Source organism: Polyodon spathula, chromosome 10 (assembly GCF_017654505.1).
Source record: "Polyodon spathula isolate WHYD16114869_AA chromosome 10, ASM1765450v1, whole genome shotgun sequence".
Taxonomy (NCBI): Eukaryota; Metazoa; Chordata; class Actinopteri; order Acipenseriformes; family Polyodontidae; genus Polyodon; species Polyodon spathula.
In genome coordinates, this window is record NC_054543.1 from 5,886,342 (window position 1) to 5,987,386 (window position 101,045).

At 38.4% G+C, this 101,045-nt stretch overlaps 1 protein-coding gene across 3 annotated transcripts; it reads left to right on the forward strand.

Moving 5' to 3' along the window:
• The first annotated feature begins 21,319 nt into the window (after positions 1–21,319).
• On the forward strand, positions 21,320–94,679 carry LOC121321769 (C-terminal-binding protein 2-like). Of its 3 annotated transcripts, XM_041260929.1 has the most exons (10): positions 21,320–21,442; positions 54,042–54,205; positions 82,293–82,447; positions 85,612–85,756; positions 87,563–87,769; positions 89,182–89,396; positions 89,560–89,690; positions 91,143–91,270; positions 91,706–91,823; positions 94,119–94,679. In XM_041260929.1, the coding sequence occupies exons 2-10, from the start codon at positions 54,148–54,150 to the stop codon at positions 94,297–94,299; spliced, it is 1,338 nt and encodes a 445-aa protein (XP_041116863.1). In that variant the 5' UTR covers positions 21,320–21,442; positions 54,042–54,147; the 3' UTR covers positions 94,300–94,679. The 3 variants fall into 3 exon arrangements, with proteins under 3 accessions (XP_041116863.1, XP_041116862.1, XP_041116864.1); XM_041260928.1 differs by lacking the exons at positions 21,320–21,442; positions 54,042–54,205 and adding an exon at positions 60,459–62,299; XM_041260930.1 differs by lacking the exons at positions 21,320–21,442; positions 54,042–54,205 and adding an exon at positions 76,447–76,901.
• The last annotated feature ends 6,366 nt before the right edge of the window (positions 94,680–101,045 follow it).

Below are 101,045 nucleotides of genomic sequence, written 5' to 3' on the forward strand. Positions count from 1 at the left end.
TGTGCTTTTATTTCAAATCCGAGTCTCTAGAAAGAATATTAAAAACTGCTGTTACTAAAATATGTTTTTGTTCTTTGGAGGAGACATCAGGTCAAAGTTGCCAGGAAGGAGAGAGCATTTCAAGGTCATCTGATGCTCTAGTATATTCAGATGCCATCATTGTGGGTTGTGAAGAGTCATCTCCTTTTTTTAATCAAAAGATATTTATAATGGGGGGAGGGGTCATAATTATTTCCCACACTATATACACAAGCAATGCATTATATTCCTAATGGCAATTAAACTGTGTATGCCCTGTCACATTTGGTAAAGACATTTTAGAGTAATCCAGGAGGGTAGAACAGAGCAGCCACTATCACTGCTACTTTTGTACATATTTCTGCCCAAGGCACTACTACACATTTATGTGAGAAGCACAGCAGTAACCTTTGCAAAAGCTTTCTTTCTTTCTAGTTTTTAACTGACTCATAGACCCAGTGTCAGACTAGAATTGATAGGTAGCATTACTTCAAATTGGGAGTGAAATTTTAAACAAGGGTTTAAACTAACAAAAGTAATTGGAAGAAACATATACACGTCTATGTACTGCCCACCAAACATAATGATCCAGATAATTCTATTCTGTCACCATTACACAAGAGAAAAGTATTGAAATACCTATATAGAAATAAACTACTGTGTCCCTGAACTGTGTTAATATATATATATATATATATATATATATATATATATATATATATATATATATATATATATATATATATATATATATATTTTTTTCCCCTGAAACAAAGGACAGCATCAATCTCTGGAAAAATGTTTGTTTAATGTTCTGCTTGGTTTGTGCGTTGTAGTGTTAACACACATCTAGATGAGGCTTTGTTCCACTGCAGTGCAAGCTAAATTAAGGACGTAGATCCGAAAGGCATTACTTGTGCAGAGTCTGTTATGTGAAATGTAAAATGAAGCCCCTGTGCTAAAAGGCAACACCAGCCAGTCTCAGTAGTCCTTTTAGGATTGGATTGGATGTAATCAAATTATTGGGTCCCCTCAAAATCCAATTTAAACAGTTCATCTTAGCATCTTTACTTTGCAATATATTGGACTCATGACTTTAATCAAGCTGTAATTATCTGGCATATTTAGAAAGCAGCAGTAATTAAATCATGCACATGCCAATTTCAGAATTAGGTATCTCTAAATTATCATTGATCATAAGGGAAAGGTTCACTATTCCTTGGTGTTGACTAAACCAACTACTATATATATATTATATATATGATTATATATATATTATATTATATATATAATATATATAGATATATAGGTTGTTTAACAAATTCCTTGAACAGCATATATATTGTTATTTATTTCACATAACTGTATTTCTTTTTTAGAGATAATTAACGGATGCAAGTTAATAGGTCATGCTATTAAATGTCTTAAATTTAGTTTTAAAGTGTTGAGGCTTAACACACTTTCCTGCAAAGCAATTAGTGTAAGCCGTAAAGCCATTCATATTTGTAATAAAATATAAATATCAATTTAAAAAATAGATTGAACTTGATTTATTATTTTATGTATATATGAGCAAATGTTTATCAATTACGTATTAATATCTATATATATATATATATATATATATATATATATATATATATATATATATATATATATATATATATATATATATATATATATATATATATTATATATATTTTAACATCGGCATTGATAATTAAAGACTAATCCAGACTATATAAACTTGGAAATGAGTAAACTAATATAGTTGACTATCTTGATGATAAAACATTGTATAAATTATACAGGAAAATGAATATTTGGACTCACAGAAGCAGCCAAGCAAAAGCTTAATATTTTCATACAATATTCTCTGATTCCACTAGCTATAAGTGATTTTAATAGTTATGGATTTCCCTTATTTGCATAGAATTCAAGTTTACTCTAATGCTGTGCCCTTGATCTGTTTAATTTCATTTAAAATGGAGATACACCCTGTCACAAGAGGAAATAGGCTCTGCTCAAGAGAGCAAACTTGATTTTATATTGCCTACCTCACAGGAGTTAAACTGATAAAAAAAAAATCCCATTAAACACAATTCCATTCAGCATGGGCAAGCGTGTTACTGCAGAAAGCATTGCCATGACATAAAAAAATAACTTCAAACACAGCCCAGAGATAAAAAATAAATAAATTCTCAAAAGGTAGTGAACATTACAGCTGTAAGACTCGATGAAACAAGATCTCATTCTTTTTTTCTTTTACTATATGCTTCTATGTTTATATCTTCTACAATATCTTTCAAATGCAATGCCATACGACTGAGATACAGTCAATCGAAGCATATTAAGAAACCTACAATATTATAGGTTCTGTTTCTGTAATATGTAGTCACCGGATACATAGTTGCTTTTGTAAAGATGCCATTTATTTGTCGTCATGCACTCGTTTTGATCTTAGTTTGAATTGGGGTGTTTGGTTTCCCTGACTAGCAAAGTTTTTTTTTTTTTTCAGGCAGCAAGATTGTCTTCTACAACCAATACTGCTTGCCACTGTTCTAATGTAATGCCCTCACAAATTCTCGCCCCAGGCAATTTTCTCTCCACTTCCCATCAGTTACACCATCTTTAGTTTATGTACGACAAACACACAGGCAAAGTGCAGATTCTAAAAAGAGAGCAGGTATAATATTAGAAGAAAAGAATACAGTTTCATGGTGGTAGTGGAGATTGAGTGATTCTTGTTTTCACAAGGGCCAAAGGTTGCCTGTCACTGAACATTCAATCTCCTCGGACCGTGTCTCATCCCGGGGTGTGTGTTTTGAGAAGGTTACATTGAGCACTGCTGGCATTCTTCCAGACAGCTCTTCCAGAAAATATTTGCAAATAACTTGACATGCTGTCAGCTAGCAGGCTGCAGAGCAAATCACATAATGCGCTGCACTAATGGATTTTTCATGGTTTGGAGCTGTAAGTAAAGTTCGTATTTGTTTGGTTTTGGATGCTAAAGATTTCTTTAATTGGGTGTTGAAGCCATACTCTTTTTCCCTTCTGGCATTGATACTTGCCACAACTAATCCAGAGGACCATGTGTAAAGACACCATTTAGATATGAGGCTGCAGAAGTAATTGAAGGTTCTTACAGATTCAAAACAAGACTCTGTACAGCCTGGAAATGTGCTGAAGCATCATGAGAAAAAGCAGAGGAGCATATAGAATATGTTCATATAAGTAAATTCATATGTTATTATTATGAAGATGGTAGTTAATATCTATTCAGGGCTATATGTGATCATACACATTATGTTTGGTGGTGTCTGAGTACAGTACGTATCTTGAATCAGTGTTTCAGCAGGGTGTCTTTGTTGGAGAGCTTAGGTGTTGGAGAGTCTTTTTAGCAGGAAAAATCATGCAAGCGAAGCCAACATTTTTTTTTTAGGAAAAATAACAGGTACAATTTCTCTACATTTCTAGTTCTGGTTAGTAGCTTGAGCAATGTTTTGTGTGTGTTACATATATATATATATATATATATATATATATATATATATATAGATATTAATATATATATATATATATATTATATATATTATATATGTGCGGTACCAATAGTTTCTGAGGATTTTGTACACTAAAACATGTGTACTAGAAATCTGTTGCCCATAAAGTCTGGGGTAAACCAGAAAAATCAGGGAACAAGTAAAGCTGACAAGATGGATAGAACCTATTTTATTAACATTAAGAATGGATATTCTTTTAAACCACTTAATGCATTATCTCGTTGCCTGAGCACCATGCATTCTGTTGTCTGCTTGCCATGAATAAATAAAAATAAAAATAATGGCGCAATCACATGAGGCCGTGTCAAGCAGCAAAGATTTTGTGCAGATTCAGATTCTTTAATGATGTTCAGTTTGTGAAGACTTTGGGCTTCCTTTTTATTCAAGTAAAAAAACTTGCCCTTTAAGTTAATCGACTTGTATCCGTCACAGCTGACATTTAATGGAGCAGGAGTTGCACACGGTAGAAAATGTTACAGAGACAACAGGTGCTGTTTGCTACATTATTCAATCAAAAGAGACCAGGAAATCATATTTGCTGAGTGTTCTCTTATGACACAGTTGATTTCATTGTATGCTTGGTCATGATAAATTCCTCCTGCCTTTGGAACACTGTGTTATGGATGCATCTAATATCATGGCAGTGTGTAACAGTTTCCATCCCTTTTATATCCAGAATACCAGCTATTACCCTTCATAATCTGTCCACTGGGAATGTCCCCAGTGAGTAACTCAGCAAAAGCTCTGCTTGCAGGGCAGGCTTGGCCCTGACCTCCAGGGTTCAGTAGCTTGATATTAAACATGGCTTCAGTTCCACCCTTGGTCCTCAGTCCTTATTGGTTTATGGTTTGCAAAGTGATATTTCAATTGGGCATTTTAAAATTTGATCAAATTGATTATAATATGTCCCATGGCTGTTCCAAATGTTTAGAATATTTATTTTCCTGACATAATATTTAATAAAAGGTTTGAGGAATATCTTAGAACAATGAATGTGAGTACTTAAGAGTCAAAGGATATCACTTTCCCACCTTAAGGGTGTATTTACAAAAATTACAGCAGGATCAATTATGGTAAAAATATAGTAAAGTGTAGAAAATAACCATGTACATTTACAATGGCACATGTTTATAAGCTTAACATCCTATCGCAACCTTACCCTCTGATACATCCCTTCAAATTTGATATCAAATTAATCAGCAGGCTTTTCTCTTTTAGAATCCATGCATAGTTTTGCATTTTGAAAAGGTCAGTTTTTGAGATTCCTGCCAGAAAAAAAAATCAAGCAAAGGCCCCCCTTGTAACTAACTGTTTGATCCCACTCAGCCAAGAGTTATTATTCTCCTGCCAATTCACAATACCTACAGTTCATGTCATTAAATACCCCGGCCAGCTGTGGATTGTATGTTTTTTGTTACGTAGCCAGATAGTTTTAAAACAATGATCTTTGAAACATTTGCAAAGTACTCGTGCCCTGTTCTGTAGAACTAGCAGAGAAGCTGAATTATGATATTTTTCTACAGAAATGTGTTTTTTAGACATTAGAGAGCAGGATAATGAATGCTGAAGAGTCATTTGGATCAGGGCAGGTCGAATGGCATCCTCTCGTTGGCAGCTGTTCTGTTGTTTACGGTCTAATAATCACTGAGATGATCATGTGATTTATCATGTTATGTTATTAGCATTGGTAAAAGCAATACTATAATTGTGAAGATTTACTTGAATAAATATAGTGCATATAGTACAAAATACAATCAGCCCAGATGTGCTATGATGTCAGAAGCAGATCAGGAGTAGAAATTGGTGTTAACTTGTTAAGGGCTGGAAACCAAGCAGCTGTTTTAGCACACACATAGACATTAGAAGCAGCCAGTGTTATCAAGTCTCCTATACAGCAACCAACTTTGATAAAGTGGAAAGCAGCGGGTGGATAAACATAGACAAAAAGCTGCTTCAGCAACCTGGGCATTGATTTTGTTTGTAATGTAAATCTTGGGAATCTTACAAAAGTGGCATTTCTTTAAATCTGACAATAGAATTTAATGGCTGCATTATTGATTTCCCACTAGGGCTGTATATTTATCTGCTGCAACAATAAGAATAAACATGCTAATATAGAATGGCAAACTTTAGATTTGTTTGGCATTGTTTTAATTTGGTGGCCGGTTAAGTAACGCGCCGGGTTGTGTCTTTAAGGACAGACTCTGCTGTGTTTGTTGTATTTCTGTTTTTTAATCGTGTTTGAAGGAGGCAGAGCTCAGACTGTTCCTAAGGATATATAAATATCACAGAAATTCCCTTCTTCCGGGGATCTGTTGACACTGCGCTGACAGCACAACAATATTTTTGCTTCTTGTTCAGCACAAATTACTGACAACTTGACACAGGAGACCGAACTCTGCACTGCCATCCCCAAACAATAAACCACACTCAGAAATATGTACAGAAAAATACAATAGAAAAACAAAGGCTATGCATTCTCATCAGGTTAAGCAATACTGATATCTGTACATGTTATGCAACCTTGTTCCTTAGTTAAGGGTTGCAAAATCTTCAAGGCTTACAACTGTCAGTACTATCCATGAAGGGCTTGAAGAGTCCTAAAGAAGAGCAGACCTCCCAGGGAGTTACTGTGTTGGAAGTGTTTCTGTAGCAAAGCCTATGAGATTCTCCAAAATCAAGGGTCCGTTTTGGGTTTTGTATTTATTTTTCCAGAGGGGAACGACAGTCCTTATGCACGTTCCAAATTCTGCGTGACCACATTTATGTTGCTGCACGTTACTCTAGAGAGTTAAGTGAAAGTCAACAGCTAGGATATTGGTCTGGAACAAGCTGATGGTTTTTGTTTTTGTGTTTCTTAGAAAAAAAAAGAGGTTATGCAGGTTCTGTTAATAAAACAAGGCTTGTTAACTTGTTCGTGGAAAATGGTCTCCTGGTTTATCTGCTTGAATTTGTAAAAACACGACACAGAGTGAAGGTAACCTTGGTGACACTTCGACTGTGAGGAGGTTATGATAAAAGCTTGAAAAAATTTAAGCCAGCTATCATCCACGTTTTGAATGAGGACCCTAAACATGTAGTTGCCTTGTAACTACACAGCTGTGTGCATTGTTGTTATGCTATTGTATTGTTATTACAGTGTAATTATGTGTTAATAAGAGACTTTTAATTTGAAGAGAGGCTGTGAAGTGTTATAGCCCTCAAGACACTGTAACCATAAAACAATATGGAATGAAAAACACTGGCACACGAAAACAAAGTAATATCCCTCCACCAAAGCTAAAAAACACACCCAGGTTATCAAGAATGCATTTTAAGGTATTTTTTTGTGATTTGCAAATTAATGTGTTTTGCATTATTGGGCCTGTTTCACAGAACTTTAAGGACTGTTTTAAGGAAAGTTTGTTTAAGGAATGTTTATTTTAAACAATATTTTATAAATAGTCCTTCGGAAGATGAAGCAGTACTTTAAAATATGAAACTAAACTTTTAGCCTGTTCTTAAATAGTTGAAAAATGTTTCATGAACTGCAAGATTTCATTTCATTATTTAAAATGGGCTTTAAAATAGTTCTGTGAATAGGTGACATTAATTCTGAAAGCATAGCCCAAAATGGTGCTTTCAGCAAAAACATGTTTTCCAATATTTACATTAAAATGAGTTGTCCAGGGTATCATTGTTTTTTTCATTTACAGTATTCAATTTACTCAGGGAAGCACAGTCTGGTTCAAAATTCCTACTTCTTCAGAATAAAGCTTCAATTTACATCTCATAGGAAACATATATATCATACATCATCTGGAGAGAAATAAATTATGGCATATAAAACTTTAATAAAAGAAAGAAAGACGTGAACATGGCTACGTCTTGTACAATGTGCAAACTCTGTTATATAATGACTCCTTGCTTTCATAGGTTTTGCAATTTTTACTGAGAGGAGTAAACCTATTATTTATTTGATTTGATTTATTTTACAAAATATTTTAAAAATCCTTTTTAACTATAATTGGTGTTTTTCTTTTCAGATTAAAGAGCTAAAAACATTCAAATCATTTCTAAAGAAAACTAAAAGCATGCAAAGTCTCATCCTACAAAAGTGTACTGTTGGTTACTATGGTAAAAACGTTGTGTAACTCAAATCCCATTACATTGTAGTTGAGGAATAGGTGTTTTTTTTCCACAGCAGGTTTTCTAAGTATCTCTGTAAAGACATAGACTGCAGCCCCACACACAGAGATAAGTATCTCATTAATTAGAGATATTCTAGAGGCCACAGGCTCAATTGTAACTCATTAAGCTCAGAGTTTAAGCCTGAAGTGGCTTGAACTGTGTTGCAATCACAGGTCTCACTTTATCTGTTATACATGTATCGAAAAACATGGAAAATAATGGTAGACTGAAGAATGAATTCACAAACTAACCATGTTCATGTTTTATAAGTGTATTCAGGAGCGTAACCAGGGGGAGTCTTGATACCAATATGAATTAAGAGATGTCTGACCTGACATAGAAGCTGTATTTACTGTAAGTTAAGTTAATAATATGTAAATGTGTTTCCACTGCTTTGCTGTGCCATTCGGTGTCTTCTAATACCATGAATATTATGAAGTGGTCTGCTTTGGGGAATAAATAGAGCAATTTGATTGATAATGTGCACTGCCCTTTTTGGGAGGAAGAAAACATGCTATTTTTCATAATTAGCGGCTGAATGTTTGAGTGCTGTGGTGCAGCCTTTAGCAAACCATTCTTCTGTTTCCATATTGATGCAAACTAAAATATTACACACCCTCATTACTCTGACACTGCACATCTTTAAACAGTCAGCCTCCAATTATATATTCATAGCAAACAAAATTACCTCAATTTCCTTTTTTCGCTGACAGTTGACAGTATAAAATGTACAACAACAGGGCTAATCATCCTGATTCTGGAGAGCTCTTTGGAGAAATGCTTATTAGATACTGCTAAGTAAACAGCTGGTTTTGAAGTTGAGAATGTGGAGTGGAAATTGAAACCATAAATAAAAATAAGAAGAAAAAAAGTCAAACACAACAGTGGTGCGTTTCGTTAATACAAATAGCACTGTGCACGAGTCAATCAACCACACCAGACTGGGAGTCTGAGACACACAGCTGAATGGGAAATTAGAAAGCCATAAATAATATCAAGCCAGAAAACTAGACTGCTAGGGAGACTGCCCTGGCTTTGTGCAGTATTAGTCTTCTCGTTGAGTGCTTTATCGTTTCAGGTTACATTTGGTGCTGTTTCTCATTGTTTATGTTTTTACCACATGTGCTCTCTTCCCAGTATATGTGTCTGTCTGTGCACTGGAAACAATGGGCTTAGTATTTAATTTGTTTTTGCAATAATGGAAATAATGCTCTACATTCCTGATGGGTAACAAATCCTTAATGAATTGGGCCCCAAATCATCAGGCTTTTCAATGATTTAACATTTAACCCTCTCCCTAGCAAGATTAAGGGGCTCTGATTTGGGGGATTAAAATCAGGTTACATTTTATATAAATACACATAAGTTCTTTCTTTCTTTCTTTCTTTCTTTCTTTCTTTCTTTCTTTCTTTCTTTCTTTCTTTCTTTCTTTCTTTCTTTCTAAATTTGCCAAGCTGATTTTGAGTAATTGTAATGTTGTAAATGTGTCAGTCTGGCCCTGTTTAAAATATTTAAAACATTTAAATGCCCTATGTGGATATCAATATAATCATAAACGCACAGCAAAAGAAAACTATGTTAGGAGAATGTTGCTGTTGCAGCCCAGGACTGTAAATGACTACAGAAAAATTGACAATTACATGCTGTCTTATTTTAGCAGGCAATGGACTTGGAAATTGTGGAGAAAAAAAAATTAAAAACAAAAATACCATTATTTTTTCATTATGGTTGGTAACATGGTTTCAGTTTCTGCGGCATGTATATGATCTTTGAAATCTTGTGTGGTCAACTGACTAGAAAACAGTTAGAAAATTAGTAACCTAAGTCTTCTTTTGGTTCTTTCAATTTTCAGTGCTTTATTATTCCTAATTGGATAAATTCTTTCCAATTTGGAACATTTATGATAAGGTTACCCTTTAATCTCTTCCCTACGTTCTGCAATCACATTCACAGGCTATATTACTGCATTTGAAAAAAGACAATGACATTTAACGACTTCCCTTTTTGCATTGACAAAAGATTCATTTATATGCAGGTGTCATCTTTTTATATTGAACAAGAAAAAAGAAAGTCAGCCATCTATCCTTCAAAAGCTTTAACGTGATTAATAACTAAATGTCCTTGCTTTCGTTTGCGATGGAAGCGACTTAACCTTTTGGTTTAATTTCTTACCTCACCTCCCCTCCACCCTTGCTTTTATAGCAGTGTTTTGGTGCTCAAGCAACATGATAGCACAGGCTGTATTATTACACAGCGCATTATTTTAAACTTGCATGCATGCATGACCTTGACCTAGCCACTAGGTCTAGATTTACTTGCAACTGATTTTCAAAGTGCCCAATTAAAGACTTCATTTAGAGCAGTTGTAGAACAGCCCTGCAAGACTCAAAAGGGTTATTGTCATTTCAACTTTGTGTCAATATTATCTTTGATTAAATTGTAGGATTCGATGTGCTGCTTTAAATCATGGACTGTTTGATTTCTAATGGTGCGTATGTCTTTTCAGCTTGCAAGCTACTGGTTTCTTAGTTTTGGATCATGGTAAATAAGTGGCGAATAAAAAAAAAAAACTGTTGTACATGTTTTTAAAGTATGAAGACTGTATTTAAAAAAATAAACCAATATAATGGGTTCATTTTGACAGCAGCAGCATTGTTTTTACCATAGCCACCCCCTAGGCCCATTGTCTACCTTTTAAGAGCTTCTCCCCATGTAATCACCCAGTTTTCATGATTTAATTGGTTTACTGACATTCAACTTTGATTCAACTGAGATGTATTAACAACTATAATAGACTGGCACACACCTGTTGCTTTGGAAACAAGTTGTTGCATATGTAGCCTGATGTTTAAATCATAGCTGAAAACAATTATCAAGAGGACATGGCTGTATTCTATTTGTCACTGTGAAGGTTTGCTACCTATCTCAACACAAGGTGCTATTTATTTGTGATTGAGGGTGGTGAACTTACAATACAGTAATTTATACAAATGACTGCTGTAAGCCAATTAGGGTTCCTCATACAAAGACATGCCAGCACTACAACAGTCACATTGTAAAGCACTTCTCCCTTCACCAATTGACATATTGCTTTCCAGATACTGTTGTGTATGTGTATGTATATATATTAACACATCTTTGTCAAGGGAAAGCGTGTTGGCAAACAAGATACTTAAAGGCTATATTTGCATCATGAGCCATTCGAGAAAAGGCATAATACCACAGCAGTGATGTCAAAAAGTGATAATTCCTCTACTTGAACTTTGACCCATTCGACTCCTCGAGACTATCACTTTCAATTCAAACACAAAATGTCTCATTTTCAAGACTAGACAGCATCCACAGTACAGAAATGTTCATTAATGATCAGCAAAATTAGAATACCTTAAAAAAAAAGATGTAAATCTGATAAATTTGTATCTCAGACAAACTGGAGAGGAACAGGAAATTAAAACAAGGCAAAGGCAAATAAAGCTTAAGCACTAACAGATAATGACATAGAACATCTGTACAGCACTGAAACACTAAGTTTAAAAAAAAAAACAACTGTACTGCTGAACCCATAGAACATCTGTACAGCACTGAAACACTAAGTTTAAAAAAAAAAAACAACTGTACTGATGAACCTCATCTTCTTTAATATTACCATCACAAGGATACCCATGCATTATACAAAATAATAGATGTGTCTCTTCAGTGAGTTACAGGAAAACAATCCTCTCCACTCGGGTTTCTGTGACTCGACCTTCGGACTCGGAATTTATGACGTCACAGAAACCATAGATGGAATTATTTTCCTAACTAACTGAAGCCCATCTATTATATATCTCTCTATATATATAAGCCCATCTATTATATATATATATATATATATATATATATATTTTAACGGTGCAGGCTTCTCTTATGAAAATACAGTTATTTCAACTCAAAGTTCAGTTGATTCAGCTCTTGTACAATAATGTATTTAATCAGTTGACCAGTATCCATGTCAATCCCTGTACCAGTTTCTGGGTTTCTGTTTTACTACTCTGGTAGTGTTATCCTGTAAGAAGAAGAATAAATCTGGGTAATTGTGAAAAAAAGAGCCGAGGAATGGTATTTACTGGTTTCTTACAAGTTACTAGTTAGTATGTATTTTTTATTTTGTCCTTCTGACTGTCTATGTATTTTATTCACGTTATAAAGTTCTTACTATACTTACTGCAAAATAACATGAGCATTTATTTGTACACAGTCTTTAAAACAATAATTTTTCTCATCTTTTGGCACCTATATAGCTAGTCTTTCTGTCTCATTATTATAAGCAGCAATATAAAGATGTATATCTGCTCTAATCAAGGCCGACGTACACCTTTGCCATGAAGCCTCTTTAGTTTCTCCAAGCCTGCAAGATTACTTAAAATTTTCTTTCAACATCCAAATGAACTTTAGCATTTTCAGCCTGTATTCAGACAACCCCGAGATGCTTGTTTGTCTACACTAGTTAATTTTTTTCATAAAGACTTTTCAACGGTAAATACATTGTAAACACATTTCGATTTTTGTTTACGTTTTAAACACACATCATACGACTCTTGTCCAGATGAGGCATGAACATTAGCTCTAATCACGTTCATTAATTTTCTTCCTGTAAATCAGGGTCAGCACACGTTGCTTAATGAATTGGTTCACCCCATCAAACAGTCACTATGCTGATTTGTATGTTAGCATTGCTGAATTTCACTAAGATGGAGAATCAATACATTGGATGCTAGTCTGAATGCAGGGAAGATGCAAGACTTCTAAGAGGAACAGTATAAAGGAAGAATCAGGTACTTTATTGTTCCTAGTAGTTTCTTGCTAGATTTATACAGTTAAAATGATTTTACTCCTCTTTGCAACTGCTTAAAATAGTGTTGTTTATTACATTTGAAGACCAGGAACCTTCATTTAATGTTGTTTTACTGACAATGTAAGAAAGTGATGTCATGTAATGTAATTACAAACCTTGGCAAAATAGAAATAGTCTCAAAAAAAGTGGGAATTTCTATTTGTTTTTTACGGAGTCTATGGCCTTTAAAGAGTATTGTTTTGTTTAATTCCCAGAAGCTTTCATCCTTTCTCTTTCTTTCTTGAGTGTTCATACAATTTTTTATACAATTTAAATGATTCACTGAACTGCTTCACACTTTCCTGTGTTCTACTACTGCTCGCAATCATAATGATATCTTCTGTATCTTGTACTTGAGGTTACCATATTTAGGTTTTTTGTAATTGCTCTTATTTGAAATCGTTCTTATCCATTTATTGTACTATTACTACTTGCTCTTAATGGAATTTACTCTTATAAACAAATATGTTTAACTGCTCTTAGTCAAAATCGCTCTCAAACGTAATTATTTACTGTATTTTTTTTTTTATTTACTCTCATTTGAATTACTTTAGTACTGATTTTATTGTATTTTGTAACTGCTCTTATCTGTAATGTGATATTTTGTAATGTGATACTTTCTAAAAACTGTAAGTCGCCCTGGATAAGGGTGTCTGCTGAGAACTGAATAATAATAAATAATATAATAGCCATAAATCCCTGTTTCAAGTCGGTTTCAGTCATGGCAGGCAAGGCAGATCTAACTGTAGGTGTTTAGCTGGCAGACCATTCCCTATCCAAGATTGTGTTCCATGAGGAACAGTCTCAAAAGCAAATCTAGAGAACAGAATTGAGTGGATGTTTCCACCCGCTGCTTCCCTGGAGATATTAGATGCGGTAATCTTGTCAAACAATTTAAACACCTTGCAGATTTTTCACATTGAATCAGTGCCCTAAACTCCATCCACAATGTTAAGGCAGAGGTTTCTCATTTTTTCACCACCCCTGTAGTAAGTAATAGTATAGTTTTTTTCAATAAGTGTTACCATGGCTTTAGTTACATGCAGTGCACTGCAATGCTTATTGTTCATACTGTATGTGGTGATTCTGTAACAATCAGTTCATTAGCAGGGCTGTGAGTCGCTGGCCTGATTGCTGTTACAACAGACTCCCTCTTACAGATCATTATCACACACAGCATTGAGGCCATGACGGGTACACTTACAGTACGGTAGCAAAAGAACAAGAAAAAGCATAAATGCTGCTTTCTCCCTCAGGGGGATTAGTCATGTAAAAAATCGTGGCTCTAAGCCCCCCTGACAGATGCTAATGAAGTGATGTTTACTATTTTTATTTACTGCCTAAACAAAGATAAGACATGCTTCTCCAAAACAATGTAAACGCACAATCCAAACACATCCATTAAACCAGTCGCCAAATACATGACAGCTGTCTTCCAAGCAATCAAGTGGAGTGTCTCATTTGCATATTAATAAGAAAAGGGGGCTGTAGTCTTGGCACAAATTGCTGGTATCTTGAAAGAGGCTGCTGCTGACCAGCAGTTTAACTGTAGAGGCCCTTTTCCCATGAATACCTTGGTATGCTCTCTCTCTCTCTCTCTCTCTCTCTCTCTCTCTCTCTCTCTCTCTCTCTCTCTCTCTCTCTCTCTTTCTCTCTCTCTCATCCTCTCAAATCTCGTCTAGATATTCTGTGATCCTGCTAACAGAATTCCAGTGGTACATATCTATTTTGTACTGGAATTAAGCTTAACAACACCTAGAGGGTAAATACAATTAGAAGCTTCAGAGAAATACAGGGGACTGACAGCATATGTTTACAATGGAAATTAATAATCCCTCCTTTTCTCCCACTCTCCTTTTCATCAGTTCCCGATGCAAAAAACAGTGAGCCATAAAAAGAAATCCCCCATATATGTGTGTGGGGGGGGGGGGGGGGGGGGGTTACAGTCCATATGGTTCATGTATAAAATCAGTAAATCTATAGATTAACTGGTAAGTGTGTAGATTTAGCAGCTCGGTGGTCAATGTATAAAATAATTAAGGAGATGGAAGTTAACAATCTTTTTTACTTACATCCATGCCTGGTAATTCACAATACAAAATAATGTTTTGCTGGCAGAATGACGAAGCACACTGTATGATTCTCACTGCAATACAAACCCTGCGTGCACTTATGCTTTTTTATAAATTAGTTCAACTGATTCATATTAAATCACACCTAGTAGAGGCATGAGTTTTGCTGAAGAGATGTGTTATTACCAGAACTAATGTTTGCCCAGTGGTCAATTTTGATTTAAAATAAAATCGTCAAAGTGCTTTTTTTTTTTTACATAAAGCAAAAGACAAGGGGGATAAAATCATCAGAAATAAAACCAGGACAAAATATGAATACATGGTCTCTGCTAAATACTTATATAATAATAATAATAATAATAATAATAATAATAATAATAATAATGTCAGAATGGATGCAGTGAATTTTAGAAAGATTAATCAAATAATACTATAAAAAAAAAAGGCTAGAGTTTAAGAAAAATAACAAATTAATTAATTTACCCAAGTACGTAACAGATCTTAAAAAATCTTTATTTATTTGTTTTGCCAATAAGCTCCCTGATGTTACTTTATTTCCGAAATCACCTCAAATGCTGTAGCATTAACTACCATCTCCTTAGTTATTTTATACTGAGCTGGTAAATTTACACATATACCGGTTAATCAATAGATTTACCAATTTTACACATGTAATGTAACTGCTGTGTTCATAAATATAATTATTCCAACAGTCAGCACCCTGTTGTATATTCTTTATATACATGAGGTGAATACATGATCACGTTTGCATAGTAAGTAAGAATACATTTAGGCATATACAGCAGGAAGGCAATGCTATTAAAATACATTGGCATGAGAAGCATAAAATCCCTTTACCAAAGCTGTACCAAATTGAGCTGAAATATTCCATGCTGTGCATGAATTTAGAAAACACATAGAAATGAATCAATGTGAATCTGAAAAAAAAAAAAAAAAAATCAAAGCACCGCACAGAAGAAGTGTAACTTTTTATATATAGCCTTGTATTTTAAACAATGGATACAATTTACAGGTATATGAACTATACTGCACTTCTGTGACATTATTTAACATAGATACTTATATGATCAGGTAAATTACTTTGTTAGATACATGCTGTTAATGTATGGTGTCCAATCCAATCACACAATTATTTGGTAAGTGCATACAGTGCATGTCTTTTTCAGATTCTAATATATATATATATATATATATATATATATATATATATATATATATATATATATATATATATATATATATGCACTCAGTTTATAAGAGAGGTTGCTTTATAGTCTGCTTACACATCCATTCCTGCTTCATTTGTAACCTTTCTCTTTTGCAAGACTGTTTATATCCATACCACCAATTCATATCCATATCAAATATTTAAAGTATTCCAAAATAATTAAATAAAACGTTTCTACTCAGCATGGTTAATGCCAGGGCTAATGCATGTTATCATTATCCAGTCGGAATGTCTGCAATGTGTCAAATATGATGGGCTGGAAGTCGCTCGATGGTAAATAAAATTCTCAGAAAAAATAGGCAACCCAGTACAAATGTGTCTCCCTTGATTTCTCAGGTGCATTAGTACAATCCTTCAGAGCCAGCCAGGATCCACAGTATACAAGCGTATCCTTTTAGAGGAGGCACAGCTTCAAATATCCTACATTTGCAGTCACCCTGGAAGACGCTTTTCAGTTTTGTTTCCTTTTGTTACACAGGCAAGTGATTTACCATCAAGGTTGTGCACCTCCAAGTAGTCTAGATAATGTATTCAGTTGTCAACAAGGTAATCTAAAGATCTTTCTGCAGTAACAAATCCAAAGCTGTTGCTTATTTAGATTATTTATACAGGTCTGACAACATGAATGGGGCTATACTATAAAGCATTTTAGTTTTTACTGAGAAAATAACAAAATATATAGGCTGGTTTTACTGTTTTTCACCAGCAATGTAGCCCCCAAAATACTGCATATAGCCATGATTTTACATTCTGCACATTTATGTAAATTAACATTACAAGGTTGCCTCCTGATACGTACTAAGTATTATTTGCTCCAAATGTCACCTTTTTTTTTTTTTAAATATGAACACTGATACATAAGAAACAAAACAGAGCAAGTTGAAACACCTTTCATGTCCTTCTAAATTGATGCCGCAGGGATTCAAATAAAATATTCATGTATTGGGTCTCATTCAAAAAGCAAAGGACTGCAATGCATTTCCTGTTGTGCAAGTGTAACAGGCAGTGCCTGTTACGAGACGCACTGCTGCTACAGACATAGCAGACCCCAACAGCGAGGTAAGTATTCATAAAGAAGTGTAAACCAGATATATCAAGACACATAGTATATAGTAAGTAGCATAGCGAAAGCAAAGTTCTTATTCCAAATGCTACACAGAGAATTGGGGAAGAGGGTGGTACTGAAAACTCAAGAAAAGCAACATTTATTTGCTCAAATATGTTATCTGTTGGACAGAGGAGTTTAAGATTGAGTACTGAACTTATGGATGATCAATAAAGTCAAGTGTTGCAATTGTTCAAAATATTGTGTGCTTAAAGATCATTTCAAACTGCGTGCTTAAAGAACAGTTCAAATCCAAAAGCCATACAGTATGCTTATACTGTACACTGTATTGCCCCCAGACAAATGGTGACAACTTGTCCGTGCCAGCAATATACTGTGTAAAAATATAACTGAAAAACCCAAATCATACATCTGGATTAATCTAATTCCATATTCATTTCCTGAGAACAACCTTTTACATACCAGTAAATAAGACACGTTGTGTAGGAAAACCAATGCAATAAATCTACACACTTTTAAAATGTTTGTATATTTTCTGCTGAAAAAGGCAAAGAGTTATACTGCCCACATGGAATGGAAGATAAACGAGGAAGCATCACTTCTTAACTGTAGAAAATCATAGATAATATCTGGAGAAAAAAAATCTAAAACTTCTGAATTACAGTATACTGAAGTGAAAGTCCCTTATAAAGCATTTGTTGAATATTAATGAGGCGATGTGATCAGATTTCCAATTACTTCAAATTGCAGATATTTCCTTGCTGGCAAAAAAATCTCTGCTATAACACACCCAATCGAGTTATCCAACCCTAAAAAATGTTTAACACTAACATTTGAATTAGATGCATGCAAGTATATATTTGTTGTTAAAATATTTTTTGAGCTTCAAACACAATGAACTGGGCCCTTTATCTTTATTACTACTCATTATACGCATAGTTTCTGACCTGGAAATACTGCAGGAGCTGATAACCGTGTACAGACCTTGCGAGCTTAACTTGACACACTAGCTTGATTAACCAGGAGGACCCCAGACAGGTCATGTGGATGTTCAGCCTTTGTAGCAAAATGCTGCCCTCTATGGATGTCTCCCGCATGCGCCAACGAACCCTTAGCCCGCTGTTTTATCAAAATAACAGCCCCCTCTTTTTTGCAAGTAGTAACACTGTCAAAGCAAACTAATTTTAAAACATTCTTCTGTCTTTGTAATATATTGTATTGCATAAATCTCCAGTAAATGCTAATTTGGTTTACATTACTAGTTTTTGTATTTTCTTCATGCATTCTAGTCACATGCAGAATGAATCAACAAAAATTGGAACCCAGATCCCAGAGATGTCAGTGTCAACTGTAAGTACACTGCCATTGAGCAACTCAAGTGTGGCTGTTTACAAAACATTCCCCCTGACAACAGTCTTTGCATAATTTGTAGGATTTCTTTAAATCAGGGGCTCCCAGCATTTTTTGAATCACATCCCACCTGAGCAGTGTTTTTTTTACTGTCTTCAATGCTGTAGTTTGGAAAACCCAGCTTCGCACAGGTATGTTGAAGCGAAAGGTAGGAGCACTTTTACTGCAACTAAGAGCCAGAAATTTGGGAAAGAACGGGTGCCAAAACATTGTTTTCACTATGTTGTTGCATTTCAGCTGAATTAGTTGTTTTTCCACCTCCACTGAAAGACTGGTTGAACCAACAGAAGTGGACGAACGGATCACAAACCCAGGCAAGTGAGCTGCAATCTTTCTGGAAGTAGTCGCAGAACTGTTCTTTCAGTCTCGTCAAGTGTTCAGCAATGGGAGCTTTCAGATCATTGTATTCCACAGTGCCGCCACAATCTTGAATTAAATCTGAAAATGTGGGAAACAAGTCGCCATTTCCATCTGATTGCCCAACTGTACAGTTTTTGAACAAAAGCTGTTACCTTGTCTGTAAGGAGGAGGATATTTGCGTCCTTGCCTTGCATAGATGCATTTAAAGAATTCAGACAGTCAAAAATATCAACCAAGTAAGCAAGCAGTGAAATAGTAGGTGCTGCTGATCAGATCCCATTTCCAGGCACAGAACCAAAAATAAATGTGCATTAAGTGGCCGTTATTTTATAAAATTAATTGGATGCACTGTTTGCTACATAACTGTCTTCGGTGTCTGGGGCATTTTCTTTGCAGTCAAGGCTTCTTTATGCACAGGGGGCTACTTGCTGAACTCGGGTGACCAAACCTTTGTTGCTCTCCAGTCATGGATTAAGCTTTTACAAAATGATGTGTTGGAAGGGTTTGGCAAAAATGAAACTCCTCCAGAAGTGACTCTTTGTGCCAAAATCTGATGTAAGCAAGCAGTTGTGTGATATTGGTTGTTTTGTCAAGTTGTATGCATAGAATTGGCTTCTCTCGATGTAGTCCAACGCTTTCACATCACTGGCAAATCCTGAAATTCGGCAACTCACTGTGTTATTTGACAATGGAATTGCACCAACCTATATAGCAGAGCTTTCCCCAAACATAACAGAACAAAAATATTTTGCAGCAGGCAAAATCAGGGTCTTGGCTATGTTTTGAGGCTTACAGAATAAGAAGCCTGAAGACATGTATGCAATTGGGTCTTGTACATTTTTTTACTTGTGCAACTTTGCGTTGGACTTCTCATTTTGTCTTGTTTGTTGTGAATAATGTTTTGTTTTTTTTTCTTTTTAGAGAAATTGATTGTTTCTAGTTGTTATACACATTGGACATTGTTATACACTTCATGAACCCGGCTGGCTACTCTGAAGAGAACACATAAACTTTACAGGCCTACAGACCGGTGGCAGCAGTGGGATTTTCTTTTGTTGTCCGAAGCCTGTTGCAGCAGCAACCATGAATGTGAGTGACTGAAAGTAAACAGCACTGGTGGTGAGTAAACTGCTTCTGTTATAGTTCCCCACATTTATTAAAGTTAATAAACAATACATTCCAACGTTACAATTGCAAAAAAATGAATCAGATCACAATTGATTGCACATGTACCAAAATCTGACAGCGTATCACTTTCAATTTGTCAGTGTACCACTTTTTGACATTACACAGGTCACGTTTTGGTACGTGCACCACATTGTGACAATGTACCACTTTCTAATGCTACATCTGTATAAGTAAACTAAAAACATTTATATATGTAACATAGGTGGTCACACATTAGTTAAGAGATGTAGTGTGTTCAATGGAGACACAGTGAGGATAAACAGTAATTGGTGAGGGAGGGAAGGATGCTGTCTGATTTGTAGATAAACAACGCTGTCAAACACACTCAGTTCATCGCTACAGACAACAATAAAGCCTGGTTTTACGTTGGGCAGACATAGTATAACATAATCAGCTTTTTGCTGATTATACTTAAATTACTGCAATGAAAAGGGAGTAAGTGGTCGTGCACAGGAATGAACACATTCTAGCAAGAACTCAACCAACCAATAATATAACTTGCAGATTGTCAAAATTGTCATAGATCGAGCATCAGATAAATAACCCAAAAGTATCAGCTAAAGGAACAATAATGACTGAGATTCAATTTAGTTTAATGAGAAGGTTCCAATAATTATTGAAGTGTACATGTTTGTAATCCCAGATTGAATGTATGATGAGATTGTCTGTTATAGTGATGTTGTTATTTTCAGGGATGTAAATTTACTGCTGTCTGTTTCTGGTCATCTTGCGATTTAACTGGCACCTAAATACCTTTCACTGGTGTCATTACTTCCCCAACCTGTTAACACGAAGCAAAACGTATCGGTCTGACATCAAGCGGTAACTTTTTCTCTGACAAAGAAAAAGTAAAGCACCCATGTGTTTTTTTTTTTTTTTTTTAATCAATTTTTGTTCTTTGCATTTGAGCAGCGAGGTCATCTCGTATCTACAGCAAATTAGCAATCCCAGGAGACTGCTATCTGTTCCAAAATTCAGAGACTATCTACTGGGGGCGAGGCTGGCTCATGTGTGTTTGTGTCATTGGTTTGTAGGAAGAGACCCCGCCTTGTAAAACACACACACACACATACACACACGCATTCAGACCCTACCTCTCTCCATATCAGAAAAGAAAACAAGAGGCTTTTCTTAAACCAAATACCATTACTGTTGCTAATTGAGGGCATATATCACTCAGAAATTAACATCGTCTCTTTTTCTAGACATACTCCAAGAGAGAAGAAAGGTCTCTCGATTTGTTCCTGCATCGGAAATTGCTTTCTAGTCTGCACAGTTAGAGCTTGGAGGATTAAGTTGTTGGTTTTTTTTTTGTTTTTTTTTTTTTTTTTTTTTTTTTGTTTTTTTTTTGTCATTTTTAAGGTGGATCAGTTGTCCTGAAGAGAAGATCGATAGGAAACGAAAAAGATGATGGTTATGTTCCTGTGTACATAACGTCATTGATTGTGCTTGTAATATACATCTAATATTGAGGTAAGAGTAGTGTTATAGTATTTTTCTTCGTAAGATGTAGATTTTAGTTGTAGTAGTGTGTCTGTCCAGCATAATGTCCATGTGTTTTCGCTTCACTGCGCCTCCCAAGAAAAGGGACGAGCTTGTTCTGTGTGTATTCTGAGGACATCTTTGCTTTGGTCACATAACAAACTCCCTCAGTCCAACCTCAAAAAATACATTTTTTTTTCTTTTGGCGCTGATGAGTTCATCCTCGTTTTAAGTCTAGGGATCAACAAACTAATTTAATTCAATGAAGGGTGTCAATTAATCAGCAAAATATTGTCGTCAGATTATGTAATACGCGTAGAACAGAAACCACTGGACATAGTTCACAGAACCAAGGTCGGTACGGGACAGCGGGAGGTTTTTTTTTTTTTGTTTGTTTTTCCAGTGCTGGTGTATCCCGCTAGTATAATGGGATAATACCTCCCTGTCATTATTTGATTTGAATTTTAGACGAATACCTTTGTTAAGCGGGTTAGCTGTGAAGCGTTGCCTTTTCTTAGTTGCAGTAACTGAAAAGGGAGAGGGAGCGAGGAGGGAAGAGAGTGGAAGTCTTTTGTTTTTGCTGGGTTTTGTATTGTTTGCTTAGTGCTGAATGTGCTGGGACACATCTGCAAACACAGATCAGCAAGGTTACTGTCGGTTTAGACCTTCGAAAACTCGTGTGGGATCAAAGAAAGAAAACAAGACTTCTTTTGCTAATGACTGCACGGTCTCAGCTATGCTGTTAGTGTACAGATGGCGAAAACGTGCCAACATTTCTTTGCGCAGCTGGGACCAAATACTGGCAAAAACGTCCCAACATTTCGTTGCGCATCAGGGACTACATACTAATTTGCGTTAAAACTGTGTGCTGTTTTATTTTGAAACATTATTTACCGCCTTTGTAGTAATACTTTTATTTTAAGGTTTTGCAATAGCAACCATGTACATGTATTTAGTTGCATATTTATTTACTGTTAGTTTTGACGAATATTACACTTCTTATTTATTTGTTTTTGTTATTACTATTTTTAATTGAGATGTCTGTAATACACAATTGCCTGTTGTTTTTGAGTCGAGACTACACCTAGGGCGAATTACACTCGCGCTTCACTGGTAAGACAGTGTTGTTAGGTTCATAGTGGTACACTGTGTCTTAGGTCGTTACGCATTTGTGCATCTTTTGTCATGCAGTTTTATTACTTAACGCGTTGTATGAAAAGACAAATGATAGTTTATGTTTTTTTGGGGGGGGTGGGGTTTGTGGCTATTTTTTTTTATATAAGCTTCTCAACGCCGGTGAGTTTTGGCGGCATTCACACTATTTTTTTTTTTGTGAAAATGCATTAATTATAGTAGTTTCCGAAAGTGTTTCACACTAACTTTTTTAACAGTGTAAATTCAACAAACTTGATAGTGAAGTCACAGGGCTTTTTAGTTTTAATGATTTTTCAAGAAGCGGGTGTTAAACTCGTAATACAGTGAGGCATTTAAAGTACCAATTGTTGCCAAGGTGTTTTCAGCAGTAATTTTTCATTTTTGAAAATGTGTATGAAGTTATAATTGGATAGCTGTCGGACCCCCAAGCATCTTACAAGAAATAGCATGGGGTGCGTGTGATCTGCTAACTCTGACTGTTTGGACACCAGTAGTGACTTCACTGATGTGAAGCTCAGTGTGTTCCCTGGTATGTATATGAGATAGAGCACACATAAAAATGCTTAGCTGAGGTTTACTTGTGCCATTTTGTAGCCGAACAAGCAAACGAAAACTGAAATTTCACTTTAAACACTTCAAACAAAACAAAAACGTGGAAATGGCGTTGTAAAGTGAGCTTGTAAAGTGAAGGGGGGGTGGGGGGGGGGGGACAATGTTTTGGTTCTCGTTTATTACATTCCACATAATCATAATCACAACTATATATATATATATATATATATATATATATATATATATATATATATATATATATACATATATACACACACACACACACACACACACACACACACACACACACACACACACACACACACACACACACTACACAACAGGAAGTTGGGTACTGTTTAAAAGAAGCATTTTAGTCCCATGAGATTCACTAAGCAGTGCAACGCATTTTGGTCCCAGATAGCTTTCCATAGAGATCACTAAGGGTGCGCACGCATTATCTGGTTTGTTTACTTTTTGCTGTCTAAAAATTTTAAATAGCTTGGTTTTGTCTGCTTGAGTTGAGTTCTCTAGAACAATTTTAACAAAAAGAGGTGCTCAAGACACATTCACATTACATATCAATAATGTATTATATATATATATATATATATATATATATATATATATATATATATATATATAAAGTAACGATCTCGGTTCCCGTAGGCAGGCGCATCACACGGCGAGGCAATCCACACACAGGCGGAGAGAGGGCGCGAACCCGGGATCTCGACAATTAGACATTTTTACTTGTTTTCAGCTCTTAAAGTTGCAGTTCAAGACACTTATCAAATGTTAAAGCTATCTATAGCTGAAAACAAGTAAAAAGATCTAATTAAGCAAATTAACAGTTCAGTTAAGTGTCTAGTTAAGTAATTGAGAGCTAAGTTGGAATGAAAACCAGCAGCTGCAGGGGGGTCCCCAGGACCGAGTTTGAGAAGCTCTGCACTAAAGCATAGTGCTTGTACCGCTGTACAAGAGTCGGCTCCTTTGCAAGGAGCGTATATAGGGTTTATGTCTTCCTATGTGATTAGGTCACCTACCAGCCCTGCTGCTGCCTTCCCCCATGCAGGTTACTATACTATGTATATTTCACACTATCTGTGTCTATTTTGATAGTGAGAAAAAAAGGCCTGCTGTTTTGAGTCAAGTAAGATATAAATCTTTGAGATGTGTAGGGGAGACTTAGCTTCTTTCCTTTGTGGTTTTTGCATTCTATTTTGTTTTCTAACCAAGTACTTATAACTGAAAGTATTATTTTGTCCTCAAGGCCCAAGCTTTGTGTTCTGAATCATGCTGTACACAGCAGTTCATTTTAGCACCTTTGATTCATCACAGACTTTAGATAAATCTAAACCAACAGTTCAATATTGATCATATTCTTCAACTGCAGGTGCATTCTACTAGCAGTAAGGCATGCCTGCTGGGACTATATTTTTGATTTCTAGTATATTGTACAACTAATGTAAAATGAACCTGCTTTTATAATAATCTGTCTGATGCAAATGCATATTAACTGCTCTGAGCATGTTGGAAAAGATAAGGAATTTAAAGGCCATCATAAGGAAACAGTTGACAGGAGCTGAATAAAAGAGACTAGCTTTGTAATGTGTACCACACTTCATTGATATTAATGCATGGGTCAATTTAAATATCGGCTATTAATTGGTCTCTGTGGACCAAATGGTGTCATTGGATGTTCTTCAAATGTTTCGTTTTCTTTTTTCTTAGTTGTACTACAGGATAGCCCAACCAGGATATAACATAGTATTTTTAAATTGGATTTGGGAATTTATCCAGATTTGGAATTGGCTACTTCAGAATTCCAGTAAAACAATAAAAGCATATAATGGCAGTTGGAACAACATGTCCTAAATGTTATGGGATACTCTCCCAGTTCAGAGGGCAGACATGAAGAGTTGCAGTACTGTAAATGATAATGCATTTACAATGCTCTGCACTTTTATAAGCTGACTATAGTACATTTGCACTGCATACTTTTCCCATGGTTATGCTGTGCATTTACCACAGTTTACCATGTTTTTTTAATTTGCTTTACCATGCTTACTGATGCTTGAGCATGCTTTAATACACTTTGCTATGCTTTTACTACTGTATTGCAAGCTTTCATAAGGTGGAATCCATCTGTACAAGATATGCTGTGTACATGTCCTTCTGTACAGTCTGTGGCTTCCTTTCACTGAGCCAGTTAGAAAACTGCTTCTTAGTACTGTACAAATGACAAACGCTTTGTAGTAACTTCCTAGTATCCTTTGAAAGCAGTGAGCCACTGTACTCTTTATCACCCAGAATAAAGACCCCATGCTGTGTTTTCTGAAGATCAAGACACTTTCCTCAGCTCTACAGCCTGCCGCACACAAAAAAAAACATCCTAGGATATAAACTTAAACAAAGAGCTTTGTTCAGGGTTTCAATATAGATAAATATATTTTTTATTGCTGTATTGCAGAACGTGTAAGTAGATCCAGAATGTTAGCCTGGAATTTCTGGTCTGTGATTGGCTAAAACCTCATTATAGGAGCAAAAATAGATTTAACTCTTGCCCTCACATCCTTACACCACCGGGCAATAGTCTCTGCATGTCATGTGATTAGTTCACATCACTACCACTCCCGTCCCTTTTCAAAGGAATACCCTCCACCTCCAAGATAAATAGTCCATTGGCCAGACAGAGAAAGTGGTACCAAATGATCTTCATACCAGTGAACAAGTATTATGTAATTATGCAAGTGATAGCACTTTGACGTTTTTCAAGTTAAGAACCCTAATCTAACATTTGTTGGGTAAATAAAACTGTAAGCAACAAAAATGCATTAACACAAAAAGTTACTGATTTGAGATAGATTAATATACGTATCAGAACAGTTTTAACAAAGTGTATGATTCACTGCACTAATATGCATTCACTACAAATATCTTTTCAAAGACCAACACGTTTATAAGTCCATTTTTCATTTGCAGGGTCAGTTTTTAGTCCGATTCATCTTCACTCTCCTCATCGTCAAGTATATTCTGCGTTGAATCGTCTTCATGTGACATCATGTTGGTGCAGTCCTGAAGCCTCATATTTCCTGTCATGCAGTGATAGCTATATTTACTATTCTGGATTTCTTTTTTTTTTGTTTTTATTCAATTTAACACAGTTAGATAGCAAGATAATTGCAGTTCTAGATGTCTTTTTCTGGGAGCAGAGCAGATAGCATGTAATCAGGTAGAAGAAAGGAAGCCTAATCCCTCTGTGTGATATGTACAAAGGGACAATACAGGCTCTTGTAAGGATGAGAGAGCAGCTACAACATAATAAAGGTGTTTTGAAGGCGGGAAGGGTGGGGGGTATTGCCTTCTAGAAACTGCAGTGCGAATCAGTGGATCAGCATTCGTAGCCTAACCCTCAGGAGTATTTGTATCTGTGTACGGGTATTTACATTAATCATAACTGTTTTTGGCATCAAAGGTTGAGATTGATGTTTGAAACCTGTCCATGCTATATTTATCAGTGCTGCTTCATGGCTTGTGCATGTGGTGGGAGTTCTGTGCTGTTGGATTTGCTGTTATCTGCGGAGATCATGTGTGCCTAAAATACTGCCCAGCACTCACACTCAGTATCCTGAGCAATTTCCACTTGATTTGAAGGCAAACGAAAAGATATTGGAAGATACTGCAAGACAATGTGTTGTGTTTCATCGTGATCTGTGATCTAGGCATTCTGTGTTTAAAAAAAAAAAAAAAAAAAAAAAAAAAAATTGTACATTCACAGTGGGGGGGGGGGGTTGGAATAACATTTGGTGCATGCTTCACCCTGGCTCCAGTTGTAAAGCTGCTTGTGCCTACTGTATAGGGCACTGTAATCAGTCCCAAGCCTGTTGTATAGAAATGAAGAGGTCGTCTGAAAGCAGTGTCACACAATGTTTCTCTCCACTCTTTTATATCACACTGTATTTCCCATCGCTCTGCTCCTGCCTGTTTTCAGTACATTGGCTTTCTTTTACAGGTGGTTCCGGCTGTAAACCGCTGGGGAAAGTGTATCTGAAAGCAGCAGTTTACAATAGCGATCAACTGTTTCAGAGCTGACGCTTAATGTTGAATGCTAAAGACTTTATTACAGCATGTTAATTGGCATTTTGCATACCATTATAAGAGGTATTATAATTCACATAAAGTCTTAAAAGACCAATTGATAATTCATCGGCTTGTTCTGAAAATCCGTTCTAAAAGGTGCTAATTGGCTTCCTGAAGTTTTCTTAGCAGATGTTGTAATAAAAAAAATCAGATGTTGGCTGTGAAAAAAAAGGATTGTGTTTGAGAAGCAGGGAAGGCTTCTTTGTTTGGAGGTGAAGTGTTCAGTTAAATTCCAGTGAGATTCCAAGGGGGGTCACAGGGAGAGGTTGCTTTCCTTTTTGGTACACACCCATTCTCTTGGGTTTAATAGATGCAGCCTTCTATTGAATAATCCTGGCTGGTGTCTTGCGCTGTAGTTATACAATACCTCACACTAGTAGCAGCTTTGATAGTGGGTTTTGAAATTGTGTTTAGTGTAATCAAAACTATATGCGAGTGTAAAATTTGATATAAATACAAAAGTAAAATATCAAATATTGTACTTACTGATAGATGCCTTTTTATAAATTCATACCGTAGACCAGCCTGAAGCACACACTTGCATGACCCTTTTAAAACACTGATAAGTCTTTGCGTCAAACCTTTTTAGATCAGATAACTACTCCTTGCCTTATATACTGCGCAATCAGTGAGCTGGGTTTGTGACAGTTTAATTATCCTAGTACTGTGGGTGCTGCTGATGAAGGGGAGTTCTTGTTTAAGAGGCACTGTCTTCTTCAAGATATGTGGCTTGGAAAACGTTTTCAAAGGATGAGCGAATGCTTGAAATACCAATAAGCAAGTAGCAGGAGAAATGCTTCTTTTGAAATGCTTTCCACACTTTGGTTTTGCAAATTACTTAAAACCCCTCTGTAGACATTCTGAAACCTATTCCCCAGAGAGGCAGCTTTTGGGATTTCCTTTCCACAGAAGTAAGCCATCTCCTCATGTATATTTTTTAATGGCATTATGCATGCACAAACTGCTGGAGCATATTGTTGTAGTTGGACAACTGCACAACATTTTAAAAATAAATTGAGCGGCCAACTTTGGCAAGCAGTGTTTTGACAGTGGAAAAGTAATTTCAAATTCGATTTATAAGAATAGCATATTTAACTGAATAATAATGACAATCTTTTGCGTTGCAATACACAATTATTGATGAAGTTCGTATTGATTGATGTTTCATGCTGTTGTGGTGAAAAAAGAAAAAAGCAAACTATTAAAAAAGCAAACTATTATTATTATTATTATTATTATTAATGTTATTATTATCAGAGATTAATTTATTTAAGAGATTTACAAAACTACACTGAACACATAGATACCGGTACACTGTGCTTTTCAGTCAAATAAGTAAATACCACCCCTGAATGTGACCTACATATACACTGCTGTGCAAAAGTCTTAGACCTGTTGCATTTTTCTACTCTGATGCATTATGAGCATCAACAATTTACTCAAAGCCTCCACTAGTGTTTTCTACTATTTTAACAACCTTGAGTTGCATAAAGAAGGAAAAGCATTGAGTGAAATAGCTTGCATCACTTGATTTTCAAGGTGTGGTATCTGAAGCATAATCAACAAGTACAGAACATCATCTGGAATTGACAAATCCAGGACTGGAAGACCCAAAAAGCTGTCTAACAAGGTTGAGCAATATTTGAAGATAATATCCTTAAGGAATAGAAAGAAGACAAGCGTTGAATTGACAACAGAACTGGCAGAAGGCACAGGTGTTGTCCATCCATCAACAGTCCAAAGCACCTTTGACCATTGTTATATAGTCCAATTTCTGTGTTCTGTGTTCTTATGCATATTTTAGAGTGACCTTCGTACTGTTGACGTTCTGGATTTCCCATCTACAGTGGGAAAACTTTTCATGCTTGGCTAAAATAGCTATAAATACTATTTTGCATTTTGGAAGCACCTACCTGTGTGAGTCTGGATTTTCAACCTTGTCATACTTGAAGAACAAGTATAGGAACCGACTGAGGCCAGGGGAGCTGGAACTAGGGGTGCTGGGTGTGCGGCAGCACCCCTTGGTTTGCATGGCTTCCATCATATGCAGGGGTTACAGTTTTGTTCAATGGCTTTTAGCACCCCCACTTTAAAAATTGTTCCAGTGCCACTGACTGAGGCCAGAGCATGATTTCAGAGTTTCTTTATCAAAGACTGAGCCAAGAAATGTCATGCTTGTAGCACATTTCCAAGAACCTCACTGCTCCCATTAAAAGCCTATTAAAATTATTTTTCATTCCCTGGGATTTTAACTTTTACTTTATTTTTTCAGTAGTATATTAAAATTTTTATTTGCGTTGTCAAATATGAGATGGGTCTCGAGAATGCAGCGAGACGTGGTTTTGGGTCCTTAGGTAAAAAAGTTTCAGAACCTGTGGTTTACAGCATGGTTGAACTGCATCAGACTGAGCTTCTCTGCTATTTGTTCAGATTCACATTTCACCGTGGTTTATATATACGTGCCCACCTGATGACTTTAGTGGTAGTTACATTTGGATTAAAAGGCTCTGTGTTTGACTTTTGACAGTTAACTCAGCCTCTGTAATGCGATTTTCACTTGGCTTGCAAAATAAACACCTTGTGAACCAGAGCTTGCAGTCTTCCCTTGCAATGTCTCTTCTGCTGGAGCGGATATGGTCACCGCTGCCATCAGCACAAAATACATTGAAACTCAGCGGGCAGTTAAGGAGACAAGTGCATGTGCTTATTTTCTTCAAACCACCGGGCTGGAATGAGTGAAGTTTGTGTGTGTGTGTGTGTGTGTGTGTGTGTGTGAGTGAGTGAAGGGGCTCACACTGCAAAAAAATAAGGATATATAATTATTGTTGGGATACCTTTAACAAAGAAAGAGCCAGCATGTTTTCGTCTTAGTGTAATATCCTTCTAAAACATTTGTGCAGGATCCAGTGAAGTCAGGCAAATGAAAAGCAAGCAAAACCTCCTTTTGCACTTCCCTTGGAGGACAGACAGATAGCCTCCTTCATTGCAATACTTGTAAATGTTTGGGTGAAAAAAAATAATTTCTTATTATTATTATTTGTTTAGCAGATGCCTTTATCCAAGGCGGCTTACAGAGACTAGGGTGTGTGAACTGAGCATCAGCTACGGAGTCACTTGCAACAACGTCTCGCCCAAAAGGCAGATAGGAGATCATAAGGAGAATAAGTGACTTGCTCAAGGTCAACCAGTGAGTGAGCCAGGATTTGAACCCAGGTCCTTTTGGGTACAAGCCCTTTTCTTTAATCACCAGACCACGCAGCCTCTGGGTTTAAGGCAATAGCTAGGTTTTTCATGCACCCGGGAACTGCACACTTGAGCCTTATTGAAGTCATTCAGTGAAAGGGTATTTTTTTTTTTAAGGATTAGGCGCCAGCTGTCCATAAGACAACTATGCTCATTCTTCACATAAAACAGAAGAATAAAGAAGCAGCATGTGAGCATTTATTCTGCTCAAGGGAAGTTAAAGCTGAAGAGTGCTTGGAAAAAAAAAAAAGTTGTTAAGTTTTAAGCATTGGGCAATACCAGGTTTAGTTGTTTACTTTGGTATGTATACAGAAGAGACATTTTTTATGATTATTACACATGGCGCTTTGTAAGCCACGGTGTGACCAATATCACTGGGACAATTTGAGAGAGTTTTGTTTTATTTATTTCTCTCATTTAAATATACTCCTGTTTTGTTTTTTTTTGACGAGATTCAGGTTCAAGTAACAGAATGTATAGCAATGTTACACATTTTTAAAAAAGTGAACTGTCAGTCCAGGAACAGTCAGCATGTTAAGGCTTGATGGGGGGCACAGAGACAAGTATAACATGATTTAGTTTCGTTAGTGACACACTAAGTCACCAGGCTCTTTTCTAGCAAGTCACGCAGCTCCCTAAAGCAATCAGAGCTTATGTCCTAAAATTGATTGACAAATCAATGCTAACCCCGTCATGTAAAAACTCTGACAAACAAGGCAGATAGAATTTCACTGTGGAGTAAACAATAAGCAGCACATAATAAAATAAATGAAGATTACACTAAAAACCCCGGAGGTGAGATCAAATAGCAGCAGAGTAATTGTGAGGCATGTTTATGGATTCCACTCTCTTAAAAGGAGGGTTCTCCTTGCAGCAGTTAATGAACCTGGTGAAATTGATGTACTGTAGGGTTAGCTTTGACTAAATGTCATTCCATACAAATCTGCCCTGATTTGTTCTCATCCATGAGAAGAAAATAAAAAAAAAGTTTCTGAAGTTTGGTTGCAGTGATTAATACTACATAATGTTTGTTGTTTTTACAAGTCATTCATAATCGTATATTTATTTAAATGAAGATGCCCTGCGTCCAATATATTTGACATTCGGAAAATAGGCATTAAACAAGTATGGGAACCTAGCCAGAGCAGTAAAGGGTTACGCTGATACAGTGTGTGGTGGATTACATTTCAGTTTTTTAAATTCAACACATGCAACCATTCCATCTGCCATTGTGATCAACTTGAAAATCAGTCCAGTTTGTTTCCATCAGCAGCAGACCGGAATCAAACCGGTCTGAATTGAGACTCTGTCAGCCCCAGTTAAGATTGTTACTGGTCCAGCTTTAATTTTAAAAGCTGATTTCATGGTGTAGATGGAAACCTATAAACACCCTCTGAAAATAGTGAAACTTCATTAGCTCTGGTGAACATAACCTAGCATAGAGTACACGTTCACTAAAGGGGACACAATCTCTCATACAAAGCAGCCAATCAGGACCTTCACTTATTATATTATTTAGTGATGGCTGTTGTATCGTGATTTTAATGTGTCTTTGCACCCCTTAGGTTCACATGTATCATATTGGCTCTTGTGAGAGGCTGCATATTACAGTAGATACAGTTAGCATGCATGGTGACTGAATTACCCCTCTACCGCTCTGCCAGCTCTTTAAAGAAACTGAGAACATGGTCTCCCTTTGCTTTGAATGTACCTTTCAGGAGCACTGAATTATGTTGAAAAGACCCCCCCCCCCCCAAAAACAAAAAAAACAAACAAAATTAAAAACAGAAAAACACTGGGATTCTAGTGTTTCATAAAGCTGCAGACAGCGTACCATCTGCAAACTCCAGGGTGCTTGAGTGACACTTGGTCGCTGCTGGGATAAACTATTAGCATTGTTATTAAATAGCGGCTGCCACACTAGTGAGCATTTGAATGTAAGGAAAACAAGTGTGGCCTTCCTTGTATTGCTACCATTGTGCACACAGTGACGGGGGAGAAGATTAGATAGCATTATACAAAGAAAAAGAAAGATTATTTTGTTTAGTGCATCCCCAGCAAGGTCTGTGCAAGACAGGGTTGTTAAGAGAACCGGCTTGGTAAAAGCAGCTGATATTGAGCCGCGATCAATTTTTCTGAAGCTGTCTGTTTTTAACTCAAGAATGATAGATATCCTTTTAACAGAAAGTAACGCCTAATATGAAAAGCAACTTGTATGAGAAACAGTGACTTGTAGGAGTTTGTTTTCTTTTTTTGTTTTTTAAATTAAAAGCACATACTGTTTTAAATAGTAATTTGTGTCAAGACCTGACATATTTATCAATTCTACAGTATTGCCAACCGGTTTAATTTCTTTTCATTAAAATAGGTACAGTATTTCATTTAATTATTGGATGGCAGTAGTAAAGATGGATATGCAAGTTTTCGAAAATGGCCTCAGGTGCACAGGTAGGGCTACTGATTTTCCGCGATCACAGAATTAGGCATTGGGAACGGAATTGCGCGTTTTGGGAACGGAATTACCCAGTGTTGCCTTTTTACCTCGCAACTCCAATTATTTATTTATTTATTTATTTGAATTTTTGCACTATATCATGTGACTTCACTTACATGTCTCTGATGAAACTCAACATGGCGGCTGAAACATTTTCTGATAATCTGTGTGAGGATGGCATGATACTATTCTGCAAATGTTGCTGTCATTCGATTGATCATGTATGAGTCAATACCATTCAGACCACATTGTCAGTCGTAAATACGTAGAGAACAGGATAGCAACAAATGCAAAGTACTGTGTTCTTCTATACTGAAATAAGGTTCGTTCATACTTCAGACATAATTTGTGGAGTCGAGGGTCTCCCACCCTGTGCGACAGGTCAGAATTCCATCAGCCACACTCTTGCCGTCTTTTGTAAAGTCGTACAGCCTTTTCTAATGTGTCTACAACCTGAAATTGCATAGGGTCAGATAATGTTGAAAACATTGAACATTTGCTGCATGACAGAGTGAAGATACACAGCCTTGACCTAAGAGAGGTATTACACTGAAGGCGGGGCTTTCCCGAAGTAAGCTAAAAGCTACGTTTATTTCTTTCCATTCTACATGCATTTAATAAAGCTGTGCAATGTTAAACCACGACCGTTTCTTAATTAATTGAATTAAAATCCAAGATTTTCAATCAGACTCTTGCTGCTGTAATAGCAAGTCAAGCACCTGAAGACACTTCAGTCATGTCATAATGTTTATAGACGGGCTCACTGCTGGCTAAAAATAAGCAGGAAAATGTAATTATATTACAACAGTTCAGAAAACAAATGTCCAGCACAGTTATGAGAGAATCCTATTCACAGTCTTCCATTGACACTGTAGTTCAGTCTACAAATGAAGGTGTTTTGAAAGACCCATTTAAGATTAATCATATGTACAGTACTCCACAAATTAAGTTTAATGTTTTACTGGCATTACAAAACCCAGAATAAAATATAAAAAACACTGATAAAGAAGGCGTGTTGACTGACTCGTTTCTCTACACAGGTTCAGTGTTGTGTATCACCTGGTTGCAATTTAATATAATGCATAATGAAATTTAACTAGGCGTATCTCCAGACATAATGTCTTTATGAAATCAACGGTGGGTAGTGTAGTGACTGTATCCTTTACACAGTAAAGCTCGTTAATTCATTGTCAGATAATATAATAATAATTTAAAAAATGAATTGCGGTAATATTTATTAATGTACTTATTTTATCAACATTATATTTATGTTCAATTGTCAATCAATTGATAAAGTGGGTAAAAATAAAACTGGTCATTTTTGAAAACCGGAATTTGCTATTCCCCAGAATGGAAAATCAGTAGCCCCACTCATGTGATAAGTTTACATAAGTACGTATTCTGTATGTTCAAGGATACAAGAAACAGGCATTACTCACAGATGAAGGGCTTGCATTGTCAAACTGTCACTGGATTATTCACTTGAATTAGAAGGTGATTCTAGCAAGGAATGACTCCCAAAGGTGTTATTGTAGTCTAGTTTTACAATAATGTTTACAATGAATGAAGCTGGGTCTTTTTGAAATGTATGGATTTTTCTTTTCTATGTACATTTCTCTACATCTTGTTCTGAAACCATTAACAGTTGATCTCAATTGCACATGTACTTCCACAATGCTTTGGAAATCAATTATAAAAAGTCCCTTGTGGTTGAAACCGGCTTTTATTCCGACCTACAGTAAGTGCGCTGCAGTGTGACAGAATGCAGTAATAGGTCAGTGGAATTAATGTGGGAGCAGTCCCATAGCTGATGAATGATACTGGACTTGTATTGTTTAATTTATTCATTTTTGTTTTTAAATCCAATGCTGATTAATAATGTTATTTTAATTTTGCAGTATTAAATATTATATTGATCTTATCTTGCCCCCCGCCAGATCTGATCCACACCAAACAAGGCATGCTGTGTAGAAAGCCCTGTGTGAACACGCTGTCTGTCCATGTTCTTGGGACCCCACCACTTCATCCATTTAAGACGCACATGTTCAATTTTTCCACAGAATTGCCCTGTATGATGGGAATTGAGATTCATTCTGTGACAGTGCACTTAACCATACAGTTCCTCTCCTGCACCACTAGGTAGCTGAAGAGTCTTATTTAACCTCATTGAATTTTGATAAGTGAGCCAACCTTGAGCGGGCCACCATTCTTACTGTTGGTCTGGGTGTCTTTCCTTTGACGCCCTGGGGAAGAATGAAATGGGAATTTCCTGCAGAAGTCTCCAAACATTCTATTTATAATGAAGGGTTAGGGTTAGGAAGAGGATGGAATCTAGTGGCAAAACAAAAAAAGAATGTGGAGGTCTGAGGTAATGCTGTGAGACGGTAATGGTTATGCTGATGTCTTTTAGCAATATTTCCCCAGATTTAATGTCACTACATTGGCTTCCTGTGAGGCAGCGCATTGATTTCAAAACCCTGCTCCTCACTTATAATGCTATTTGCTACTGGCGTGATTTGGGCGTATTCGTTAAACTGCGTCGTACTTTGAGATCTGATAACGGTGGTCTCTTGGTAATTCCAAGAACTCCAGTAAAAATCTATGGTACAAGGGCTTCTAGTTCTCAACCTCCCTGTATTTGGAACTTGCTTTGAAATTGTATCTAGAATGCTGAGTCTGAGCTTAACACATATTTCTTTGATTTGGCCTTTCACTAGCGAGCACTTCGGAGCTCTTCCGGCTTGCTGTTTGTTTTTGTAATGCACCCTGGGATGTTTGCATATGAAGGAAATTAGTATGGTATGGTTCATGTTTATTTCATATGAATTTGATATTTTAATGTTTTTTTTTTTTTTTTTTTTTTTAAGACCGTTCTCTCCACTGGATAATTCCATTGAGATCTCATTTTCAAGGAAGATCCCAGGGGACAGACAGCAAGCACGCAGTGTACACACACTTCATTAACTATTTATCACACCTTTAAATGATACGGTTAAAAAAAAAAAAAAAAAAAAAAACACGTTGTGTTTAATAGGTTGTTTTTGTTTTTGTTGTTTTGTTTTTTTACATTTGAATGAAAGGCATGTGTAATGAATGCTTCATATTGAAAAGCTGCAAAAGTAGGTAAATAGTTCCCTATTAGTGTCCTAATCATTTCTTGTTGTTGAATGTTTTCAACATTCCATTGGTGTGATTCGTCTCTGGAGGTACAGGTGGTTGGGTTTATTGCAGACTATACCTGTTCTGTACTGAGTAGGATATACCAGTTACCTGAATACTAGTCGTTACTCATATTATTTAGTTGTTTGTTTCCTGGGCTAGGTACTGTAGTTAGTTAATGGCTGAAGTACAGTAACCTGTTTACAGTATATCAGGTCAATGTCAAATGCTGGGCCGTTTGTTTTATTTCAAGTAACTAGACTGCAGTACAATACAGCGGGGAACAACATTTAGCAAAGCTTAAGAATACCCACTGTACATTATTGTAGAGTGTGCTGCAAAAATGCTGACTTTTCAGAACAGAACTGGGACTCTGCCTTCAGTATTTAAAATGTGGACATAGTCTGTGCCAAGTGTAGAATGATCTCAACAAGTTAGTGTCCGACAAGCAAGACAATGCTTTTTTGTCTTGTAAAGATTTCCTCTAACCAACAGGGTTAATAAGGCATGTTACACTGTGTGGATACAGTAGTGTCACTGGCTAGTAATCTTATCAGGAACCCTGCATGGGAAATAAAAAACTTGCTGGCAAGAAAAAAAATACTGTATGCAATGCCAAGGTTTACCACAGTATTTCTGCATTCCCACAATGGGAGAGGCTGAGGTGCGAGATTTAAGCCAGTGAACCAGGGTTTATATCCTTGTAAGAAGAGGGAAATTGAGTGTCTAGATTTATATCCATATATAAAAAATAAAAGTACACATGTTCCGGTTAAAAACATTTCATAGAATTATAATATTGAAATGTCAGTGCCACATCATGGTTCATTCTAGGGTCAGTACTGATGGTTAGCTTCTGTTAAGTGGAACAGTATCAATAAGTAGACTGAATTTTATATATATATATATATATATATATATATATATATATATATATATATATATATATATATATATATATATATATATCCTGCCTTCATTTATCATTTCCGTTGGGATATGAAGACTCAGCAGTGTGTGCCGACAGGCTCCAGTGGCTGAGCCTCAAGGTCAGCAGGGGTCATGCGAGATGAGGAATCTGTGCCCTGAGTGTGTTTAGATTTCCTGTTCATGAGCGAGTGCACACCCCAACGCTACCTTTTCATAGTGCTCCTGAAGCCCGGAGCTCACATTTATCGAGGATTGAGGTAAAGGGCCGAATTCGTAAAAACTGACCAATGAATTCTGTGTGGTCAAGTTAAAGTGGCCAAGCATTAAGAGACTGGCATGTCCAGCCTGATGGCAGAGTGCCACCTTGTGTCTTTGTGAATCTGGAATATCATCAGCTGGGTGTTGGAGCTTTTTAATCTGCTGGGAAGTAGACCGATATTTCTGTTCCGGGTAGAAATAGAATTATTCATTTTTTTAAAAATTCTTAATTCTTAACCCCCGAAGGGTTGGATTTTCTTCAAATAGACAAAGCTGTAGAGAGGAGGAAGCACGCCCCCTGATATTCAGTAAAACACACTCAGGGGGTCTTTTGATTTGCATAGAGATTATAGGTGTTAATATCATGGTGGATTTCAAATTGATAGCTTGTGTGTGTGTGTGTGTGTGTGTGTGTGTGTGTGAGAGAATGTGTTGTAAGGAGTTAAGGTATGCAGGCTGGCACAGCTTAATACTGCATACATTACACATTACAATTACAGCACAGACAAAAATAGTATTTAATTCCAAACATTCTTTAGCGACATTGGCTTGTAATTTAAAATATCAATACAGTTTCCTTCATGAATCAATTAACAAGCAGAGGAACGAATAGTTACAAAGCTCATTCTTTTGTGTCATGCTTGGTTTTTTAATTTTATTTTTGTCTTTTATTGTCTGTGAAAGGATACGCCTCTGTGTTTCAAGTGCCAGCTGTCTCAGCTATTGATTTTGACAGTAGGGTGAGGCTATGTTTTTTCCTGCGCTTTCATTTCTCTGCTTGGCCATTTTCAAAACACAGTTTCAAAGGGATTATGTGGCTCAGTCAATACAGAACTAATAAATAAAAACCTTAATTCTCAAACTCATTTGTCAAAGGCTTTTCAGGAACTGCTTTTATACAGTAAATGTTATGAAACGAGCAAGTCTTAGTTTTTGTAATTATAATAATGAGGCTGCAACTGCACACAAACTTAGTGTGACCTTTTAAGAGCAACTTGGTATGGGTGTGAAGTATGAGAGTTTCCTATCTCATGCATTTTTTCTTTTATTTAGATTCACTTTGTATCTTTCAGTAGTCTAAATAAGCCCGGCTGAGGTCTGATCTTGCCTCCGAGTACATCTGACACACCAGAGTGTAACCTTTAACCTGCCCCCCTTCCACACCCTGCCCTTAAGTCCGCTGTGAGCAGATTTCTGAATGTCTTTTACGTGAACTAATTCTGCTGCTGTAAGAGGAAGTTTTTTTTTTTATGAGCAAGCACGTCTCTGTTGTTGTGACCTGCCTACTTGTTTTTATGGATTTGTTTGATCACAGGCGCTCAGAAGCCAGTCAGTAATCAGGCTTAAAGAGAAGTGTGTACTCCTAAAATAAATGAAAGGCTTTGAAAGCTCCCAAACAAAGCCTAGCTCCTCTGCCTCATGGAAAGGGTTTTAAACTGCAGCGAATGTAAAATAATGAAATAAAACAAATTCACAAACCACCTTCTGCAGAATGGAACATTCCGATTATATTGCTGGCTACTGTACAGAGCCTTCTGTTGACTGCATAGTGATTTCTGTCAATACTTCCTCCACAACTTGTGTCAATCTTAACTTTCTACCGTGCTTGTTTTTTTGTGGACTGGAGACAAAGTTTAGCAGATATCTGTGACAAAACCCTTCCACTCTGTTATAGCAACGTACTGCATTGCTGTAGTTCGCATGAGATTGCGATGTGGAAATCCACATCGTTCTGGTTACCACAGAATGTTATTGGCATACACCGTGAAGCTATCTGCCTCGAAACGCATATGTGTATTTATATTTTGGTGAGATAGCACAAACACAATTTTTTATTTACACACAGCAGCCCAGCTGAAGAACATCTTGCACTGTTAGCAATTAATTTTCACAGCTTCAGTGCGCCATCCCGTGGGTTATTGTTTCTCTTAACGAGTCTGTTCGGCGCGCTTACAGAAGCTGAATCATGAAATATGGATAAATGCCACTGTGCCGGCCTCCTGTAATGATCAGGACAAAAAAAAAAACATTTCAAACTAGCGGTTCAGTGAGATGCTGAACTGCAAATGTGCGTTGTACAGCTACTAGCCACTTCGTCACAAAACAGATACTGTCACACAGCAACACTGGTGCTTCTGCCTTCATTCATTTTCACATTCAATGTTAGCGTTCAAAGCCCTCCTGTATAGTTTATGAAGTAAAACCTGAGGTCTTGTCTTCTCTTATTACTGTTTGTCCACTACTTGACAGTGAGCACAGTTATTATGGTAAACACAGTGTCCAATCAAAATCCCTCAAATGTTGTTCATTTCTCCACCTCCCTAATAAAAATACCAAAAAAAGTTGGTGTCATCCAAATTCTAGTGGTTTTTTTAATTTTTAGTAATTTAATTTTGGAAATTAAAATGTCTACATCGATACCAAATGGTTACAAAATAAAAAAAAAAAAGTGCTTCTATGAGATTGACATTTAGAAATCATGCTCGGTTTGACTGAGCACTCCACCCCGCTGTGACCAGGCAGCCCATGGCGAGACTTTATCCAGAACCAGTCAAGACAGGGGAGCAAAGAGAAGCAGTGTCAACAAACTACTTCACATGAAAGCAGGTTAGATTCAGGGAGGCAGTTCTGAGCATTTCTAATGCTGTGGATATTTGTAAATATAGCTTTTTTTGAAATGCAACTTTTGTAAGCCCACCAAAAAAAATAAAATATATCATGGAGTTCTTTTTTGTGGGTTGTTTTTTTTTTTTGTATTTGTTTAGATTTCTCAGAAAACACCCAAAACAACCCAAAAACTATAACAGAAAAATCCAAAATGTGAAGCATACAATACAGGTTAATTACTTAAAAGTAATTTGGCCACTTTGCAATGGTGCCAAATGTTAAGCATCAGTTGGCCATATTTTCAAAGCCCTTTATTTCCTAATGCTGTTTACACTGTGACATCAATTACAATTCAAAAGCATGAAAAACAATGGAGACTCACAAGCCCATGTTAAATACCTGAGCTGTTTATTTCTGTTTTGGTACTGGTACATTGAGTGTTGTGCTGGTGGCTGTTTGGAGGAACTAGTTTTGAATCTACAGTAGATTAGTAGGTAGGTTTCCTCAGAGTAAGACTCTGGTATCTGCTTGATTTATGTGGTTGATCTGAGCATAGGTTTTCATTCTGTTTAAATACTCATATATGGGTCACTTAGTTTTAACAATCGTTTTCAGGCAGTAAGCGCTGTTGTAGTTTTATGTCAAGGATTTGACCCCCGTTCCTCAGAAATGATTGTTTTTTAGTGAAAGCTATATATTTTATTTTAATAACAATGGTAACCTTGACTTTAGCATGTGTGCATGCATTGTGCTGCTAGGCCGTTCTGCACAAGCGTATCTCCTCTCTCTCTTTGAATAAAATGAAACACAAGTAACTCCCATAGTCTCTTTTCTTCAGTTTAATGAGTCCCAATAGAAGAGGTTTATTTTTGCTCTTAATTTGAAATGCTCCACTGGAGCTGTGTTGCCTCCTTAGAAGATGCAATAGAACAATGAAAAAAAGCATTACCTTTCACAAAGGTCGTGTTGATTTTTTTGTTATTTTAAATCCGCAAGAAATTTGATTTAAATAATAAATGAAAGTGTAGTGTATGTCCGCTCTGGTGAAGGAGCTTGTCTCTTTGAACAAGGAGCTCGGTCCTCATTCACTGCCATCTATTTTGTCAGCTGCTTACGCATTGTGTCTTGTTGATTTCAGTTGGGTTTTTCTATGAGCCTTGCATGCAGATTTGTCCAGGTTTCCAAAGATCTGAACTGGAATTAATGGATTGTGGTCTTGCTGGAAGCCTTTTTAATGACAGTATTAACCGTGCTTGACAAGCTTTATAACAGACTGTCAGCTCTGATTGAACCCACTTCTCTAGAGTTCCTGCCATATTGAACATCAGAGCGGGTCTCTGCTATTAAAGGTAAACTGAAATAAGCCACTTCAAAGTACTTTTTCAGGTTTATGGTTTTTAAAAAAAAAAAAAATTGTACCTTTCCCGTACATTTTTATGTTTTCAATCATGCAAAGTGGTTCTTATTGCAATTGCGCACGTTGAACAAGCCTGTGTTTGGGTGCTTTCGCCTGAGTTGAGGAGCTACTGCAGTTCCAGTGCTCCAAATCTCAATACCCATTGATAAAAATAGGAAAAGGAATTTTAAAAGTTAGAAAGCTGTAAATGTGCCCCGTCTCTGGTAGACAGCAGTCAATTGAAAATTTAACAGGGGATCATAATAAAAAAAAAAGTAGCAAAAGAATGAATTTCTTGAGCAAATTCATTAAAGCACTGCAGATATTCCCTCCACCTCCTCCCATATGCCCTTGCCTGCATGCTGTTGAGCAGGATCTATGTAATCTAGTATGATTAATAATATTAGAAGCAAAACAACTTTAATAACCAGATTTTGTGTTTTCTGAAGGCTGGGCTGGCATTGATATTATTAGAGAATCTCACTGTATCTGGAGTCAGCAGTTTCACGCGGCTCAATCTCATTGCATTTCCAGGGTAAAGCTGAAAAGAGAAATGAATTGGGGGCCTGCGGTAGTTAGGATGTGAACTGGGCGATGGCAGTATGCATGAAATGCTAGGAAGACGGCTTTATGCACCAGGAGTGGGATAAGTGATTAAGTTTAATGAGAAGAGATAGAAACATTGATCAGTGTTTTTTTTTTTTGTTTGTTTTTCAATTCCGCACGCTCCCTAAACAGTTTTTGACTCGCTTGATATATCGAGTTCATTCCCGTTGCCGTTCCAATAATTCATGCTGCACAGTGTAATGGCTTACGGCTCAGGGAAGCCATCTAGTTGTTAATTTTCGATGTGGAAATTGCAATCCTTGCTGTCCCCGTCTAATTTTTTTTATCCCTCTCTGTTAAATCGCCAGTTAATTTGGCTAAAGAACCCTTGCTAGGGAGATATTTCATGCTGCATAGAGTTCTGTTTTCCCTATAAAAACGTCCTGCTTGATCAACTCTACCACAATAAACACACTCCACAGCCCAGTTTTATCTGGTGGTGAGATGACAAGCCCTTCTCAACTACCTGATTTATGAATACTTGAATTAAGTGGCGCTCCTCAGTTCAGAGTCCTTTTATTATATTTTGTATTTTTTTGCATGGGATATCAATAACACATGTGACCTAATGAACTGTGCTTTTTAATTTGTAAATACAGCTTAATGTACTAGTGTCAGAGAAATGTTGCAGCTGATTTAATTATTCTCAGCTCAAGCATGTTACCTTTCAGCTTATAGAGCAGCTCCCTATACTGGAGTCTGAAGATTTTTGAATGCATAATGGTCTGTCTTCATACAATGATAGCACACCAGTAAAGTTCAATTAATTGACAGGCAGACAAGTTTGATGGAAACAGTGGCCAGTTGCATAAAACACCTTAACCCTTTCAGTCCCAGCAGAATCTCAAGGTCCCGCCTTATCACCATATGTTAACTATATTGTAGTGATAAAAGGCAAGTCATATTATATTAGCTGTAGTCTAATACGAGTGAGTAAAACATGTTTTGATGTTTGTGGCCAAGATTCCTCCACTGTAATTTCACGAGTGATTTTTCAGTATATGGGGTTTAGAGTTCCTAAAGTACTGAAGGGATTTTAAAGTCACATTTAACAAAATATATACGAAGAACGTTTTTTAGTTCTGTTCTCATGTCCTGTTCTCTGTTCGAAAATATTCAGGGCTGAAAGGGTTACGTAAAATGTCCCATTAGTTTTCCCCTTAAGTGTTCCTTGAGTTTTATGTTACATCAAAAGTTGTAGTTTGAGAATCTTCAATACAAAATCAGGTGACCTGAAAAATGTATATTACATTGAGGTAAAAAAAAAAAAACAGTGTAGCAACACTGACATGTCCATGTAAGCTTTCGCTCTCTCTTTCTCTGCTGTGTGAAATGAGCTAGACCCTTTGAATGGCAGAGCGTGTATCTCATTACATCATCTCGCCTGCAGGGGGCTGGCAGTAACGGTAGCAGAAGTGTGTCGGAGACGCACAGCAATGTTTGTCACAACTAGATTTCACTTTCATGTTGAAATGATATATGCATGGAGACTTGGTGGCAGTCGCGGTGCCATTTCTTTAATGTTGAACAGCCTATTGGATCAGTCACCACATGATCATATACTGTATATATGAGAAGTAATTCATTGCCAACACATACCTTTAGTGGTAGCTTTGTAACTGATACGTTCAATGCTTGCAAAAATATCCCTGCATTCTGTCTTGGTGGACAGTGGTTATTAAATGCTCATATTCAGAAGTTCCATTTAACGCCTTCCCAGAAATGTCACAAACAAAATATCAGTGACAATTTTAAATATTTTTTTTTTAAATTGTCAAATGTATTTCATTATTGTAGAAGATGATTTGGAGGAAAAACCCTGTCTGTTAATAAAACGAGTTAAAAGGAAAAATAAAAATGAAGAGAAACCACCAAATATATGGACGCAGATACATGAAACACAGTGATGTTACCCAGGGCAACACGCCCACAGAGCTATTGCAAGTTCCGCGAACGGCTGACCGGGGTGTACTGTATCAAGGCCAGCACCTTCCCCAGAGATTCTATTAAACACTTTGAGTTTAAAATATAAACGTCAATGTATTTATTTTTGCAACACAGCTTAAAAAGAAAAAAAAAAGAAAAAGACTGTATCATCATCTGTAAGCATTTAAGGAGTGATGGACTTGTATTGTTCAGCTGGTGGCTGACAGGCCCACACTGTGCTATTCAGAGTCCTGTGGGGTTCATTAAACAGAGGAGTGCAGCACCACCACTAAGCCAAGACGCAAAGAAATCTTCCGTTTGTCAAAAAATCACTTTCTGAAGAATACAGTCCTGTGCCGATTCACAGCTGTTTTACTGCTGCAATACGAGTTATCACATCCTGTCCTTAGCTGATGTGATTATACATACACTATACAGGACAGGTTTAGGCCCTAAGAACAAAGCTAAGTTATTTAAAACTAATTGAGATTAGGGGTTCTCTCTCTCTCTCTCCTAGTGTGCATAGATGCAGTATATTATGTCTTAAAGGGAAGAAAAAAAGATAATTATTTTATGACACATACCTTCTAACATACATTTTTGGAACACTCAATATTAGCTTATATTACAATACAACAGACTGTCGACATATAAGGAAATGCATGCTGAGGTGAATTGAAACATTAGTACAAACAGTGACAGCACATGCATAGCACAATATTTCTAAGCTTATTAAGGTTACAAAACCATTGGTTTTTATTACTGATTCTTAATTAATGACTGAACAAGACCAGACAAGGCTTTTTAAAATGGACAAAACTAAACCACCTTATAGGCCAATAAAGTAAACCAATGTCTGAAACTATTGGCCCTCAAAAAAGCTTTTTCAACCATTTTTAAGAAGGGAGCAGGGGTTGGTTTCCTTCACTCATATTTTGACCACGTTTTTCACGAGTACCCGACTCATTTCCACGTTTACCTTACTTAACCCCTAGCCGCACTGATAAAGCAGTTTTATTAGAATTCACTGTATTGAGTTAAAAATGATGTTCAGCCTCATCTCAAAGAGAGTGTTGAAACAGAAGGGTAGTGTTTCACTAGCAGCAAAATAGCCCATTTACAACACTGATGTAAAGTGGGTGTTTGGAGTAGAATAACCGTGAAGTTTCCAGCCCGCTGTGTTCAGTCACTTCAGAGCTCTCTCTACACAGTGCTCTACCTGGTCAGATCAGACACTCCAGTCTGGTTGCAGGTGAATAATTCAGAATTCGACACTAAGATTAGGTGTTGAGTATGTCCTATACAGGTAGGTATTTAGTTCATGGTAGATATGCTACAGGCTGTACTGTATGTGAAAGGTGCTACCAGTCTTTTATTTCTTTGAAGCACAGCATTGTGTTATTTCTCAACTTTTTTTCTGGAATGTACTGAGTTCAATAGCCTGTTCCTAAAATAGCGATGAACTCCACTGTTCTCCCATATTAAACATATTGTTCCTGTTGCTGTAGGCTTCAACTATAGTAGCTCCCCAGCTGAGCAAAGCACCAGGGATTGGTCATTACCAGTAAAGCAGCTTTGGTGGATAATGTTAGTATATTTCATCAACTTGCAGTAATACTGTGTTTAAATAAATGGTTGCTTCTGACGTTTATTTCGTGCATCTTTAGAAAGTAAACATTCAGCCATATTTACAAGTCATTAAGAACGACTGAAAACGGAAGCCACGGCCACCGCTCAAAAGTCTTATTTTAGTTCAGAAGGTGGCGCTGTTGTACAGAAACGGTTGACAGGTGTGCCACCTGCTGGGACTTCGTGGGACTGCAGCTAAAGTCTTTGTTGTTTACTTTGCTAGCTAAAGACATATCAGCTGTAAACTGTAGAGAGACAAACAAACAAAAAAATGTGAGTATTTGTTTTGTCAGGCTTTGTGTAAACCGGGCGTAAGCTTTAGCATTTTATTTATTGCTTTGGTGTATTTCAGAAGTGTATCCGGTGCTAATCAATTTATGAACCAGTATTATCAATAAAACTGTCATAAGTACAAAATACGGTAATAAACTAAGTAATTCATGTCTGCAGCTCCAGAGGTTGATCTGTTTTCTCGGGGTGATGAATTGCTATTTTTCTTTGATGGAGATCAGCAGTTTTCTCTCGCAATTAATTCAGACATCCTCAGATTGTTAGCAGACAAATTTGTTTGTTTCTTACGGTAGAAGTGTGTCTCTTTCTGCTGTTCTGTGCATTTCTCTTTAGAAACAATTGGCTTGGGCTCCCGGGTGGCGCATCCAGTAAAGGCACTCTGCGTGAGTGCAGGATGCACCCTATAGCCTGGATATCGCCGGTTCGAGTCTGGGCTATTCCACAGCCAGCCATGGACGGGAGTTCCCAGGAGGCGGCGCTCAATTGGTTGAGCGTCGCCAGGGGGTTTAGGTCGGCCAGGGTGTCCTCAGCTAACCGCGCACTAGTGACCCCTGTAGTCTGGCCGGGCGCCTGCTGGCTTGCCTGTTAGCTGCGTTGTCCTCTGACGCTGTAGCTCCTGGGTGGCTGCGTGGTGAATCCGCAGGGAGTAAAGAAGCTGACGGCACATGCTTTGAAGGACAGCGTGTGTCTGTCTTCGCCGCTCCCGAGTCGCAGGCATGGTAGCGGTGAGCTGAGCTTAAATAATAATTGGCCATTTCAAATTGGGAGAAAAATAACAAAAATAATTGGCAACGACTAAAGAATTTAAAAAAGAATTAAAAAAAAAACATAAAAACGACTGGCTCATCAAAACATGGTGCTTTTGGAATCAGTGAAGGTCTACGTTTCTATAGGAGCTGCTCAATGTTTACATTTTTATTTTATTTTTTAATCCTGGAATGTTTGGCAGCACTATTTAATTGAGGACTAACCGATTACACACAAGAGCTGCAGCCCTCCATAGTATCTCACGTCACATCAGCAGCTAATCTAGCCGTGCTGGATCTGACCACCAATGTAATTCAATTAAACAAAAATTCGGACTACAAAAAAAACATAAGAAGGTTGTCCTACATGGCTGACAGCCCCCAGGGAACTCATACAGGAGACGGTAACACAGTTGTGTCTGTAATATTCAATAGAGAAACTGGAGTATCCTCTGTTTTGCTAGCCTCTGACTTGTAATTGATTAAGGTTGTCTGTTTTGCTGTTTTTTTTTTTTTTTTTTTTTCAATCCCAGTCTTTCACAATGCCTTTTTGTGTGTGTGTGTGTGTGTGTGTGTGTGTTTTTTTTTTTTTTTTTTTTTTTTTTTTTTTTTTTTTTGCTCTTCCACTGTTCCACACAATTCACTTCTGGACTTTATCAACCCAGTGTTTTTCCTGGCCCCCTTTCAATGTAAACTGGAGTACAAACTGCATTTGGCTGGATGGGATACTCTGCCAAGGCCAGGAGAGGCCTTGTAACCACCTTTTATTTAGATAAGAAACCCTGACTCATACTTTTGTTGGTTTTATAACTTGGCTTCCTGTGAGAGCGCACAGGAAGTGGCCGATCAGCTCCAGGTCACAGCTCCAGACAGTGTGTGGCTCTCCCGCTCTCAGCAGGATTTTGTTTTCCTCAGAACTGATTTAGCATTAGATTTGCAGCCAGACCCAGCTGGGTTAACAATGAAGGTGAGAGCTGTGTGACTTGGTTAATAAGAAAACCAGGCCAGATACCTCACAGCTGTCATGCATTAAAGAAGTCTCCCACCCAGAATTAAATACAACTGGGGGGGGGGGGCTAGTATAAAATGTCATAGTATTTTTAAACAAAGCATCCAACAGAGTCTTTTTTTTTTTTAAACTCTTGATTAACTTTTTTTTTTATATTTTGTATGTGCCAAAAGATGAGACAGGCACACAACACAGCACTGCATTCATCAACTCCAGCACTGAGAGTATAGAGTGTCAACAAGCAGTACAGATGCACAGCGGTTTGGCTCTTTTCTGATGGGAGGATGAAAGTGCTTGGAATACTGCTCTTGTATGCATTTGTCCTGCACCTCTCGTGACGAGCAAAGCAAGCAGCTTTACTTTTCACTGTATAATTCTACAATGGTGGTCCTTAGCAGTACCATGAGCAGCAGTGTGCTGCTGCATCAGCTATATGTCTTGCAATTCCGATTCATTTAGAAACAAACTCTGAAAAGAAATAAACAAATGAATTGTTTTCTTTTTTAATTCACTTCACGCAAAATAACTGTTATTTGGAAGTTTGTTTTGCTTTCACATTGGCCTACGTTCAAAAAAACTGAAGGGCACTAAATTTGTTTGGCGCACCCATGTATTAAGCAAGTGGGAATGGAGCCTAAGGGTTGCTCCAGGGTAAAACACTATTATAGTATTATATTGGTGTACGAAATTACCAAGCGATGTTAAACCAGAACTGCTGCAATGTGGTCATTTCAGTGCATGCACTGGATTGTTTTCTTTTTTAATGACTCATCCCTGAACCCTGGTGGTCTGGATACATTCCATTCCTGGAGCTTCTCTTTCCTGCTCCTGCAGAGTCCAGAGGCTGCTTGGGAAACAGTGGGAAAGCATCCTTTAAGACCTCCCTACCCAGATTCACATCCCATGGTTGTCCATCACATGTCCGAGTTCCCAACCAAATGAAAGTGTAATCTGTTATTTTTAGCTGTTGCATTCCCTACCTAGCGCTTCCTGTTTTTCCCAGCGGACGCTCCTTGTTTTGATCCAGTGGTGAAAGATTTATTTTAACAGCAAAACTGAAAACGCCTCCATTGTTTTATCAGTCACAAAGAGAGTGGGAGGCTGTGGGAGCAGTGGTTTTATATATAATTGAAATAATAACATTTCCTGGTCAATGTCAAGTCAAGTCATGTGGTAATTTGAGCTGACCTTTTTGATTTGTTTTATACATGTATTATGCTATATGTTAACTAACCATTTGTATGGCGATGACAGTTTTGAGAAACGTTTACTTTGCTTCATTGTGCTTCTGTAAACTTTAACTTGCTTCATCACATTTGCATAATTATCAAGGATACATTTAGTGGTGGATATGCTTCTACTGCTTTTATGTCTTGTGAGTGAATCTTACTTGAGATCAATCCATCTAAACTATTGCAAGTTAATCTAATTAACATAGGGCTTTACCACGCTTGCTGTCCAAATGTCTTAATAATTCACTCTTTCTTTTTTCAATTGTATTACTTATTACTTACTTAAAACCATTGCCGGTAGACGGAGAGTTCTGAGACTAACCCCAGTGCTTCAGATACAGTATGTTAAAAAGGTTGATTCCATTTTGTTTTATTATAGTAATTGTTGACAGTCATTTTGCAGTTTCCCATTGATTTAAAATTTCTTTTGCAAATCTGGGTTTTAATTTTACCTTAGCACATATTGCCACCCGGTGGCCAAACAATATAACTCTTATTGTGGGATAAACTAAAAGGGAACAATAGTTTGTCAGTTGCTACATAAACGGTAAACGCTGGGGGAATACTTCAGGAGAAGAGATACATTCTATATCCCCTAAACTCTGTTTCCTAAATAATGATCTCATGCACGTCGAATTTGTCTTTGTTTTGTGACACACTGAATATTTTCTGTCTGAGCATCCCTGTGATTTATGAACTATTGAGTGTCAGTTGTCAATGCCAGTTGCTGTCAGTGTTGAGAGGATTGTTATTTGGAGGGACTCTGTGAAGTAAATTTAGGAGCGTGGTGGTGTGAAAAGGGGAACTTGCAGAGCTCTTTCGTCCAGGGCTCGGTTCTACAGGCAGCCGATGAGTAAACAAGGACAGAGTTCTGGATCTTCCAGACATCGAAGGATTTGAAGTCTTTTTTTTTTTTTCTGTTAGAGCTTTGCATGCTTGTGAATTGTTTCCGGAGCCTAAATTCCAAAAGCAAGTCACAAGTTATAGAAATCCAGGACAGTCAGAAGGGAGGGCTGTTAACCGTCACAGTGATGAGGCAAGTACACTGAAATCAGTTTAATTGCAAAGACATTCATTGGGGCCCTCCACACACAGAGGACTTCTGAAGATGGCAGTCTGGCTCTGGGGATGAGAAGAAGTTTTGCTAGTTTTAAAGTGTTATCAGCACCACAAAAGCAACATGTTGGGTGTGTTTTGAGTTTCTGCTTCCTGAGCTCCACAGCAGAGCTTGAAGATGTCGGGTGAAGTCAAGTGAGCAGAAGCATGCCTATGAAGTGGTGGCACACTGGTTTTAAGCAAGGGGGGTTGCATTCCAACCACTAAAACAACCACTGGGTAGTCATTTTTGTTCAGGTTTTTCATTTATTGAATACAATTTGTAATAAATCCTCTTCTCATCTACTGTCAGTAAGTACAACACCTACCTAGAATATGGGTTGATTTTAAATGGCTTTTCAATGTCATTGCATTCCCACTTGAGGTGCCAGTGGATTAAATGCAGTTTATGAAGCTTGGAAATACAGCCATGAGCTCAGATACCAACCTGGCGGTCAGAGGCAGGAGGAAGTTCACTGCATATTGAGGCTAAGTGTAGATCCCACCCATCTGAACAACCAGGGCTGGGATTCAAGCTGACAATCTGCTAATGTGGAGAGTCAAGGCGCCAGGGCACTAAGTGTATTGAGCTGCTGTGACAGCTAGATAACCAGTTTTTTTTTTTTTGCAAACTGGCTATACTGCTCATCTGAAGAAAAAAAAAAGGAGAGGGTAGGGTAGATAATTAATTAAAAAACCGCAGCAGGGTAACGATTGTAAATCACTTCAAACTGTTTCAGATTTATGTATATGTGCACACACACCAAAGTACCTTGACGTAAACATGCAATTAGTTAATGGTGATGAATAACACCATGAAACCCAGCATGAATCATTCTAGTCATACAGGGGGCCCTGGCTCCTGGAAAAGGGCCCAAGATGTGCCAGGACATGAGAGGAAGGCAGGCTGCTAACTGGAGGCAGCCTGTTTAAATAAAGTGGATCTAAACAAAATACTGCCAGTTAAATCTGAGAACCAAACATCTAGAGTCAAACATCTAGCAATGCATGCACATTTTCCCGGGACATTTCTGTCTACAAAAATATGCAAAACAATTGTATTTCGGTTTGCCGTTGTTTTAGATTAATTGAATAGACCCCAATGTCTAAGGGCAGCAACATGCACTTGTCTGTTTGGTTACAACGGGTTCAACATGAAATGTCACTGTGGGGTTACAGAACTGGAGCAGAGCGTACCCTCCAGATTGTTTTGCAGGGCTGGCTGCAGTGTTTCTATGTCAGGTTTGTTAGTGGAACACACCCTGGGGGTGAACTTCTCTAACAGATTCAGAAACACATTGTGGTCATTCCGGTAATGTGGAATTTTACTGAACAAGATAACATCCTGTACATAGAGTCTGGAAAGTTATTTCACAGCCCTTGCAAATTTAGTCTAAATTTACACTCCATCAGCCATAAATGTAGACATTTGTTATGAATGATAATGAATGTGTTGTACTGTAAGCTATGCCTGGTAAAAATAATAATAAAATTGCATACAGTGTGTATGTGTATGTGTGTGATATATATATATATATATATGTCTAAAATGAAATGTAGTATTTGTGAATGTCTTAGTATAGCTGTAACTGTTTGGCTGTCCCCTTGATAATGTCTGTGCAATGCCACTGTCCGTGAACACATTGTAAATGTACAATGACGTTGTATATTGTAGGTAGAGTGCATCACTCATTACAGTAGCATTGTGTTCTCATCTTAATTGTGTGTGTAGGTGAAATAAGAGCTGAGTTCTCATTGATTTAGTAAAGTGTTTACATCACTTTCGTGACCCCTTGGGATAGTCCCAGCTAATTTGTCAGTCATCAGCAGGGCATTTATCTTATCCATGCCCTTACAAAAGGGTTGTGCCCTTCTTATGATTCCACATAATACCCCATGCTATTCAGTGCCCTGAAAGCTGTTATGCTGCTGTCCAAGAGGGATGGCAAACAGCTGCTGCTCATCTTGAGTTACACTACAGTTACAGCCGCTGCTACTATCTGAGAAGTTCATGGCGCCCTCTTGTGTCGGAAATATATAATTACACTTTTCTAACACATGACAGGGTTTTAATGAATGTCTGTTGTATGCTTCCTGTTTGTGTATTGTCGTTATTTTTTTATTGTTTGTGTTTTGCTTGTAAGAAGAGGGCCTGTCTGTAAAATGTACAAAAAGAAAAGATCAACAAAAAAGAAAAAACTTCCCTTAAAAAGAGAGCTTGTCTTTACTGCCTTTAATTACTTTTAAATGAATGTCAATTTGCAGAATACGACCGTTTTAAAGATACTACAGAGTGTAATTATGTAGACTCACAGAGCATCACTAGAATACCAGAAGCATAGAGGATTTACCTTGTAACTATCCCTGTCTGCCAATGCACTCGTTCTTAAAATAAAACATGGAATTCATATATAAACAGGTTGGAAATTGAACAGTACAGTATAGAGTTTTTAAATAAAAAATCAACTCTACAGTACTATGTAGAGGACTAATATGGTGTTGATCAAGTCTATTTCAGAATTCTTATAAAATGTAAAATATCAACCAAACTTAGTGTTCACCCTGGAGAGTTCTCCATTTGTGTTTTTAACTTTTTATTTACGGACTATTGATAAACACTTAGACAGGGTACTCCAGCTTATTAAGACTAACGTTACTAATGTTATTAAGACACAAGTAGGGTTCTTGGGAAGATCTATAGACAAATTACTATAGGCTGGTTTAACTTGCTGAATTTCAAGCAATAAAAAACAAAGAAAAACACGTTTAGTTGTGTAAGCTCATAAACTAAAACATGATGAAAGTCTGGGAGTTAGCGCTGTGTTGGTTTTAAACTGCCATTGCTGTATGTCACACACTTTTATTGTTACATTATTAGCTAAATCTGGACACAATGTGTAATATATAAAATCATTTTACAGTAGTAAATACGTCCCTGTCTTGTGTCAAAATGTGACCGTAGCAAATCTTTTAATATAATCCTGAAATTGTGCACAATATGAATATTCTGCATATGAATACACCACTCCTGTCTCCTTTCTTTGTTTTTATCTCTCGCTCTCTGTCTCTTGTTTCTCTCTCGCTCTCTCAGAACGTATGGCCTCTGCTCGTTTGTAAACTTCGTTATGTTCTCTCTCTTTCTCTCGCACACAAAATGGGAAAGAAAAGCATAAAGATCAACACAACTATACAACAGTAGTCTTTATTTCAGTAAATGTATCATTTGTAAAACAGCCACGGCAATGCAGGTTTTTAGAGGATATTTAGAACAAAATGTATACTTTCTATAATAGGTGTTTCCATATGTACGTTATTGTATGTATTGTATAAATGTATGTTATTTATATATTTTTATTACCACTATGATAAAATGAATAGTATATGAGATAATGAAATGTAATCAAATACAAGTCACGCAAACCATTGTGTGTTATTTCAAACTGACAAGTAGATCCAAAGATAAAACTGGTGATTTCGGTACAGTAGGCGTACAATATTATATCCGCTAGTAATATGTTACTAGATAAGGAGTTACCATCTTGTTGGCAAATATGTCACTGCTGGTATTTCTTAATTTAATAGCTGTAAACAAGGCTTGTTTCATAGGAAGTTGAGCATTGTTGCTTACACCATTGAATACTTGCTGTAAACCTGTGCTAGGTTTTAATATACAAGGTGAGACACATTGCATGCTAAATTGTTGGATTGAATTTTTAGCATTTGTATTGAGTTAATTAAAATGCATTTTTTGTTTTAAACTTGTAAGTCATCCATATGTGACAAATAAAAATTGCTATACAAATGCAGGGCTGATGCATGCATCCTAGTACAAGTGGTACACTATGAATGCAAAGAAGAAAGGCAATTGCCAGTCCGATTGGTGGCACACGTTAACCAATATTACAAAGATAATAACCAGAGAGTGTTACATTTTTAAGGAATCTTAGGTTCTGATTTAAGAAATTTTGAAACATTTTGTGCCGACCTAGATCTTTTTCGCAATGGATCTTTTTAAGACTGCTGAACAGTTGTCTACTGTACAATTTCCTTTGATCTACAGTGAAATGTTTGAGTCAGTGTCCAGTGCCATTTCAAGGGTTCGCTCTGTTCTTTTTGTAGGTGTTCTGCTGACGTTATGCTCTCTGGAGAATCCTGGGCAGTTTATTAGGTTCCTGAAGACCAGCTTCGCCTATCTAAAGGAGGAGAGAGCCCCTGCAACCTGAGCATGGCTCTGATGGACAAACACAAAGTCAAACGGCAGCGACTCGACAGAATTTGCGAAGGTAAGGCAGGATTTCACACATCACATTTATTTATTTTTACTTTTTTTAATAGACGCATCAGGTAGCTGTAATGCCTCAAATTTCCAGCAGGTGACTTTGGTGTATATACTTAATAACTTGCCAGTTCCAGCAGTACTCTGATAGACAGAGTTTTAGTTCACAAAGACTGTCCATATGCAGTGAAATATGAAGGTTGCTACAAAACAGTTGGCCACACTGTGATCCCTAATGGTGCATCCAGTGTCTGCCTCAAAATATTAGCATAGTGGAAATGGATATATTGGCAGTGCATGGATTTCTAGCAACAGCAGACGGAGGCACAGCCCCTCAACCCCCCTTACTCTGAACAAGCCCACCTGCACTTTACTGGGGGTCCAAAATGGGGTAACGAGCAGCCAAGCACAGCTGATGCCTGTACATTCTCAAAATATCAATTGAACCCAAATGCTTCGCTAATGAGCAGCACACACTCTGATTCCTGGAACTAAGAGCCAAGTGCTTTTGAATTGATACAATATTCAGAAAGTGGGTGAAAGTTGATAGGAGAGGGTAAGGGTAAGGGGGATTTGGAAGCTGGGAGGTAGGACGGCACTGCCAGTTGTGCCAAATGGTGAAGACAGAGCTGAGAAAAGATTGTTAATTGTGATGGAATGATGCTAGGCAATTTGGTTTCATTTCAGAATTGATGGCCAGGAGTGAAGGCCATCTGTGGATTGATTTTAGTAGGATTTTGGGTCAGAAAAGACATGCACCGCCCCCCCCTCTCACACACACACACACACACACACACGCGCGTTCAAGACAGGCTTGCTTTTTACAGCATGGCTTTCCTGCCAATACAGTCTGTACTTCACGTTGGCATAGCAGTAGTTTATAAATGTGAAAATGTAATTAGTGGCAAAGTGTGCAGAGAACAATCAGAATGTATGTTTTGTGGAATCAGGTGGGGGGTGGGGGGCAACTGTATTAATATTGAGCTCCGCGGCTTTAAAGCATGTGCAGCTTGCCCCCTCGCAATATGGTAAACACATAAGGATACACGCCAGTCCTTTCCTTCCAGGGGCTTGTATTGTATTTATTGGAGCACTGTGAGCATTGTGTACCGCTACGCTCTCACTCTAAATGGCCACTTCGATGAGAAGTTAACAGAAGAGGAAAAATCACGCGGGCGAGGGGAGGGGGCTGGGTTTTTGAAAGCCAGCCCCTTTGGGTTGATGTTTCCGATCAGATCAGTCTTAGCTGTGCTTTTTTAACTGGAATCAAGCAGAAGGCATGTAATAAAGGGGACAAGTTAACGAGCGCAGGATTTCATAGTGTCTTTTTTTAATTTTTATTTTTTTTAAATTTATTTTATGGCCAGCTGTGTGACTGGTTTAATTTCTACACTGCTTTTAGAGGTCCTATTTGTGTATCTGGATTGACTCATTATAACTGCAACATCAAAGCATTGCGTCAATACACAGCATCACAAGGGCGTGTTTGGGTTTAATGGGCTACTCTCTGGCTTCTCTGGGAGGGTTAGTCAGGGTATTACTTAAAATAGTGCATTTACTTGTGTTCTCAGGTCCCCAGTGCCTCCTTTATTGCTTTCCCTTGTGCCAGCTTTGGAGCTTCGAAATCCTTTTTCCTGCTAGTGAATGTCATATTTGGTAAAACATACAGGTTTCGCCAGATGATGCAAGGATGTCATTATATTACTACAGTGCTGTATGTATAAACAATCCAGGTATTTTCATTAAAAATGAAAACAGTAAAAACACTTGACTATACAGCTGATACTGAACAAACTTAATTGAGTTGAAGCACGGTGTACAATGTGTGTTGTGTACCCTTTTGAAACAATTTGAAAATGTGTTGAAATTTACAAAACTGGTACAAACTAAATCTTAGAACGCTCAAGTCAAGGCTGAAAACATACCATACTGTACAACCTATTTGAAGATTTCTGGTCTGCACTAAATGAAATGGGTTGTTCCTTGGGGTATCGGCTATACAGTTTTGTTTTCCTTTTAACATATTGTACCTTTGCAGTGGTCGTACTGTGGATCACATTTTTGTATGAAATCGTCCATGAGGAAAAGCTATATGAAGATGGAAACTTCCATCGCGTAAATATTTCACACTGCCAGATTATAACGTTGATTAAATCCTGCTTTTCTAGCTAGCTGGGCTACCAAGTACCGGATCATGCCAAAACATGGGCGTGGAGAATTACGTAGTTTTATGAAGCGCAGCTTTTATTTCATCAAAGCGACCGCAGTAAATGCTGGGCTTTTAATTTTCTATTTAAGGGGGAAAATGGTTTTGCATTTAAGCTTGAGACCTCATAAAGTTTTCAAAGGTTCAGCCTTGTCTTGTGCAAAGATTTTGATCGAATTTCTTCTGGCAATCTCTCAGTGACAGCTTTTAAAGTCAGCAAAAGCTGAACAGAAACTGGTAACAATGAACAGGTTAAAGGTGAACATTTTTGACCAATAGCCAAATAGCTTTGAAATCATGTATAATCATTTACATCTCTTACCTGTTTAGCATTTTTGGGGTGTTTTACAAGCAGTTTGCTTACTGTGAACGGCCAGTAACACAGCGTGTATCTGCTGTCGGCAGCTTTTAGCCTGAGTGTCCAAGTTCTTCCTAAATCCTTCTACCCTGCAGGCCAGTCCTCTGTCACTGAGGCTTGCATACCCCTAGGCTTCCCCAATACTGGGAGTCAGTTGGAGTATTAAAAGAAACCTGATTGCACACAGGAGTATTAAAAGAAACCTGATTATTCTTTTAGCCAAGCGCAGGATTGGTCCCTATTTCATAGCCTGTTTAGGTAAATGGTTCAGGAATGATGCTATACACATGAACGTTTTTTCTCCTTTGTCATGTTTTAGGGTACTGTAGGTACATAGTAAAATCTGGTGAGATGCATTAAGTAGCTGACACATTCCTGTATTTCTTTGCTTTTGGGCTGTGCCTCTGCTGTACTAACCACTAGTCAGATCCTAATTGTATAAGCCAGGGATAATTTGAATCGCCTTGCATTTCTGGCAGTTTTTAAAAGCAATGTCCCTCAGATCCTGTCTACAGATGTGGAGTTTCAGGAAATGATAACCCTGTATTAGCAGCATGTGGAGTTCTCCCCAGATACTTGTAAAACGCAGCCTGAGGGCTTGTTAAAACTTTAACATACTGTACAATAACTGTAATTGACTTGAATTTTCAAGTTCCTTGTCAAACAGCCTAATTTATTAAGTCTAATGAACGTTTAATGGCCAAAAAAGTTCTGTAGCCGCCACTATTTAAATGGCATGATCTGCTTTGTGTGTGCATTGCTTGCCAAGTCCCAGCCTGAGACATGTCCTGGAATCAGACAGCATGCTCTTTCTGCAGCCCTCTGTGTACCCAGCCACCACACTTGGATATTTGGTTTCCCCCTGGAGAGAAGGGGGGGGGGGGGGGGGGGCTTGTGATAAGACTGAAGCAATACTGCCTCCAAAAGGGTTAACTTCACGAGAGCAAAACCACTCCTCAAAGGGTTACCCAAAATAATGCACTTTTAAGCTTATTATTATTATTATTATTATTATTATTATTATTATTATTATTATTATTATTATTGTTGTTATTATTATTATTATTATTATTATTATTATTATTATTATTATTATTATTATAATAATGATGGTGGTGGAGATTTATTATTTATATATTCAGTCCATCGATGATAAAGCCTCAGTCACAGATAGGTGCTGACAGCACAAACAGGCAACAGAGGTCCCATTGTATTACCTTTACACCATACATATTAAAAAAAAAAAAAAAATTGAAACATTTACAGTATTACTGTCTAAACCATAGAATATCATTAACAATAAATCTAAAAATAATTTCCAGACCAAATGAGTTATTACGTCTGTATTTCGTGGTGTCTTGGTTTTTATGCCTGTTGGGATGACGAGATCGTTGTCCGCTGCGTCCCTCTGGCTTACTAGAATTCTTGACAGGCATATCCACAACAGAGCAAACCGAATCCATTCTGACTGTGAAAGAAGCAGCTGATCAATTCTTCACTGCCAATTTTGAAATGAGGTTCAGGACCATCACGACAGATTTCAGCCAAGAAGAAAATAAATAACAGCTGAACCCCTTGTCCTTTAACACAGATATAGAAGGATAATACTTTATCATTTATCATACACTTAAACTATAAGAAAGATGACCAGATTGAACGTTTTGTTTAATGTCTTCAGCACTGATGGCTTTAATTTACCTAAGGACAATAGGTAATCTGATCAGCGTTTTCTGGACTGTGACCATACTGCCTTATTACCTGTCCCACGCTATTAAGGTGTTCTGTGACATCATAGAGAGCAAAGCAGTTAATGAAGAGAATCCAGTGAAATATTTCGATTTTTCTTGCCCATTTGTTTGCATTGTATCTTTAAAGAAGGCGATTGATCTATTATAAGTGGCTATATTTACTCATTAGTAATTACGTCTTCGAAACTTGGGAATATATATAGAATATTATATAATATATATATATATATATATATATATATATATATATATATATATATATATATATATATCAGAATATAATAACACTGAATTACACTTACAATATTTTGCTATAACAATATTGTAAAGAACATCTACAACAGGATCTCAAAGGTATATCTGGAATCCCAGTAAAGATAGATATGTAGATTGTGTCTAACCGTTGAACACAGTGGAACTGAGTAAACGAGCTGGGGACTTTTCTGAGTCATAATACATATGACATGTTTCATATGACAGTGAGTGATATTTAATATAGCGGAAGGCTTAATAACTGGGAGCACAACCCAACATAATACACGCAGCACCAGGACAAAATCTAATGATAATAGTGCATGCACTACAGTATTTGACCTAATTGGATGGATCTTCCACATCATGACAGTAGTGATTGTTAAGTGAACACTATTGGCCAGCTGGATTGAACCAATGATCTCGCAATCCCCTGGCACCTGTATCCTCAAGCACTGTGCTGTATATTTAACAGGAACCTGATTGTTGGCAACTGGTCATGTCAGTAATATACCTCAAAAAGGGTAGTTCTGAAATCAGGTCCTTATAATCTCACAGTATAGCACTGTTCTCACATTTGCTAGTGCTGTACAGTAGAGCACTTGGGCCTGTTTAACTGAACTCTCTTATGTCCCCGTTCTCTGACCCGCGCACAGGTCTTAAAGCTGCAAATTCCAGATTACATTTTAGCAATTTTCCTTTCAGAGATAATGAAAGGATTTGGGTACAGTGTCCAGATAACAGCAGGCTGGCCCAATCTATTCTGAGAAAGTTTATTCGGGGTGTGGTGGATGGTTTAAACTATAGAAAGCTTGCTGAAAAAAGAAAAACAAATGATATGTCTACTTCTCTTTTCGGTTTGCCTTTCTAGTAATATATTCTGATGAAACCCTTGCACATAAATGTGTTTTGACATCTTTTATTGCAGCTTGCCAGCTTACATTTGTACCGTGTCTTTTGGCTCTGTGTTCAGTGGATTAGCTTTCAATCAAGCTGGATTTAAAATGTGCTGACACAGAGCAATTCTTGTACAGTGTTTTTTAAATTTCCTGGATACTTATCGGTCTCTCCCTCTCTCTCTCCATCTTTTAATTGTGTCCTCTTCCTTTTTAAAAGACACACCATTGAAGCTCATGGATGATGATATGGAATTGCCATTTGTAAAATTGCGTTGTATGGAAGCAGGGAGAGGGGTGTTTGAGATCAGATGGGCGACAGCATTAGCATTACGCTTTATCTGGCTCAAGTGATGTCACAGGCAGCAGAAGAATTAATAAGGTTTTATTTAGCCCCTAATCCCTCATACCAATTGCCAAGCGAGTAAAATGTCCCAGAACGGAGAAGGCTAAACCACAGGATTAAAGTGTTGCAGCTCACTCCCTCCCCTCCCCTTTTTTATTTTTTGTTCCCTAAAGCTTTCAAGTGAAACATAAAAGGAGAGCATGTCATGCTGACCATCATGAAGTAGTAAGGCTGGATTTAAGGTGCGTTATGCGTGAGTATGTGTAGTGTTCTGTTTCCCTCTCACCATCTACTAATATTTCCAGAAAATGAATAATTCAAGGATTGCCTGGTAACAGGGAGATACTCGATAGCACCGCCTCTGGATAATAAAAGAAACCTGGAGATCAGGTGAAACAATACCTCAGTCTTCCACATTTTTTCCCTCTCCTTTTCTTTTGATGTAACTGTAACAGAAGACTTGAAAGAAAACACCCTGCTCTTTTTTTCTCTTTAAAGCTGTGTTCTTTTTCTCTTCAATGCCTGTTTCCAGTCAGCAATCCACAAGTATCGGGCGCTCTCAGAGCTGGGACGCTGCTGGGTGGCATGAGGGGAATTGGGAAGGGGAAAACAGCTACCAGTACAACCCCAGGGCACCAAGACGGAGAAACGGGGGAAACGGTGGTGGGGGCTGGGACGAGCCGCACCCAGAGTCACAGCGGAGCGAACTGGAGCGCAAGAGGGAACCTTATTCCTACCACGACTCTCTGTACGACCAGGGCTACCCTGAGAGGCATGAGCATCAGCTTGTGAGGAAGAGCTCAGTCCCGGACCTGAACAGCTACTACGAGAGGCAAGCAGACGCTGCCATGACGGGAAGGTGCTCCGTGCCTCCTCAGGATTACTACCACCATGACCCTGCAATAGCAGCCCAGCCACCTGAAGATCCTCGAGGCTTTTATAAGGGGGAGCAGCAAATGCTTAGCAGATCACCTGCGCATTATGGGATAACCAGTGGGGGACGACCAACTTGGGATCAAGGACAATCCAGGCCTCCCCCCACATCCCCAACGGCTCACGAGATGAGCCGAATGTACAGGGAATCTGCAGCCTCTAAGATGATATCAGACGGGCAGCACATACGGAGCAGGGACTCTTCTCTTACCAGGTACGGAGTAGAAACAGCAATTCCCAGGTACGGGGCCGAACCACCCCCTATGAGTGGCCGCTCTGTCTACAACGACGTCAATGGCCGTTACTTGGACTCCCAGCATGCCACAGCCACCTCCTTGGTGGTTGATCCAGCCAACCAGGCTATGGACGGCAACCTGGAGAACCATCATCGTGGGCTTGGGATGAGGCAGGAGGGCGCCAACTGTTATAGCTCAGCAGCCGGGCAGAAAATGGGTTACGATGGTTACGATGGCAGTGCTCAACACCCGCTACAGTCCACCAGAATGGGGGAATTGAAGAAAAACATGGATTCTGATTTTGTTGCTCTGCTACGGGCCGAGGGCCTCTCGGAGAGCACTATTAGCGGCCTCCTCCAGCAGGGCTTCGACTCGGCCGGCCTCCTGGCCATGATGGAGGAGAATGATGTGCGTTCAGTGGCGCCCAACCTCGGGCAAGCCCGCGTGCTGTCCCGCGTGGCTCACAACTACAAGATGGAGCTGCAGCGGCAGCACGAGGCTCCAGTTGGCGCACATCAGCGTGGGCGGACTCGCTCCAACAGCTTCAGCAGCCGCAACGACATCTACCACCAGCAGCAGCAGCAGCAGCAAAACATGGAACCCAGCGCCCTGCAGCAGGCGCCCATCTCCATGCAGCCTGCCTCATCCAGGATGGGGGAGGTCATTGGCAGGAGGCCCTCCAGCGCCCCCACTCAGCACTTGCTGGAAACCGCCACCTATGGCCCTGGGATGAGTGCGCGCACTCCTTTCCCGGCCAGTCCCGGCAGCTACAACAAACCCGTTTCCCAGAACCACCCCACGTCAGCCTATTCTGCCAACTCTGGGATCGCCATGACCACTACGCAGCATCCCAGCCTTCTGAGCTCGTCCCCAAAGACGGCGTACTCCACTAACTACACCATACCCATGGAGCTCATGAAGAGAGACCGCAGCCTGCCTGCCATGTCACCCATGCTCAGCCCTCACTGCAGCCCTCAGCCCCTCCGCAAGGGACCCCAGCAGGAGGCCACCCTGAAGCCCAGCGGCTCCACCCTCCAGGTGCAAAACGTTAACACTGCCAACCAGAACCTCACCCGGCGCACAGGGCCGCCAGTCATCATCTCCACAATGGCATCGCCTGACACAAGTAATTCGCTGTTTTAAGCTTTTCTGTCCCGTTTCTCTTTTTCTTTCTTTCTTTTTCGCACCTGATTGTGGTTTTGCACTCTTTTCTGTGTCCCAAATGTCTGTATTTCTGGCACTTTGTAAAAAAATTAAAAAAATGTATATGTGTGTGTGTGTGTGTGTATATATATACATACCATATTACTTGGCATCACCACGTTTATTTTAAATTGATCAAAATGACGGCGGTGCTTAAAAGAGGGCGTCCTTTATACGAGGGCGACCTTTATTATTAATTCTACGATTTTCAAAAGCTGCAATATTTTATTACATGATTTATGACATTTTAGAAGTGTTGCGGTTGCTTATTTTCTGTATTACGGTAGCCTACCTTTATGTCGCAACATGTGTGGCTAACGTACTTTTTCTACAGTACTTTTATCGGTGACAGTTACCGAGAGCCTATTAGGTGGGAGTTGGAACGTCAGAGGAGAACTATACCAGCGAATCAGGAGTGTGTATTGGTTGTTAAGGGGTGGGACAATGCTGTTGTGGCAGTTACTATGTGTGTGTACATTAGTTTGTAATTTACGTGCTTGATTGAGGCTCCCGTCTCTTCGGGGGTGTTACATGCACATAGTCATTTATTTGTTTACTGTGTGTTTTTTTTAGCAGGGGGAGAAAAAAAATGCCTTAATGTTTCTTTATTGATAGCGCCGTTTATTCAAGGGCGGCCTCTATTATTATAAAGATGATATGTGACTGCACCGTCAATACAAGGGTGTCTTTAATTCAAGGGCGCCGCTAAATTGAAGTAATAGTATATATATATATATATATATATATATATATATATATATATATATATATATATAGATATAGATATAGATATAGATATAGATATAGATATAAAAATTATAGTTTATTTATTTATTATTTCATAGACCTACATACAAGTCAGACTGTTGATAGACACTCCTCCCCCTTGATCCAAATTATATCTTAAGGTTTTCTTTTTTTAACACTAATTTTATTATTTATTAGGGGTGGGCAATGATATGGACATTGTATATTGATTTCGTGCACGTATTTGATATCGATAATATTGAAGTCTTCCAAAACAGAAAAATCGATTAACACAATTGCAATATCAAACACGTATAGAGGTTAACAGATATTTACATATGAAAAGCAATAATTTGGTTTAACTTAGTGGTGTTTTGCTTCACAATATCCATGAAGAAAAACAAGGTATTTTTATATTGTTTTACTGTTAAACCATCAGCCACCTCAAAACCGAGATATTTCTATACTTCACTGCGCACAGACTAGGGGTGTTCATTTTCTAGCCAATCTTTAAGTAATTGAATCTTCAGCTGTTCTGCGTATAACTGCTGACTCACAACACCTCTAAAAGTATTAAGTACAGTGTCGTGCCGATCTTTGCATTATTTTGGGATGTGTTTTGATGTTTTAAAAGTAATTGCATTGATAATACCGAAAGTTCACATTAAAAATCTTTAATAGAGTTAGTAATAGCAAGAACAACATGCATTGAACCACTGACGCATGTGCATATCTCAAAATAATGGAATAAAATGGTTAAATAGTACATCAGTGCATGGCGTTTGCTTACGAGAGTGACCGTGATTGGTAAATGGGTTTGTTGTATCTTAATAATAAAATAAACGTGATTATGCTGCATTTGTATTTTTAGCAGTATTAACAATGTCTCTGCGAGCGAACATGAATAATATGGAAACTAGTATCGATATCGAATGAGCGATATCATATCAATATGTCTATTGGTGCCTGTCACTGTTATTTACCGCTTTAGACAGTACCTCTATATTACATACGATGACACTTTTTCTGGGCTCTCTTATTGTTTTATTATTCAGCGCAGCTGTCTCCATAGTCAGCTTTCTCTTGGCCTCGTTGTATATTTGAATGTAAATGTAATCTCCTTTTTAAAAAACTCATAATTTGTTCCAATATTGCAGTCCCTATTATTATATAGCTATGTTTTAAAAGAAAGTGACCTTAATATAATGACGAGCTGTCTATGAGATTAGTTTTGGCAGGTTCCCGTCGTATTGTTTCATATTAATCTAAATTCATATATCACACACCACAGCTGGATATATGTGAGCACAACATTCAATAGCAAGATCATTTTCAGTTTTGACCTTTCCACTACAGTATTAGTTACCATCCAAAGTGACGTATTTGTTACAACAGAGAGCCCTCTCCCTCCCATGGTTAATTTAGCAAGCAAGGTAGCCTGACCTGTTTTTTTTCAAATGCACAATAATAAGTAGAGTGCTACTGAAAAGTCAAAGACGAAGCACAGTGTTTGGGTGACATTTTGTGTGTTTTGCTGCCTGTTCAGTTAATATTTTTTTAAGTCTATATTGCCAGTGTTGCCAAGTCATGGCTTACTTTCTGCATATGCAATGGTTTCACGCTATTGCTAAGATTGGTATTTGATCTATTTTGTGTAGTTCTCTTTTAATTTGCTAATCAGGTGCCCCCCACCTGATTCTTCGTATTGTAGCTCCGTTTAGGAAGCCTGTCTTGGCCCGCAGCCTAATTCAGAGGTTCCCAAACTGTTGGCCGCAAAAGCAACCGCTTCCAAGCAAAATTCACTTGTGAGCAAAAGAATAAGGCTTTCTGAAGGGACTGGTGCTGTTCAGTAATTAAGCACCAGCTGTAGTAAAACGAGCAACAAACCGTTCCGAACATTTGACAGTTTTATTAGTTTTTTGAATGACCACCTGACCTTTGGCTGGCACGGCCGGTTTCACTGACCTCTACAGACCCCTGTGTAGCAGTGATCTTGGACTGCCTTACCTCAGGGAAATGAGGCAGTTTTAGATTACTGCATGAATAAATACAATTACAGGGACATAAAAAGGTGTGCTCAGTAAAACAAAAGAAACTGTTCTGCAGTAACTAATAAAGATCTGCATTGTATATGCAAACCTGTCAGCTTTTGAAAATACAAAATTGAGAGTGGGGGGGTGCAATCGGTGATACTTTTCTTTTACTATTTCTCCTATAGAGCAGGGGTTCAGGTGCGTGGCTAAGTATGTGAACTTGCCTCGCGCACTGCATGCCTGCCACACGACTCCACTGGGTCCTAAACCCTGCTATTACAGACGGTGATTGCAGTAGCCTTACACCAGCTGTGACTTTTGCATACTTTAAAGGTTTGCTGACATAAGGGGGTTTGATAGTACAGTTTTGAGGAGGATATGGGAGAAAATCTGACCCGGGAGATGTCCGGGAGAAGGGTCCAAAATACGTGAGACTCCAGGTGAATACGGGAGAGTTGACAGGCCTGTATATGTCTTAGAGACACACTCCAGTTATGTCTCATTTCCAAATGCTCTTAACCGGCACATCCCAGCTCTTGTGTTTGGGGTGTATCAGATTTAAAATTGCAGAACTCGCGGTGATGTTCCTGTAAGCTGCTTAGAGCCTAAATTATAGTTGGTGTGTTTCAGGTAATTTTATCTGTCATTTTATCTGTCTGTGTGAGGAGAGAGGAGTGAGCTTGCATGTGCGTTGGTTAGGCTACTCTGTGTCCTTATTCATAGCAATGTGATACATTCTCATATCACATCCATTGCTATACGTTTAAACCATAGATTGTTTCAATATTGTTCTAAGACATGCATTACAAAAAAAAAAAAGTTTAGTATTGAAGTACAAAACATGTGTCGCTGTAGCGTTCAAACTGATGCTAATGGGCTGCGGCAATCACTTGTGACAACAGATTTTTAATAAATAAAAATATCTTGCGTAATTGGTACAAATGTGTAAGTGTTTGTACAATAATACTGCGGGCATCTTAAAAGATTACATTCAGTAATCATTTCCTATGATAAACTACTGGGACATGTCTGTCACATGACTTTGTCATAACCCTTGTCACAACCTTCCCAGAATGCCTCAAGAAATACCGTCCCCAAGCTGTGACATTGCACCTGAGCAGTGGCGAATCAGGACTGATTGATTTACCCAGGTTATTGTGAACTACACGCGCAGTGGTTTGTTGAGTAATATCCGTATCAAAGCTGATGTTGGAAATTCAGTTTTATATAAGGATGGTTATTCTAAACATTGCACTTTAGGATGTGTAGTAGAGAGAGAGCTGTTCACAGAATCTGGAGCAGCATTGACTTTCAAAGGAATGCAACGTTTTGTTGCCCGCTGTGAATGTTTATAAAGCGAGCTGGGGCAGGTGTGTGACAGGCATTATACACATGGGGGCTATATACACAAACACATCAGCATCTTGACGGATTCTCAGAAAAACATGTTTTGTGACTGAGGACTTTTCAGCTTTTCCCCATAATAATGTCCGATGAATGTACTGTTTTGTTGTTGCTGTTGTTTCACGTTCCACTAACACCATTAACTCCTGGAAGAATTACTGATAGTGCAACCAATTATATATAATGTATAATGTGACTAAAATGCTTCTAATTTAATTAAACATAAACGAATAAATATAAACAAATGAATCTACCAAAGCAACCTTACTGTACGTATGCATGTAAACATAAAAAACAAAAAGTGAAGGATAGTTGAGACTTATTTTTTTGGTTGTTTTTGTCTCTGCTTGTGCTGAGCCTGTTTCATTTTCACCAAGGTCATGTGCCGCGTTTTTCACAAGTTAAACATCCTTTCAGCACAACAAACTCATTTGCATCAGCCTGACATTTGTTGCTTCAGTAATTTCATCTGATAATGGCCAGCTTACAAAGCAGATCTCAAAGCATATTCCTTAATTGTGTGTTGCTAGGCAACCTGGGTTTTGGTGGTAATCACAGAAAGATTATCTTCTCATTTAAGTAGCAGGGAAAGGTTTAGCAGGAGTGCATTGTGTTCAGGTATCTGCTTGTTTAGGGAGGACAGAGTTAGGTGATAAAATATTGAAGGAGCTGCATTGACGTGGCAGGGTGTGGGTCAGTTGACCTAGAAATCTCTTGGTCTAATGTTTGGGATGCACTAGGCTGTTAATTTGGATTCTGTTTTCAAACAGACTAATAATTCAGTTTGAAAATACATTTTCTTTGAACTTCTCCCTTTTTTGAAATGTCCCCTTTTGAAATTCCCCAGTATACACTGTGCTGTATCTTGTAATGATAATGCAAGTACATGCGAAATGGAATTATGGGGATAATGGCAGCCATTGTCGTACTGCCTTATAATTAGTTTTCCTTGCTTTAAAGGATTCAATTATACCGAGTTATCTCTGTGAGAAGGCATTAGATCACAGTTCCCTAACAGTTTTTAGCAGTTTTGTCTGTCGCTATAACAGAAACGTTAACACCATTACTTGACAGTTTCTTTTCAAACCACACTGGCATATGGCTCGTTTATATATTTTGCTTGCTTAGCAGAAGTACAGTCATTTTTATCTTGCCATGTCCGATTCCTTGGTTTTAAGTTTCTCAATGGTTATGTGCTGTTATATTTTATTAAAGGCCGTGCCACTGTACATACAGGGCACATTGATGTGAAAGGAACAGCTGTTCTCTATGTGGTCAGGCTCATCTCATTCTCCCCCTGCTCTCCGGTGTGGCGCTCATTAATATTATTATTAATGGGCTGAGTTTGAAATCACTGGCGTCAGTTTATCTAAACTCATTGTTGTATGTTTGGGTTTACATGGGCTATGGACGTGTCATTGAAATGCACAGGGATCAGCACAGGTAAGCATCACAGGAAGCTATTTATACCAAATATTATTTTACAACTGCTTCTACTAATCACTGCATGTTGAATTAATTCCTAGAAAGTTAGAAAGTGTTTTGAACCACAACAATACCCCTGACCCTCTTTAGAAAATGCAACATTGCTATAGTGTGCTTACTGTTCCAGTGCTTACTACAGCTTACTGGAGGGATAAAGCATTTTTACTGTTTCTTTTGAGGCAAATTATGCCTTAAGTACTGTAGCTAGTCCATATTGGGTTTGAGGGTTTTGTAGCCTCCAGAATCTCCGAGCTGGTACTTCATTAATTAATTAATAAATATGAAACACTGCTATTCACCCAGCTTTTGAAGTGCCACATCAGATGTGAAGTTATCATTTTTGTTTTTTTAAATTTAGTCGTCGCCATTGGTTTTTACCCCAGTTTTCTCCCCAACTTGAAATGCCCAATTATTATTTTTATCCCGGTTCACCGCTGCAACCCCCCGGGCGACTCGGGGAATGGAGGCTGGAACATGCTTCCTCCGAAACGTGTTCCTGCCAGTGCGTCATTTTGCACACTGCGAAGCCATCAGATCTACAGTGTCGGAGGACAACACAGATCTGAATGGCTCCACTGCAGACCCACAGGTGCCCTATCAGCCACAGGGGGCGCTGGTGCGCGGTGAACCATGGAGTGCCCTGCCCACCCTAATCCCTCCCTACCCGGGTGGCACTCAGCCAATTGTGCGCCGCCCCCTAGGAACCTCCAGTCACGATCAGCAATGACAGCCTGGATAGGGCACACTCAGGAGCCCTGTGAAGTATCATTTTTGACAAAAAAATCATTTCCCTCTGTCTGTGTGTGTTTTGGGGACGTGGGGCAGGCTCCTACTGAGATGTCTTTCTCTGCAACTAGGTAGAGTATTTTTAATCCGATGTTAGCTAAATATGACAGACTGCTTGTGTTTTCATGCATTTGGGTTATTAGACTTAAGGAGAGTACAGCATGAGGCTACTGCCAGTTTGGCAGGCAACAAGCAAACTGATTCCAGCATTGTGTTTGGTGCTTGTCTCTTAAACCTTAAAGAACGGAGCAAAAGCGAAAGAAACTTTGAAAACCTGTGGTGGGATTGTTCGTGGGCTGGTAAGGCATCAATCACTGGGTGTAATCAATGGCGATCTATTAGTAGCAGCTGTAAAATTGCGATTGAAGAAAATAGAGGTTGTGATTTCAAGTGTATCTGTTTGCAAATATATTGCTGTGCAGAGGGATTATTGCAGAGGCAATCTGAAAGACCATCTGGACTGAAAAAGCAGGCATGGGTTTAGGTTCTGTATGCTCACGACTTGTAAGGTAATAATTAGTATGATGATTCAGGAAATGCAGAACATGTCGATGCTTAGTGTGCGTGTGTGTGTGCGTGTGTTTTAAATATGACTGTAAAGAGAGCAAAAAAAGGTTCTACAAGCTGTGGATTCCCAGTAAAAAAAAATAAAAAGTGTGTACAGGTCAAGACCACTGTATGAGTCGCTGTGTACCTTTTTCAAAACTGCCTAAACTCAGACTTTTCTACTTTTGGGTTTGACTGTAGAACAGTGTACTGCAAAACTGCTACAACCTCATGCCTTAGAGGGTAACAGAGATCTGCAGATTGGAGCGCTTTGCAGTCTCTGTCAACCCACTGAACACACCCAGCTTGATTTGAATTGCACCCTTGTGTGTTCAGTGACCCGTATACTGTACCACTGCAAGCTTTTATGAGGCACCTATGCTCACAAGCATGCTGCTTTCTATCATCTACCGTGATAAAATGCTGATGAAAAAAATAATAATAATTAATAATAAAAATTATATATATAATGCATTTTTTTGTTGGTAAATATAAATCAGGAGCTGTCCTTTCCTCATAGCTCTCCCCATCTCCTTTTGTCTCTCATCTCATTTATTTTGCCAGGCAGGTCAGTTTAAATTATTCATCGGTGGAAAATGAAAACCTAGCGGATATTGAATTGCAATTTTGAAGTGTCAGGGTCAACCTTGTGTGCTTGCAATTGAACAGAAAGACAGTTAAAGAAGATATACCTTCTGGATTAATTTTGAGTCATCTTTTTTTTTTTTTTTAAGAATTTGTTTTATTTATTTATTTATTTAAAAACCAAAGCTTTTGTTTTTCAAAGGAATACTATTCAATAAGTCGTTTTCTCCACCGAGAAGGTGCTTACAACATAGCACAGATGTGGCTTCATAGTTACCTGTTATTTCAAAGCTAACCTCAGAAAACAGTATTGAGTTTTATTCTATGAAACCTTTTTTTGCTAAGGGGCTGTGAGCTGATTTCAGGGCTGGGGGGGCTCAGTTAAACTAGATAGCACTGACTCTGACCACAGATCCATACTTTGAGTTTCATCTGGTGCCAATTGTGACTCTACAAAGATCAAAGAAATTAAATAAAAACGTGTCCTTTTTTTTTACCCTTTTTATGAAAAGTTAAGAACAGGGGAGTCCAATCAGCCTGTCGAAAATCAGTATCTGAGTAACTCCAAAAGATAAGAATAAACACTGGCGTTATTGAAGAATCAATAGGTAACAATATGAACTATATTTCTTATATAAGTTATATATATATAAATATATATATATATATATATATATATATATATATATATATATATATATATATATATATATATATATATATTATATATACCCGGGTACCCTCAATATATCTTTCATATATAGGTGGCCCATGGCAGTTAAAGAGAAAGTAATTGCCTCACCCTGCTGCTCTCTTTTGCAATCAATTTACATTGCTTTTTTGTGGAAAAACGCAAGTTTCCATTTGTATAGTTCTAGAAAAACAAACATTTGCTGTAATTTGTAGTTAAGTGTTCTGACCACAAATATGAAAATAATTAAACAGTCAGGTCTTAAATAAACCCCAACGGCTCTGTTTTATTTGGAGGAGCGAAGTGAAAGGGGAACAGCATCTGCAGTTTGTTCTGCTTGCGTGACAGCCTGACACTACCAGACATATTTTAGCTCAAAGTCTGTGGGTCTTTTTCTTCATATCATGAATGCGATGGCTAGTAGTCTGAAGCGCAAATTACACTGGCATGCTTTTGATGTCATGTGCTGCAGCCATCCCAACTAAATACTGTCTATCTGTGCAAAACAAACCACATTTGCCTTTGAAGCATTTTTGGCATGCATGCATGTTTACGTCATGTTTACGTTTTATCAGTGGCGTCTCTTATCTTTAAACTTAAAAAAATTAGGCATTTGTTTAAATAAACCTTCAGAACAGTATAGGTTTGCCACTATTTCAAAACATGACTGGTACATATATTGTACTAAATATGCATACTGTTTTTCAAGGAAAACAGGTGCACAATTTTCTTGGGAAAATAGAACATTCTACATGTTTGTTAATATTGCATTTACTGAAGGTAGTGATGCTAAAATATTATTTCTGTTAATGAGTGGTGTATTATTATTAGTAGTAGTAGTATTATGCACACATTTTTTCTTTACTATTAGGTCACCTTTTACATTTACTTCTAATGAAATTCTTCCAAAAAGTTTTTCTTTTGATAGTCCTTGACAAAAGCCCACAGTAGTTAAAGTAGGTGACCCTTATAAACACAGGAGTGGTTTTGTATTGGGGATTATATACATATAAGTTGCTGTTTGTTCACTGGAGTGCAATAATGTTTACCTGTGTACAATCTGGTAACATTTTCCGATGTGTTTAGCCAAAGTAAATACGTTTTAATAATCGTTCTTCAGAAGTTCCCGGTGACTGCGCTGGGCTGGGTTTGACAAAACGTGGGTGGAAGTGGGTGACTGTAACAGTACTGCAGAGGGACTTAACATTTCCACATCTATTTGTGTTGAAATTTCATTCCGAAAAAAAAAGAAACAAATGGGGGCTGGAGTGAAGAAAATCCCATTTGAAGCTGTTCAGTCACACAAATTGAATCCATTCTGTAATTCTCCAAAAAGTATTCATCTCAACCCCAGTAGCCTCTCCACTAATCTTTCTAGAGCTTGCAGTTTAATTGGAGAAGACGGCTCTTCGTCTGTTATCTGGGTATAGCGTTATTTCAGTCATTTAGCAGAAATCCTTTTGCAGTTACTAATAACCTGCTCATGGAGCTCTTACAATGACAGGGTGATAATCACATTCAGTTGAACCCCCCCCCAAGATGTACCAAAGTTACATACAACCCCAAAAGTCTGTGTGTAGACAGTACTGTTCTGTAGTTTCAGAAATACTATTTTGATTAAAAAGCATGAAATCAGATTTTCAGGCTAAAAGCAGTAATCGTCATGCAGCAACTGCACTCCACTGCTTTATGAATACAGTCTCATAATCTTTTACCATCTGGAACCACATTCAGTAATGGAGATATTTTTAGTGCAGCACAATGACGACATCTAAAGGTGAGATAGCTAGATAAGGGCCATTCTTCTTTGTGCATAGTATTAGTTTTGGAATAGTTTCCCAGTAATTACACTTTTTTTTCTGTGCTTTACTTTTACTGGCTGTAAAAACAAGTGTAGCGTGCCTGTTGTGTGTTCAGTGTTGCTAGTGAAAACAAACAGCAGGGGTTTATTCTTCCACATTTAACTACTTTGACTGACTCTGTAAAACAACGTCTTGTTTATTCTCAAAACCGTTTGGAATTGCTTTGGGCACGTATTGAAAAATTAATTTAATGACTGCCAAAAAATCAAAAACCCCGAAACTTACAAATAATTGTTTAGAATTTTCAAGTCAAGCATTATAAAACAACCCCCACCCCACCCCCAAAAAAAAGTCTTAATAAGACACACATGGTTCTGAGCTGTCAAATTAAGTGGCCCACAATTTGCTCATTTGTCTCAAAATAGTGCACACCAATATATACAATAAAACTAGTCTTAATTAAACACACCTGGTGCTAGACTGGTTCTTAAAGCTACAGGATATAAAGTGGCTAAATAAACCAACCTCACCCCTTCTTGGTCTCCTGATCATCAAATACATCATAGCCAGAATAAATATAGGTGCCTTTATAGCAGTGGGGAAAAAAAACACATTCATTTGTGAACAATCTATGGTCAAGCATTGAGGTGCTTCTGTCATTCCTCACTTAACAAACAGGCTTGTGATTTTTTACTTTTGGAGAAGCAGCCGTTTTTGCTGTTGTGGTGTGTTCGACAGTGTGGAAGATGCTTTTTCCCCTTGAGCTTTGTGCTGTATCTTGTGTTTTGCAGAATTAAGAGCTTGCCAGAGGGTGTCCTATGCTCTTCCTACCAGCATTCAGTTAACGCTGTACTTTCAGTCTTCAAGGATTTTTGGAAAGAAAAACAGAAAACTGAGGGCATTTTATTAACAGTATGTACAGTCGGGTGTGCAGATCAATCATCTCTAGACTGCTATAAAGTTGAATTTTTTTTTGTGTGTGTTATTCAGCATGCAATGTATTTATTTTAATGTAAGTGGTCTACCACTGTAGCCTAGTGGATTTCTGTTGAATGAAAGACTTTCCCCTTAAAGGATTAAACAGCATATCTGCAGGAGGAAACACGAATGGGTTAACGCCTTTCCTTTTTGTGTTTGGAGCAGTGGGGGGTGGGCATCAGTCCTTGTGAGTATGGCATGGATGTACACTTGCCACCAAACAAACATAGGCTGGCTGGCATATTTCATACAACCGGCCAGGCCAGATGGCTGTTGTCACACAGAGAGAGAAAGTTCCAGGAACAGAACACGCACCACCCACTAAGACCCCACATCTGCAGTGGAGCTTTTGTGGCAGCAGTTGACCGGTTTATGATCTGCTGAGGTAATTCCCTTATTTATGCACAATCTGTAGCCCTCTGGGGTGAGGGTATAGCAGCCTTTTGTTTTATTAGAGGAGTGGTGGCAGAATTTATATTTTATTGATGTTAATAATAGTCTGTCACTCTTCACACTTCATCTTTTTTATTATTATATTCTTCTATGGAAATGAATTTTTTTTTTGTTTTTTTATGGATTTGGTTTTGATAATTGGCCTGTAAAGGATATGATGTAGCTGTAGTCATAGTTTATTAGTGGCTGCCAGCACAGGTGCAACTCAGTAGGGTAAGCACTAAAAACAGTGAGTGCCCCATAGACAAATATACAGCCAATAAAATAATAGATTCTCGATTTTTCTGCCCAGGAAAGTCCTGCTGTGATTTTGTATCTCGTTCCCAGTTGTGCAGCTGGTTTGGACAGAGTACATGAAGATGGAGCACCTGTCTCTGCGAGTGAACAATGCAGGTTAACTGAGCTGGGCTTTTGTTCCTACCATTAGGCTACAGTGCCTCCTGTTGTGTTTTATAGATTTACTACACAAAAAGGGAAAGAGCGTTCGCTTTCAATGGGAAACTACACTAGCCGGCAAGTTGTTTAATTCAGTTGAAGTAAAGAAAGTGATTGGCAGGCAGATGGAATTATTTATTTATTTATTTATTTTTTAGTGAAATGTTATTTCATTCATACCCAGCTGTTACTATGACTGCTGCAACATTATTGAAATAGTGTAGCAGATTGTACTGGGTGACTACAAGAACTGGCATGGCCAAATAGTGTTGCTTACTGCACTGTATGTGCAGAAAAAACCATCCAGATGCCAAACTGAAGGACAACATTCATCAAGAGGCGTTATATCACGCCCCAGACATTTTTAATCCTCTTAAGGATGGGGGTCGTAGTATAAATAAATGTGATCTTACTCAGCCATTATTCTAGTTCAATTAACAGGACAAGAGTCCCAAAGATTTGGAGTTACAATGTCCACGCCAGCAGTAAAAAAGTGACCAGATGACTTTACTGTATATCCATCCCTTTCATGTCAGTGAATACATTTCGAATTGCTATGTAATAATACATTTAGAATATAACTTTAACATGCATGGTTTAACATGCATGGCTGGGCTACATTGGGTTGCATCCCAGCACTGTATAGAAAACTATTACCTGAGCATAACGAGCAGCGATTCTCCTTACGGTTGTACAGCTGTGTGCGAAATATTCTTAAAAATCAGGGGGAGCATTCTTCTCTCTGGGAACTCTGCGCGGCGAGACCTCAGAAACCCTTTCATGGTAAGATTGAATTATTTTTGAAGTTGCTTAGAGAACTATTTACCGCCAGTGAAATGATTTGCTGTTGTTTTTATAGTTTGCGGCATTGGAAGTGCAAGGGGGGAGCTTTGGATGTTAAATGGACCCCATCTCCTCTTGCTTGAGACAGCTGAGCTGCTGCATATTGATCTGATAGCACTTTAAAAAAAACAAAAAAAAAACATCAGCGGCTGCAATCAGAGTTAAATCCGCTGCTCTTCCCATAGGAGCAGTACAGAAATGAAATGGACCAGAGCCTCAGGATCAATTGATCTCTGTTGAGCAGGGGAGCTGGCAGTGACACTTACTTGGCATTTATATTAAACTCAATGCAGTTATATACTGAGTCAAGCTGGATACCCTTTTAACAAGCCAAGACCTCTGAATGTACGTTTGACATTTGCCTGTAACAGGTCGTTCTTGGTAATCTTTTAATTCTTCGCTTGGTAACTCTTAAAGGCAACGTAAGTTCCACGGCGACATCCACAGCTGCTGCAGCTTGGCTTAACGGTTGGACGGTAATGGTGAAGCAGACAGTAAATCTTGCAGCAGAAGAGCGAGCTCCACATCTACAGCTATGAACAAAAGTTTTACAGCACCAAGAATTTTTAGATTGAGGCATTATAAAAAAAAATTTAAAAACACTATCTGTGAACATAATTGAGATTTTTTTATTTAACATCATGTAATTAAAGAAAATACAAAATTACATTGGAAAAGTCTACCGGAAGACATAATAGCCGTGCAGCATTCAATGTTAGATTTTGAAATGTTTGAACTTTTTATTTTCAATTTTTGTCAACACACACACACACACACACACACACACACACACACACACACACACACACACACACACACACGTAAAGTGCCCGGCCAGGCCACAGGGGTCGCTTATGACCATAGTTCCTTTTAAATTAAAACGGAGTATGAGATTTAAATCCGAATTTCATCAAAGAAGACTAAAATGAAAATATACCCTATTGTATATTTATCAGAACATTTTGATAAAAGCATCCCTAATTAACAAGTTATGCAGACCATTGGCAATACAACAGTGTACTCGAGGAACATGGCAGTTTCATTTTGAAAGGGTGTGAGTGGAAGAGGGAGGGAGGGAGGGAAAAAGGGGGCTGGCATTCTTAAAATGCTGCGGAGGCCAGATTAGAATGAAGAAAAAAAGGGCAGGAAAAATGTGCAGTGCATCAGGGAAGGAAATGGAACTGTGACATGTACAAGCCCTTTGGAGAACAGACAGTATTTTGGCTTGCACTCACATGTTTTTTTTTTTTTTTTTTTTTTTTTTAACACAGGGGCTGGGAAAGAAGAAAGACTGTCATTAGTTAAAAAGCTTTAGCCAAGTCAGGAGGGAGTGTTTTAAAGAGTTTGAGATTGAGCTGGATGGAGGGGTCTGCTAGAACAGTCGTAGCAACGCAGCGCGGGCTAATCTTCAGGAGCAGATAAAGAACAAAAGGGTTGTTTTTTCTGTTCCCCCGCCACCTTCGATTTTTTTGGTTTTTGTTTTGCCTTCCTTCTCAAAGGGGCGTTTGTCTCAGGATGGTGCAGCTGGAGGAATTACGGCAGCGTGTTTGGAGGTACCTCTCGTAGCCAGAGGGGACTTGTGTGTAAAAAAAAAAAAAAAAGAGGGAGAGGAGGGGACTGGTACAGTCTGAAAATCTTGTCTCCTTTCTTCCTCTTTTTTCCCCTCTTTTTTTTTTGTTTTGTTTGGCTGACATGTGCGGTTCGTAATCAGAAGAATGTGGAGACAACATTTTCCAGGCAAGGGGGCACATTTCCTGTTTCTTTTCTGTTTGTTTAATAAAATATGGCATGGGTTTTCAACCCCGCTTGTGGCAGCTGCTTTTTTTTTGGGGGGGGGGGGGGGTTGTGAATTTATTTGAGAGAGAGAGAGAGGCTAGTTGATGTACTTTTTTATATACTGCTCTACTGCCAGGACTATGTTTTCAGTGTTTTTTTCTCAAAGCTCTGTAACGTAGGCAACAGAGATTAATAAGAATTAAGTCCAGTGTTATCCTGCTGCTGCTGCTGCTGCCTGCTTTTGTTTCTGCCCTCTGCATTGTAGCGAGCCTGAGCTTCAGCGGTCAGCACAAAGGCTGCCATTTAGCAGGGAGCACTCTAATTTTCTAGGCAGGGGTGCCATTGGAGTGGCGCACAGCTGGGTGGCAACAGGGGTGGAGCAGTGCAAGGGAGGATAAGCAGGCCTTGTGTGCTTAGGGGGGTGGGGTTGGGAACCCAAAACAAAAGAAGCTTATACTATTATATATGCTTACACTCTCTCTCGCAGTAACACTGTGTGTGTGAATTTAGAACGGGGTGGAGCAGAAATTCAATACCTTTTGGGCAGGGTAATGTTCCATAAAGGGAGATGCATTTTTAAATTAAAAAAAAAAAAAGACTTAGTGTTAATCCAGTGCTATGGTTTACTATACTTTGCGGCAGTAAGTTCTGACTAGTTCTTGGGCACCTCTTTGGAAGCATTAGAAGGTAGTGTATTACAGAGGTAGCCAGCAGTTTAAGCTTTTAGCTTTCACTTATTGTAAGACCCCTGTAAAAGATTACTTTTATCAGACTCCTACTGTTACCAAGTTTTTTGGGAATCTATTGGACTGTCCTGACGTTAGAAACAGCAAAGGCATCTTTCGGTGTGTTTTTGTTGCAAGGCAATGGAAACATGTGCTGTTTCTAAGGGAGAGGCTGGTTTTCCACCCGCAGGAAGGGTTGAGAAAACAGCACGAATAAGGCCACTTTTAACCAGAATTTAACGTCATTACATTTCCCTCATGACCTTTTATTTATATATATATATATATATATATATATATATATATATATATATATATATATATATATATATATATATATATATATATATATATATAATTTTTTGTTCGGTCAGAATGTAATTTAGCTGGTTTGAACATTACTAAGTATACTGCGCAAATCCTATTTAACTGTGTTCAAGCTATTCATTTTCTCTTACGCCTTGACAAAAAACATAGAGATCCCAGGAGTGCCTACAAATGTGGCACTTTCATTTTCACTGCTATCTCGAGAACCGCTTGTCCAGCTGTGCTGGAATTTGATGTGGCAAATCTTTCTGCAAGTCTTTGAATATATCAGAATTGTGTTCTGATTTGCAGTTCTGGTGCGAGTTATAGTGTATCTTTAGAACTGCATGTGTGAGTTTTAGGAACCTTTGCATGGAAGTGATTCCCCAGTGAGCTACAGTATGGGTTCATAATCCAGATGCCAGATTGGCTTATCTACTCATTGCTAGGAAAATTGGCATGGACATTTGATATGGCAAGCATTAAATAAAAGTAATGTGCTTGGCAGAGATAAGTTACTGACATGTGTAAAGCAAGGGTTGAAGTGTGCATATTTACCATGGCAAAAAAAAAAATTCACATTTCTCACTTTTTTTCTGAAACTAATTGTCCTTTGAGAGGTAATGATGGCTGCACTACTGTAACATCAAGTACACCAATCTCAAGTACTAATTCTGATAATTTATTAACACACACATATTGCAGCTTTCAGATCTACCCAATATTAGAAACGAAATGAAAGAGAGCTGCTGGTAATATTTCATGTAAAACACAAATGCCTCGAGAGAGAGGGATAGAAATAATTACACAGGCCTGTGCTGGAGGTCACAGCTCAGACATTGGAATCAGACCGAGATTGTCTTCTGCCAAAAGGAGCTGAATGTACAAAACTAAACAGAAAAAAGAACTTAGGTTTAACATCCTAGCAGGGATAGAAATGGGACTCCTATTGCATAGCAGTTTCACCCATTCAAGGATTTACTTTGAGCTTGATTAACCCCAGTATATAGGTAACATGCTGAGGTGTATCTCATTAAACTTGCAGTAAAACTGGGAATTAATCAAACCGCTATTCAATGGGAGGCTTATTTCTATCCCTGCATCCTCAGATGTTTTAGTGGTTAAATACATAGCCCCTTTTAGATAGATACAGTACATTGTCATGTAGTAGATGCATGTTTCTCAAGCACACAGTGTTGATGGAGCCTGCATTCTTCAGGTCACAGTGGTGATTGTGTTCCATTAATGCACTGTTCTGCCCTTCAGTGAGTGTATGTTTTAAATATGTTACAGCCAAAGGCATGGAGTCATAATCCGTGTGAGTTTGTGTGTATAATATCATTGTTGAATTTGCCTTAACTTTTCAAAGTTGTCAGTCTTTTTGAATTTTAAGAAATAGAGTAAGTTATATGAAACACCCAAAAGCGTGAATCAGGGAGTGTAATTCTTGTGGGAATTTTTTCTGTGGCCATGAGATCAACTGTTTATTCCTGGATGTGACATCAGAGAGCTACAGTTTATGAACTGAAGTGGGCTGCAGTGGGTTTTGCTGTAAGCTTGAGCTTTTAGTATGCTTGGTAGCGCTTTATACTAAAATATTTAATTACCTTTTTTTCTCAGTGTTTACCACTAATAAGTCAGCGCTGAATAAGTGACGATTGGAATGAGGGTTATACAAAAAAAAGAAAAGCCTTATGATTTTGTAACAATGAGAATTACCAGCTACTACAGTAGAGAATTGGGTTTTTAAAGAGTCTCAGATTGTAGCTGCATTTGTTACAGTGTTGTGCATCTGCATTACAATTAACCCTCACAGATTATGCTGTGGGATGCATCACAGCGTTCCTATCAGACTTGCAGATTCTTTGATAAAGGTCTTGAATGCATGTATCCTTCTAAGGCAGGATCTCCAAGTCAAAGTCTAAAGACCCTGCCAGCAGCGATGAAGGATGCAAGGATATCCCAAAGCAGCTGCAGCATAGAAAGCACTGGGCATTGATTGCCATCTTCATGGTTGACAGCTTTATTCTTTTGCATATACAGCATGTGACAATGTTGCCCCTTCTCTGACCTTCCCATAATCTCGGGCTAACATCTGAAAAGCAACCCCATCTCTACGCTGAGTTCTGTCACAACCTGACTTGCAAACCAGTCATGTGGAGAGACCTGTGCATTGTGCCACTCTGTAGAGTCAGATCTGTTGCCAGTATAATAAATAAACCTGTGGGGCATTGCAATATGCTGTAGAATGTAATATGCAGGTTGCACTCTATGAGCCTGCCAGGGACCCGACAGCTGCCAAATGTTGCCATAGAAAACTCTGTTTGCATGGATGAGGTGGTGGGAAGTATGATGGCGAGTTCAAGGTTCTACTTCCAGCCCTGAGACTGCTTACTTGACCTTGTTCTTCCATAAACCTGACTTGCTGGAAGAAAAATGGTTGCATCGCTCTTAATAAATATAGTAATATGGACTGGAGAGGAGGCGTATAGTGGAAAACTAAGGCCCCCAAGGGAAGAACTATAGTCTCTGGAGGTAACGATAGTTCTTCCCAAGGGGATTTTAGTTTCCTACCATGTGCTGAGGTCTGCAGTCCATATTTCTTTAATGAATCACTCAAGACAGTATTGTTTTTGAAGTCCACAGTGCGTAGTTACTAAAGTTTTTTTGTCACAGAATTGTCCGTCTGGCTTTCTCACTGCGGCATAGGTTCTTGAAGGAGTCCGTTGAGTTTATGAATGTCGTGTTTATTTACATCGTCAAGTTGTTTGAATTTTAGGAAGTCAGAAAGCACTGAAAGTGAAGCTTTTATTATTATTTTAGTGTTTACAGCATCTTTGTAGTAATTTTATAATTCATTTTCTGTTGTCCACCATTTTGCTTTGTTGTGTGACGAGAGGAAGAAAGCTGGGCGTGATGATGTAATTTGAGGGAGTTTATGAAAAAAAAAACTATTGACCTTAAACAGTGTCACAAGGGCAGTAGTTGGATCTATTTTTGCTCATGTGATGAGGTTTTAAATAATCTCATGCCAGAATTCCTAAGGACTGATTCATATAAGTGACGTAATCTGGATATTGCCACTTACTGCAGTTTTTTTGCAACATAATGGTGGTATTTTTTTTTTTTTTAAATATATTTTAATGAAACATCATATCAGAAGGCAAACAAAAGCCTGAGGTTATAAGCTCCAGCAGAGCCCCAGATGCCACTGCTCAAAATATAGTATTTTATAATCCTGCCTAAGCCAGTTAAGTAATCACCATGACAACTGAGGCAAAGGAGCACTGTGCTGGCAGTTCCGTTGCTCTTGTTCTTTTTTCTGCTGTTATGGTACAGCTGAAGGTTTTCTCTTTTACTTCTGCCCTCTAAACCTCGTATTGTATCTCCTTCCACATCTGAACTCCCCTCTGGTGACCCCTGCTGGGGGGAGGTGGGATTAGAGCAGTGGAATATACTGAATCCATGGAGAATATGCCCTCCGAAGCTGGCGCTTCCTGTATGAGGTGATTTGCATCCATAGGAAATCAGTCCACTTAAGTGATCTCCTCCACGGGTCTAATAATGTTAATCAAGCTTCAGAATGTGGATTGGTTTTTCTTTACTGTTCTAACATGCGGAGGATAATAAATTAATGCAAGTCTAGGGAGCTGAGATGTATAATATGATAGCAATGATACCTCCTTGTGGTACAGTATAGTCAGTTGGGACTGAAATGTGTTTGTACATTGGAAGGGAAAAATGTGACCATTATTCTTTTCTGTGGAGTGGCTTTCCAACGCGGCAGTGTATTTAGATTGTAATAGAACTCATAAACGAGCAGATTACTCAGTTTGGTGACAAAGAGATTATAAAGAGACCGGGATCATTATTCATTAAAACTGGTGTCAAGTCTGCTTGCCGACCACAGCACTGCCACTGTACTGTACCGGAAGTCTTTGTCCAGTTGATTGGTTTATCATTGCTTCACGGTAACATCTGGACAGTCAGTGCTCCAGATGTTGACCTAAAATATAAAACTCCTTCTCGAGAGATTAGTGTTCTGAAAAGGAGAATTTTTTTTTTTTTTCTGGCCAAAAGTTTTCACTATAATGGAAGCCTGTTGGCTATAGAGATATGAGTGGAGCTGTGGTCTTGTGGTTACTTTTGGGAAGCACTGTAGAATTTATTTATTACTTTGTGCATTTTCTCCAGTTTAAAATCAAACTTAATTTGCACTCAGTCGTGAAAACTGAGTAAAATGAATGAAACTAGCACCTAGGAAGGGCAGTGTTTCTTCAGTGTACTAACCCCCTCCCCCACCCACCATCTTGCTGCGCAGGTATCCGCCCCCAGATCATGAACGGCCCCATGCACCCCAGGCCCCTGGTGGCGCTGTTGGACGGGAGGGACTGTACGGTGGAGATGCCCATTCTCAAAGACCTGGCAACGGTAGCCTTCTGTGATGCCCAGTCCACACAGGAGATCCACGAAAAGGTTGGTACAGATACAAAAAAAAAAAATTAAAAATGAGATTCATCAAATTTTACCGTGGTGGTTCAATGTGGGCAATAACCCTTACACTATCGGTGCACTAGAGCAGACATTTTGAGAAAAACTTTGAAACAGACTTTAAAGTTATGAATGCAAAAAGTTGTCAGGGTGATAACAATGAAAAGAAAAATGACAGGTACGTTATTTAAACAGTTGCAGCAACACGTGGGAACGTGGAACGCTGTATTTTTCGGAACCCCACTACTTACTCTTTAAACTCCTAGTTTAAATAAAGTGGATTTTATTAGGAGTTAATGTCGCTGAGTGCCAAGGTGCAGCAGCCCTACCAGAAGCATTATCATAATAGAGAGCCTCATAATGAGAGAGGAATGTAATTACATTTTGCTAGCTTACATCAGCCCTTTATTGCTTTTTGTACAGCAGTACAGCAGCACTGAATACATGTGCTGCAGAATAGAGGATACTTCTGCAGAGCCTGCTTTCAACAGAAAAATCACCTGGTCATCACGTGTCAATCCCTATATATCCAAAAGAGCATGGGCCCCAGCAAGCATTTGCAAAATATTTTTTATGTAGACCAGACACGCACAGATTATAGCATCTGGATGGGTTAAGAAATCTTTGCACACAATCTTTTTCTCTCTGTTTTAATTCCACAAAGATCATCATAAATGAACTTTAAAAAAAAAACTGATTTTTACAGTACAGCATACCATTATCCTTTTACTCCCCATATCTATGAACGTTAGTCACTAATGGACACATTGTATGTTGAAGCTAAGCGTATGTCTTTCATAAAAAGGGAGAACTACTCCAGTGATAAATCTCTTTATATGTCAATCATATAGGACTGGAACGACAGGAAGTGTAATACTGTATGATGACGGGACTCAGTCGCAGGTCTCGCCAACGTAAAAAGGACGGCTTTAATGGGGGGAAAGGAATCACTGGATGAATGGGAAGGCTGCTGTCTCTGTCTGTCAGTCTGCATGAGCAGATATATTTTGAAGCAAGGGCAAAGTTTGCTGTGGGGATCTGAAAGCAAGGTCAGATCTTGATTAAATGATCAAACGGCAATTCACTGCAACCCAGAACCACTCCAAATGAGGGCAAACATCATTAGAAAGTAAGAGACGGGCCACTTTAGCTGTCTTTACCTGCAACTCGGTTTACACAATGAGGGCAGTGTTGTGTTGTGTGTTTTTTTTTTTTTTTTATAGGAACAAATGAGAACACGCTTTTCACTATGAGGGATACAGCAGTAGGCTTGACTTGTTCAAAGTAAGCCCACTGAGTTTCCTAAGATGTATGCTATTGGCAAGCGACTCTTCTTAGGGGGTGTTTAGGAAAAAGAAGCCAGCTTAAGCTACAAAACATCATAAAAAGATTTGCTCAGAATTTCCATTCAGTAGAACACGGCTTTCAGAAATGTTATTTCTCTTGTGAAACATTTCACAGCATCGGACATGATTCACAGAGGGATTCTTTGTCAACAGTAAATCTTGGCTTTTGGCAAATCACATAAGCAATAGAATAAATGTGAAGAAGCGCTTTAACCTTGAATTAGCATCCACCAGGAATTCCTGTGCCACTATTCTAATAAAAGCTTATAGAAGTTCAGATAATCATTTTGAGTTTTATATATGTCTTGAAGTGCTTCTATGATTTAATAATGCCTGGTTAGAACCTTTTTTGCAAAAGATGTTGCAAGTCTATCGAGGACATGTGCAGGAACCTGTCTATACGTACATAGATCACACTTTTACTGGTTATTGATGGAATTGAGACCCGGCTTAGCACATGCGTAAAGAACCTTGGTACTATTTTTGATCCACATTTGGCTTTTGAAGAGCATATTCACAATGTTACTAAGGTGTCTTTTTCACATCTGTGGAATATTGCTGGTATTCGCAATTGTCTTCCTGAGCCAGATGCAAAGCAGCTTATACATGCTTTTGTTTTTCCTGTATAGACTATTGCAATGCTTTGCTCGCAGGAAAAACATTCTTAATATGTCCAGAACTCAGCAGCCTGCATTCTAACTAAAACAAATTCTTATGATCACATCACACTAGTTTGAGCTTCCCTGCATTGGCTTCCAGTGGAGTTCAGAGTGAAATTTAAAATCCTACTATTAACGTTTAAAGCGCTGCATGGGTTAGCATCTAAAACTACATCTGTGACCTTCTTTCGCCATGTACTCCTATGCGTAGCCTTCGATCTTTTGCCTACCATCAGTACCTAGAACTAAGCAGCGTTCTTCTGTTGACAGAGCATTTTCCTTATTAGTACTTAGGCTCTGGAATGACCTGCCGAAGGTCATAAGGAACAGTGATACTGTTAGTATCTAAACTGAAAACCAACTTTTATAATTTGGCTTTTATTGTCTGACCTGTTATGTGTTGTTGTATGTATTTATTGTTTTTCATTGTTTGTTTGGATAGAATGTCTTTTTTTTTTTTTTTTTTTTTTTTTTTTTTTTTTTTTAAGTAAATGTCATTGTTTAAATTGCTTTTTTCTTCTTGCGACGTGCCTTGAGATGTGCACGTGAAAGGCGCTGTATAAAATAAAGATGATTATTATTTTATTATGTACAGTACTGATATGTCTTATTGATCTGTTTTTTTTTTTGATGATAGTGATAGCTCTCCATGTATATTTACAGTATGTAGCTAGTGTACTCGTTTATACATATGAAAGATGGGAAGACATTTCGGTCCTATAAAATAGCTACGTTGACCCAGGATGAGAACTACAATACTGTGCTTGTGAATATTAATTACCGCATTGCATTCTAATTACAGAGCTGCACTATCTTCCATCTCAATATTTAGACTTAGGACTATGTTCCTCCACAGTAAGGCTACTGCTCTGTAATAAATCACCTTTGATTTCCCATTTCCCTCGCCTGAAACTAATTAATGAAGCAATATTAAGCATTGCTCCTCCAAAACAAGACCTACTGCCATCAGGCTGAATCCTGCCTGAAAAACAGCATTAAAGACACTGCTACGAATTCTGTTTGTTTTTGGTTTTTTTTCCTCTTTGGAACTTCTGCATCCCGGAATTACAGTTTAAAATGTTAAAATGTTGTCTCGAGTGAACAGGAACGTGTGGTTCTCAGTTTGTGCCCCTCTGCCCTGCAGGTGCTGAATGAAGCGGTGGGCGCCATGATGTACCACACCATCACCCTGACCCGAGAGGACCTGGAGAAATTCAAGGGTCTGAGAGTCATCATCCGAATAGGCAGCGGTTACGACAATATCGATATCAAGGCAGCCGGCGAGCTCGGTGCGCGCTTCCTGTCTTTTATTTATGTTGCGTGTCTTGCTACTCCAAAGCCTGGCACCCATGGTGGTCCTGACCCGTCAACAAAATAACAGCAGCACTCGTAGTTACATAGTTTATAGCTACAGGGTGATAAGCAATCAAAACCAGTCTAGCAGTTTCATTTTTTTATTATTCAGGTTGAAAATGAATGAATCAGAAGCAGCAGCTGATCTTTAACAAGAACGATTGAACATATTTGCAAGGAACAGCATTGCCTTGCAGGACTTTATAAATCCTGTAATCCAGCAGGAGTCTTATTCTGCAACTGTGCAGATCCTTTAAGTGGGTGGGTGGAAATGCACTGCAGCTTGCTTTGTTCAGTATGTTGGTAACTCAAAAGCAAAAGGAATGCTAAGCACGGTGATGGATAAGAGAAGTGATTGATGTCCAGTTCCCTCCCAGTAAAGAGCCTGTTACTTGAGACTGAAGGTCCAGGTATTTCATAAGTGGTGCTAACAGAGACCCCATTAGGAGTTCCTTGGCAGCGTGCCACCACGAGACGGCAATGCCACTGCCAGCAGACCAGTGTAATCCGCTGGTGAAGGGATGAGACGAGATAAAGAGTTGAATGGTGTCACCAGATACAAATCTACATCCTGTGTCTTGCAAAAAGAGCGAGACAGGGCGTCAGGCGTGAAAGAAACAGATTGCAGCTTTGAGAGCTGAATCTAGATAAAAACAAACAAGGTGGTTCAGGTGGGTGCTGGGGCTGCAGCAAGTGGCAAGCTTGACTTGGGACTCCAGTAAAAGTGCCTGTTTCTACTCTGGAGAGCAGCTTGGCTCCACAAAAACACCATCACCGCAGATACAGTACAATGCAGACCTGTTTATCTTAAAGTGACATTGAATGTGTGCCACACACACATTCAATGTGTTGTTAGTTGCAGCACAGTGGGATTTATTTCAACTCCTCGTGGGTTATTATTACTCCACAAGTGAAGTGCAGTACATTATCCCACTCGTCCGATCCATCACGTATCCTCAGTTTATCTCCCGCACAGCAGATGGATCCTGACAGACTAGCATAGTTTAAATGTCTCCCCCAGGAGGGACCGTTCAACAAGGGTTCCAGCTCTTTACCACACTGCGGCTCTCGCTACTCCCCAAGCCCAGCTGCAGCTGTGAGCACCGCGCTGCTGGGTGACACTGATCGATGGTAACCCTTAATGAGCCTGGCTGGAGCACAGCCCCTTGGGACACCTCATCGCAGAGGAGGTGTACTTTATAGAAACAAGCCCATTGAGTTTTATTGGCAGGAAATGACAAAAATGAATGTCGAGGCTGAAGGTCCTTGTAACCAAGTTATAGGAGAACAAAGGTATATCCCCATGTTTTAGACTGCAGGAAGTGCAGGAAAAACCCTTCAACACCACACTATATTAGAAGAGAAAGGAATAGATGTCTATAGGAATAATGTCTATAGGATATATGTGTATTGGAATATAAAGTAAGCTTTCTTCATTTATGCAATTGGCAGCTGCCGAGGACTTCTTATCCACTTATGGGGCGAAGGTATAGATTTGGCCTGGCCATAAATTACTTTTTTTTACCAACATGACACCCTTTTTAAGATTTTGGTACAGGAACACTTAGAATTACACTGGTGACAAAACAGAAACTAGACCTTGATAAACATAATTGTTGCAACAACAAAGGGCCCTCACCATGTGCAGTTAACTAATTGACTCTCTCTCTCTGTGCATGGATATCATGTTGAGCTGTGCTGCTGTTATGAATAACGGGCTGTGTGCTTGTGTCCTGTTCCAGGGATCGCGGTGTGTAACATCCCCTCTGCGGCAGTGGAAGAGACGGCCGACTCTACGCTCTGCCACATCCTGAACCTGTACCGGCGGAACACGTGGCTGTACCAGGCGCTGCGCGAGGGCACGCGTGTGCAGAGCGTGGAGCAGATCCGCGAGGTGGCGTCGGGGGCCGCGCGTATCAGGGGGGAGACGCTGGGCCTCATCGGCTTTGGTACAGGCCTGGGGCTTGTACCCAGAAACTAATTTTATTATTAATACCGTGCATTGGCGCTTCTACTCTGAAACTTAGTTTATTATTAATACAGTGCACTTGCACTTGCCTTTTGAATGGTGTGTCCAAATCTGACTTGAGTCTGGTATGCAGAAAAAATCAGGTGTTTTGAATAGTCATTAAGGTCAGGATTGAGCACTGTGGAGGGAAACTTCCACTATAAGAGTGGCATCAATGTCATGAACATGTCATTTACAGAACAGAATGAAAGGGGGGGGGGGGGGTAAAGCCTGCTACATTATGATGGCGTTGTTTAATAGCTATGTTTTTAGGCTGAGCAGAGTGACATTGAGCTGTAATGACATTGAAGATAATGACCCTGATGATTACACTGCAGCTGTCCTCTTCAGTGGAAGTAGTGCATTAGAGCTGCGTCAGGCCCCCTTCCCAGACCATGACAGTTGCCTTAGTCATGCCCAATTAAAAATGCACTTAGCACAGAGATGGCAGGAAAACAGACCTTATGGACAATAAATAAATACTTTAAAATTACAAATGAACATTAACCGGTAGTGGAACTTTTTTAATCCCATTTTGAAACAAAAGAAAACAAATTTGTTCCTTGGTAAGCGCCCAAGGAATTAAGTGTGATATTAATGTTGATTCGACTTCTTACTGCGTTGGAGTATGAAAGACTGTACTGCTAGGGGTCTTACGGGGTCTTAGATGAAGGACTTACTGTCACTTTCTGGAGGGTTTAGTGTGTGACACAAGGGCACATGCAAATTGTGCTATTGTTACAGCCCTGCCATTCACATCCATGGGAGGTTTGAGCAAAGACGAGGATGTCTGGGAATGTTTTAGGCATGAAGAAGCCAGTCTGTTTGGAATAGAAAGTTCAATCTTAAACAGTTGTCAGACTGTCAGTGCTCTGTTATATCATTGAAACAAGCAGCAGCAGAGTTGGGTACATGCGGATTAACTATACTGTGCTTTTTGCAATTGTATGGAAGGCTTTACAATTCAGTTCCATTTTCACTGCTCTCCTTATCACTGGGCTGTTATGCTTGTAGTTTGTTGTACTTTTTCTGTTTATTCTCAAGCAGGCTTTTAAGACCATTAGGATCTTACTGTAGCATCCAGTGTAGACAAATGTTGTAATTGTTCTGCTCTTTTCATTACGCTGATGGAGATATGAGTCGAAACATTTGTCTCCTTGTCTGGGAAAAGATAGTAGATTGCCCCCCTGCTGGGGATGCATATCCGTCAAAATAGGGATTTGGTAGTGAAGACATACTGACTCTTGATTGGCTGAGCCCTTGAAGGTGATAATGACTTTGATTCACTTCCAAGCTGGGCTGGAGCCCCAGATTGTGCACGTCACGGTCAACGGGACTCTAATCTCTCGGCAGGGCGCACTGGGCAGGCGGTAGCGGTCCGGGCGAAGGTGTTTGGCTTCAACGTGATTTTCTACGACCCGTACCTGCAGGACGGGCTGGAGCGGTCGTTGGGCGTGCAGCGCGTCTACACCCTGCAGGACCTGCTGTACCAAAGCGACTGCGTCTCACTGCACTGCAACCTCAACGAACACAACCACCACCTGATCAACGACTTCACCATCAAACAGGTACTCACACACAGCGCCCTGTCCTTACCAGGACATCGAAGAAGCTTAGAAACTTGGTTATTGAGGTTTCAAACCCTTTCCCATTTAGTGGTGTTATTGTTGTCCTTATTTATTTTTTTCTTCCTGTTTGGATTCTTATTATATAACTGTGTTTTGTCCGCAGATGAGGCAGGGCGCGTTCCTGGTGAACTCTGCACGGGGCGGCCTTGTTGACGAGAAAGCCCTGGCCCAGGCTCTAAAGGAGGGGAGAATACGGGGGGCAGCCCTGGACGTCCACGAATCAGAGCCTTTCAGGTGGGATGGAGACAGAGAAACTGGGGAGACAAACTGGAGACCCAGTGATCAGAATGGTGTGGGTTTACAGTGTGAAAAGTTCTGCTCATTGATACTGGCTTTTAATGGATTTTATTATATTGTTTCATATTTATTATTTTACTGCTGCTTCCCAACAACATGCGTCAGTAATGTGTCAGTACATCATTCAAATTGTGAATTGCCTTGAAGTGTAAACACTGTAATTAAATAAACAAGTGCGAAAAAAGGAATCATACTGTTTGTGTGGTCAGTAATCAACACAATCAGTGCCTTGAGTTTAAGTTAGAGACAGGATTCCTTTGTTTTTGAATTGTATGGTGTACATTTTTAATTCTCTTTGAGCTTAGTCATGATAACAATGTCAGTAGGATTCTAGTTTTCTGACGTTAGGGGTCATATTCACCAGGAACGCTGGAACTAGAGGGAAATAAAGACTTGATAACATAATTGCAGCTATCCTGCTATCGGAGAGGATATAATAACACCCTCAGTTTGATGTGCTTCCCTCTGGTGCTTTTATAAAGAGTCTATTCATAACAAATCATTTCAATTGGAAGAGTTGTCATTCTGAGAGCAGGAAAACTCATATTAAATATCTAATAAAACAAACCCAGGATTGAGCAGTAAATGCTTCCGTTGTGTGTCTCTCTATTGAATGTAAGAAGACACTATTGAATAAAATGGTTGAGTTCAAAATAAGTATCGCAGCATTTCCAGCGTGTCTAGCTTCATTAGAACTTCCTCTTCAGACATTTTTAGTATCATCTTAATTAGGCTCCTAGCAACCCAGCGCATCTCACTTTGTTCCCAAAGTAAAGCAGTGACTCTGGTGAACCTTTAAACCATTCCAGTTAAAATCAAACAGCCTTTCTTACCAGCAGGCATTTTAAACAGCAAATTCATACCTGCTTTCATTCTAATAGAAATAGATGAAATGAGAGAGACAAGCAAAAAGAAGAGGAGAAGAATCTCAAACAGCTACAAGGCATCTCCCTGCAGTCACTGCGTGCATAATTATACCATGTCAACTTTCCTATCTATCGATCTAGTTTATAATGCATATATGGGCTTTTTTTCCCCAAGTAAATTGCAAAGTTTTGACTGAAGGGGGTGTATTTAAGCCAGTATATTTATTATTATTATTATTATTATTATTATTATTATTATTATTATTATTATTATTATTATTATTATTACTGCTGTTATTTGGAATCTTTAGTATACACAGAATAGACAGGACCTCTGTGTATGACCAGGATGAACCTTTCTGATCTTTTCCAGTGAAGTACGATAAACAGGCTGAAAGCCAGAATCCAGTCCCTCTCTGTTACTTGTCCTATTTTTATTTGTCTTTTTTTCTATCTGACTAGAGTTTAAAATGCTCCTGAGGTGATGGATGTTAGCTGACACGTTATTTTCATTTTCATTAAGTTTTGCCCAGGGCCCTCTGAAAGATGCTCCTAATTTAATCTGTACACCACATACTGCCTGGTACAGTGAGCAGGCATCGCTGGAGATGAGGGAGGCAGCTGCCTCAGAGATTCGACGAGCCATCACTGGTACGGCTTTGCTTCAAAATAAATAGAAACATTTTTAATAATGAGGAGCTCTGCTCACCTTAAGTGTATTTGCTGTGTAATTCATTTCAGTTTAATTAGAACCTCCAGAAATCTCTTCTGTCTACAAATCTGAATAAGCCATCGTGACTACATTAGTCTTGCCGTAAGCATCACTTCTTCAGATGTCAGATTTCCACTTGATTTGCCTAGCCTTTCATAAATGCATATCTCCCTAATAGATGTCATCATTATGCTTATGCTTTTATTAAAAGAGCTCAGGGCTCCCCCATTTTCTCCGACTATATCTTAAATAACATTAATTCAAAACTGAGTTTGCAGCCAAATATGTTATGAGCCACATTGATCAAATAGAGACCCTTACCCAAGCCATTCAATTAGTGTTCCTCACCGTGGCTGATTGATCTGCGCTTTCAGGTCGCATTCCGGACAGCCTTAGAAACTGTGTGAACAAGGAGTTCTTCATCACCACCTCTCCCTGGTCAGTCATGGACCAGCAGGTTGTCCATGCAGACCTCAACGGCGCCTCCTACAGGTAGGATGGAATCCCTGCAATTACACTTTTTTTTTTTCGTCGCAAATATTCCCACAAAAGCCGCCAGGAAGGATGGATGGATGTTCATTTTTGAAGGGAAATCCGCTTGTTGTCAAATATGCTATATTTTATGTACTGTTTAAAGATACAATAGCTTATCTATAGGGGGTGGGGGCATTATAATTATTGTTATTAGTATTGTTATTATTATTGAAAAGTTTTATGTTCCTTGTTCAGATATTGCTTTGTCCTGTCCTAAAAACACACCAATGTAAATAAATATATTGTTTGTTATGCACATGAAGCATAATACACATTGTTAAACTGTCACACACGTGAACAATTGAGAGATAAGAGTGTAGGGCCCATGAAGATTCAGCAAGGACAGATTATTTAGTCATGTATCTTTTTTTTTTGGTGTTTTTAAAGTGAAAGGTGAGGAGCGAAGTTAGGTGCAAAGTGTAGATGGTACCGTGCAACAAGGCTTCTCCAACACCTTAATCCACACCTGTACAATCCCTCTACCTCGCAGTTCTGGCAGAGAGACTAGTAATGCCTATTTGTGCCTCACTTTGTGGTGCTTTTGTGATCACCGGAGTAAAGGGAGTGCAAGAATGGCAGGCAGCATTTTTTTAAAGCAACCACTAGAGGGCAGTGTTGACTGATGTCAAAAATTGTCACTGTGACACCAGCCCTGTCTTTTGTAAGCAAGCTAAAAAAACAATTTTCTTTCTTTTATGAATTGTTATTTTGACGTCCTGCCTGAATGCCTGTATGGACAGGTGGACACAGACAATCCTCTCACTTTTTTCACACAGCAGAATGAGCCATATCCTTCAAGGAATATCAGTTGATGGTTTTCAAGACAAGTTATAAATCTAAGTCAAGCGAAGGTGGCACTGAAGGGGTAGGGAGTGATAAATATGCCTCCCTTTGCTTTGCTCAACCTCTTGAGCATGCCTTCACAATTGGAAGTTGTGACCATTAACAAATTCACACACTTCCTGAAACTGAAAATTAAAAAGCAAATGATACATTGAACAAAGGAAGTGACAAAATGTTACCGTATTCATGAGGTGACAGGGCTTTTGACAATAAGGGAAGTGCTAAAAAACAGAAGACCTGACTAGTCGAGTCTTTGGGCTGTTCACGTAGAGGGCTGGATGTCAGGACCCTCTGCAAACCTGTCATAGCTGTATTCATTTTATGATGTAGAACACATGACATGACATTAATAAAGCCTAGTAAGGGATGTGAGCTCCTTTCAACCGTTTAAACTGCTGTCTCGATAATCATTAGCTCTTGGTTTGCAGCTCTGTTCCCCCTTTGTAAAATATGTTAGGATGTGCTTGCTTTCATCTGAATACAAAGCTTGGACTGCACTGAGGTGCACTTATGTAAGCAGTCACATTTAAAATCCTGCTTTTAAAATCTGCATTAATTTGGTCTTCTGTGAAGTTTCTACTGAATGCAGTTTGTTTTTCCCCCAATGGATGTTTTTAAAGACCAAATCAAATCAAATAAATAAGGATGTGTTCAAAAAGAAATCAAATCATTGACAAACATTTTGCAACTAGAAGACAATGAAAAAAAACCCATCAAAGAACCTCAATCAAATTATTTATCTTTCAGAATTAGTATTACTAACGTTTTAACAAATATTTCGTTATTTGTTAATGGTTAGTTAATGGCTTCTGAAAATGTGGTGGCTTTTATTTTTGTTTAGTATATAGCCTTTAGATATATATCCTTCTTTTTTTCCATAGTGAGTAACTGTAAAGGGCAACTTTGACTTGCTTTGTGTGATCAGTCCTTTAGCATTATTCTATAAAGCATTTCTGCCGTATAATTTAAATACAGAATTTTGGTTTGCAATTTAGGGAACAAAGCCCCCAGTCTGGTTTCGATGCCCCAGGTTTCTGTTAGTAGTCATGGCAGTAGTGATTTATTAGCAAGGCCTTGGAAGCAACTGTTGCTAATTCTAACTGTGGCAAGGACGTCACAGGGAAAGCAGCCCATATAAATAATACATAAATATGAAACAGACTGTAAAGATATCTATTATAATTCAAGTGTGTATTTACAGTGCACTTTAAAATGGACCTTCTATATGTGGAATGAATGTATAGAACACATCTTTCCACACATCTAGCATAATATATATTTAGGCTGGTTTAATATGTGATATGATCTATCAAAGTAGCCACATATGTGCATTTTCTTACAGGGAATCCAAACTGTTTTGCATTAGTAAGTTATTAAAAGTGTTCCACTGACTTCCTTGTGTTTTTGCAGATACCCCCCTGGCATGGTCGGGGTGGCGCCAGGAGGAATCCCAGGCGCGATAGAGGGCATGGTGCCGGGCGGGCTGCCAGTGCCTCACAGCCTGCCCACAGTCACACACCCCTCGCAAGCCCCCTCGCCGAACCAGCCCACGAAGCACGGAGAAAACAGACAGCATCTAACCGAGCAATAGCACTTGAACGAGAGCGCTCAAACCTACACTCACCTGGGACCAAGAGACACTGAGCACAACCATCGAGACACAGCACTGGGAGCGGGGGCATGCTCCACCAACCTGGACTCTTCCTTTCATTTCCTTTATTTTGTTGCTTATTATTATTATTATTATTATTATTATTATTATTATTATTATTATTATTATTATTATTATTTTATTTTTTGGGGATGTTCCAGTGTTACGAACAAGTACATGATGGTGAGAAACAAGCTGTGATGATGCTAAGCCCCTTTGAAAAGTCTCTACGCAGAAGTACCTCGCCGTCAACTTTTCTGTTAGTTAATGTGTGATTTTGTGTTTCCTCTCGGTTTCTTCTCTTTTTGACTCCAAACGTTAATAATTATAACGAAAACAGGAGGTCATCTTTAACAAAATTATATTTTTATATATATATATATATATATATATATATATATATATATATATATATATATATATATATATATAACCAGACATCCGAAAAGGAATACAAACCATCCACTGCAGCGGCAATCGACAGAGTGAACTTTGACCCTTTCCTGGCCAAAGCCCTACTAACTTTGGACCTTGGCCTTTGTCGTCCAATAAAAAAAAAGACATTGGAAGGAATCAGTTTTCACCTCAACTTCAGTTTTAATGATCAGAGGAGAGTTCAATATAAGAGCACAGTCAAAATTAGTGTACAAGTCAAATCTTACATTGAAGAGGCTTTTGTACAAAGTGTTAAACCAGGCGAATTCCGTGAAGTATTGCGCAACTAGTCAGTAGCACAAACACAATTTTGAATATTGATGGCTACACATAGGTCCCTGTAATATATACCATACAAGGCTATAACCCCATTGAGATGTCTAAAACATTAGCTCTACACCTGTAGTGCAGCATATATTTGTGTTATGAAGCCAGTCATGTTCACTGCTTTAGAGTAATTCATAAAAAAGGAAGATCCAAACTTGGAATACACAATCGTTCAGACAACCCAGGAAATATAAGTCAGAAGTGCACACAGCAAAATATGATTTAGTTTCAGTATTAATTAGGAAATATGCCAGACTTCTAGGCAGCACACAGTGTTATACGAATTAATTAAAAGGCAGCTTATAATACTTTTATCTATTGGTATAATATAAAATGTACCATTATACAACAGCATAGGGATTGACAAACATGTTTGTGTTTCAATTTTGGATTGCCCCTATTCAGAGGCTAGCTAGAGGATTACACACACAGTATGTAAAGACAGCTCTATTTTCTATTTTCATATTAAAAAGTTACTACCATGCAATGGACTGGAAAGGGTTACAGCAAACTGGATTTCTTCTCAACTCAGGAAAACACTTTTTTGCTGATTTTTTTTTTTCCTTCTCCCCTACATTTTGCCTGAACCAGAAAAAAAAAAAAAAAATCAGGATACTTTTTCCCCTTTTACTTCATTGTGGTATTTTTATATTACAAACACATCACGTTTTAGGTGTTAAAAGGTTTTGAAGAGTCCTGTTAGATTTGTAATGGGTAGTTAAATGTTCTTATAACCATAGTCTTTATGTGAACGATCCTTTTTTTTTTTTTCTTTTTGTTATAATAATGGCCAATTCGAGCCCCTGGGCACATTGTGTACTCAGTGAGTAGGAGAGATATTAAAACCTTCTCGTGTCCCAACGACAGCAAGAAGTGGCCAGCAGCAGGCTGTTTTGTTTTTAGTGTCGGTATTTGTATTTGTTTATTGTACAAAGTGAACATTTAGCATTCGGTGCAGTTCAAATAATAAAAAAATACAATTCTAAAAAAAAACATTTTGTTGTTAGGTTTGTGTCTTCCAGCAGCAATGTTGACTTTCAGAATAAAAAGTCTCAATCCGTTCTCTCTTGTTTATTCCAGCGCTGTCTGCAAACATCTGTCTGTGTTCAGAAAATGTTTCAGCCTTTTACAAATTGTTCAGGAAGAGCTGAAACATGTCTGTAATGTTGTTTTGGCACCTCAAATAAGCAGCCACAATTGTTCAGTCCCTTCAGTGACTACTGTTCCAAAGAAGCCAAAATCAGGTAAACAATAAGGGCACTGTGGAACAGGAACGCAGGGTTAGCTCCAGAGCCCTGGCGTGGGAGTGGAGCTTACCAGTTTTCTGAGCTGAGTTCTGTTGATATAATAGGACGTATTCCGGTATCTGCAGCCATAATTGTTTCTGACGGACACACATTTTTTCCCCTTTTGAATACATGTTTTAAAAAAAAATGTGGATAGTCCTTGATTTGTCCCAGCACTAAATTATTCTATATATTCTTCATTTAAATGTGTTTTATTGTACAGTTAACACTGTTGTGTAGTATTATTATTATTATTATTATTATTATTATTATTATTACACCAAGACAGAAAATGTAGCATAAAAAAGTAATATAATGAACACTACAAGTCTCAACATGTTACAACCCTCCTCCCTCTCCCTCTTCCCTTGTCTTTGTGTACAATAATAGAAGTGTGTCACTGGTGTTTAAAGAATAAAACCTCTGGGCATTGCTGTTTATTACCAGCACCACACCCACCGAGCAAGGGATTGAGCAGCCCAAGGTTCTAACCACTAGGGGTGCCATTTCAAAATAATGCTAATTATTTACTGACTATTCAATAGTTTTGACTGGAGCACTGTAATGCAGTCATGAGCCCGCCCCCTAGGGATCAAAAGGACTGTGATAATTAAATGAATCGCTGTAATAGTTATTCTAGTTACGTGCATTTGTGTGCACTACAGCCTGTAGCTAGGTACGTCCTGCTACGGCTTGCTATTGCCAATACTAGACAGTTAGTTATATATATACATATTGTGTGTAATTGCTAAATTACTGTTTTTTGAAATAGGAAGCATTTTTTCTAGATATTGCCCACAGGACTGAGATACTCACTTCGGCTTTGTGTTGGTTGGAATTACAGCCACAGTGTTTCAATGCCACTTTGGTGAACAGCTATTAAAAAGGAATCACCATTGCAAAGGCTGTTAGTTTATTCTGACAAGCAGGCTTCCCTCAGTCTCGTGCTGGTACTGACTGACTGACCCGCCGGCATCCCGGTACTGTCCCGGTGCTAAAGTTACCAAACGACTGGTTGATTTGTGCCAAGTCTCCAGCGCAGGCAGAGACCCACACCAAACTGCAGCCACCTCCATCAGTCGCACCTTACACTGGATCATACGAAGAACCAGTTAGCTGACACCTTCCAGGCAGTCTGCTATCTGGGAGTGTGCTGGCCGCTCTATCGGACAGCAGAGTGCAAAGAATAGCCACCTGCTTGGAGCTCTTACAGCTCAACAGAGCACTAATGTAACAGTAACTTCTGGGCTTGATGGCAGCAGCGTCCCAGACCTTCCCATCAGACGTGTCCTCTGCAGGCCTGGTTCAACAGCAGGGTCTTCCAGCCCACACTGAACCACAATCACCTCTGTCTAAAGGCACTCTTGGTGGAAACAGCCGCTGGGTAGTATCACAACCAACAGCATTACTTACCTTAGGAACTTGCCTCAAGGACCTGGATTTGAACAGCTGTCTTCAGGGAGAGAATGCCACGGGATTAGCACACTGCACCCACAGGAAAGCTATGTTTCACACTGACTTTAATTAACCAATTCTTTGAATATAAAGGATGGAACCAGCTGGATTTGAACCCAGAACTCCAAAGAGAACAGCACAGCAAACTCATGAATTAGTCCTCTGTTTCATCGCACTTCCATGGAAGAGGGTTTTTCTTTGATTATAAGGTACATTAACATCTTTTAAAATAAAGGAGGGAAGCAGCTAGATTTTTTAGAGTCCCACAATGACCAGCACGGCATGCTAGTGAACTAGTCTAACTACAGGAATGCCTGATTGTTGTCAAAGATGAGACAAATGGCAAGTCAGGCCCTGTGTGTCCTCATATATTTCAGCGGATTGATAGTAACTATCAGTGCGATGTCAGAGCACTATAATCTATCAGTTTGTTTTTTTCAGTTTGAGACCGCATTAAGTGTGGCTATTGTTAAGTAACAGTCTGTATCGTGGTACAGTTTTCTATCCAAGAGTGCACCAGCATTTATTTTAAAATAAGTTTTTGTTCATGGGACGTACAGTAGTCACTGCAAAACAAACAGCGTATGTGTGTAAAAGAACAAAGTGACAGTGTGTGTGTTTTATCTTTATCACAAAAAGAAACATGTAAAACCATAATAAAGGTTGCAAACATGAAAACGTACTAGTAACGTTATTGCAAAAGTAGTTGGTATTGTATTCCCTGTGTGGAAACCTTTACAGATGGTACCTATTAGCGTCACAATAATAAAAATATATATATATATATATATATATATATATATATATATATATATATATATATATGTGTGTGTGTGTGTGTGTGTGTGTGTGTGTGTGTGTGTGTGTAATATGTGCAAATATATGAATAGGTTGACAGATAGAATACTGCAACTTTTAAAAGTATTAGTCCACAAGACATTTTTTATTTTAAAAAATAGCATTGATTCTCTTTCATAACACACTGGTCGTAATGTTGTTGGAAGAGCAATATTATATTTTAACATTTGCCACAAGATGGAGCTACTATAGTGAGCATTTTCCCAAGAGAAGTATATATCTTTGTCTTTTGGGGTTTTTGTTACAACAAATATAGTAATTTCACAAAATAAACCAATGCATTCTGCTTTTCCATTCCATTGCAGAATGTAACTACTTAAGAACATTCGGCCCATCTTGTTCGTTTAGTTGTTAGTAGCATTGATCCCAGAATCTCATCAAGCAGCTTCTTGAAGGATCCCAGGGTGTCAGCTTCAACAACATTAATGGGGAGTTGATTCCAGATCCTCACAATTCTCTGTGTAAAAAAGAGCCTCCATTTTTTGTTCTGAATGTCCCTTTATCTAATCTCCACTTGTGACTCCTTGTCCTTGTTTCTTTTTTCAGGTAAAAAAAGTCCCTTGGGTCGACATTGTCAATACCTTTTAAAAGTCTGAATGCTTGAATCAGATCACCGCATAGTCTTCTTTGTTTATGACTGAATAGATTCAATACTTTTAGCCTGTCTCCACATAACATGCCTTTTAAACCCAGAATAATTCCGGTCGCTCTTCTTTGCACTCTTTCTAGAGCAGCAATATCCATTTTGTAGTAAGGTGACCAGAATTGAACACAATATTCTTAATGAGGTCTTACAAATGCATTGTAAAGTTTTTACATTATTTCCCTTGATTTAAATTCAATACTTTTCACTATATATCCGAGCATTTTGTTGGCCCTTGTTATAGCTTCCCCTTACATTGTCTAGATGAAGACATTTCTGAATCAACATAAACTCCTAGGTCTTTTTCATAGAATCCTTCTTCAATTTCACTATCTCCCATATGGTATTTACAATGCACATTTTTATTGCTTGTGTGCAGTACCTTACACTTTTCTCTATTAAATATCATTTACAATGTGTATGCCCAGTTCTGAATACTGTCTAGATCATTTTGAATGACCTTTGCTGCTGCCATGGTGTTTGCCACTCCTCCTATTTTTGTGTCATCTGCAAATTTAATAAGTCTCCTTACTATACCAGGATCTAAGTTATTAATGTAGATTAGGAATAGCAGAGGACCTAATACTGATCCCTGACTCTGGAAAGCTAAATTAACCATGCCATATGCTTTGCAATTATCCATTGTCGACGTTTCATCCTCAAAAAGATCAAGCAGGTTACACACAACCTCCCTTTCCTAAGACCATGCTGACAGTCTCCCAGGAAACTGTTACCATAGAGGTAATTTTCTATTTTGGATCTTATTATCTTACAAGTTTACTATAATAGAAGTCAGGCTTATTGGTCTGTAGTTACCTGGTTCGATTTTGTATCCCTTTTTGCGGATCGTATTGTTTGCAATCCAGCCTGTCCGTACAACCTGTATCAAGTTATTTGGAAATAACTTATTTTATTTCTTTGAGTACTATTGGGAAGATCTCATCCAGACCAGGGGATTTGTTTAAAGAGCTCCTAGTAACCCTTTAACACTTCTGCCTCTTATGCTAAAGTTATTTCAAACTGGATGGGAACAGGTTGATACTTGGGGGATGTTGTCCGTATCCTCCTTTGTAAAAATCTTGTGAAAAGTAATCATTTATTTACTATTTTTTTTCTCTTCATCTATGATTTTGTCATGTCTATCTATTAAAATGTTCTCTTGCTGTTATAATATTGGAAAAAAATGTTTAGAATTGGTTTTAGCCCCTTAGCAATGCTCATTTCTGTCTCTCTTTGGCCTTTCTAACTTCCTTTTTGACTTGCATTTGTAGTTCCAAGTACTCTTTCTGTGTACTTTGTTCTTGGTTCCTTTTAAAGACTCTGTAAAGTGCCTTTTTTCTCTGACTTCTTAAAAAAATATTAAAGCATTTTATTTTAGATCATTTTATTTTAAATAGTAATTATGTATATATTATCTATATATATATATATATATATATATATATATATATATATATGTGTGTGTGTGTGTGTGTGTGTGTGTGTGTGTAAGCAATAAATACATTAACTATTACATCAACCTTGGGATGTAACTATTTTTTTTTTTTTGTAAAGGACAACTTTCTGCCTACTGCTCCAATTCTTTAAACATACTGCAACACATGTATATCATTTATGCATATGGTTGCTATGCTTACAAATCTCAGTGTCTCCTGGAAATAAAGCAGAGTATTTGCCAGAGA

What these genes read in the sequence shown, in the direction of transcription:
- LOC121321769 (XM_041260928.1), top strand. Translation starts at nt 60,523, where the DNA reads ATGCCTGTTTCCAGTCAGCAATCCACAAGTATCGGGCGCTCTCAGAGC. An exon ending in AATGGCATCGCCTGACACAA is followed by an intron (nt 62,300 to 82,292) that starts GTAATTCGCTGT and finishes CTTGCTGCGCAG; the next exon opens with GTATCCGCCCCCAGATCATG. An exon ending in GCTGGGCCTCATCGGCTTTG is followed by an intron (nt 87,770 to 89,181) that starts GTACAGGCCTGG and finishes ATCTCTCGGCAG; the next exon opens with GGCGCACTGGGCAGGCGGTA.